This window comes from Rhea pennata, chromosome 13, assembly GCF_028389875.1.
Source record: "Rhea pennata isolate bPtePen1 chromosome 13, bPtePen1.pri, whole genome shotgun sequence".
Classification (NCBI taxonomy): domain Eukaryota; kingdom Metazoa; phylum Chordata; class Aves; order Rheiformes; family Rheidae; genus Rhea; species Rhea pennata.
The window spans coordinates 9,920,795-10,041,558 of record NC_084675.1 but is presented as its reverse complement, the minus strand read 5'-3'; the positions used below and the strand labels follow the sequence as shown (position 1 = coordinate 10,041,558).

The following is a 120,764-nucleotide window of genomic DNA, read 5'->3' as shown; positions in this document are numbered from 1 at the left end:
CTTTTCCTTTGTGAAGGATTATTGCTTATACTGACATTTTGTACTTACATACTGCTACACATGCTGCTTTGCCTCCAAAACTTCTCAAATTACATCTGAAAAAATTGAGGTGTTATATGAGTGATGAATAACAGCAAGTCCTGCAGGACTTCCATGCATTGTGGAGCTCTGTTCAGTCAGCCTGTGCTGTCATTGGCAAATAAGCTGGGCAGCCACCAGACTCCATCACAGCCTGGATGGTACAGACTTTCTGGTGGTAACTGATCTGCCATTGGTATGTACTTGTTTCTTGTGAGTAACAACAAAAAGCATTGTGGTCTGGAGTGTGTAGGCAAATGCTTCCACTTCATTAATAGCTGAACTAAAACAAAAATCCAGGATACCTTTAAGATATTTCCAAGCTATCAAGTATCTCAGGAGTGGCATAGAAGAGGAACATGAATGCTGGAGAACTAGAACTGCAAGCGACCTTGAGCTGGTGATGCCAAAGACACTTCTGTTCTCAAGGGGGGAAAATGAGTGTTTATTCCATCTTGGCTCCAACCCCATGCACACTCTCCCAGTTGTGAGAGAGCTGTCATAAGATAAGAGAAAAATTCACATATGACACAAAGAATAGTTTAAAAATCTATGATGTGACAGCTGAGTTATGATTCCTCCTTATTAGCTCTGACCAAAAGAAGGAAAAAAGATGCATCATAGGAACAAAGATGGAGTGATGGGAAAAATAAAAAAAAAAAATCTACAGCATGTACTAAAGTGACAGCCGAGGCTTTTAGCCCGAACAAGATATGTCACAGAGGTTAAGACCAGCTGCTCACACAGATCATCTCATTAGATTAGTGCATTGCTTCCAACAACACAGTAGAACTGGAGATGGCTTAAAATATGTAGATAAATAAAAATTAACCTTTTAAAAGGTCTAAGCAAAGCCAAATCTTTCCAGAGTCTGAGTGTGGGCAGGGGGGTTGGGAGAAGCACGTCATGACTGCGATGTAACAGAGTTCTATGGAAAGAAAGAACTAAACAGGGCAAATACTAGGAGCTTATCTGCTGGCTTTTGCTTTTTGTAAGCTCAAAACAACTTGGCCACAACTGCTAAATACATCTCGGGAATAAAATATTAATAAATGCCATTTACATATTTCCAAACCAGCTGGAAGATTTTTCAAATTATGTTGACAATTTACTTAACCTACATCTAGTTACTGCAGTTCATTAGCACATATATCAATTTTTCCCAACAAATGAAGTAACAGGTACCTAAACTTTTGAAAAATTGAGCCTTACCGATGAGTAATTTCTCACCACCAGCATATCTCCTAGAAACGAGGAAGATAATAAATCATCTTCACAGAGTAATGGTGCAGCAAGAGACACCAATTCTTATGACAAATGGTAAGTATTCAAACAGGCAACAGCTTTAATTCAGAGCAATAACCTCCAAGGCCAGAATATACCTTAGAGTAAATCTATCCACTCCAATAGCTGGATTTCCTACTTATAGCAGACAAAAGATTTCTATGTGCCATATTTGGTAGTGTACTAGGAACTGGTCTACTTTAGAAGGCCAAGAATCTGACATTTAACTCTTGTCAGCCATTAGTCGAAATCCACCCGCACAATAAAAGAGTCTATAAGCACTATCAAGCAACCCTGGCATAATATATTTAAATATTGCCTAGCACACCACAGTTTGCCTTTACCGTAACATCATATCAACCAAATCTTAACAATCGATATATATAGTTTTTTCTTTTTATGTTTAGTGATGGAAAACTGTTGATATAATAAGTTACAAAACACCTTCTTGCTTAACCCCCCACCCACCCTTTTTATTCCTTTTCAAACAACTGAATCTAAGTACAGTGCTCCTAGGCACTGGCTCAGCTAAGAAAAGGTTAATGAATCAGGGATCATGCGTAATATTTTTAATGCATGCCTGTCAAGCAGCTGACAGCAGATAGCTGAACAGATCAATTATAACATTTCATTTACATCAAAGTGATGAGCTTTCTAGCTAATACTGTTTACCATTTGCCACATGGCTTAACAAGAACTTTTAGATCCTTCCTCCAGGTTACCGTGCCTCTCAGGAGGCCAAAAGAGCACCTGTTGCCTGTTCACATTTACTCGCTTGACCTACAGCTTACACTCACCACAAGTCTTCTATCCACAGAAGCTGCGTTATTAAAGATATGAGCCAGCTTCTTCTTTTCCAACTATTTGTTCACTTCCCTAAACAGCTACTGAAATATTTTACCCAGAGAAATCTTGGAACAGAAGGCAGCTAATCAGTAATGTTTCCCTGGTGCGGTGGTAATACTTCACACCCCTACTCCCCTCCATCACCCCTGCCCACAAAGAGCTCTCCTCTGGAAACTGAATCAAGTCATATTGCTGGCTCTGCTTTCTTTGAAATACAGTGACATTACATCAAATACTGTCATCCCTAGTAAGGCCTGCCTGATTCACATGGGCAGCCACAAAAGCTGTCCTTGGACTTGAGAAGCAAACTTTCTGGCTTCTCATTTGCAAGGTGCTTTTGACACTCACTCCTAGCAGGAGCTCAGCAGAGAATTCTGTGGCAGTTTTTAAACCTGTCAAACACAGCTGTGCTTATGTCAGTTTGCTCAGGTACAAGTAATTGCAAGTCACTAAGCATCTTACTGTAATGCAAGAGTAGCCTGGGCTGTCCAGTAAAGCCAATAAGAATACAATCATTAAAAGCAAGTTCTTGTCAGTGAAGTGATGAGATAGTATGCCTCTGAAAATATATAGGAAGCAGATCTGTTACATAAGAAAGATTATGTCGGTTTTTCACGCATAATCCAGAGTTCACTCCAAAGCACACTGAAACCAGCACAATCATTCTTGCTGACTTCAAAATTCACTGGCTTTGAATCAGAGCCCTCACTGAAGTCTGCTTTGCCAGCAACATGTTATTGTTTCAGAAGATGGAAAGTCACCAAACTGCACTGTGCTTTGTGTTATCATTTGTTCCCTTCCTCCTTTGGAAGACCTTCTTTTAAGATCAAGTTTGAAAAAATACCATAAAAATGCACACAGAGCTGTACCAACTCACTAATTTGTAACAATCATTTCCAACTTTCAGCTTTCTTAATACCAAAACTGATACTTGCTTTCAAATTATATCTGATTTTTTTCTTTGCTCCTCCACTCACTTTTCCAAAGTTGATAGGCAATAACACTTTGCCACTGGCAGGTCTTCTGCCATTCATATTTCCTAACTGAGGATTATAATCACCTGGAACATAGTTCTGCATTGCACCGTTTTAAATGTCCATGTGTATCTCAAATTGAAAAGCAAAACATTGTTGCAGAGACAGACTGCACTGGAACTAAGTGAATGAAGCATTCAGACACTGGAGAGAGAAATAAGCAGTAGAGCATTAACGAGCACCAGCAGGGAGATGGACTTTAACCTAGGACACAGACGAAAGAAACAAAGAAACCACAAGATTGATTCCAGAGGACAAGATACAGAAGTAGAAGAGCCAGACAACGCAGCAAGAAAGAAGTAACCACAAAGAATGGTTCCAAAGAACAAGATAAGGGAGTAAAAGAGCCATCAACAGCTATGCAGAAGTGAGATAAGCAGTAAAGAACACACCTGGAAACTACAGAAGGGACCAGCTGGGAGCTGGAAGACACCGAACTCTAATATTAGATTGATTCAGAACTACAGGGTGGATGCTAGACTGGAAGAGTTTAACTACCCGGGATTTGTTCAAAAGGGGTCCCTCTTCGGAGGCACCCAGCTTGAGCTGTAATTATTGCACCTGTGTCATTATATTTTATTTTGCTCTGATTTGGCTTCAAATTTCTCTCAGTGGGAACCTAGGGTCACATCCTGTCATGGTGGCCAGCAAGCCTCATTTTCCATAATTGGTACAGCCATATAAGGGGTGAGTTTACCCACAACAGCCTCCAGTAACTCAAATATTTCCACTGGACACAGGAGACCTTGGCTGCTGACACACGCTTTCAGAAACTTCTCCCAAGGATTCACAAGAACAACTAATGCAATTGTTTCAGGCCTTGTGCAACCTGAAGATGCAGTTATCGATTTCTTTTCTCCTTCACATTTCCCTTTAACAGTTGCAGTTGTGGTAAGAGCAAACAGCAGGTACCATGCTCAGTGCTTCTTGCAAATCATCTTTAGCACAGGAATCCAACAACGCAAGCGGTGGTGTTGCTGTTTCCCTTCCCCCCATAAAAAAAAAAAAAAAAAAAAAAAAAAAAAAAAACTTTGACATTGCTATTCCCCATTAATTAGAGCAACATGTTAGGGAAATTACAGATCAAGCAGATTATCATCTCTCCCATAATGAAGTTTACTTTATTGCTATATTCATCTGCTGATTTAGATCTCTATGACATTTTGATTTGACGTCATTCAAGAACACAGGAATACCTCTTCATTTGAGGCTTAGTCTCAACAACACAATCCTGCTTTGAAAAGGATTCAGAGAGTCTGGGTACAAAAGCAGGTGATTTTGCAAGCTCTTGCCAGTAATCAAATATTCACACAGAAGTAACTCTCTTTTCCTTTAGGTGAAGGTTCAGTTAAAAAAAACCTGCACCCATTTCAGATGTGCAAAAGATCTTCAGCTAATTTAATGATGATTTTCAACGACTTGGAAAAAGATAAAGGAAAAATGAAAGAATGTCATCTATGGATTTTCTTAAAGAAAAAAAAAGGACATACTGCATGTCACCAAAGTGGCAGAAACTAGCTAACAACAGGCTTCAGTCTTTCCACAGCAAGGAACGAGAGGGCAATCTTTAAAGTTTGTTTATTCTTTAAAGTAATGACTTTAAAACATGTGGGTGTGAACCAAAAGACTTTACTTAGAGGGCCCCAGTAATATGTGTAAGTGCAGTGATCTATTTCTCCACCTGAAGTTGATATCCCAGTATGAATATCTACTAAAATAGAAATCCAATGTACCATTAATATTAGGTGGATCTGTAGCCATTTTCACTCCCAGAATAGCAAATACTCCTTAGAGTTTCTCCAGGAGGCTTCTATCAGAGCTCATGAAATTTTGTTTCCCCAACCTTGCTACCATAAATCAACAGCCAACAGATTCCAGAGTATTAATTTTAAACTGCTACATACAAGGTGCTCTATACTCCTAAGGAATTACTGCTTTAAAACTACTAAACCATCAATTTTGCAATTCTGATATTACATCAGCAACAAATTCATCTTAGCTAGATTGCACAGCCAGTTGCAGTGTAATCCCATATATGCTGAAAAACACCTGCATACTAGAAAAAGAGCACCAAGTCCTGGCACTGTAAATCAAAAATCACTCAGAGGACAGCAAGCAAGTAAAGCTTGCTGGATACAAATTTTAGATTTCGTATTAATTGATATGAAGAGCAAGTAGTCATTAAAGGGCAGTAGGGCAGTGCTAGCCACACATCTAGCAACAATATATCAAGATCTTCTCAGTGTGAGAAATTAGGATATTATTTGTAATGCTAGGCAGGATGCTAGAAAAGACTGCAGTAGCATACTGCAAAGAGGCAAGCACCCTGAGAGCAAGTTACACCTGGCAAGTGTTTACCATACAGCCCATGAGAACAGGGGAATAAAGAGCTCTAGTAACTCCGTTGAGCCAGAAAAGAACAGAAAAACTTTGCAAAGGTTTCTGAAACTGGTGAAGAGTGAATCTTATGAAACACTGTATTGACCAGAATCCAGTAAAGACTGCAACAAAACTAGCTCAGTGTCCATAACAATGATTAGCAACCTTCTACCTGGCTTAGAATAACTCAGCAATGGCCATGGTAAGAACTGCCCTGTGGAGCTGGATGACCCAGTCATTTATTTGATAACTTGTGCCAACATTTTCAGGCCCTAAAACAGATAAATCTCCATAAGACAAAGATAACATAAACAAGAAAGTCAGTCAATCAGTCAAAAACATAGCAATTTATATTTTGCTATAGCAAAAGAGGTCAAGGAAGAGGCAGGCTCATCAAGTGGCCATGTTCTAAAATAAGGATCAGCTCCAGCAAGCGAGCAGAAGGGACACAGTAGCATCAGCAAGGTTAAAAGGAATGACGTAGCTGAATATCAAAGCTGATCAGCTTATGGGAAGGAAAAACTTGAAGGAAGCATAGGCAGTTTGGTCTTCAGAGTTGAACACTTTTCACCACTTCTGCTAACAGAGTCTGATTAGTTTTAGAAACACAGAACCCTTTCTTATTTTCTCAAGCATGAACAGGAAACACCTTCCATCACCCTGAGCAATACCACAGATTTCCAGGCAATTTGTAAACAGGTAGATCACTGCATTGCCTAGCGCTAGAAGTCCTTCCACAACAGAAGGATCAGCTAAGCCAGCCACTTACTTGAGTATAAGCAGGCAGATCATCAGGTACTAAAGCCAGAAAGAGACTATAGCCAACAAGCTGGCAAACAACAGATTCAGTGCTGCAGCTACCAAAATTGGAAGTATAGGGTCATCAGCTCCTGGGACAGGCTCAAATCTAACTGCACGCATGGTCCAAGGTACAATTTAGCCTTATATGTTTCTCTGTTGGTCATATTTTCCAAAAGCATCTTCCCCTTTATGCCGTTTCTTAAATTTGAGTGAACAAAGAATTATTCTAAGAGATAAGTACAATGAATTTGGTAACCTGGCCCAAATGATAAAATCCAATGCAAGACATCCAAAACCAAGTTATTTTTTGATTCTTAGTTCATTGAGCATTCAAGAAAGCCAATAATAATTCAAACTAAGTCTAGGATAGCTTTTCTCTCAAAGCACTTTCAGAAGAGATAGGTATTATTATCACTAATTTTACAGAAAAGGATATTGAAGCACAGAATATGAGAGAACTACTCACAGTCACCTAAAAGAAAAATACACAGAAATCAAATATTCTGAAACTCAGTATGGCATTCATGACATAGGGAAATACTGAGCCGCACATAGCCAAGGCACAGAAGGCCGTGCAGACAGAAAACTGCAGTACTGACAGTTTTTTTCCCTAAACACTAGTCTAAAAGCCCCTGGATGAGTTGCTTCGATAGTTTTAAGCCACATTCTGTCAGGCCTTCCTCAGGTATCTTCCATTTGCATTCCTCTTACAATGAGCAAAAACATTCCTCAAAATTTTGTCTTAATTTTATGAACTGTCAAAAGCAAATGCAATTAAAAGAAATTCACAATCCTGTATTTCAGGCTGTTTAATATTTTTCTTTAATAAAAAGTTGAAAAACATTAACAATTTAAACACGCCACTATTTGTTCAGTGGGAAGAACAGTTGAGTAGTATATTTAATATATTAGCAGACAATTTTTTTCTGCTATGTTGGCATAAATGGACAATAAATTATGTGGCCCCAGGTGTATGATAAATCTAGCCTTCCAGATTTGTCTAGCCTTCAATTTTTACATAATAAATTATATTAAAAAAAAAATCATATTGCAGTGTTGGCTACATTAAATACTATACATTACATTAGATGAATTTAAGGCTTTAGAACAAAATACTAACCACTGAAGTCAGTGGAAATTTTGTCATTTTATTCAACTGGGCTGAGATTTCATCTTTCGTAATAACTGCTATTGATCTAGTGTATTTATTCCATTACCTATTTATGAAACTAACATGACTCGAATATAAATCTTTTAAGGAAGCTCATTATATAATTACTATATATATATTATTATCATATTTTTATATGTATTCCTTGGACATTATCACATATACTTTGCATTCTTTTTAGTTTGCTTGCATTTGTTTTATGTTTCAGTCTGGATGGTAACAGTCATTTCAGCAACTCAAAGCAGAGATAAATGTGCAAAAAAATTTAAGAAAATAGAAATAGTTCTCCCAGACTTCTTTCCACTCTAGTGACTGAAACATAACTCCACAAACGTCATTGAAACACAGTGCAGTTTGATGGGTAGCTTACAACAGTGGAAAACCAGATCTCTATTCTTTGTTCCACCAGTGATGTCTCTGTGACGCTCTCTCCCCTAGCAGTTTGTGGTCTGTTGATAGGTGGTAAGCTTTCAGAGACAGACTTGCTTTCACATCCTTCCCTTGCACAACAGGGTTCTGATCTCAGAGCTTTTAAGTATTACCATATAGCACAAATCTGAGATATTCAGCACAGTGTTCAAGTTGATTGCACTGCTTTTACCAAGGCCAAACGGGCAGATACGGATCTTGGCTGCTCATGAAATTGCCTCTGTGTGAGCCTGATGGCAATCTTCTTGAAGACACTGGAGGAAAATCATTTCAGCCGAGGTAAACAAACTGGCTAATTCTCAAACACGACTGTCAGTCTTTATTAGCAAAGCACTTGGGAGAAAATACACTAGCAACAGTCTAACTGATGAAGCTATCTCTTGCTTTATGCTGTAGCTGTTTGTTTTTGTTTTTCTCTACAGAAATCTTTAGGACTTCAGAGCAGTTTCATTATCTTAAAACTCCTAGACATCTATGACATCTAATCAGTCAGTAATAACTGAATCCACATAATTTGAATGGCAGCCTGACAACCCATTCAACAAATACTAGTTTGAACCTTGAAACATTAAAACCTATATTCCAACAACATTAAACAAATAAATAATAATATAAAATAAACAAAAACAATTAAACAAAGGAGAAGTCTGTGCTCATCACTTCAGAAGCACCTCCTTGACATCAGGAGTTTGGTAAACAGACTGTACAACTTGCCAAAAGCATCAAACATACATAACGCTTTACAACAGGCACAGAAATCAATACTGCTCCATCCTAAAAAATTTTTACTTGCAAAATAAGCTTAAAATAAAAAGAGAAAAACCACTAAAAATGATTCCCTTACCGTAAATCTCTTTATGTAATCAGAAACACAAAATCCTCCCATGCTCAAACGAAGGGATCGGTGCAGGGAAGATTCTTGATATAAAGTTCCCATTCTTTTGTCTTGTATTTTGGTCAGCCAGGTAGCCTGAAGCCTTTTACTGAATAAAGCTGTAAAGCCTCACTGAATCCTGCTAGAATTCTGCCTGTGTGATAAAACTAGGCATTTCATCTTATCTGACACTACACCAGGCATTTCAGTCATTTCACTTCCTTATCAGTAGTACTAAGTTTTATCTGTATCCCAGCGGCTCACTTCCTGAATTACTGGTAACAGCTACTGTAAGACATGGAAACAACCTAATGGAAGATGACAGCCAAATCTCTTAAAGTCACTAAATAGTCTCTTCTTTGCATTACTCTGCTACTTCATTTATTTTTGCCCAATTTAACTTTGCTTTAGTTATACTTAAGGAGTGCATGTTTGTTTCAGTCAAACACTTTAAACAGGACTGTCATTTATCCTAATGCTGTTCTTTTTGTTCAGTGGCACTTACCAATGCAGCAGAGTATTTGCTTTAGCCTAAGAATATGATTATGCATGTGAACATGTCATCAAGTTTTTAAGGCAATAACAGGAACAGAAGGAACAAAAGAACAGACAAAAGAAAGATTAAAGTTCATCCTTCATTGGAATCCACTTATATATACACACCACTACAAACAGAATTTCTACATTTTGATACTGTGACACTGAGCGCACGGTCATTCACTCCAGTCTGTAAAATACCTTACAGTCAAACTAAAGCACTCACACAAATGAGAGAGGCACATTTGTAAGCATTTCTAAATCTAGGGGTTCAGAATCTCCTTTAACATTTTTCCTACATGCAGAAGTTAGATTAATAAGTAGCCATATTGCACCAAATAATGTTCTCCTTCAAATATGAAACCCTCAGCTAATCCTTTTTTTATTTTGCCTTGTATAAAACGTAAGTGTAAATATTGAGTTCTTTGTTATAAGACTGTATAAGAGCATAAGATGTGTAAGTGGAATACAAATAAAAAAGAAAGTAGATGACGATGAATATCTGGATGATCTGAGACAGGAAACAAGTTCTAGAAAAGTAGCAGCAAATAAATTTTTAATTGTGTTCTGTGCTGTACCTTCATTTTTCACTCCTTCAATAAGCTGTAGTAGAATTAGCTTGCTTTGACTACTTCTGTGAGGAGCATGCTACAAGTAAGCTCCACTAACCTGAATCACAACAGGCATAGGTACATAAAATCACAGTCAATCACTACGGACAAATGGCTTTTGTGCAGATAGACAAGCGTCTCGGATAGCAAGGTCAGGGCTTAGTATAGGTCATGGCTTCACAGATTAAACCAAAAATCTGAGCATGTTTTACCATGGTACGAGCATACATCAGCTCTCCCCTAAAACAAACAAGCAAGCAGTGGTCATAAGATACTGTACCTTTATCATCACGATCTAAGAGATGTCAGGCCCAGAAGTGAGGGTATAGATTTGGATATCCCTCTCACTACAAAATAAAGTGCTTTGTTTCCACTTGGGTTTGTGCAGCAAGATAACCAACAGACTGTTTAAAAAAAAAGGAAAAAAAAAAGAAAAAGAAAAAAGGTGAGTACAGACAAAAATCAGTGAATTGGGGTAAGTCAGGAACTCACGTATGGCAAAGACTAGGGATGAGATGGTGATGCTTGTTGTGCTGGAAACATTTCTTACTGCCTGCATGGCATGTTTTTCAGGCCATTCAATGAAAAAATGAAAAGACCAGAGGTTGCCTAGGGGACAGGAGCATTTGAATGCAGTTCTACCAAGAAGTTAGTAGTTTAACATCCTGGTATGAGACATAAGCAGCTTGAGGCTGGCTGAGAACTGGCTGGCTTTGAACTTCAGTAAATTTGAGCTCTATCTCTACTGCCAGTCTCCTGTGCAAATTTTAACTTTATCTCCATGCCTTGGCTTTTCCACCTGCAAAATTGATTCGAATTCTTTCTAATTCACAGGATTTTGCAAAGCTTCAGAATTTATTATTTTTATTCCCCCTTTTAAAGCCAGAACTAAACCACAAGTTCTAGGTCAAAAACACCTCAAAAGTTTTAAGACGCATCATCTAGGCTCCATACAGTGGTGCAGGAAAAACGATGCCTTCTTGGCAGTAAGCAGTGAGACTGCTGACGAGCCATTTTGCCTGAATGTGGCAAGACAGTTGCAGACTTTACAGGAGTACTTTGAGGATTGTTCTTTGCATACACACAAAATACTATCCTATCACATCCAACGGGCATCAAGCACTCAAACGTGGCCTCAAGCTAACTGCCTTGTACTATAATGCAGCAGGTCACATTACCCAGGCCCCCACTCCAGATCCCAAGGAAACAATGAATACTGTAGCTATTCAAAAGAAGAGCTTAATATATGAGTCAAGAGATTCCTACACTTATGTAAACAGCAGTTTTAATACATTTGTGACTTATTTGAATAGGTACAAATAATTGAACTGTTACTTTGGATTCCACTAAGAGATGATATTACTTAATGCAGCAGCAGAGGCATATAAGCAGCGTGCCAAAGGGGAGAGCTTGCATGACAAAGAATCCTTTAGGAAATTTGGCAAGCAGTCTGGAACAAGCGATGCTAAGCCTGCAACCTTCCATTAGCAAATCTAAATACAGAATTGTAGTGTAAAACAATACCTTCCTGCAGTATTTTTGTTAATTACTCCTAAGAATATAATTATTATGGTGATTGGAAGCTTCACTGGCTTTGCTTATGGGGAAAAAAAAAAAAAAAAAAAAAAGCACAATTTTGGAGCTTTTTTTCTCCCTCATCCTCCTTTCAAATCTTATAGTGCTGTTTCTATGTTTCTAGACTGTGCTTTCAGAAGGGTACTAAAAGCAACAAAGCAGCAGCAATAGCAGCTGTAGAAAATTCAAATCACAAAAAATAGCCCACTTATGAAATGAATTGCTGTAGACAGAAAACAGGCAAAGGACTACATTTTCTTCAGCACTACTGAAAAAAACTAGTAGATTTTATATATAATATAGTTTTTAGGGCAAAGGACCAAATTTTAAGGGCTAGAGACAAGGAAAGCTGCCAGTTTCAGTACAGGCATTTTAGTATAGACTTTGTAGATGTCACCAAGCATCACTCACTTATAGAATAAATGCAAAGTTGTTCCCAAAATAATGCAGATAATGCCCAAAAAATTAAATTGAAACGAAATTAAGATCAAGGTTAGTACTTTCAGAATCACTCTTTGAATCTGCTATGCTTGGACTCCAAAACTCTTCAGAAAGGTTAAAAAAAGGAAAAGAAAAAAAGAAAGGAGATGTTCGACAGCTCGCTCAGTGCATGCAGAGTGAATATCAACAAAAGGCAAGAAGAGCTTAAGAGGCTATTAAGTATTACTAATTTCTGCAGTCAACTACTGACAGATATTTTGTAACTTCAATTCCTGCATTAAAGATAATGTTAAACAAAGGGGCTCATTTTGGAAAGGGCTTCTCTCACCTCCCAGGATCAGGCTCTGAACTAGGAAGATGCTCACTGCTCAACATACATTTTAAGGGAATTTATAACCTACACAGCATTCCTTAGCTTTCTGTTAACATGGCAGTAAAGTACAAAGTATCTTCTTTCCTGAAAATAAATAAATAAGTTTTAGTTCCTTGGCACATTTCTCTTTTATACACTTAAGAGATACTGAACTACATGTATTTTAGAGCCTTTTTGTCATCATTATTAAGCTAGGGCAGGCAATTAACTATGCTGATGCTGCCTAGCTTAACATAGTACGCTATGCCCCAAATCTCTAACTGAAGGTTCACAGTTCCCTTCTAAAAGGGATTTCCAAACTCTGTCACCAACTTACCCTTTCATTACGCTTCCATCCATGCAAAAAAGCTAGAACAGAATGGCAGCATGTAAGAGTGTTCCCAGGGAAATGCAAACAGAACAGCAGGCAGAGCACTGATACCAGAAATGTTTTTGTTCAAGTCCCCTTCGGTATCTGGTCAGAACTAGTATTTAGGAATTTGTGAAGACTTTGACTGATGAGGCATCTTCTACGAGTGAGCAATTCCTGTTGTCTGTGTGCCAGCATCAGCACATTTCTAGAGTTGCTCCACTCAAAATGGATTAGTAGTAAAGGCCAGGTCTGAAAGGCTCCTCTATCTCATTAATATTCGTTTTGTATTTTAAATCCCACAGGGACTCACACCATGGCCAGGAGCCTTGTAAATTATATTCCATTTTTAAATTTGCAGTATTTATCCTCATTGTTTCAGAAGGAAAACACCAGCCATGACAGCTTTAGGCAGGCTGCTTTTGTTTAAAAGATAATATCTCTTGGGCTAGATTCAGCTCTGCTTTAACTTCGTTAGTCCACAAAGATTTGCACAACAATGAATCCTGCCTCTAAAGCACTAACACAACTGTCAGCAATTTTTTCATTCTTTCATTATTCTGCTTTTGTTCCAACTGTCAAAGCTGGTGAACATAATGTCCACAGCTGAATAAACTCAGGAAAGCCAACTTACCTAGCAAATGCATCAAAAAAATAGCTACAAGTTTGCATACTATTAAAACAGATTAAAAGAGACAAAGTGACTTAGTACCTACCTTTCTCCTGGCAAACAAGGGCAGATAATTTTGCTTTTAAAGTACACCAGATGATACAGTAAACCCTGCTTTAATTGTCATAAGGTCCAAAGGAAAACAGATTTAAGTATTCTCTGTAAGGACAAGATTTGGAAAGTAAAGCAGGAATCCCGTACTTTTGTATAGAACAGAGCCTTACTCTGTGGGGCAACCCTATAGGCAGGGAACAAAAAACTTCAGGATGCTGGGGCAGACAGTCCTTTCTAGTCTCTGCAAGTACAAGAACATATAGCAAAAAGGAGAATAAACTGTTCTAATTTTACTTTACTTTCCAAAGGACGTGTTCTAACACAGATTTGCTGTTCAGCAGCTCACTAGTTTTTAATGGAAAATACTGCAAAACATCAAGAAGTCACCTTTTGTGAAAACCTGAAACCCAAAGAATTTGATATCCTCCCTCAATTTCCCTTAAAAAAAAACAGATGGTGAGAAGTGTGGATCAAGTGTGCTCTCTAAAAAATTAAGATAGGATGAGTTGGCTGTCACTTGTAGTGGATAATAGATTTTACCAATCTCCCATGTAGGTAAAGTATTCTGTACTTTATCAGGAGCCATTTAATTGAAACAAACTCTGCTACTCTCTTGCTAGCTCTGAGGCAGCCACACAGTTCAGTTGGTAGTTACTTCCTCTAATCTGAACAGTCCATTAATTAGAAAACACATCATTTCTGTGAATAACCCATAAAGTACATGCACAGCATCAAGACTAGTAGGACTTACTTACCAAGCTAGATTTATTGAATCCTTTTCTTCTCAGTTTGAAATTCAGAGGTGTTTATTTCTGAAATAATTTTAACTTTGGTTATCTGGATTGCTGGACAGTCATATGAGAGGGAGGGAAGAAGAAAACATCAAAAAACCCAAAACAAACAAAAAAAAACTCACCAAACTGGCTTCATTCAAGCTTCTTTGCAAGGTATTTCCTTGTTTTAAATCATCTGTGAAAAACAAGGATGATCAGTCCCAATCTCACTCCTGGTGGTGGATGAACTTGTTCATCTTCCACATCATATATGAAACAGTTTCCTAGTAGTCTGTAACCACATAAAAAGCCCAGTGAATTCACCGTCTAGGATGCAGATGGAGAAGCCCCATCAATACAGGAAGAAAAGCCTTGCTCAAACCACTTAATTTTTACATAAAGAGGAGCTGCTCAATTCAGAGTAGCTGAAAAATCCCTGAAATTCACCCTTACCCTCCTTTCCTACAAATATAGCACCTCTCTAGGCACCTCTGCCTCTCCACATCTTCCTTCCAGAGATCCAATACACATGCACAGCTTTCACCCCTATGGCATCCTCATCAAGATCTCCATGCGTCTCTCTTGTTATTCTGCCCTTTTCTATTCTCCAGCTCAGTCTAGCTTAACTTCTCCTCTTCCATAACTTCCAGGCTGATCCTCTCCTTTACTCATACAAACATTTCTCTTCACTGCCCTCCCTGTTCCTAACTTGGTGTTTTTCACCCCCATCCCATTCTCTTCCCTGGTCCTTTCCACACACAGCTTTCCAGCCCAATCACCCTGGTTCGTGCCTCCTCCTTATCCCAGCAGAGTGAGCCCAGCCACCTTCCTTCATTTGTTATATAAGAAAACTCCAATGCAGTTATAATGGTGACTAATAAATGAGAACTATATGCCTTGAAGCCCCCAAAACTGCTTCAATACACTCATTAATATCTCAGCAACCATCATACAGTATATCCCACTAACTTTTTCAGTTATTGTGCTTTTGAAGATTACTGCAGTCATAAAGAGTACAAATTGTCAAAAAACCCTAAAAATATTATAGCTTGATCCTCAAAAAAGAAAATGGAAGTAAACCGACAAGAACTGTCAAATGACAACTTCATCTCAGAAACAATTAGTCTTATACCTCAACCCAACTGTTAGTCTCACACAGTACCTATATCGTATTTGTGACCTTCCTGGACTCCCCACACTTAAATAATTCCAATCTCCTTGTTTCCCAGGAATGTATTTAAAAGCTAGACACTCAAAATAGAACGTGTCCCTTGTTCTTTTCCAATTGCTGTCTTTTATTTTTGATAACTTTATAGTTGGTGGGTGCAAGACTGCTTGTTTTGTTCTCAATTTCTCGTAACACATTTTAACAATCCAGTAGATTAAAAAAAAAAATTCTAGATATGTTTTCTTATGTACAGCTGCCAGTCTTGAAATCAGAACTGCTTAACAAAGAGTTAAAATGTTTCCCGTTCCATGCTCTGAACTCCTTTACCCCCCTTTTTTTTCCCAGATCTACATTTAGCTGCACACGCGTGAGCTGTACGTAAACGTGAGCTTCACTGTTGCTAAGTAACTGTGTACCAGTAGACAGCACTGTGAATGTTGTAAGCAACATCATACAAGTTGCCAAGTTCATAATTTGGTCAGTACTGAGAGACGTAAGCTAAATATTTTCGAAGGGACTTGCTTAGATCTTTGTAAAACAAGCGTGAGCAACAATGAAAGACAAACACACTGAGAAGTGATAACCTTAGCAAACCTGCACCCTGTGGGACACATCTCTTCCACATCAGGAGAGCTGTTGACTGCTCTTCATAATGCAGCTATTCATATTTATCCAAATTAGACTTCTCAATTTTCATTCAGCCCACTCTTCATTACTTTGCAATATTATTTTCAAAACACTCCTCTAAGAGTTGTAAAGACTTCAAAACATTTTAAACATTCACTTAAATAAAGGGATTGTTTTATAAGTATCTTCCTGGAAACTTTCACTGGATGTCAAGACTTGTCACTATAAAAAAAAATTAAAAAAAAAGTCCTAAGAATAAGTTTTAATGTTCAACTTCAAATCTGACAACAGATTTGTCTGTTCACTTTGGTAAGGGTGTCTACTTGTATAATTTAAGATTTTTTTTTCCCTAATTTTCTTCTTCAACATTTAGAGAATAAAACTACAGGATCAGGCTCCAAACAAAGAGCTAGCACTTGAACGCTTCTTCCAAATCAGAAAGAAAATAGAAATACAAAACTAACAAAGTTAATCGAACATTTTGCAAGGTTAGTATCAGTTTGGATGAGATACAGGTAAGCTGTTTGAAACCACAAAACAGTAATTAATTTCAGAGCTGTTTCTCCAAAATAAAATTGAAGGCACCAATCTGTCCTACACTTGACAAACACCAACTAATAACCTAGAATGTCTCTTAATTTAATGCATTAATTTCATTTTTTGGAAATAGATTTGTCTTATAAAACAGCAAAATTTTTTTGCATTATTTCAGATGACAGAAAGTAACTATTGTCCTTCCTTGCTTGTTTCGGGAAGCTATAGAAAAAAAATTATTCCTTAATCCTCAGTCTGGAAGACAGTAATATAGGTCCTAGAGTATTAATAAACATATAAATAAAGCCTTGTATTTCTAACTTCATTCTAGAAGACTACACATCTACATTTAATAGTTTTAAAGAAATCCTCAGCTGACAGTCATGCAAAAATCAATAGCTGTTCATTTCAACAGTTTCTTACATTCATGCCTTATTTCTGTCTTGTCTTGTGTTCAAGACAAAAGCTGCACTGCCTTTATGATACTCAGCGTACTTACACAACAGATTAAATACCTAGTGTACCTCTTGTGCATGTCACAGCAACACTAGACCTAAAGATTCATGAACTATGCTGTGAATAAACTGCACCTCTTTAGGAGACATCATTACTTAATCTTTTGATACATCAGAATGATTTTGACTAGTTTGCCAGAAAAGTAAACTCCACCAATAATATAGTTTTTCATTACAGTAGACTACCATGCAGTGCTATTAAAGGAAAAAAAAAATCAATGTTGAGACCCAATATTATTAATTCCTTTTACTGAAAACTGAAACTCCTAGTTCACCTCTTGCTCTAGCCAATTCAGTGACCTGAGGTGAAACACTCCCATCCTGATATTTAGGTCCAGGAGCTGGGACCCAGACCACCTACATAGGAGACCCAACCATGCAGCTAGTCACTACACATGCTCACAGGTACACGCACACGTGCGCACACACACACACACACACACTCTGCTCGACAGCTTCTCCAAATAAAGCAACCCAGATCTCAGTCTAAAGGTTTTTATTAGCAATATATATTAAAAAAATATTCAAAAGCTGTTCATTCCAACACAGAACAAAAACAACTAGAACTTGGAATGTTGCCACACTATTACTGTTTGAACTCCTCCTAGCTGGAGCACTCCCTGTTCTTAAGGGGTTTTAAGGTATTCAACATTGTTCAAGAGTAAAAATAGTATTTCTTATTCCTAAGGACAGAATCAAAAAGCTATGATAGAGAAAAATAACTGCACAGGAGAAGACTAAAGGCAGTAAAGCAGCTTTTATAAGAAAGATGGAGTTAAGGTTTTAAGTATAAACCTAAGAACTACCAACTAGGAAGAATACCATGGTGGGGGCAGATAGGGGAAACAACCCAACTTTTTCCTGGGGGATACGTTGCATGACAACTCCCATTTAATCCACGAGGACCACGTTTTGAGCTTGAAATCAAACAACTTAGGTGAAAGCAGGTTTAGGTTTCTTCTGGAACAAGAAGAAATATATGGATTTATCAGTGTCTATTATCTTCTGTCTAATTAATTTCTTACTTTTTACTTAGATTACACATCTAGGTCAGTAGCCAGAAGCCATCAAACAAACCTTTTTAAAGTAACAGCATGGAAAAAAAAAAAAAACTTTAGAAATTTTCAGTTCATTATGAACTCAAACTAGAATAGTTACTAAAAATAAGCAGTATTACTGCGGTGTCTGATCAATGAAAAACTAGGTTCTAACTAAACACAGGAAAAAAGCACAAAGAGTGTAAAAGCATAAGGCAGTAAAATTGATCTACATTTCACAGGAAAAAAACACTTGATCAGACAGGAAGCAGAGAGCCCATTAGAATCCTACAGCTATCAGGGAGTGAAAGCGACAGCCCAAAGGGTAGACAAAAACATGATTCCACTTGCTAGTAGAGCTGCCCTACCACTGCTGCTACTAGAGTAGCAACCTCCAGAGCAGATATATGACAGACAGTTCAGGCAGACAGCTCAGTGTGGGGGAAGCAACATCTTAAAATGCTAGAGTTAGATTTGCTATAAGATACCTGCTATTATTATTCATGGTGAAACAAATACTGGGATGCCTACTGAAAGAACACCGATGGCATTGTTAGTACTACTTAAAATGATAAACTGCTTTTTGACTCATCCCAAAGGGTTAGTTACGTTCATTAACATTTGTTTTGCTGTATTTTCAGTAAGAAGAGGTGAGGTGCAGTTAAGAGATCTGTAGAGTAAAACATCCACTACAGGTAAAGGCAGCAGTACACTACACTTACTCAGTCTGGTCCTGTAAATGAGGCAACTACTAGAAGTTGCAGCACATCCAGATCAGTTCCCCAAGGCCATTTCAGGAGGCAAACAAAAGCACGAGATGTAGGGATACTCAGAAAATTTGCTTCAAAAATACATTCCTGATTCAAGCAGGACTCACGTAGATATATCCAGATATAAAAAACAGTACACCAAGAAAACCTTTATGGGTTCACACACATAGAAGAATCCTATTCTGGAAAGCATTAATTCAAAAGACTTAAAAATAAACAGTACTTGGATTTAAAACAGCTTTCTGATTACTTTGTTTATCACAGGTTATAAACACCTTAAGGAAAAAAAAAAAAATCAAGCACTATGTCCTGTTATTCAGTAAGAAACAAAGCATCCTTGATAGAATATTCCAAGATAAGAGGAAAGGACATAGGGCTGCTAGCTGCCTACATTAATCATAATTTCACACTAATTTTTTTTTTAATCCTAAATAAAACCACCTCAAAAGCCTTAGTTGGGACCTGGGCCACATCTGAAGCAAATCTCTCAGAACTCTAGTCTCCCTCATTGCAAATCCTGCTGCTAGCCACAGGGTGATGTTAATCCACAAGGTATTCTCCTTCCCCTGTCCTATTTTCAACTTCTTTAATGAGTCGTAACAGTATTAGAGTGAAAATAACAGGAAAATTAGCAAAATGTTTGTAAAGTTTAATTTTTAAAAAATCTTACACACACACACACACACACACATATATATATATATATATATATGACTTTTGGGGGTGGTGCAGAAAAGTTTTTTTAAACCCTTTTTGATTACACTGCCACCTGAAAATTAGGAGTTCTTTGCTCTCAACAGATTACTTTGGGTTGCCAGTTTCCAGAGTTCAAGCAATAGGGTCCCAGAACAACTGATGAAGACATCTGTTTTCAGTGCAGAAAGCCAGTAACACCCATTAGCACGTTTTTAAGCTCTAAAGTCAAAAACAAGCAAGTGACATTCTAAAGAAAAACTGCAGTAGAAGTACACTGAAAGATAAAACTACTGTGGCTCTTCCCGGTCCCAATAGCAAGAATATCTGAATAGATATTATCTGAATACATATTAACTTTACTCAGAGTAAGGTTGCCATCTAGTAGTAGAAGGGAGTTAATGCAGCAAAACCTCAAGCCAGCATTTGAGCTGTGAACCTACATGGTGTTCTGACCTGCTATTACACAACAACATAAACACAGGAAGCACAATTCTCCAGAAAAAATGGTACAGCAGTAGCCGAAAGAGCTTGCTAAACTGTGGTTTCTAAACGGTTTCTCCAGAACAATCCTGAACTATTCAGTTCACAATACCAATTTTATCTAGACAGATAGGTCAACATGTAGAGTTCTTAGAGCGGTATTTTTGTACTTGTAATGTACTTAATCTTTCAAGTTAATGGAAAAATTCCAGCTTAATTCACTTTTTCTGGAAGAAAATGAATTGTCTGTGTGAAGCCTCATGCTATAATATGCAATGAAACAGATTAAGTTATCAAACTGAACCACACAGGTATTCAAACCAAGAAATCCTAAAATCTTATGCTAGAACTAGAGGTAAGCACAAAAGATTACATGAACAACATGTAACTAAAGTGTAACACATTTATGCTTGCTTCTTAGAAAATATTCAATTTCCAGGTAAATCAGTTATCTTAAAGACAGGCACAGCTATACTCTACAACACATAGAATTTCACTCTCATAATTTAGCTGTCACTGGCTTTGTTTTACAGTTTCGTAGACTGAGATTAATACATTTTACAACTACAATCTGCCATGATATACCAGTTTGTTTCACCTGTTGATCATCTCTAACATACCAAGAAAGAGCTCACGAGACACCATCTTGTTGATGCATAGTTCATACAGCACAAGACACATTCAAGTTCAGCCATTAAACACATCCCCAAAAGTTTATGTCTTAAGACGCTATAAGCGCAGAGCTTTTGGAGAACGCCAGTGTCCTGTATACACAGGAAAGAACAGTTTGTTTCTAATCTGTGGAAGGAAAAGTCAGGACCCTTGCTTTGCAAGATTCAGTCTGGCCCATTGGCAAAGAACCGCTGTATCCCCAGAGTACTTTCAAGACCACTTGCTTCCATCACAATTTTCTTGGAGAAAGTTGAAGCCACCAGGGGAAGAGAAATAGTATGACTAGAACTGGGAAAGGGCTGACTGCAGAGACCTGGGGAAGACAAGGGGAAGTAACACAGAAATAGAACTCAGCCACAATTTCAAGAGTCACTCAGTGTGTGTGTGTGTTGGGGGTGGGGGGTGCGTTGTGTACAAATGTATTTTTCGGTGGTCAATAGTGAAGGAGCCACTTAAACAGCAAGTTAAACATTGTCCCATCTAACACCACCTACCTTCAGTCTTTTCAAAATAATCTATTCCAGAGAATTTTCACTCTTTATATAAGAGCAGAAAGGAATAAGCATCTGCAGGAATTCAGCTCAGAGCACTGAGCAGATGGATTAGTATTTCCCTTTTACCTTTTTTCTTTAAAAAAAAAAAAAAAAAAAAAGTACGATAGATCTCATTCAGGAAATGGGATCAACACAAACCTGATCATTCCTTAAGTTTTCCAAATGAGAACTAGAACCATCCCTTTTGTCATTCTGACTTTAATAACTTACCATGCAAGCAGCTGTTATGATGCACACTCTCTATCATTACAAGTTACTCATCTGTCCTTACTACTGGTATCTGGCTACAGCAGAGGCTACAGTTCCAGAAAGCAGAAGTTTACATGACGTAGGCAAATAGGTCTTGTGTTTGCAATTCCTCATTTACTAGAATAAAGATAAATATAGATTAGCAGTTTAAGTGCATTTCCACATTTATCCCTCTCCTCCAGTGTTACAGATGGCCCCAAATACTCCTCGGGAATTAAAAATTTAAAATCACTTTCCGTGTTCTTTTTTGTTTGCAACATTTGCATCTAATCTGTCCCTAATCTGACTTAACTGAAAACTAACACAGTTCCTTCCTTTAAACTGTAATAATGGTCAGTGTTTAATAATATGGCTTTATTAATAAAAACCTCTGCTCCCATCCAGAGATCTGTACTGCAGCAGAATCCTATTAACTAATTCTTACCACTAATGTAATTTCTTTCTGAAAAGCATTTGAGTAATATTGAAGAAAAAACAAGATACTTAGTTGCATTCCACTTCTTAAAAGTGTCAGCAAAAGGAGATTAAAAAATGACAGGTTTCATTACTGTAATTGTCACCCACACTTCTTTCCTCAGGATTTTAGGCTTAATTTTTTCTTGCTCTTGCTTTTTAAAGCAAATACTAACATGTATAAGTCTTGGCTCAAGTTGCACTGTATCACTTTAACAAAGACTACTTTGTTAAATGCCTTCCCCAGGTCTACTTCTACTGAAGCTGCTTATTTTTCCACTCAGGTACACTTTTGCAAGAACAAGACCAGTGTTTACAACATTCCAAAGGCATTTGTCCTAAAAATTAGACATTTAAAAGACTGACTACAAAAACTGAATGTGAGCAGAGACTACTACTATTGTACCCTGATCATTTGGGAATATCAGGTGAGGATATGCTAGCTGTACATCTATATCACAGATAGCTACTTTTTCTCCTTCTCTAGTAAAGGATCAACTGCTTAAGAATGGAGAAGTGCCTACCAGTTGGACAAGTGACCCAGTAATGAGTAGCTACAAACCAACTATTTGGCTCTCCAACTTCAGTGAGTTTGATCCACCCAAAGTATATGTGATTTTAAAAACAAAACAAAAAAAAAAAAAAAAAAAAAAAACCCACAACCCTCTATGCAAAAGAAACCCCTTCCCAGAGGGAATTCTTAAAAGTCATCAAGCACAATAATCCCCAGAAGTGGAATGGCTTTAATTTTCTTTCAATCACAGTTACATCACATCTATTAAAAACAGCCATCTACACTCATCCCTAGGATGAATACCAGATTTCTAAGAGGATTTAAAAAATACACCTTAAATATGATAAATGTACTTAATTTCCAGTTCAATAAAATATTGGAATATCAATTTATTAAAAAGGTGAACTGTACATATGTAAACTGTAATATAGCTGAAAAATCTGAAATATATATTTTAAAAGGAAAAATCATTTATTTCTGAAAGTATTTAAAATATTGCATTTCTGGCAGCAAATCTAAAAGAAGTGCTCTGGAATGGGTGCAGTCTCTGTGCATTCATCTAGCATTCATCTTCAAGGTGTAAAACATATCTGCTTTCTGATTTTCAGACACAATCTTGAGAACAGTTTGACTTGTAGAGACAGAATCCAAATTCCAGGAAAAGCAGCAGAATTTTAAGAGGAAATACTATAGTAGTTGTGGGTGCAGACAACAAACTTCCTGAGAGTCCACGACACCTTGGAAACATGCTAGCCGTTCTGCATATAAATGCAACAGATTGTGCTTACAAGTTACAGAATAAGTCTTTGATTGATAATTTTTCTGTTTATTTCTGCCAAAGCCACTGAAAACACGAAGGCCTTCTCATCTGAAAGGTTAGCATACATGTCAACTTCCTTTTCTTGTTTCTCTGTAGAAGAAAAAAGAGTCACTATTAAAAGCTGTTTCCATTATCCATTGCAAATGCAAGTTACATAGTAATTAGACAGCCAGAAGTTAGACAGCCAACCGTTATATAGGGGAGAAGGAAAGAGGGAGGCACACAGATGTGCTAGAAGAGTCACTGAATTAGTCATTTGAAAACATGACTGAATTTCTACTTTTTTAATGACAAAGAATTAAATGAGTCACTAATATTATATTGATTCCTGACACAAAACAGTATTCAGTGTTCCTCCAGGTTTTTCACAATACATCCATGAAGTTGGAAGGTTGTACTCCTATATCTAGGTAACCAAAACCCAAGAGGTTAAATATAGTGTTCACAACCAGACAGCAGATACATGGGCAGAAGTCAGGATCCCAATTCATGACCGTCAATACTTTCTGCATTTTCTATACTGCAGATTATCAGTCTTGTCCAGATAAAGAATAATGCCAACACTTCACTGAGCAAGGGAAAGCCCTCAACTTCTCTCTGGTGATGGTGGCTTGTTTCAAGGCTACAGGCATGTAAAGAGCAAGGCATTGAGAAGTTTCCATACTGCAGAGCTCAAGTACCCAAGATACACAGTAGGATATAACAAAACACATAGACTAGTACTTCCAAAAATGTGACTTACTTTAGATCATGTCTTTCTAAATCACAGTTTAGCTGATAATTCATTAGAGGGAAAAAAATAACCCCCCAGTACTCCCCCCCCCACACACACACACTTTCTCCAGCAGCTTAAATGTAGCTGTTAGCTGAAGACTAAACTTGTAGGCACTGAGAAAACAAGAGGAATATATACATAGCCAGCAAGGCATCAGCCTTAAAGCTACAGACCTCCATTCCTAAATCCAAGTAACATACTGCCCTGGACTGACTTACAATTCTCAACATGATGCTTACTTAACAACCCACTCCATCTCATGAATACACACATACACACTTGCTTTCTGATCACAGCACACTACAGCCGATTGCTCCACTAGCACATCTAAATCAATGATGGGGAGGTGAATGACAATCAGCACTGGTAAGTAATTGTGGTTTAATCAGCAAGCTACAGGTCATCCATTTCTGACCTAGTAAAACCTGCAGCATAATAGGTAGGAATTCAGAGGAAAGCAGTGACAAAAGGACAGGAAGTTCCTCTGAGACATCCTGCAAAGATATTTGCAAGGATGGAGCAAACTTTTATAAAAGTAGGAAGGCTGAGAATAATTCATTAAATAAAAACACCACATCAAAGAAAAAAAAAAGAACTCAGACACACACACACATCCCCTTCTCCACCTAATCACATGGCTATTTCCCCAACAGGCCCGCACTCATAACATTCTTACATTAGGCTTACTGCATCTCATTGCTTATCTGCTCTACAGCTAGAAACACCATTCCAACAACTTTTGCTGAAGCCCTGCATAGTCAGGGCTTCTGTTGAACTAAGCAAAAAAAAACCTGAAAAATCCTTTACCACTGTTTTGATCTACAGCTTAATTCTCTTGACCCAGAATGAGAACCCTCTATTTAAGAATTCCTTGACAACTCAAATCACTTATCTTCACTGCAAGGAAAATCACTTAGTAAGCATGGGATACAGAACAGATGTATCAGCTTTTATATACAAAGCCACAATAGTAAACTTGCCTTACCAGAGCAATACAAATCCATTTTTGATATTTGGAATGCAAGCAATTTCTGCTGGTTCTCCGGCTAAGCAAGACAATATTCTCTAGTATACTGAGTTTGAATGAAAGCTAAGAAACAGTTTTACCACAAGTCCTACCTTGTAGTTTAAGGCAAATCAGTTTCTGCACGTTTATGTACAGGTTGCTCTGCCCCTGCCCCACCATAAACACCATTTACAAATTAACAGCCCAGGGAGTGGTTTTGAGTACAGTCACTGCGCACACTGGTTATTCTGCATAAGCCCTTGCATTTTTCAAATCTGAAGCCATCTTCTTTTTTCAAACTTCCTTATTCAAACAAACCCAGCTGCCACCTGAACATGTCAGCACCTTCAGAAAAGCATTGCTAGGCTTCTTTGCAACAACTTTTGGCCCAAGAAGGGTTTTTTTGTGATATTAAAATTTCATTACAGGCATTCTCCCTAGAGGTCAAATTACATATATTTCTTTGCTTCCCTTCCCTCCCAAGTTCTGTTAACAGATCAGATTTGTTAGCCAAAGAAATTTTCCCAGAATTTCCTTTCCTTCCTCCCAAATTAATGGCTAGTTCTGAGACATCAGCTTTGAAGAATCAATTCAAACTATTACATAACCTTTATATCAAACAGTATCAAGGATTAACAGAGGTTTGCAAGCTCTTATAACTTGCAACTCTTAAGACAATTCCAGCTCTCAGCAATAACTAGTGAAGAGCATGCCTACTGTTGACATTTTATCATATGCTATTCATAGGATATCATGGTTTCTATGTAGACTATTAAAACCTTCCACTTCACAGTCCTGTCTGAAAGCAGTTTTGACTCACTTCTCTATTATTAGCATAAGATTTCCCTACAAAGGCACAATACTGTTTTCATAAGACATTAAAAATACAAAGTCTTTTGCTACACAAGTAAGAGGCTATTTAGGTGGAAAATATTCAGTCTTTCTGAAACATGTCCCACAGTTTCCCAGATCTCCTTCCATTTGACCCAGAGCCCTTAGAATTGTCATCTATACATAAACCCAACATGGACTCTCCTCTGCTCATCAATTTTGTATGGATTCAAAGCGTTTGAATCCACTACCCAGCACAGTAAACTACTTGAAATGTGCACAAAGCATTAGCAAATGCATGGATAATACAGTAACAAGTTGTTGGCAAGGAAAGAGTTGGGTCAAGGAATTTAATTACTTCAGCTTAAGTTTGATCAGGATACTAAAACTTGTAAGTCTTTAGAAAGATTTACTTCTTGTGAAGCAGTAGGTATGCTTAAAAACAGTCTAGGCCACTCTGATTATTGGGTCTCGCACAAGGGCAGCCTCTTCTAAGAGTAAAACAACCAATACCACTTCCTGCAGCACACAGAGTTAGTTTAGGTTTGGTTTTTTTTTGGTAATGCAGTCAAGGTTTCCACCTAGATAACAAGGCAGCCTGGGAACCTGTCTAGCTATGTATCATAACTTCATACAGCAAAATGAAAACACATCACAACAACATTACAAAGTGTTTCTACTTTCCTCAAAATATGAGATAGAATTTATGATTAAAAAGGGATTAAGTGACAATTTCTGACCAGTCAAACCTGCAGGAAGAAGTCCCTGTTTTCCAGGGTCATGACATCACCATGAAACATGATACAGGGAGCACTCTCGTGTCCCAGCACTCTACTATATCCTCTTGATCCACATCAGCTTCTTCTTTCCTCCTCCCAGACATCTCTTCACTAAATCTACAGTAAAAGGAGCTTATTTTGAAAATCCCTTTTTCTTCTCCCATTATTCTTCTAGACTGTTGTTGAATCTTGCAGCTTTTCACTCTAATGTGAACCACTCATGAAAGATAAAGAACTACTACTCAAAGGCACAGATTTAACCAGGAACAAGCTATGCTATACATGAAGAGAACTGGCGCAAGCAGTGAAGTGAAGCTACAGATGTCACTGGTGTCTTTGGAACAAAGTTTTCACTGCTGAGTAGTCTACAAATGGATGCATTATCTGTGCTACTGTAATTCAAGTATTCTCTATCCACCTGCCATTCATTCATAAATGAATCATGCATTGCAGAAGCCCAAGAGGCACCAGGAATCAAATATTTAACAGGTTTGCAAGCACTGCACTCTTTTTAAATCCTCTTGGGGAAAGAAGAGGAACACAAACTCTAGCGGCAAGCAAGGGGTGTCCAAAATACTCTAGAAATATAAAATAGGCATGAAAATAATATACTCAATGTCTAACAATTAAACAAATGCTTTGCACTCTAGAGCCATTTCTCAGTATTATGTAGACTGATACAAGCAATATCAGTCACAAAAATTACATTAACTGGAGTAGAAGTCTTAAAGTCACTTAGCATGTTTTTTACATAACAATATCAAGTAACAGGTTTGCCAAAAGAAGACTACTTCTAGAAGTCAACACTACTTCACATATACTAGTTAAGCCAATAAATTAATATTCATTTCTCGTTTTACACTAATTGCTCACAAAATGAGGGCGAATTCATTTTTATAGCCAACACAGCTATACATATACATACACAAATTGTTTTTCTAAATTCACCCAAATCTACATATTCTAAGCCAACTTATTCCTAACCAATAAGGTGGCCTATATTCGTAAGGAGCAAATATATTACAAATGGGCATGAATCTAATTTCTGTACCAGCTCTACAGAGAAAGTTGAGGGAAAAAAGCATATGTCCTAGGATCAGTAGGGCACGACAAGAAGATGAAGGCTTTTTTTTTCCTTTGGGGGGGAGGGGTGGACAACTATCAGAAAACAACACTACTCACACGCAAAAAAACCCACCAAGACTCTCCCCCCAAAACACCAAATGAACCAATCATCACCACACACTTATATGAATATTCATATATCTCCTTCACCCCCATCTGTCTTCCAGCTCTTTTAGGTCTGTGCCAAGTTTTGGATTAATTATTTAGTGTTAAAATTAATACCTCCAAAACCAGAGATGCAAATGCAATGTCAATAGGCTCTTAATAAATAGGGATCACATGCTTGAAGGGCTTTGAGATCAGTCTAGTGTATGTCATAAGTCTTTTTATTTTAAGATTCAAAACAGTAACTGATCCAACACAGGATACATTAAAGTGACTTGAGTATGTAGGTGACAAAGAACCTTAATAAGCAAAGAGGTGTTCTTTCACAAAAGTATTATTTTGTAGACATACAGGATAATAATTCAGGTCATAGTTGTGACCTAAGATGCCCCATCCCTCCCCCCACCCCCCTTTTTTTTAAAAAAAAAAAAAAAAAAAAAAAAAGCTTTGGTTCACTTAGGTTTCAAGGATCTTAGTACAACCAACTGAATAGCCTAAAAAGGACTCTCTGACAACAGATAACTTATCTTTGTCTGTTTGAGATAGAGCAGTGCTAACTCAAACAAAGCAAAAACAAAACAAAAATGCCCAGAATCACAGAATGGTTGAGGTTGGAAGGGACCTCTGGAGATCATCTAGTCCAACCCTTCTAGTCAAGCAGGGTCACCTAGAGCACATTCCACAGGATTGTGTCCAGATGGGCCTTGAATATCTCCAGAGTAGGAGACTCCACAACCTCTTTGGGCAACCTGTTCCAGTGCTCCGTAACCCTCACAGTGAAAAAGTTCTTCCTCATATTCAGGCTGAACTCCCTGTATTTCAGTTTATGCCCATTGCCTCTTGTCCTGTCACTGGGCACCACTGAAAAGAATCAGGACCCATCCTCTTGATACCCCTCCTTAAGGTATTTGTAGACATAGATAAGATAAGATCCCCTCTCAACCTGTTCTTCTCCAGGCTAAACAGACCCAGCTCTTGCAGCCTTTCCTCATAACAGAGATGCTGCAGTCCTCTGATCATCTTTGTAGCCCTATGCTGGACTCTGTCCAGTAGCTCAATGTCTCTCTCATCCAGAATTGGATACAGTACTCCAGATGAGGCCTCCCCAGGGCTGAGTAGAGGGGCAGGATCACCTCCCTCGACCTGCTGACCGCACTCTTCCTAATGCACCCCAGGACACCATTAGCCTTCTTGGCCACAAGGGCACCTTGTTGGCTCATGGCCAACTTGTTCTCCAGCACTCCCAGGTCCTTCTCTGCAGAGCTGCTCTCCAGCAGGTCAGCCCCCAGCCTGTATTCATACATGGGGTTATTTCTCCCTAGGTGCAGAACCCCACACCTACCCTTGTGGAACCTCATGAGGTTCCTCTCCATCCAACTCTCCAGCCTGTCCAGATCTCTCTGAATGGCAGCACAGCCTTCTGATGTAACAGCCACTCCTCCCAGCTTGGTATCATCAGCAAATTTGCTGAGGAGGCACTCCATCCCCTCACCCAGGTCATCGATGAAGAAGTTGAACAAGACTGGACCCAGTACTGACCCCTGGGGGACACCACTAGATGGGGCCACTGATCACCACTCTGAGCTCTGCCTTTCAGCCTGTTCTCAATCCACCTCACTGTCCACTCATCTCTCTGAATGGCAGCACAGCCTTCTGATGCATCAGCCACTCCTCCTAGTTTGATATCATCAGTAAACTTGATAAGGAGGCACTCCGTCCCTTCACCCAGATGACTGATGAATAAGTTGAATGATAATTAAGCACTGCAATCTAATGGCTTTCAAGTTTAAACCTGGAACTTGATTTAGTGCCTAAAAATAATGATTTAGTTCTTTGTAATTAGCTCTCTTCAGATACTACTAACACCATAAAACCATTACACTTGCTATTGTAGCAATCCCTAATGAAACATCATCTTCTGATATGCCAGAATGAACCAAAATTGAAGAGAGAAGAGGTTCAACACATAATCCTATACTACAAAAGAAGTCACAGACCTGATACAGGTTGGTATCGTACCTTCAGGAGAGATCTGTACATGTCACTTCAGAGAAATAACACAGCTTACACAGATAACCAAACAAATGCTCATCAAAAGTTCATCACAAAATGCAGGGGGGGGGCAATTCCCTGCAGACAATCAGTTAATTCACAGAAGCACACAAACAGACATTGGGTTTTAATAGAGATGTCTACTATAGCTTTTTGTTCTAAAGATATGAGTTGACTACCCACATATCTGACCAGATCTGCACAGGAATACCAGATGTCTCTACAGATATGAGATAGTCCCTCCCACACATTAAGATACCAGGTAGAGGTGTAATTAGTCTAGTTACTTAAATTGCTTGACTAGTATAAAGCTTTATTGACAGCATAAAGGGAAAAAAGAAAAAAAAATCTTCATACAAAAAGAAAACCCAATGAACATTTTTCCCTGTTTCTTGTACCTCTTTCTTCCTCATGCTTTTTCGCTGAAGCGCTCTTAGGTCTTCCTCTTCCTCGTCTGCTATGATCTGAATGGCTGTTAGACCTTGATCTTTTTCGGTTTTCTAAGTCTTTATTTACTGCAGAATTTATCTTCTCTCGCTTAACTCTCTCTGTCCGTCTCCTTTTGGCTTCACTCTTGTTTTCTGCACAAACGAACAGAGATTGCATGATCTAGAGTTGTTATCTATGTTGTTAACTTAGTGCTTGCCCCACCCAACAACTTTTTCTTTAAATCTCTTATCAAAAGTGGTTAGACACCTATACCTTTAAAAAAATGATTGCATCTGCACAACATCCACACAGAAATTAAGGTGACAGATGCAGAATGACACTTCATTTCTTGATTACAGAGATTAAATCTTTAATTATTTCAAACACACAAAGCTTTTTGCAACAGGAAACATTTGCTAGTATATAAGAAATGCTTAATTTCCCATTACAAGATGTAAAAAGCTATAGATCCCAGCTGTCAGGACCGCCCATTGCACCCATTCCTGCTAGCTCAAAAAAAAAATCCGTTCACCGTATAGGTGAACAATAAAACACTTCTTCTGCATGCCTGTCTTCTGACACTAACATTGAAACCACTCCCATGGTCACAGAAACCAAGGCACTTATTCACTGATGCTGCCAAGAGATGTTACATTACATAGCAGACATCTTCCACAAACACTTGCCTCAGACAAGGCCTTATTCTGCCTGATACTGAAGAGGTGTATTGTCTTCCTACACACCACAGTTGAAGAAAGAGTATTTACATTAGTTGCACTTGCAAGTTAATTATGGATTTATTAACTCTGGTATTGAAAATAATATAGCCACCACAGCACGCTATTTAATATAGGCTAACACTGTTCTGCAACAGTTATATTGTCATAAACACCAGAACAACCTTACTGAGAATAAGCTGCAGTTACACTTGTGAACACAGGATAAACATACACAGTCTTCCTAGATATCTCCCCCTGGAAGAGTTTTCCTTCTGTTTCTGTTGCACAATTTATCCTGCATAGGACACAGGCTACAACCTAGACAGCACTGTAATGTGCGTCAATACAGAAGTGGTATTCCCCAGGTGTAAAGTTGAATTATACAACAGCTTTGCTGCTAGTGTGTGGCCTTTAACTAATCCGGTAACTACTTTATCAGCTTTTAAATAAAGAAATTAGGGAGGAGGGAAGAAAATCAGCCAGTCCTTCAAGACATTTCCACAGACACTGCTTAGCTTCCTCCAGCTCAAAAATTCAGATATCTAACATAACTTCCTATAATTCCTACCAGTGCATAAGCTACAAGCACTCTCAAAAACCCTCCATTTTGTAGACTTCACAGATTTTAAAAAGACATTTAAAAAAAATTAAACAGCTTCCCTGGCAGGCACTTGTTCTAACTAATTCCTGCTAGCACTGGAAAAGCTGATAAAAAAAGAACATAAGGGAGACTGTTAATCACGCCAGAATGCATGTTCTAACAATTCCTTAGCAAACAAATCAACGACAACAAAAATGCAAGTTATACACTCAAAATGCACTATTTTTATTTAATTAGGCAGACAGAAGCAAAACCTACCCAGTTTCAAACTAAACATATTATCAGTTTTATACACAAAGTGTTATTCTTGTGTTCATGAATAAGTACCATTCAGTATAACCTCTTAACTTTTTTTTTTGTTTGTTTTTAATTCTCAGAAAACCCAGTTTCAATCAGCATGTACTCTCAAATCTGACCCCTTTGGCATCTCTAGAAATTTATCTTCAAAATAGGATTTACATAGAGCTTTCAGTAAAGGGTTATTTTGCACAGTGACCAATATGACCAGATAGAGCATACACAGAATAAATGCCAAAAAGTATGAGGGAAGTACAACGGAAGATGACCAGCTTTTTCCTCAGAATTCAAGAAAAAAGTTTGCTCTGCATAAATTCAAAAGAAAGTGAACTGACAAAAGTCAAAATTTACAACAAAGTAAAGAAGCAAGCATATTCTGTCTTTCACTTCTAAGAAATAAAGAGAAAGAACAGTCTTCTTCCTCATCTTCACGAGTATTACCTGTGATGGGTGGCAACCTCTCAGCACGTTTAGCATGTAAGAGTTTCCGACTAATAAATATGTAGCCACAGGGACACGATTTACACGCAACAGGAACCTGGGAAAACAAAAAATACAAAAATATTTCAAATCACTTCAAGATATCAGCGCTCCTGCCCATTTAAGGGAAAAAACACACACTCACCCACCCCATACCCTAGTAACTTGCCTTTTTATTCTCAGAGATACCTCTTCAAATTCTGTTTGTACTGCAAAACTACAGCCTGTACTATCATACAGTTGCATTCAAAGGTGGCAGAAACAGGTTCTGCTACAAATCACCCACCCAGGCCTTCCTTAATACAACTGTCTGCAATTAAGCTTGATGTATATAGCTGTTCTGACCACTCCGTATTCGTTATCACAGTACAAGCCTCTTTCTCCAGGTTATCAGGAAGGGGGTGGATAGAAGTGGAAAGTAAGAATGCAAGGGTGAGTTAAAATAGTTATAGAATTTCTCTTCAAAAAAACGTATCCCTGGTCAAAGCAGTGAGATATTCTCAGTTTTGCCTCTCCTACAAACTACAGTTGGAAAAAAAAAAGAAAGAAAAGAAAAGGAAAAAAAAGCTAAAACTGTCGGTACATATTGAATAAATTCACCTTTAGAAATATTTGAAGCAGACTCCTTTAGAGAGCATCTTTAAATAGCAGGCAAAATATGGCCTGATGCAAGACAGATGTTTTTGTACTAGAGTATACAACCCTGTTGCAGACAGGGCTATAAAGGTAGAAAAGGACGTAGCTAATCCAAAACGTAAATAATCCATCCACAACTAGTCAAAAACTGACTGCAGATTGAAGAGTCTGAGAGACAGCACTGCTACTCTTAATCTGCTGAGCAGCAAGGAACAGTAAAGTCCCCTAGCATAACAAAATTTAAAACAGTGTGAAAAAAATCTGGAAATGTCACACTTACATGAAAAATTACAAAAACCTTACTCAGAACAAATGAAAAAAATAATGCTGATAAATTTCAAGCCTCATTACCTTCACTTACAGCCAAGATCTTTCAGAATCTTTTAAAGTAGTAAGGAACACGCCATATTGTTTTCATTAAATTTAAAGACTGAAAATACAAATCGAAATAAGTATAAACAGAGATCTGGAAGAGATTAACATAACACACATTAAAGCGAAGTCATGTTGAAGCAGGATATCAGGAGGGGAGAAGCAGGGGAAAGAAGGAAGTACTTTCTCAAATATAATTCTTCAAGACAGGTTTCTACAGGTTTGCCAATGCTCACTGAAACAAACAGGAGTAAAGAATGATGACTGTCTGCTGAGTAACAGCATTTTACCAGACATACAGAAGAACAAAGTCCCCATATTCTACTAGTTAGAAAAACAAATGCCAAATTAGTACATGAATTTGTAAAGAGGAACTCAGAATAAACAAACTTTTGTTTTCTGTAGCACATCCGTAACTCCTGTAATTCACTTTATGAATAGCCTACAGACAGGCTTCTGATGCAATTTTTATGTAATTAGAGAATTTTTTTAAGTTTCCTTTATAGAAAGGCTGACTTAATAAAAACACTCCTAATCAAGGTCTACTTAACCTTAGAACTCAGAATTTAGCAGGACTTGTATGCATATTTCCTTATTCATTTATCAGCATAAGAAACCGAAGAGCATTGTCTAGCAGAAATATCACATGAACACTGCAGGTGAACTAGAACCTCCATTCTAATCCTGTTTTCAACACTAGAGTCTCTTCATTAATTATCTTTCCAGTTCAGCCTAGAAAAAAAAATAGGAAAAAATAACCAAATGAGGTAGGAAGAGATCTATTCTTTCAGTGCATTTACAGTATTTAATAGAATGAGTTCTGTTCTAGTATTACACAGTCTGGCATGCGGACATGTGTCATTTTGGGGGATTAGGTAGGAAGGGACTCATTGAAGGATGTCCTTTATCCTTTGAAGAGACATATGCTATCAGGCAAACCACAATTACATCATGTACCAAAATTATTAAGTAAGAGCACATAGTCTTGCAAACACTATTTTACTCTATTAAACATTTTCATTGCCAAAAAAAAAGTTTCTCATAGAAGAGAGATCACATGAAGCTAAGCTAAGAAGTGGTAATTATTTCTTCCACTTGAATGCCAGTACTTCAGGCTCCCTAGTTTCCTGGTGCTCTTCTTTGTTTTTGAAAATATCATCTAAATTACACTTTTAGTAAGTCTAAAGGATGTTTATGTATCATCTAAAAGACAGCAGAAAGTTTAAAAGCATACAAAGCATTACTCAACGTTACATAGCCACAAACATTGGAGTATAACTACTTCCATGTATACCACTGACAGCCCAGAAATCAGAAACAAATGCAAAGCCCTTGTTCATGGAAGAATTTAAGAAATACCAGTACAGGACACAACCACTTAAGAATCACACACACACTTTGGCATATTCTACAGAGGACTGACTACAAGGTAGATGTTCTGCAGCAAGTGACCTCCTCACTTTCATAATAGGCTTCAAGTTTTTGCGCTCTCTGAAAACACTTGGCACTTGAAAACACGGCCAAATGAACCTTTGTGCCAGGGTAGGGTGGGCGGGCAGACACACACACACACACTTACAAGGGAAGAGTTGCTAACACAGAAATTCTGTGCTGACATAGGCATATTATCTATTTTAGCTTTAAAGTGCAGAACAAAGAGAGAATTTTCAGCGTCAGCTTAAAAAGTCTATATATTTACTTGTCCTTCCTATGTTGGTAGTTCAACATTCACTTTAGATTAAAGAAAAAAAACTTCCACATTCAGCTTCTCTTCACTCATTTTAATTTCATCTTTTATAACCAAAGTATTATTACTTGGCACACAACTTTCTTTTCCCAGAAATAGAACTTTAGCAATGAATTTAATATGTGAGCATTTGCAGTGTGGTTCATCTATTATTTAAAACATGAAAGGATACCCCATACACAGCTTAATATTCTAAACTACTCCAGGATGAGTAGAAATGCTGGAAAAAAAAAATAAATGCAAGTCAGAACTAATAAGCTGACTTTTTAAAACCTTAGTAAGAAAAGTAAAAAAGTAAGTAAAGTAAAACAGTTATGAAGGGTTTTTTAAGTAGAGTTTTAAAAAGTGTACATCAGTAAAATTTCAGGAATCAGTAACAGAAGTTTATTCCACGTGATTAAATTTAAAAGCCTCCCCACACTGAGCCCCACAAGAGCCTTTGGCAGTGCTGCACCATTGTCCCAGTAGAGCTGCACTGCTATAGCCGACTGGCTTATTCTTATTAGCAACCTCGTTAGAAGTAAAAGGCCTAAATGAAGACAAGCACTTAACAAGGTAACAATCCAAAGCAACTGCCGTTAATGTTTTAAGTGTAAATAACCCCACACATTGTACACATAAAAAACTGCAGCAAGACATAAACAACCACCAGAACAACAGCTCACAAAACTCTCCACAGATGTTGATCATATGGTAGAAATTGCAGTGAAGGTCTCAATTTTCCTGTTTTTAAACTACTCCCTGAAAAAAAAAAAAAACGTGGCTGAACAGTCTTCTGACTAGCCTTCAGCACATTAGTCATCCAAACGACAAACTGCATTGTGTAAGTTACTAAGTTCATATTTTTAGTAGATCATACGGTTACTAAACAACATCAGGGTATAGAACGATTCTGGAAGTCACACACAAATCCGCTGCCATAACGTATTTATTACACTACCCAGCAAAAGCAACGCAATTCCAATGACAGACTGCAAAGGCAGTAATTACGTTACTGCATATAAACACCGGTACACAGCAGAGCAGAGACGATTTCATATTATTTTTCTTCAAAAACAAGCAACTCGGCTAACAGCTTCTCGCATTAACATCACAAGACCCTAACCCGGCGCGCTGAGAGTCTAGCAGCGGCCGCGACTACGAGAAACCGAAAAACAGAAGAGAGAAAAGCCACCAGGAAGAGCGGCCGCGAAGAAGCGGGCAGCCGCCCCGCTGAGCGGGCGCCGCACACGGCGGCGGGCGCCGGCCTCGTTCCGCGGGGCGGAAAGGTCGCTGCGAGCACAACGAGCGGCGGTCGCGCCGCACGACGAGAAGGGAAAGCGGCCTGCGGCGCGGAGCAGCCAGCCGCGGGGCACGGGGCAGCGAGCGGCGGGGCTCTCCTCACGCTCACGCCCCGCTAGCGCGCTGACGGCCTCGCCCCGGGGGCTCGGCGCCGCCCCGCTCCTGGGAGCCGGAGCCCCGGCAGCGCCTCACCTGCTGGTCGCACTCCGGGCAGGACTTGGTGGCCATCTTCACTTTCTTGGCCCTGCTCGAGGACATGCTCGCTGCCGCCGGAGCGCCAGCCGCCCCGCCCCGCCGCGCCGCGGCCGCGCCGGGAGCAGAGGGCGCGGGAGCAGCCCGGGGCGCGCGCGCCCGGCGGCCTCACGTGGCCGCCAGCCGCAAGCGCAGCCGCGCAACCTGGCGCTGCGGCTCGCGCACAGCCGCCGCGCGGAGCCCAGCCGAGACAAACCGCGCGGAGCTGAGGGCGCGCGACGCCTACAAAGGAGCCGTTGACTCCGCGTCAAGCGCCACCGGGGAAGCCCCGCCCAGCCCGGCAACGGCACCGGGCGGGCGCGCGCGCGCGCGAGCAGCCGGCCCCGCCGCGGGATTGGCTGCGCGCCGCCGGGGCTGCGCGGCCGTTAGAGCCGTTTATTACATAGTCCCGCCCCCCGGCGGATTGCGGGCGCTGGTGAGCGGGTTCATTGCCTCTCCGCTCCTCAACCGTCGCGGGCTAGTAGACGTTCGGCCCTCCGGGATCCTCCCTCCGAGCCGCAGCCTCTTTCACAGTGAAGGGGCGACGGCGGCCGGGGTCCCGGTGGCCCTTCGTCCCGCTCCCTGACCCGCGGGCACCTTTCCCCATCCGCCCTGGGGAGGGGGAAGCTCACCCGGGCTCCTCACAGGTGATCCCAGCATCAGTGACCTGCTGAGTGCTGCTCTGAGCTGCCTGGGCGGAGAGCTGTGAGGAAATCGGGGAGGGACGGTGAAGATCTTCGGAGTGGTTCAAAACGGGAAAACGTTCCAGAAAAGCTATTTGCTTCTTAACCTTCAGAATATTTTCAGGGTCTGAAGTCCCTCTAATTCGGGGTAATGAGTGACAGGGCAGCTACTTTAGCTCTAGTCCCTTCCCAGCTAAATATGCCCTAAAAGCAGTGCTTGTAGGATGAAGTTACACTGAAATATGTGCAGTCCTATTTCTAACAGTCAAAGTGTGTTAAATAATATTTTCTGAAGGTAACGCAGAAAAAGAAAAGGCTTTGTGTAAGGTTGGGGATAAGGTTTCTGCACTCAGACTTGTGTTTCAATTTCTGGAGTATTAAATCGTATTTAAAAGTTGTTATGCTAAAATGAATATTTTAAAATGAATTAAAATTAAAATTAACTTCATTAAAATGAAGTTAAAAATGAATATTTTTATATTAGTATATTAATTTTCCTGTCACTTCCACCTAAAATATTATAAACTAACTGCAGTCCATGCTTCTTGTGAAATACATCTTTTAAGAAATACGGCAGTTAGAAATAGTCATTTCAACTCCAAATTTACTTCAAGAGATACTTCTTAGATTGCGACTTTGCATCAACATATGAAAGCTTTGTATTCCTAGAAAATGTTTATATGTGTGTCATTCATCTCTGGAGTAAGAAACAGAAAAAAGTGATAATGACAGTACTGACATCAACAAAGTTTGGATGACTTTTGCCTGTAATACAAAATGTCTACTGGAGAAAAGTGCAGCAAAGTCTCAAAGGTAAACTATTTTTTAAGATTACTGTTCAAAACAGCCTAAAGTACAGCTGCCATCATATATTAAAGTCCCATATCTATTGGGACTGTAATGCTTTCATATGGGTAGCAATGAGTACATCTGCAAGGCTGGCTCTGGGCCCAATATAACAGAAATTTTATTTTATGTTTGTAGTTCAGACTTGAAGTCAATTTGCTCTGCCTAAGTATTGAGAAAAATCATTGGAGGAGAGGCAATTTTAATAAGACTTTTGTCTATACTTCAGGTAAATTAATTAAAAAACAGCTTGGAGGAAACTTTTCTAAAAGTTACTTTTACAGCTATTTAAATTTTAACATTATCTACTAGGTCATTACTGAGTTACTTTGATGCATTTGGTCAGTTCTTGATGGAATCTAGAGACAGTATTTATTCATCTACCAGGACAACCCAAATCATTTTTCCCCACTAGGCAAATTAGAAAGATGTTTTGTCCTTCAAGCAGAAAAAAAAAACACTAGCACTTCTAATAGTTTCTCGTAGAATAAAAATCTCCCTATTGTTTGCAGGCCTAGGCCTTGTACCTTCTCACAGCTTGTTTACCTTTCCTACAGACATAGCAGTTGCCAGGTAAACTTGTCTACAATCTTGCTCCTCCTTGATTTATTCAGCTTACTTGTTGAAGATAATTTATTACAGGTTCTGTGAAACTTGAAAATAGAGTTCCAGGCCCGTAAAAGACCACACATGTTCTACATAAGCAATGTTTTTGTAAAGGATTTCTAAGTGACATGATTGCTGTGCATACCTTAAATATACCTTAAATGTAGACTGTAAAAACTGAAACACTTTCTGAAAGGCCACAGAGAATAACAAATTATATCTATTTGTCCTGAGGAACACCTACATATTTAGGAAACAGTAGAGAGAAGCCATATGATATTATAAACTTTGCAACAATAAATAGAGGTCAGTCCTCACCTTAATCATTTGAACTGTGGATCCTCTTAGTGATCTTGATAGTTAATCTTTGCATTTGACAAAGTCCACAGGCAACAATTTTAAGGGAAAAATACTCCTTTTTAAATTTGAAAAACAAGCCTTTCACTGCATACTAATCGTGATCTAGAGAGTGGAAATTTCTCATTTTTAGCATTTGAAGTGCAAGGCTGCAGTTCTGCCTCCAAGTACAATCACTCTACATCATTCATCATTTGCAGCCTTCTCTTCTTGACAGCTCACCTCTGTGACTCTCAGGAGTAGCTCTCCAATGAGAGCTCTTGGGTAAAACACAATAACGTAACTCTAGTTTATACTTGCTTTTCCCATGCCAACTGAGGAAACAGAAAGGTTTCAACCACCTCTTACTCTGTTTAGGTTTGACTTTTCCCAGCTGGCCCAGGTAAACATCTTCCCACTCTTCCTTTAAGTAGTCAGTTATCCTTAAAAGCATCTGGGTGGAGAGGGGCATACCTTGTAATGGACAGGGACTCCATGTACGTACTCTCCTAAATGCAGGAAATTATGAGCTGTACACATTTGTACTGTAAAACTGTCTTGTCATTGTATTTGGTGATTTCACAAGAATCTTTCCTATTAATATTTCTGTATTCATTAACATATGAAAAGGTATTAGTTTATGACACTGAAATATCTATTCAGACAATAGCTCAGCTGCACTGTTTCTTGTTATTGTTTTTGCATTCTTCTTAAATGTATAGATTGAATGTGATACTTCAGTGAGATTTAAGCAATCAGAAGGATCTTGTTTGATAAATAGTTCCCCTACCTCTCTTTTTCGCTGGTAAATGTCGCAGCTGGTCACTTTGGAAAATCTGGTGTTGTTGTAACACAAAGGATTTTGACTTCAGATGATAAAGCAAGTGCTGATAGAGGTTACTGCTCCAGTCATATTCGTGTTTTTGCTGAAGTAAAAAGAAAAGACAGTAAAATAAAATTATCCAGTAAAATAACCCCAACATTTTAATTTCAAATAACTCATATGAAGCAAATGTGGACATACGCTTCTTAAACTATTTTACAACTATGATTTCCACTGCTGAGACAAAGAGCTGTTAGACTTTAAATACAATGCATAAAAGAAGTAAAAGTTCCTAAGAAATTAAAGCAGTGCTGAAATGGATGTGTATAACATACAAACAAAAATCAATTCATAAGGTATGCTATACATGGTCAAAATATAACTGAGTGTTTTTAAAAATCCTAAATATTGATAGTGGAGAAACATCATTCTCTGAACTCTGATTATAATCGCCCCATAAAAATAAAGCAGTATTTTATGTGCTGCAGGTACTGCAAGTCAAAATGATCATATGTAGGTATTGACTTTGCCCCTTACAGATAAACATAAGATACATACAAACACAGTTTAGTTTGATCCAGTTTTCCTGAATCTGTCCAATACCTCAACCATAAAACCATGCTTCCTACATTCTCATTCATAAATTTATCTCCCACTGTAAATGTTCTCAGACAGCAGCATACTATTACCATAGCACTAGCACCACCAGGATCAAAACAACAGGAATAGTACTAGACTATGCCAGCAAGGCCTGAATTTCTTAAGTAAATTATATTCACATTATAGAAAGTGTTTTCAGATTCTCAGTTTGTCATGCCAACCCTGTCCATCCTTCCATCCTTACAACCAATCTTTTATGATGAATAAAGCAGCAGATATTTTTATCATTGTCAATACCCTTTCTTACCAGGGTACAAACTGTTGATTCTATTTTTTTCTATCCTTCCTCCTCCTTGAGACTCCACCTGGAAGTGCTTTGTGCCCTCTCCACTCTTGCCCTCATTCCCAGACAGAAATACCATTCCTTTGAATTAAGCAGTCCTGTTTGCTGCCCTAGCCCCAGGTCCCTAGCAAACCAGAACACATTCCTCTGTACCTGTGAGCATCTAGGGCTCCCCGTGTGCATGTTGTGGTTTCTGTGTGAGTACGCAATTAGTAAATCAGCTAATTTGTCTTTTTCCTTTTCTTCTTTGTATTTATATCTTGGAAGGTGGAGCTTGTTTCTTTCCTCTGTATATTGCTTTCAGCCTGTAGCATGCCATTACCTGTAGAGGTCTTTCTCCAGACATGCTTAAACAGAAGACGTTTATTTTTGATATAAACTAGGACTGTTGCCAAAAGCACAAATGTAGATTTCATTTTCGAATCAAGACTAAATCCATGCAAACAGGACTTTGAAGATACTTTCTGATTTTTTTGCTCAGTTGAGAAGGCCCGTGATGATGGCAGAAAGACCATTTCATTTTAGTATTTTAAAGGGACTTTGTAACAGCAGGGGGCTCTGCTGCATATGTAACAGTATCGAGTAAAGAAGTAAATGAATATGCAAGAGAACAGATCTATTACAATATCATGCCTTTCTTTTTAGAGCACATAAAATAGTGACAGCTGTTCAGCTGTCCAACTATTTTAATACAAACAAAAAGTTTACTTACTGAATGCAAACAAGATAGCATCCATTACTTAGACAACTGATTATTAAGAGTTACCAAAAGGCATATATTTTTCTTGTTTTTCTAATTTATTTCATTAACACATTAACTCTGGATTCTTAAAGCCCAATACTGTTTTCCGGGGTCATTTCAGAAGTTGAATCTAGCACTGACAAAAAGCAAGAAATACTTTTTTAAGGATACGGGTACCTTCTCTCTTAGTTAACAGTAAGTGATATTTTGTAAAACTGAGCCTCATTTAAGATGTGCTTTACACTGACTTAAAACAGAAAACTAGAAATGTAGGTCATTTCTGTATCTATACAGAAAGCTACATATGAGGTTTTTCAGTGCCTGTTCTCGGCTTCTTTCCTCTGCTATTGTCACAATACAGATTTGAATGGTCTGAGATCTTAGGGTTTCTTCCCTCCTTCACTGGAATGGAGCATAGATGTTTACCACACTGGTTTCTTGCATACTACTGTATTTTGATGGGCAGCTATAATCTTACAATTTTTTTTTAAAGAAGTTATTACAATTCACATATCTAATCCACATTAGATTTGGAGAGAAGTACTTCAAAAGTTTCACTGGCCACGACAGTGAATTCAGAAGCATTCTGCTCTCCTGCAGTAAGGAGTTCCCTGTGAGCTCTCCTGTGAAGGGCTGACAAACCTCATACTTGGTTAGAAATTGAGGACATGCAGAATACTGAGAAATTAAACCCCTATATATGGTGTGACTTTGTGTCAGGAGAAGATTATAAAATATATATTGATTAAATAAGTCTCTTAATCTATATCTTATATATAATCTTACCATGAATGAATTCAAGCTGTAATGTTACAATTTACAATAGGTAAGAAAAAAGAACTAAATTCAAGAATCATCACAAATTCATTACATAGATAAGCTTTAAAGCTATTTCTCTACGATTCTTGTCTTACAGTTTTGGTAGTCACAGCTTGCAATACTTAATTCTTTTATTTTGCTTCTCATCAGGAGATTTAGAGTATAATGTAGCTATAATTTCTTTGAGTATTCTCTGACTCCCCTCATAAGAAATCAAAGTTGTGCCTAGCAAGTCCTTTGAGATCCTGTTACTCTAAACTTAGGAGAATTGGCAAGATTAACATATAAGTGATAAAAATGCTGGCTTGTTTCTCAGAGCACAGCTAAATATTGAGCACTTACCAACTACAAAGCATTTTTGTTCTTCAAAAAGCTGTTGCAGATTGATGTAATTCAGTTTCAGGAAATCCACATTCAGTTCGATTTCCTGTCTCTGATTTAAGCTTTGTGCATTGGAGCTTGCATGAAAGAGAGGCCATGCCACCAACATAAGTATGCCATCTGCTAGCCACTTCACATGAGTTAGGACACCACAGTGACGAGCCAGTTCAGAGGGTTACCACTGTCCCAAGCTTCCCAGGTAATCAAGACCCACTCTTGCTTTATTGTCTCACCTCTGCTGCTGAAAATGCCAGAACCACTCTTACACCCTCGATCAGCAGTTACAGATGGTGTAATCAAGGTGTAATAGGCTCTATAAATGAAAGGGCTTCACTTCAGTAAATAGTATTTTATATATTAAGAAGACATATATTTTCTATAACATTGCTGTGCTTCCCTTTGTAACGAGAAAGGAAACCATTTTAATGGTAAGTTAAAATATTTTGATTTCTAGCTCCTGATAATTTAATATTTTGCTGGATTAGTAGTATATATTAGAAAAAGATTATTGGACTTTTCCATTTCACTGCTTGATTCTACTTAATTCCTAAAGCAAATGTGTCCGTAGCCCTTGTTCATGTATAACACTTGAGTTTTATGTCTCTGAAATGCCCTAGGGCTGACGGGAAGATCCCTCCCTAATCAAACTGAACCACAATATACAAAATGAGTCCTACGGCCCATGTCAACATGGTAACAATATTTCTTAATAAAGATTTATTTGCTTTGTGAAGCAAGCCAGCTCCAAATGATGTTTTTAAAGAAACTTTCATTAAAATATTAATATTATCATTGATTTAATGATGGTAGCAGCTACCATTCCATACAAAAGGCTTCCAGATATTCTTGTCACCTATCAGGCCTTCTCCAGGCCATAGAAACTTACAGACTTTTCAGAACAGTTCAGTTTCAACAAAATCTTTATTTTTCACTGAAAATCTTCTAAGCGGATTTATTTTAAATGCAGGGTGTATAAAATATACCTTGCAAACTTTGCAAAATGAAGTTTTATTATTTTCATAGAGCACCTTTTTAATTCATTCCTATGAAGAAATTTTGATAAAATATTATCTATGATTCATTTTGGCTTTGTTTTTTTTTTCCCCTTCTTTTTTTTTTCTTTTTTACTTATCATGAAAGAATGAGAGTTGGTAAACATTAAGATACGAAGTCACTGAACTGGCACTTTTTCCGCTGACTGCATTGAGCTTTGAACCACATCTTAAAGGTTTATGTTTTTTTCATTTTGAAGAATAGTAGGGATGGTAATTTCTCCAGAAATGCTCATTATATTCTGAACTACTATCATCAGCAGTACTCCACAGGAAACAATAATCCTCCATGACTGTTAACATAAAATACAGAAACATTTTGCTCTTTTTGCCTAAAACCCTCCTATTTTCTGTAATGTGGGTTCCATGAGTTCCATGGATTTCACATACTTAAATGCTTCAGCAAACTCAGGTTTCATTTAGATAGGATTTTATTACTTAAATATATTTAACTGTGCTTTATTATTTGTAAGATATTAAGACTGATTTTCTATCCAGTGCATTTATTTAAATGAAACAGCATAAAAAAACGAATGTTTAGTTATCATTTGCCATGCAGCATCCATGATAACCAGTTACCAACCATGCAGCTATTCATAATAAACAGTTTGCTGAAGGAAAATGTCATAATGGAAACATGTGACAACAACTGCTAGTCTGTTTTTCTACAACTCTGTGTCTAGCTTTCTATGCGTTTATGCTTTTGCTGTTGTTCTGTATCTCCAAATCCTCACTGCCAATGTGAAAATCATTATTCTATGTACTTATAACTGCAAGAAAAACAACCTCTCTTTACAAATAAAAATGGAATGGAGCATGGAGATCAAAGGAAAACAACGCTTGGGAAGCAGTACTTGCCACCTTCTTTGGCAACTGAAATTTGTGCTTCTACAAATGCAAGTAGACAGTACATAAACTGTCTGTTGATCGTGTCAATTGACCACCACAGGCAACTTGCAAAAACCAAAGTCATTTGTAAAGGGCATGTCATGAGCTTGCAGTTACGCATGCTATCTGGAGTTCAGCTCTGGGGGCAGGGGAGAGAGAGAAAGGAAGATTTCTACAAGTAAATACAAAAAGATACTTTATCCTTAATGTCATTGCACAACATTTTACAAATGTGCATTCATGAGGTAGGTTTTCTTTTCCTCGTGTTGTAGGTAGATACGCTAAGCCACTATAAGTCTGAGTGACACACACAAAACCACAGTCCCACTGGCTCTGGAGTGGAATCCTGACCCTATAGAAGTCAGTGGGAGTTTTCTTGTGAACTTCAAAAGGCAAGAGAGGCACAATTTCGCTTCAACTTTACAAGTTCATTATACACTATTGCCTTTCCTGTATCTGTATTAAAATAACCTTTCAAGATAAATTTATCATAATTAAATCAACCCGCACATTTTCTGTAACACAAACAACACTTCATATTACACTGAACATGAAAAGGCCTTTTTTCCCTATTTATTTACTATGTGCACTATTTTTAAACTTGGGAAATTAAGTAGACTATTGAATTTCAAGTCTGCATACATTCATGCAAATGCTTTATGATAAACATATGCTTTGGCTTGTGCAACATGTATTTCCAGACTTACTCCGGTGCTGCAGTGCTATGTGATGTGCTAACAAGCAGCGCTGGGGAAGCTGCAGACGAGGGCTGAGGTTCCGCGTGGATGGTCAGCCAGAGGCTGAAGCGGAGCTGTGAGGAGCCTGTACCTTCCCTTCCGCAGGGGTCACTCTGAGAGATATGGTGACAGCGCTAACTGGAAACTTTCTGCTACGCCAGCTCTTTTCTGGGGGGCGGATTGGAGGTGGAAACAGTAATGTGTGCACCAAGAGCAAAGGTTAAATTTTGTTCTTCCCCTAGCAAAATTAGTGGCTTCAAATCCCTTGGACTTCGATTTTTAATAGACTAAATAGCAATTCAACCCTGCTCTCTAATGAACCCTGAAACATACACAGTAAAATCTAGATGTCTGACAAGTCTAGTTATGTACACGAAATGCATCATTTTTTTCAAGGATTTCTATTGGAAATAAAAGTAAGATCAACATTTCAGGTGACCTGATTAAAGATTATTGCAAAATCAGTTTTGCTTTTTTGAGTTAAATTTGACCTTGACAAGCCTTGGGACAGTTCTGAATCTTCTCTTCTGATGTACATTTTACCAAATCTCATGGAAAAAAAGGAAAAAAAAAAAAAAAAAAAAAAAAAAAAGCACCATGACACATGAATTGAATCAGTCAAAAAGAAAGACTCAAGACACTATTCAGCTTTCCAGATACACAGCTGATAATTTTAAAATAATGATGTCAAAATGTACAGGCTCCAAAACTGAGTATTTCAGAAGGTAAAAAACGTTTTAAATACTTAAACAACAAAAAAGATGTCTTCTGAAGGAGATGCACACCGCACTATCCTGAAACAGGAGCTACCGAAGCCGCAAATAAAAATGTCTTTCCTGGAACTTGCATTTGCAGGATACAGTGCTCCACTGTGTCATTCTGTGGGAAGAATTTCTGAGGGGGGTAAGCAGGGTCAGACACACTCTGCTCATTAGCCTTGACAAGCTGAGAAGCAAGAAAAAGCTTTCTATCAGTAAAATTACTGAAATCTTACAAACTGAAATTCATGACTGAGTTTCTCCACCATCTTAAGACCCCTTCAGCATAAAAGCATTATATTTCTCTTACTTCATTAACTACATCTAGAAATGACTCCAATTCTAGAATAGCAATTATTTTTCAATTAGCACAGAACTAGAGCTAAAATATTGCACTTGAAATAGAATGAGGCCTGCAACTAATTAATTATGGTACCAAAATAGCACTATAGCAAGCAGAAGCTGAGTAGAAGGAAGAAATAATAAAGACAGAAAAAGAGTCAAGATAGAATCATATGGGAGAAAACAGAAACTCAGCAAAAGGCAGCCTGCTTTCTCTTCAGCAACCAACGAAAGATACCAAAACTCACAAAACAGATCGCAAGTCTTGAACCATGTAATTTAGGCACCTAAAATAGGAAGCTGATTTCCTGCATTTCCTCTATAGTTAGTGGAGAAAGTAAAGAGGGTTCGACAATAATAACTCAGGAGCAAGCCTGGTTACAGGCCAGGCTCCTACCCAGGGAGGTAACATTAGGTCACAGGAATATTCCTGAGTGAACGACTCCTTATTCCACACCCCAGCAGGAACAAGGCGCCTCTTCTCTTCTCCTGCGCACCCAGGGCTGAGGCAACAGGCCTTCTCGGCCTGCAGAAGGGCTGCAGAAGGGCGGGAGCCCGCACCTCCGCGTCCCCTGAAGCCCGCTGCTATTGTATTTGATGGCAGATCTCCAGTCATTCGCTAGGGAAGCAGAACTGAAACACGAGAGATGGAAAAGACATTTTAATTATCTAGAAACAATGAGGAAACCTATTTGTGTCTGGGAGGAAAGGCTCGGCAGGCCGTGCCCACCCGGCGGGGGGCAGCGCCGGAGAGGAGGCTGCTGGCCTTCAGCCCGGCTGCACACCCACATCTGTGCCGCAGACCCCACGTCCAGCATTGCTGCAGAGCCTCATCTGTGCTGCAGACCCCACATCTGCCGCAGACCCCGCGTCTGCTGCAAACCCCCGTCTCTGCCCCACCGCAGGCAGCAACAGGTGCCCCGCGGCGCGGGGGGCTCGGCGGACGGCCCGAGGCTTTGTCGCCAGTCGGGCGGGCGGAGGTAGCCGAGGCAACACGGCGGCTCTCCAGCCGCAGAGCAGGAAAACGGCTCCGGACAAAGGCAGCTTTCTCTGCGGCGGGCGGGCGGCTGCACGGCTAAGCGCGCCGGGCCCCTGCCGCCCCCGCGGCCGCAGGCGGCGGCGCCGCGTCGCGCCGCCCCGCGCTGCCCCGCGCGGAGCCGGCTTGGCCTTGCCCCGAGGAAACTCCACCTGGTTCTGCCCCCTCCCGCGCCGCGTCCGCGGGGCAGCGCGGCGCCCCCGCCCGCGGCGGCGCGCGGGGAGGGCTGTGGGCGCCGTAGTTCCCTGCCCATCACCTGATGCTGTGGGCAGGCGCGGCCCGGGGCTGCAGGAACTACAAAACCCGCCAGGCAGCGCGACGCCCGGTCTCGCTGGTGCAATCCACACCTTCGGCTGCCTCGGGGCTGGGGTAGCGCCTGGCGGGGGCCGGCTGCCGGCTCCGGCTGGAGGAGGATGGTTTCACCCGGGACTCTTCCGGAGCACTAGCACGGGCGCTTCTGCCGGGGACAGGGGTCTGCAGCGCTCATCTGATGCAATGGTGGGATTTGTTGCTCATCTGGTGGCACCGCAGCACTGCAACATCAGTTGTATCCGCTGCAATTAAGTTTGCAGGGTCTGGACATGGGAGGATTGAGCATGTCCGTGTAACTGTGCGTGCTCTTCAGCATTTCTTCTGACCACATCTTCCTCGCTCGTGTACATTTTGTTAGTTCTCGCTTTCGAATAGCAAGTACACAAGCCCTCAGCATTCATACCATTCATCTTTGAGAACTAGCTGGAAAGACCATGCATCGGTTTGTCTTGGTTGCCAAGCAAACTGCGGCAAGCCTGGGCTGCAAAGGGCCGGGGGGCTGCCGGAGCGGAAGGAGGGAGGTCACAGCGCGCTGGAGCAGCGCTGCCAAGGCCTCTGCGGTGAAGATCAGCGAGAAGGCGAGCAGGGAGAAGATCCTGACACTGGAGTCCATGAACCCGCAAGTGAAGGCGGTGGAATATGCAGTGCGGGGCCCCATCGTTCTCAAGGCCGGGGAGATCGAGAAGGAGCTGAGGAAGGTGAGGCAGGGGCGGGGGGTCGCGCAGGGCTGCGAACAGCGCGCATGGGCTGCGGGCTGCGCGCAGAGCTCCGGGTTGCGGGCTGCGCGCAGGGCTGCGGGCTGCGCGCAGAGCTCCGGGTTGCGGGCTGCGGGCTGCGCGCAGGGCTCCGGGCAAAGCTGCGGGCTGCGCGCAGGGCTGCGCGGCCGGCGCGCACTGGCCCTGCCCCCGGGCACTCCTCCGCCGCCGCCGCTCCTGATTGGGGCGCCGGGGGGGCTCGGCGGGGCTCCGGCCGCCGCTGGCCGCGGGGCAGGCGGCGGGGGGGGGGGACGGCGGAGGAGGGGGGCGCCCGCCCCGTCCTCCCGCTGCCCCGCTCGGGGCCGAGGCGCAGGACGAGGTCAGCCGGCCCGGGCGGCGCCACGCTGAAACACTTCGGCGCTGCGAGGAGCCGCCGGCGCCACTGGCGCCCCTTCAAACGGGAGGCGGCAGAGGCGCAAAGCAAAGAAACCCGCCCGCGGCTACTGTTTGCCGCCCGTGTCACTGCTGCGAAGGCGCAGGGAGCGCGGCCCTGCCCGGCGGCGCTCGCCCTTCCCCTGCCACCTTGCCCCTTCCCTGCAAGCGATGCGCGCTGCGGTGTACAACAGGGCGGGTGACCGGCTTCCACCCTCCGACCGAGCGTTTGAGGCAATCGCTGCGATTTTAGGGTCGCCGCCTTGCAGGCACCCCGAAACCTGCTGCCCCGACCCGCCAAGGCCTCGGCTTTCCCCGCTGGCCGCCGCCTGCAGGCTCCCTCCGCCGCCTCACTTTTCCAAACGCTGGATGTGCAAACACTTTCCAGCGAGACCGCTGATACTGAGCTGCTCTTTTTGCTTTTAATTGCTCGAGTTCAGGTGCTCGAGGCCATGGAGCCTTGGGAACATGAGCACAAACCGTCAGTAACGCGGATCCAAGTTTTCGGTGGTTAGCACCTGGGGATCAGGCAGTGAGGCCAGGTACAACAGACTCCTGAAGGGTCTGGGCCAAAATTTAACAGATACAGCACAGAAATCAGTCAGTGATTACATTTTTGTTGTTCATATTTTTTCCATATTCCTTATATGTAAGACTAAAAAAAAAAAAAAAAAATCTGGCATGTTTCTTTGCTGATACTGTTTTTACATCCCAGCTTCCCTGGTAAGCATGAGGACTGGCTTATTTTATAGAGCATCTGGTATAATTATTTATGATTTCAAATATTGTTCCCTACCTGCTCTCCTTTAGAAAGTCTTGCTAATACATAATCATAGATATCACAAGACAAATTTGACTAGGCAATATGTGCAAAGTGCTTTGAATAAAAGAAAAAAGTGGTACAGTAATGCTAAAGCAAAGAAAGAGTTTTGTTTTGTTTTGTTTTTCCTCTTTGTGCTACACGGTTCCCTCATTTTAGAAGGTAAAGTATATTTTAAGTTCACTGTGTATTATGCATCAGTTACCTATGTCTGACTCCATAATTACTAAAAAATGCTTCTTTACAGAACTACTCAAAAAACTTTCAGAGTGGTGATGGAGGTCTCATTGCAAACTATTTGTTCTGAATTTTGCCTTGGAACTTGTTTATAAAGGTGTCATCACATTAACAGGCAACTAGATCCTCTAATAGGTAAATTTACCAGGAACAGAATATAAAATCTTCCAGTGTCCTCACTGAGTATGTTTGTTTTCACGTTAACATCAGTGGTAGGAGATACTGCTTAACAGAACAAACAGAATACGATCTTTCCTGACTCCTCCCAGCTCCCATGCTTCCTTCATTTACAAGCTGAGTCACTGGCAGAGACAATGATCTTCTGTGCGCTTCTTAAAAACACAGGAGAAAGTCACTGCCAGTTGCTTTGTTAAAATATTGTTAGGGCAATTTTGTGTCTGCTCATGTGGCACTTCCCATGTAAAAAGCTCCTGTCTTACAGAGTATTATCAATGGCTACCAGCACTCACAGACACATGACTATGCTCAGGCTAGGATGACTGAAGGAAACAAAAATAAGGTTCTGTTGGCAGGGGAGGAGGAGGCTGTTAGTGAGAAAGTTGAATAAGTGCATCTGCAGAGAACATACAATCGACTTAAGGAAGCAGCTGAAACATTATTTTCTTGCTGCACCACTCAGGTTGTTAATTTCTCTATGCTGCTCTGTGAAAAAATAAAACGATTTCTTCTATTTTTTTTTAACCAGATTGTCTGGTAAAGGATACAGCCCTGAGTAGTATTGAGGATCTGACACCCATACCTTGGAACATAAATGTTATGTTACCTAAATGTCTACTTTTTGGTCTAAATTTGACTTCTGTGTAGTAGATCAATGACACTTTTTTGCTTACTTTTAACTAAAACTGAAAACAACTTTTTTCATCCCTCTAAACCTTAGCTCAGAGAGCTGAATTAACACTGCTGGAAGAATTAACACTGACAGATAAGGAGAAAAGGCTGAAGCGGCTGTCAAAGAGGGGTGGTGACCCATGAAATGCCTAGGCCCGTGATTACTCCTCACTGCCAGTAAAGGGGATGCCCAGGAACAGCTCAGCTCTGGCTGATGGGGAAGGACTCTTGCACAAGCCCGTAACCTTGGCCTCCCTGGTACTGGGAAGAACGCTGGCTGGTGGTAGCAGGAGGCAGCAGAGGCGAGGCAATTGTCCTCCCCTACAAAGATGACTCTGGGTCATCTGTTCCTATGCAAACTAAAAGCAAATAAGCGCAGACATTGTCTAATCAGGTTCAGTAGAGGCCCTCCCTGTTTAAACTTGGTTCAATTTAGTTACACTTCATTCTTGTGTAACTGCATATAGATTGGTATGCACACTTTAAAATAGCTACCTGAAGCAGTCTGCACAGCTTAAGCTTTTGTCATGTGTCTGAGTTTTGTTCTGCTGTCTTACTTTCTGAATAGCAGTTCCTCTGTCATTTTTTTCCTGGCATTTGCCTCTTTTGTATGTTAACTGTAAATGATTCCAATAGGAGCTGTAACTCCACAATGCACATAGAAATAAGGACTAAAATGTTACTTCAGAAGTCTCTGACTTAGTAATTTAGGGGATAGTTCTTAAAAAAGTAAATAAAAATGAGGCATTAATTTCAATTTCTTATGTAATATGCTCAGGATTAGGTCAATGTAAGTGACAATGTAGAATATTCAATTAAAGCAGAAAAAGATGGATTGCTTATGGGTGCAGATGGGGCATACTGTACTTGGACTTCCTAAGTTTTGTTGGCCCATGACTTGTGTTCGAGTTGAAAAATCAAGGTTTTGATCTACATTAAGTGTTTCAATTTGAAAATCTTTATGCAAAATTACTTATTTGAGTAAAAGCTAACAGAGTTTCTGCATGGGGACAGAGAAGAACTGACAGCTCCAGGCTTTTAACTGGACACCAAGAATCTGAGTTGGAAGTAGCAGTAGGACACCTCACAGACAGTACAGTTACAGCACCATTGACTCACCTCCCTTATGTGGGCCGTACTTCCAGCTATGCGTTGCAGGAGATACAGTCCAGTTGGGCACTGTGGCCTGCAGAAGAAAGATAGGTATCAGAACTGTCTTCTCTGAGGATCCATACCATTATTTCTCACTATGAGAGTCAAACAATATTGCATGTGGGTTCTTGTGCTAATTTTGAATTTTAAGAGGGCTGGAAGCACTGTACTTTGAAAAAGGGACAAGCCTACATCTCACTTCTCTACATGGTTTCTTGATAATTATGAAATTACATCATGCTTCAAAAGTGATAAACTGATTTCTCTTGCACTTTCCCAATGGTAATAATCAGCAGATTCTTGCTTACTAATATGACACAGGGAGAAAGAATCAATTCTTTCTTTCAGCTATTCTCCTTGATGTTTCTGGAAACCTTTTAAAGCAAACTAGAACACAAGCATATTTTAATAAAAATTACATTAAAATTATTGAACAAATATCTGTATAATTTATCACACATGCTCAGTCCTTCATAGTCTTCCTAAAATTATCTTTTTTTAAAAAAAAAAAACAGTATTTTAATACTTTTACTCTTTACTGTAGTAAATACAAGAAATGTATAAGGAAAATTTAAGTTCTCCTTAGAACTCAAGCAAATAAGATCTTTTCTCTATTGCTTATTTTTGAGACTTGCTAACAGATTAAGTATCTGTTACTAGGTATAGTAGCAGTAACTTAGGTAGGTATAGCAGTAGGTATAGTAACTTAATAGGTATAGTAACCTATTAAGTATCGACTTTAATTAAATTTCAGACTAGAAATTTTAGCCTGAAAATGAGTTCAATGGAAGAGTAATGTCATCTCTGGACAGAGCCTTTCTCTTTATTTACTCAGTAATAACAATCCATGTTTATCTTTACCTAGGTAGCACATATACCAAATTTGTTACTTTGCTGTCATGCTAATTCTAACCTGACCTTGTTGTGGAAAGTCCCTTCCTACCTCTACTCTGAAATCTTTCTCCACTCCTGTTCTCCCTATTTTTTACTTAGGTTTCACATAAGTCATTCTATGTTAAGTCAGGTTTGCTTCTAAATGCTTGCAAGGTGCCTTCATATTAAACAGCATTTAGTATCCCAAAGTCAACTGATGTAATATTGGATGTAATTAGCTTAGTGTAAGTCACCACAGCATTAATTTTCTGTTCAAAACATTCAAGTTATTGAAGTAAAACTGTAGGGCAGAAGGAGGCAAATGGATGGTATGCAGAGACGCATTGGTAATATGCAGGCAGCTCCTTCAGATCAGGATGGGTGGATATTGTATTCTACCAGTGGGCCTGGAACTACTTGCTTTTAAGGACTATACCAGTCTCTGGATATTGCAGTCCTTTTTATCTGAGCAGCCACTGCAGTCTGACTCCCTTTTACAATAAAATGGTTGTCTACTCATTTCCTGTGCCTCTGTTTTTCATTTGCATAACTGATGTGGTCCCTATTCCATGTAATCTGGGGTTAACTCAACTGACTTCTGGAAAATCAAAAAAGCTTTTACTTCTCTACCTTTTTTTAATTATTATTATTTCATCAGAATAACCACAAAATAGTCTATCTGTACCTTATTGTCTTAATCAAATTTCTGAAATGCTGAGGTTTCTTCTTTAGAACAAAGGATTGACATTTTTACATTAGACATGCTGCTATTCAGTTGTGTGACACTAACGATATTTTGATTGTTTTCAATGCAAACTTTTTAGCCATAATTTTTAAAAATTTAGTGTGTATTTCTTGTTTTTTTTTTCAATTTTTCCTCCTTCCTCTCCCCAAGTTATTTTTTTTGCTCAGTATCTATGAAGCAAGCTCCAAGTCTACCTATTGTTAAAATACCAAGAAAGATGAAAAAGAATCATTGATTTATTTAAATAAGGGAATATATTCAACTTGTAACTACTCCTTGTCCCTTTCTTCAGTCATAGAACTGCCACTTGGCAAATTCAGCAATAAAACTTCAGGAATGGGCCTGAATGATGCAGAGATAAGTGATGCATTACAATAATTTACCACTGAGGTGGTGAACTGTATTTTGTAGTGACTAGAAGCTGTTAACCTTCAATGTCTGTAATGACATTGATAATGATAACTCCAAAATCACATAATGTACATAAATTAATTTCTTAATTCATTACGCTGATGCAACCGACTCTAAATCCAGTTTATTCTTCATGTCATTGGTTCACCCCCTACATTTCTCTGCTGATAATAAAACTAACAAAATCCCTTTTTACTTAAATAGCAATAATTTCAGGCTTCCTCTACCAGAATATTTGAGTTAAAAGACAGTAAAGATTGTTCACTAATTTTTCAGGCCTTTAAATCGAATAGCAAGATTTCTGACTTAGAATCCAAACTTAATTGTAAATGTGAGTTGACTGTGTCCCTCAGAGTTGTGGAAAGATATAACACAGTTTAGACAATGACATGTATAAATATAACTTGATATGTCAGAAAAATGACACATGATTGACTGGCACACTCAGTAATGAAAGATGTTAAGCTTAAGCTGCCATCCTATAATTTTCTGGTTTGAATACCTGATGAAGTGCAAGTTAGAAAGTATCTTCCAGGCAATAGCTTTTGACCTCATTAAGACAGAATGGTTGTTCCTCAGATGCCTGCACATGTTGCATAACCTCTAGTAAAAACCATGTTTTCTAACTGGGTGAAAACCACTGCAGAGGAAGATGAAAAAACAAATCAGTCTTAAGAAAATTACCAAAATCATATGTTCAGAAACACACAATCCACAAGATCCAATTATTTGATCTTTTCGTGTTGAATATAGCAGCAAAATCTATTCCAAAATAGCCATTTTCCAATAGGTCTTCAAACTGAGAGGATCCTAACATATAATCTCCTCCTTATTTTAAATGTCATTTACAGTCATATTAAAACGTAGGGTTTTCTTCATATGGGCATATTTCTGAAAGGAAATGTACCTTTATCAGTGTATAAGAAGGCAGAAGTAACTTGAGGACAGCTCCTGTTTTGTAATCCCTGAATGAGATCTACCAATCCCCACGGATTTTCTCAGCTAATACTGAGGAGCACAAGAGGCATCACTGCCATTTCCAGTCAAAATCCAGAATTTGCCTTCTCCTTCCTCTCAGCAACAGTTCTTGTCAGCTTGAATTACGCATGCATAACACACACTGAAAACCTTACTCTGTGGTAAGCAGGTCAGGTTGATTTTTCTGCTCTGAGTTGGTTTAATAAAAAGATTGGAATGCTAATTCAGGCCTTCATGTCCCTGTTAGTTAAGGGCCTCCAGGAAGTGTTTCCCTGGGCTTGTAAGGGGCTGGGGGAAGCAGGCAAGCAACCTGGCTTCTACAGCACGTATCTCAACTATGCTGAAATGTTTGTTTTGCCAGCTGTCTTATTATATAGCTTGTTAGTGAAGTTGTGGAAAACCAGGCCTGGCTTATGCTAAGGAAATTGTTCCAGAGTGTGATGTTATAGCCTGATAAACCTCAAGAGGAGGCACAAAGAAATGGCAATGGAAATGAAAAAATAGGAGACAGCCATGAGTGGACAAATGCTGAAATTCAGAAACAGCTGAAATACTGTGTTGCTCTTCTGGTTTTAAAAGCACCTTGCATTTCCATGGCATCCTCAAGGGAACCCCTCTCTACCTATCACCATTCCCAAATCCAGATAACACAAACCTGTCTACATACTGAGGATTTTCCTTTGAAATTTGCTAAACACTTCAGCAAATACAGCTCTACATCATCTTATGCACTTCCTTGCTCTTTCTGGCCACAGTGTTACTTTGCAACTTCTCATCATTCTTAGATGCCACCATTATCAAGGGAAACCTGCAGGCTCACTAAAATTCCTACAAGCCAAACCAGCTGCTCGCAGTACATTGCCTTCATGCTGCTTCTTTGTTTGGGATATTGTACATTCGGGCTTCATATCACTTCTCTGATCAAACAAGTCTCCCAACACTTCTTGCATGGTGGTGTGCTCCCTGAGAGATGGCTCATCATTTCACACTGCTCTCAGCTCCTTACCTGCTGGATTTCTTGAGGCAATGGGGAATGTCTAGGGGATGAGGAAGTTTCTCCAAACCTGATTAACTACACAGAGATTTGTATTAACAGCACACCACAGAATTCTGGCCCACATATGAAAATCCTGTAACTTCCTCCTCGCTTTGTACGATGCCTAGAACACTAATACAATTGTTAGAATAACATTGCCTGACTTGCTTCCGGTTTCTGAGGCCTTTCATTTGGTCTCTTGAAAGACTGCAGTTCCTCTGAGAAAAAGAGAATGGCAGAAGTTGCTGCAGAACAAATTTCTAAAGAGATGATTCCAAAACTAGAAAGATTTCTTTATGCTTTAAAATCCTTTTGTTCTCAAGAAGATAGCAACTGAAAAATATTTAACGAATTTTTGTATTTTCTGCTTTACACCCCAATTGGAAAGTGCAAAATGGCTATGACATCTTTTAACTTAAAAAAAAAAAAAAGAAAAAAAAAAGATTACCACAGTTAGTTCCTTTGGTAATAATTTCAAAAGAATGGCAGAAGTTTGGTTTTGTTCCCAAGACAAAGATTAATTTTGTTGTTAAAGACAGTGTATAGTGCCATCAAAGGCAGAGGGCTATAATAGTGAGTGGCTGTTATGTAGGGCTGGGGGTTGTTTTTTCTCCTTGATATGGTTCATACCCTCTTCAGTAGACATGACTATTGATCTGGCACTTACTCCTCCAGAGCTTGTTGTTAGGGTTTCTGACCTGCAAGCTTTACCTTTCCAGATCTCTGCCAGCTTAAGAACGCCACAGGCATAGGCCAGTAACAATCCAGTCAGTCTGCCTCCAGAACACACCTCGAAAGGCTAGCCCCACACAAATTACAAACAAACTCTTTATATATACATATAGACAGACCCACACACACGCACACACGTGTGTGTGTGTGTATACAGAATGGGAACATCTCTGCCATTACGAAAAAGCAAAAATCCGAGTGGCCTATCTCCCCCTGTATGTTTCCTTGCTTGCCAGAGACTTAAATGGTCTCAAAGCATAGGCATGTTGCTGAATTGGTCAAAGACCCCTTAGTCTTTTGTAGCGAAATAAAACTCACCTTAATGAACTTTATGGAACACTTTTCCTGCTGTCCTAGAACCTGATATTGAGGTTATCGATGTGACTCTCACACTTCCTCATTTCATACAGATCTTTTCATAGAACTTCCATAATGTGTTGACATTAATCTCCCCCTGGATAGCCATGCACACCACTGCCATCACCATGGGAGAAACCCACTATTGCCACTCCTTGTCTCAGAGACTTGGCCAGAATTCTACCTGGAACTCCTTTGCAAACTCATAGGCACTGTCTAGACTTCTCTTGATGTCACCTTTTGATATCCTTGCTTTGAAACTTTGACTCATTATATTTGCTCTTGCCTGTTATTATTTCCTGTTCCTTCAAAATGGTAAGATGGACCTTTCTTTCTGGAGGAATCAAAATTAAAAATGAACAACTTCTGATATTTCTTCTTTCCATAGAAAGACTGGAAACCAAGAAATGGCAAAAGATAAGGAGAAAACTCAGTAGCCTTATCTTTTTTTTTTTTTTTTTCCTCTAGATTTCACTAGGAGGGGATAGAGTGAATGTTGTGAGAATTCCAAAGAATTGCTGATATTAACTCATTGGCAGGGAAACCAAAAGCCTAAGTTACTTGAAGCATCTCCCATTTGAAAGACAAATTAGGGTAACAGCTGTTGCAGCTAAGACCAAGAAATACAAATTAGTCAAGAAGAGCATGAACCTTTGATCAGGTGTGTGGAAACAGTGTGCACAGTATAGAAAACTCACTTACCCAACTCTACTAGAATTTTACAATAAGATAACTGTTTGGTATGTTTTAGTGTTCTCTCTAGGGCAATTATTTTTGTAGGAAAGATACTAAAGGGTTTATGGACCAGATGATGATTACACACTTGCACTTGAAGACCAAAGACAGTGATGGCATAAGCACTGAGTTTGGCACTAGCAGAGATCTGGATGGTACTAATGATATAAGCTACAACATTACTTACAATAAACCGGACACAGATACCAAAAAGGTCTGTTACCATTGTTCAAGGCTGTGCCACTATAAAAATTCAAAAACTACATTAGGAAATGCAGGATACCTTTCCACATTTCACTAGTCAAAGAGGCAACCACTTTCAAGGTGTCCAATTTGTTTAACATAGTATATTTATAAGTTTGTTTGTTTTGTTTTTAATCTGGTAAAAACATGGTATTTCTGTTCCAGCTTATTGCTGAGAACTACTATGTCTTTTTAGACTGTATCTTAACCTAGGACAAACAAAGTACCATTCCTTATTCTTTAACAAATTTGTATTCTTATTGTGTAAAGCTAGTGAGTCAGATTCAGACTGCTGTAAGGACAAAGTAAAATCAAAATCTGTGTGAACTTTTCCTTCTTTCACCCAAATGGAATTTCTTCTCATTCCATATGTATTTTTTTTCCGGTATATTTGTAAATCAGGGTGAAAAAAATTTGTGCGATCTGTGGACCTGAGATAGTTTGAAGTGAATCTATTTCTAGTTATTTGCTTTAGTCATAAATTGCTATACTTCTGTCTCAGGTATGTGTATTCTATCTGAAATTCGTATTCCTAATTCTTTATTTAAGGTTGAAATAAAACTCTTCTTTAGGCACTCATTTATATCATCAAACATGAAAGCATATCACTTGATGGAGTCAATGTGTCACTTTCAATGAACCTACTTTTTTCAGCTTCTGCTAAATTTAAGTAAAATATAAATGTAAAATGCTTTGAGCCTACAGAGTCAGGATCAGATAGTCCAATTGTCTTAATACTTACTTAATTTCAAAGAAAAAAAACCAAATGCTATCAGTTATCTGATACTCTGGACTGGATCTGTAGCGAGAATTGTAATCACATTATCTAGAATAATCTGTCAGCCACATTACACAGCTGTAAACCTCATCCCAATCCCACCATACCTTGGAGTTTGTATCCCTGGTGACTACTACTATTTTGATCATTGTAATCTTGGCTCATCTGGATTCTGACTTGTCATTTAAGTCCAACACATAACCCATGATGGAAGACCAAAAATAAGTTAAGACTTGCCATATCAGACTTTGAATCGCATATTCAAATCAAATAACTTGCTCTAAAAACATGGGCCAGGAAGGAGATTTGTGACTTCAGTCCAGAGCCAGAACAGGTTGTTACATGTACTTCTGTACAGAAAACTAATTAGTATCATTTTCAGGTGATAGTAAACATGAAAATCATACCACTGTTAGAAAGCTCTCTTGCAATCTCTCATACTTAAATATAACTTAGAAAAGCTATGAATTTGCTCTTGCTTCGCTCATTTATTCTTCTTGTAATGCTGGCCTTTACTTTCAGGTAATCTTTCTTAATTAAATCAATTATTCTTTTTCTGCCTGCCACTTCCTTAACTTTTCCTCCTATTTTGTTTTCCTTTTTAAAGAACTGTGGTTGCTAATCAACATTCTTCAACTGTTTCCCCACAGTTCTCATGATGTATTCGGCTCCTCACAGGAAAAACAGCTGTCTCTTTAGACTTCAGAGATTAAGAAACTTTAAAGTATTCATTGGTGGTTATTTATCACTTCTGCTGTTTACCATACAGAACCTCAGTATGACAAGCTCTGTAAAAGATCTGTGTATGTCATAACATAATGAACATTTAATCAAAATACTCAGAAAATAAGCAAGTTGTGAATAAACAAGCTCTAAAAAAGGATTAAAAATCTTGAGGTTTCTTTTGTTGTTGATTTCTCAAATGTCTTCAAATCTTTTTCCCTGCTTGGCCCATCCCTTCCACTCTCCAGTGTATCAAACAAACTGCTCTAATACTGACAATTCAAAATTACTTTCTTTCATCTTGACTACCTCACGTGTAGTTTCCATGCAAGTCAGTCTCACTTGTAGCTATCAGAAAAAAAAAAAAAGTCCACTGTGATTAAAAAATGTGTCATAGTCTGCAGGATTTTTGGAAAGCATTTAAGATCTACTGGCAGTATTGTATAAGAAATGCATTAAGCTTTACGAGAACATTCTAGCTGTACTGAGGTTATGCAGTGTTTGGTAATACCTATTTAATAGATACCAAAAAAGAGGAATACTTTTTCATCTAGTTCAGCACGAACAGTACATTGTGAATGATCTCTTTTTAGGGAATCAAAAAACCTTTTACTGAAGTAATTAAAGCCAACATTGGAGATGCACATGCAATGGGACAGAGGCCCATCACCTTCCTTCGTCAGGTAAGAATATTATAAAATACTATTTCAAGTTCTATGGCATCTGTAAGAAACTGTGTTCAGAGACACTGGTTTGCTACAGTAGTTTATGACTAATGTGTATTCCGCCTGCTTAGCTTTAATTAAAAGCCCTTGCTTCTTTTGATTAGATTACCAAGAAAACCTTATAATCTGAGTTTGTGTATTAATATGAATCATTCCTTAGGTGAACTTAGACTTAAAATAATTCTTTCATAAAGAATGGCAAGTTTTGATTTCTGAGTTGAACTTCTGTAACTTGCTTGCAGCATCTCCTCTCTAAATGTAGTAATTCACCTTCCTTGCTCTTCAGATCATTCCCCATCCATCCTTCCTCCTGCCACCTCTCCTGTATTATCAGCCAGCACATTCATTGTCAATAACGCAGACTTTAAAAAAGAAAGTGGTTGTGTTTAAGGGAAAAAAAGCAAATCTCTTTCTTAGTTTGACAGCATCCTTTAGGTCTGCATGCAGGTGGGTGTAGCTAGTTGCACTGCTACTAGCTTTGTGTATTTCACATCTGGAAAAGCTGATTTGTAGATTAACTTTTAGGGAGGAAGACAGCAACAGAATCCACCTTTTGATGTGTTATTCCTAAACAACAAGCAAGTTTTAAAACTAATATTGGATTAGTTACCGAGCATTCCCTACATGCACATGTAGATGCTGAGTATAATATAAACTCAGAGAGTTTCAAGCCAACCTGGAGCCATGTCAAACTGGGGGTTATACAAATCCAGATGATGAGACTGGAAAATTAAGCCATACGGCAAACTTTGTTAGCAAACTAGAAAGACCAGAGCTTCCTACAAATTAATTTAGACCCAGTCTTCATATCCAATGTACAGACAGATTAATTCTTTAGTCACCTTCCCACAACTGCCTGTCCACATTGCACTATGCAAACATATAAATGAGACAGGTTAGAGCAAATTAAAGCTGATTTCAAGCAAGATCTCCAGATTCTTTTCTTTGTGTCTGATATTACTTCATAAACTTATTTTCCTAGCTCATGTTTCTCCTTTTACTATGTTGTATATCACCACTTTTTTAAAAAATTAAATATTTCCTACAGCATAAAATTGGTAAGAACAAGCAGTTATTTTCGGGAAGGATTAGAAAAAGCAACTAGGGCTTCAAAATTTGATTCTATTTCTCAGTTCTGCTCCGTACTTTAATTCTCGATCTCTTGTCAAGAAAGTGGGAAATAACTAACAATAGGCAAAGAATGGAGGATAGAGATGTTAAGACGGTTCCTCTGCAGAATAATTAACTGTGTTTTATTTTGTTAGCACTATGTGTAGCTCACTTGGACTCCAGTCTTTACCATCAGTAATACAAATAGTTAATAGTTCTATAACTGCTTTTATCAGCAGAACATGGAACCTAGTAAGATTTCTTCACTTCTGAAGCACTAAGCACTACCCTTAAGAAAAAACAAAAACAAATAAAAAACTCCAAAACCCCCAAACCTGCAAACTATTCATCAATAATCTTTGTTTTGAATCAGCTAGTAATCATGATCTTCATTTCCAAGAAAAGTTAACATTAACATTACCAGCTTAAAACAACCATTGAGCAGTAGCCAATTTACATAGTTTTCTTGGCAATCTAGGTAGTGGCACTGTGTACATACCCAAACCTGTTGGACAGCCCAAGTTTTCCAGAAGATGCCAAAAAGCGAGCAAGACGGATCTTGCAGGGCTGTGGAGGAAACAGCTTAGGTAAGCATCTGTTTCAGTTAATTCAATTTGTAATAGAACCAACTAAAATGGTTTTAGTATGTGCAGTGGTGAAATTTCCTAATCATGTTTTATTTGGTTATAAGTCAAATGGGAGCTAGCCTATGGCAAAATGATAGGCAGAGATACACAGTATGGCCTACTGATAAGAGGTAGTTATTAATAGCACAGATTTTTGATCAACCTTGGCATATAAGAGGACAAGATGAAGATTATACAGTTATGGAGCCCTCACCACAAAAATATCAAGGCATAACCATAACAGAATGCTGAGCTTTTTTGTATTCGATAAGTAAGTGGCAGAATACTACATTTCTATAAATATATCTATTCATTGTTATTGTTCCCATGGCATCTGTTAATCCTGTACTCTGACAGATAAGTCTCCTGCTAAATCAGGTAGGACTGTTCATTATTTTATCATCTCTAGATGTTCCCTCCCTCTTTGCCAAAGAATCTACTGTCCTTTTAACCATGCCAGCAATCAACAATGTATGTCCATCTCAGCTGATCCAGTTCATAGTCCTCCTTCTTAATTTTAAACCATCAGTCAAAATATGTTTGCCCGGCTATGAACTGGGGTATCTGAAACTCAGTTAGACATGCTGTTTCATTGCCTCAGGTATGAAGGTGATAATGCCCTCCAAAGAGAAAAGCAAACAGCTGAACGGTGATAGCTTTTTACTTTAGCCAAGATAGTTTTAACTGAAGATATCAACCTCTATTTCTCCAAGGCAAAATAACCCTTGCAAGAACTCAGTTCTTCAACCACTGTTCCTCCAGCAGTGTATGCACACACATACACATAAATAAATACAAGCTTTGCATACTCATACTCAACAGAGAGGCAATATAAAAGCTGTCTCCTCTCTTCTTTATTCGTGATCATCCAACAACTGGACTGTTCGCTTGTATCTGAAAAATGCCATTTCTACTTTAAAGAGAGGGTTGCAGCTACAGGGTATGGCAAAGAATCTGGCACACTTAATTACCCTCTTTCAGGTACAAAAAGAGGTTAATATTTCAGGTGACATTTCAGAGGACATATTAGAATAACTGACATATCAGTCTTTGTGATTTCAGTGCCTATTTGCATTGGCATATTTTGAGATTAGGTGCTGTGGAACTTTATTAAAAAGCAAAGCCTAAATAGTAGCTACATTAGCAGTCTATTACCCTTGGAATATTCCTAGTAACATAGGCTTATACAGAATATATATTGTCTTTGCTTTTTTGCACTGATTTTGTTTCTATAGGTAGAACATAAAAAATACAGGGAAAATGTGTAGCTTTGTTTTGCAATCCACAGGACATTTCAGTCACTGTTACATACTTATGGAATAATTAATCAACAGAGTACTTGTTGGCATGTAAGAGTTACTGGGGATATTTTGCCTCAATCTTTCTTTGTAGTGCTTTTCTGATTCATATTACTTGCAGGGACATGATGAAAGTTCTTAAAATGCTGGTCTTGGTCCCATGCTTCTGGAATAGAATGAAAGGAATTCAGCCTTGGATGATATTTCAGAAATATGTTGATTCTGTAAAAATCATTTTTTCAGTAGAAGACCACACATTTCAAGTAATTTGCATTAGTTCAATAGGCATGGAGAAAGCAGGCCTGAAGCAGTCTTAATATTCGAACAAGATTATCATTCTGAATACACCCTTTTAATTTCAGTGGATAAACAGAGGTTCTGTAAGTCAGTGTTTGGAGTCTAACTGATTTTTTTCCTGATATAATATGTACCAAAGAGCAAATGCCCCTCTAAATTACTGAGAACTGTGAACACTGTAGATGTTTTTCATCTGTTCCACTGGTTTATACCTTCTTTCCACCTCTCATGTCTTCAGTACCACAAATCAACCACTGTTCTTGGCCTTAGTTGCAGATCAGTCTCTGTATAGCATTCCACATTTGAGGTGGGTGGATGTACAGCTGTATGGAAGTTATTTCTATCACCTTGTTGATATTTTGACACCTGGTCAAGAAATGGAAACTAGCTTTCTTGAAAAATCAAAGGTCAAAAAATGATCCCTCCATGTAGCCTTAAGTGCTGTGTTTCCCCAAGATTTGGCAATCCAACATAGAAGTGGCTTAATTACATATGTTCAAGTTATTTGAATGTTGCATATACATCTTTACCTATGTAAAGTATATGGCCTATGTAAGTATATTCATTGTGTTGTGTTGTAAATATGAATGACTGAACCACTGGGTATAAACTAGGATAACCTTGCTTCCCAACAAACATTCATTTGGCTAAGCCCTACTTGTAGTATGTTGTTATTCACTTGCCACATATGAATGCTCAGACATATCCTCAGGTTCTGCTCTGTTCAGATATTCTGGGGTTCTTTTGCCATCGCTTGTTTTGCATATGGGATATCTATCATATCTTTCCAGGCAGCTGAGAAATTTGTAGCTCTCCTATATGTAAAAATAATATGTGCGCATGCAGCCTTTTTGGATTAGGTTTAAATTTTTATTCATTTGCATTCTACACTACAAACTGATGGGTTCTACTAAAGTTATCAAATGAGTACAAATAAGTGTAAAAGACCTGAAAATTGAATTCAGATCTTCCCTATATCCCCACTGAGTTATAAATCCTTTTAAATGTGGGTCAGAGTTTTTCTTTGGATGGTGGAAGAGATTAGTGATAAACCTAAGTAAGAGCCCAGGTAAACTGTGTGATCAGAACATTTCTTTTTCCCTTTCCTGCCCTCACCAGTGCAACTGGAAGAAAATGTTTAGGGCTGCCAGTAACTAAACCTGTGACTTCACTCTCTTCATTCTGTGCTTCACAGCAGACACAGATAATGCAGTTTCTGAATGGCCTGCTGACAGGCTGTCTACACTAACAGTTTTACCTTTCATATCATCTTTGTATATTGTATTTCTGGGGAAGATGCTTGCTGCTTGGTTGGGGAGTCAAGAAAGAGTAAAAACTCAGCAAGGAGGAAGATATTTTCATACTGAAGTCATTACAGGACCTGTGGATTGAGACCGTATTTAGACTAGGTCTATCAGAATTTTTCTAGCTCTCAAAAGGAGCCCAATACAAAATGACAGCTTAGTTTTGTTCTACTCTAACAACAGCTTCTTAGCACTGGTCCAAGATCCATGCATAAACCCAACGTACCTTTTAGTCCTGTGGAGGTAAATTTCTAGGACTTCAATGTGTGCAACTGTGCACTACTTACGAAGGTTCTTTGTCTTCATAAATTATGCTGCTGCAGAAATAGAGCAGATCTATTATCTGGTTATCAGGCTGACCACTAACGTATAACTGGGCCCTGAAAGTTCAGTCAGGTACAATTATTCCACTCCATCCAGCAGGAAAAGAAGATCCTGCAGCTTCGCGACAGTGTTCTAAATTCAGTGTACACTTGTCACTTCACTGTCCATCAGTCTTAGGCTTTGTAGCTTGAATCCATTCCTCACCTTGTCTGAGGCTTATTTTACTCTTTATTTTTTTGCACATGTTCAGCAATGGTGCACATAGGATCTAACATCTTACTTTATACTAGTCATGCTCTGTAAACTTCACATGAGGGTTGTATATTGGGGTTACACTAGGTATTTCTGCTGTTTTCAGTTACTACAAGTAACAGAAAAGCATTTGTGGCAAATGCTGTGGGGGGAGAAGGAAGCAGTTTAAAGTTTTTTGTTTCTCAGACTGTGGGAGGAAATGGTGTTATATGCTTTTTATATTGCAAACAGAAATCTTGTATTTTAAAAATAAGATTTTTTAAAAGTTATTTTCCTTCCTTCTACACATGCTACCTCTGTTCTTTGTTTCCATTACTGAACAGTTTACTTTTAAAATAGGTTGCCCTTCTCAGGTAGATTCCAATGTAAACAAAGTGACTGGAAGATAGTCAAAATGTGATTGCAGTCCCATTTTGCAAAACAGCCTATAAATCCTTTTTACCAATTCATTATCTTATTTTTGTATTTCAGTGATACTTATTATACTTGCCTAATCACAAATGAATTATTTTTGCAGTTCTGTTTTCCTCCACCTTGAAAAACCTTGGGGATCCAAAGCTCTCATATTTACAAACTTCTTCGTACACTATCACCTCAGGAATTTTGCTAGCTACAGAAAATCTGATAGGCATTGTACTCAATTATCTCACATTCTGTATTTCACAGGATCTTACAGTGCCAGTCAAGGCATAAATTGCATCCGTGAAGATGTTGCTTCATATATTGAAAGAAGAGATGGAGGAGTTCCTGCAGATCCAGATAATATATATCTTACCACTGGAGCAAGTGATGGCATTGCTGTAAGTGTTAAAATTAAATCTACCTCTTCTTAGTATAAACTATAATAAATTAGTTACCTAGAAAATACAGATCTCTTGTATCTCTGGCCTCATGAACTCCTGTGAGCTTGATCTAATAGATACTGAAGTCACATTAAGTGGATATCCAATTATGTAGATGTAAGACACTAGCTCAGAAATAAGCTGGTAGACACAAAGTATCTTTACATACACTAACTAGTATCTTTTATTTGGGTAGTGCAAGCCACATAGGCAGCTAAATATGAATTAGGACACTCAGATCATTCAGACTGTGTCCTCAGCAGTTAAGATGCATAAGCACTGAAGCATTGAGTATACAAATCACTGGGAGAGAGGAGAAGAGGGAATGACCTCGGAGATGAGAAGTTACAGGAATTCTTCTAGTAAACTGCCTGCTAATGCAGACTAATGCTGGTGAAAATCCCCAAGATTTCAGAGCCAGTTCATTTGGGAAAAACTTAAACCTTAGGTTCAAAGATGGACCTCAGTTACGAGAGGAGTAACTCTCTCTTAGATTTCTCCTTTGCACAGATATATTTCCTGACATTGCAACAACAAGTATATTCTTTGCTTCTATTAAGGCAGCCTTTTTTAGCTTGTTTGTAAAACATTTTTAAAATGACATCTAGTGGCAGAGTTCAGAATGACAATGTTCTGACATGAACTGCTCTGATCTCTTTAGTGAATTGGATTTCCAGAGTTTGTGATGCCAAGGGTTACACTGGCAGCTTGTCAGGAATGGCAGCATATCATATCAAATCTGTACCATGCTTATTTGATTTTGCCAGCAATGAAAAGCCAGCAGTATATTTAGTCTCATTATTTGGCGTTTCCAAGGACAGAACAGCTATTTATTCAAAACTTGGCAAGGGATGGTGTTAAAGACTTTTTAAATTTGCATTTAACCCTGATTACACTTTTTGAATGCTAGATATTTAAAAACTCATAGTGGATATAAAATGATGATGCTTACAGATCATTAGCTTAGCAGCTGAGATAGCATGTGATGAGAGGCCCAGAAAGGCAGATTCTGTTCTAGAACCTGTGAGAAATTTAAAGCATATGCAATATTGCTGTTACATCTGAAGTGCTATTTTTCTTTTTACACTATCAGTTAGATGTTGATAAGGATTCCTGCTTTAATTGCACCTGCCCTTCAGAATTCTCCCTTGATCATAACAGCAAGAAATCTCCCCACTTACTGCATCAAATCCACTCTTTCATCTAATTCACATTAAAACATATGGATGCAAACACACCCTTTGGGCAGAGGTAAATGCTCTGGGCTGACCTCACCATAAGCATTACATTTCTGTCTGTATCTTCTGGGTGTAAGCTACATATGATACAAATAGTATCCATCCTAAGATATACAGATTGTGGGCTCTTGTATTACTCAAAGATGAAACCATAACACCAGTCTCCAGCTTTGTTCCCACCTGGCCACTCTTGCTCTTAATCTGAAACAGTCTCTGTTCAGTGGAGAACCTCCATGTGGCCCAGCTCTTATTTCTGATTTCATTATTGGCCTCTTGTGCTTAGAGATAAAAGGAGTGGAAGGTAATGAGCAACAGCTTGCTGAGGGTTTTTTTGCTTACAAACTTCAGTTGGGCACAGTAGAAAATCATGATCTTGATACTCCTGTTCCCAACCTTCCTTCTAGTCTTGTGCTCAAAATTTTTTCCTAAATGTAGCAGTTGATCAGATGTGATCTTTACAAGTTGTGACATATAGAGAAATTCCATTAAACTTAGTTAGATAATTCATTCTCAATCAGCTAGTAGCTTCCCTTGAAATAAGTAGATATCCTTTGATATGGGAAAATGACTCTATGCTTTTAGAAATCTACTTTAACTTGATTTTTTAGGAATCAAAACCAATAACTTTTTTCTAGCGTATATTATTAATTCTGGTGTGTGATTTATTTATTTATTTTTTTAATTTTAATTCCTACTTTTTCCCCAGACAATTTTAAAGATCCTGGTCTCAGGAGGTGGGAAATCCCGAACAGGAGTGATGATACCTATACCACAATACCCCTTATATTCAGCAGCCATATCTGAACTAGATGCTATCCAGGTGAACTACTACTTGGATGAAGAAAATTGCTGGGCACTAGATGTGAATGAACTTCGCCGTTCCTTGAATGAAGCTAAGGCATACTGCAATCCAAAAGTCCTCTGCATAATCAATCCAGGAAATCCCACAGGTCTGCAGCAGTTCAGTTAAATGGATATTTTTAAGTTCTAACCCCCAACTCCTCTTTTTCATTCATCTGACATTGCTAGCAAATCCTAAATACATGTCAAATATGTAAAGCTGAAGAGATCAGTGCTTTAAGTGAGACACTATGCCATACTATAAGAAACTTATCTTCAGCATTGTGAAACTACAGGCATCTGGGGAGAGGAGGGAACAGGTTTACTGTTTGTTGGACCACAGTTGGAGCCATTGCTTCCAGTGAGCTTTTCAGACTCGTGGAGTGTGGTGACCTTCAGTCTTTATCAAAGATCCTGTCTCTGAGGTGACCTGCAGCCACTTGACTCTGAGAAGCAATGTCTACAGATACACTCTCAACTAGGTGACAACTACTCTCTCTCTTAGATGATTCTTTTTGAGCAGTGGAGCTTCTTAGTTAGCAACTAGCTCTTGCCATCCCAAATTATTTCAAACAGTAGGGTCACTGCTACTCTTGCACAGGTTAGACTCTGTGAGGCAGTATTTTGCCTTCCCACACTCAGTTGGAAGCTTCCTCCCTAGCAGAGAGGCAATATTCCTGCAGAAGCCCTAGGGCTCTCACAGGATTAAGCAGAACCTTAAATTTTAAGTGATGTGACAAATATGGAAGGATTAGGACTCCTTTCAGTCCCCTTTACCATGCTAACAGAAATAACACTTGCCGATGAGATCTATTGCTTCAATCTACTTAAGACTATGAGAACAATTCAATTGTCAGTATATCATTGCACTCATCACTACAGTATTTATTAGCATTATTTTACATTGATATTAATGGCTTGGAGACAGAAGACAAGTTAACAAAAAACTTAAAGTGAGAGTAAATAGCTGTAAATGATCTTCCTGCTGCTTGTCAGATGAACTGCAGTGAACACCTATATATTCATAGCTCATTGCACTTGTGAAGAAAGGTGCTTGAGCCAATGTCTTACTTAGCAACTGCAATGAGTTAGAAAGGCATAATGTCAGTTAGTGCAGCTTAGCTCACAAACAGGAACATAGTAAGGCGACTTCTTGCAATTATCCATCCATCTTCTGACTAAACTACATTGTGAAATAACTTGCTTTTGTTCGTTTAATCATCATGCATGTAAAGATTTCAAATGATACACAGACTACTCTTAATAAGCTAATGAAAAATTAAGGTACTTCACACTCACTTTGCTTGAGTTACCAAGTCACCTTGATTCATAATTCCTGCAAGGATGCTCCTTACTTTCACACTGTAATGAATTGAATTCTAAAATTCAGTAGCTCTTTTCTGAGAAAGAGGGGTATCTTACTGAACAGCTAATAGTCTAACTCAGTCAAGACTAAGATGATTTGCATATATTCTCTACTAACTTTGTTCCTCTTGCTTTAAAAAACAAACTATAGGACAGGTGCAAAACAGAAAGTGCATTGAAGATGTGATACACTTTGCTTGGGAAGAAAAACTTTTTCTTCTGGCTGATGAGGTAATGGAATAGTCTCTTCTCTCAAAAGCACAGCTAAGAGTAAGTGTATGAGATGTAACCTTTTGCCATGTGTGGTAGTGGTATTTTTTAAGTACAAGGAACAGATTCTCTGTTATCATATTAAGACATGAAAAAAAAAGCAAGATGGATTAGTATGAGAGGCGGCTTGATCTGGATTTGAACTAGAGAGAAAGTATTGTTTCTACAGCAGGGACACAAAAAGGGAACTTGGCTGGAACTGACCTAAAAATCTACATGATATTCAGACTACTTAAAATGAAAGAACCAAAAGGAAAATCAATTAAAAAATATAAGAAAAGGTTAAATTTTATACGGAAGTTCACTGTTCTTCTAAAGGCTACACTATTAAGTGAACCACATGAGATAAAATGTATCATTATAGTAACTATTATTTAACAAAAACCTTGTGTCTTCTAAATGCTTTTAAGTGTTAATACTGTTTCTTCAGTGATCTGACTCTCTAAAAGGCCATCTTTTATCCCCAGTTGGGGGAACAGAGTGCATTAATGCCTTCTGACTGTTCAGGTTTACCAGGACAATGTATACTCTGAAGGATGCCAGTTTCATTCTTTCAAAAAGATTCTGTATGAGATGGGGCCTGAATACTACAACAATGTTGAGCTAGCTTCTTTTCACTCCACCTCCAAGGGATACATGGGCGAGTAAGTCTGGTTATTATTTTTTTATTTCATCTTCCTCATTAATCTAGTTGGATAGCCTTCCCATATTAATGACCTGTGTCCTCTATTAATTTGAACTAAAAACTATTTAAAAAAATTAAAGCACAGAGTAGTTTTCAGTTGTTTTCAAATCACTGAATAATGCAACATTACAAGTCTATTTATTTCAAACACCTAATGCCTTAGTCCTATGAAGCTGCAGTCTTACAGGTCTAAACTAGCCCTGTGATATGGCCTCCTATAGACAAGTGAACAGCCCAAGAATCACTGAAAATTTAATGTTACAAATGTTTGGGCTTGGTTGTTTTTTAGTGGGGAGGAGATGGAAGGAAAAGAGTTTTCAGACTAAATGAAGTTGCTACAGCCATATGCTCTTGTTCTGAAGAACAAACAATTCAAGTTAATGATTAACTTGTCTAACAGGGAGGCTGCATGTGCACTGTTTTCTTCCTATCGGATATCAGGATTTAATGGCACAGTATTTAGTTCTATCTTAAAAGAACTGTTTCAACAACCTATATATTACATATTGCAAGATCTCATTAATTGTCTTTCCACTTTTGCAGTTATTTTCATTGCTTTTCCAATATTTATATACTCTAGGTTCACTGATCTTTTATGCTCACTCTAATCATAGATGCGGCTACAGAGGAGGTTATATGGAGGTCATTAATTTGCATCCAGAAATTAAAGGACAGCTTGTTAAGCTTCTTTCTGTTCGTCTTTGTCCTCCAGTCTCAGGACAAGCAGCAATGGATATTGTAGTGAATCCTCCAGTACCTGGAGAAGAATCTTACTCACAGTTCATAAAGGTCAGCTCTAATACGTTTGTTCTTTCGTGCATTTCCTAAACCTATGCTAAATATTGTGAACTCAATATATGCACAGACCTGACTTTTTTCCTTTCTTCACGGAGAATCCTGCAATAACCCCAGTTTACAGAACTATGAAGTGTATTTTAAATTAACTCAATATGACTACCTTTAGAAATATTTCTTATTCTTTTTATGATCTGTTTAGGAGCAAAAAAGCTAAGAAGGCTTTATCAAATCAGCTTTCTTGATGCTAAGTTTAGCCTCTCTCCTGTGTTTAGCATGAAAATAGGTAAGATTTGACTAAAATCTAAGTAGGAAAGTAAGTTCAAATGCAGTTAAAAAGTCTGCTTTGTTCCAAGGTATCTAATGCCTTTGTATACTGAACAACATGGTATTTTAGATTAACATATACAGTTTTTCACTTGTAAAAATGGAACTGAATCTGGCTTAGGAAATTACAGTACTGAGCTGGACAAAGGTTCAATTAACCTGGTCTCTAAAAACATCCAAAAGTGAATGCTCTGAAGAATAAATAATGTAAGAACAGAGCATGAAGAGAGAGAGACCTCTCCAGGTTACTATCTATCTACAGCACTTTGTAGTTTCAGATTTCCCCAATACCCTGCTAATGTAGCAAAACTGGCTGCTAATGTAGGCAAAAATACAGGAAATAGAGCATAATTCTTCCCAGTCTCTGACTACTTGGATTTCTGAGGCAAGGGTTGTGTTAGTAACCTTAAAAATGCCTCATCTACTGCCTTTTTATAGCTAGCTTTCACAGGAGAGGGAAAAAAAAAAAAAAAAAAAAAAAAAAAAGACTGAATGTATATAGAACCCATGAAATGTTGTTTGTTATCTCCCTCCCTCCTTCCAACTGCAAATTGAACAGGCAGAGCAACTCATTTGCTAGTAAACCATGCTTACCTTACCTCTCAAAAGTTAGTATTTAAGATGTAGGACACCTCACTTGGATAGTGTGTATCTGCTGCAGTATGAAATCTGCTAATTGTACTGTAAGAGGCCCCTTTCTGCACTGTTGTCTGTAAGAACAAGACTGGACTTAGATAAAACATCATTTCATTTGTTCTAAAAGCTCAGCAAAGCCCTAAAAGTGCCTAATTCCAAGTAGGCATCAGTTTTCTGTGGCAACTTTATAGTCCTTTCAAATATGTCAAGCTCAGCACTTTCCTTTTTAACAGGAAAAGGAGTCTGTTTTGAACAATCTTGCCAAAAAGGCCAAACTAACAGAAGACATGTTTAACAAGGTACCAGGCATTCACTGCAATCCACTTCAAGGAGCTATGTATGCTTTCCCACGGATCTTCATTCCTTCCAAAGCCATTGAGGAAGCAAAGGTCAGTCAGTTATTTTTTTTCCCCATTCTATTTTAATCTTCACACACTTGTGCCTGCTACTTTTAATGATAATTTTTATTCCAGAGAGTAAGCTCCTGTTGTTACAAAAGCAGTACTTCATTCACTATGTATGATCTTAAATATAACATGACCTATACTTAAAGAGAGGGAAGCAAAAAAGAAAATTTGAACACAATAGTGAGGCTTCTAGGTTGAGAAGATGAATCAAGGAGATTAGTGTTAATAAGCTTGAGTCACAGGATGGACAAGTAGCTGGACCTATGCAAATTCCAATTTCCTGCTCCTACCCAGGTTCAATAAGGCAGAATGTATGACAGGGATTCGAAATAGCTGCATGCTACTGCCCCTGCAAGAGAAGCACATTCAGCAAGTGAAGGAGAGATGGAGGGAGAATTTTTTACAGATTTTAGTTCTGTACAATAACTTTTTCATATTTGGGTCAATAAAGTATATCACTAAATGACAAGTCTTTCAGTTCCTAACTGTAGCTCTTTTACCTAATGCATAACAATCTTTTTTTTTTTTTAAGGGAACAATATCTGCACAGCCGAGGACTAAAATACGGCTATTATTTTTCCAGCTGATTATGTGATTAGGCATATAACCTGCATGTTTTTAAGAACTTCCACTGTTACTAATCAGAAGACTTTCTAGTCAGCAAGATGCTTCAGGGGAAAAAAAAAAAGTAACAGCCAACAGATCTGGAACACCTCTCTCAACATAATTTCAAATTGTCAAATGTCAGTGGCTTAGATTTTTGAGTGTATAATTTTGAGGCTTTGGCTACAAGCCAGTCAAGGAGAAGAATATAAATATCTAAAAGCTTTGTTTTGAAGTGAATGTTTTGTGTAGTCTCTTCATCCCCATGCTGTTTAATTTGTAGCATGAATGCTACCATTAAGAATTGTTCTTCATCTATTTACCAGTAATGCAAGAGAAGGGTTCAAGAAAAGCTACCATGAAATTATATATATTTGGAGTATTTCGACTTCATTAATTCCAAAGCTGACATCTCCATTCCTTAGGCTCATAAAATGGCACCTGACATGTTCTACTGCATGAAACTTCTAGAAGAGACTGGAATCTGTGTTGTACCTGGAAGTGGATTTGGCCAAAGGGAAGGAAGCTACCATTTCAGGTACAGTTTCTATTGCTAACATGAATTGAGCTGTAAAAACCTAAGTACCATCCCAGTACTTTCTCTCTGATTAAATATATTTTTTTTTTAATTTACATTGTCTCACTTTCTTCTGGACATTTTCTGTGCGTCTAAAAACTAGGTAGATGATTTGTTCTGCTTCATGAGCTATTCAGGTTTATATGGTGTTTTCCTGGCTTGCTAATATAGGTTTCTTCTATTTTTATTCCTTGACGTTTGAAACGCCTTCTCCACAAATACAAACATTAATAACTTATATTCTAATCTTTAAAGTTGACTAGGCCTCAGAAATGTTTCCCCACTTTCTCCAGAGGGGTGAGAGGCTGGGTTAATCAGTATTTCCATATGGAAAATTGTAACAGCTGCAATATTTTCCGCTTTGAATCTGCTCCTTGCATATGCTGCATAACTTTTCTTCATTTTACTGAACAAAGAAGTTGGACAAAACCTTCTGATACCCAGACTGTGAACAAAAACTCAATTGCTCTGGCTTCCAATAAGTAGCACTATTTTCCAGCTGAGCCACTGATAGCTGTAATTTATCATGGAATTCAGTCTTATTTGGTCTGAAGCAACAGAATAGAAGTTAGCTTTAGTTATGCTAGTTCTGCAACATAGATAGTTGGATTAGGTATCTCCAGGAAGGTATCTCCATTTTTTTCTACTCCAGGAAAAAAATGTGCGTTCATCTTCTACTAAATAGATGCAATTCCAGAAATAAGATAATACCGTACCAGTGTGAGAAAGTGTTTTGTTTGCATCCTCACTAACTTTAGCTCTTGCAAACAGTCTTATCAGACTCAATTTGATTTTCAGATCATACTGAAGAAGGAAAAAAAAAGAGACTAAAAATTGCAGTTTTGGATGCTGTATTGTTTTAATGCTTCTGAATTTAGTTTTAAATTCAATAAGACATTTACATTTACTCATAACTGAAAGCCCTTGAAGATCACAAAACTGAGTATCAACTGGCATAACTGCACCAAAAATGGAAAAGGACTTGCTGAGATGTCTTACTGATATCCTTTTTATCACTTAACAAAAATGAGTTTATTAATTCCTGTATATTAACCAATTGAAACCAAATGCTACAGTTCATTAATATAGTTCATTTAGATCATAAATGCAGAAAAATGAGAAATAGCATCAAAGCAGATATTAAACTTAACATATTACTAGCTGACCCCTAACATAAATCAACATCTGTGGAAAGATCTCACTTTAATTTGTTCTGAAGATAATGTGTTTTTTTTCTTCTTCTTCTAAAAAAATTATTTTTCAGAATGACCATTCTTCCTCCAGTAGAGAAGCTGAAGATCTTACTGGAGAAAGTGAAAGACTTCCACATACAGTTTCTTGAAAAATATGCATGAAATAGCTGTGGCTTTTTCCTCCCATCCCCTTCCCTTGAAGGCGAATGCAGAAAATGAAAAAAGAAGTGCTGAGAATGTGCTGTTCATCTAATTTTACTAAATCCAAAATAGATAGAACCTATCTCAGATACTGCTACGACTTACTGGACAATTAAGTTTAATGTCTGATATAGAAGACATTGTTACACCTTTTTTTTTTTTTTTTTTTTTAAGAGGGAGGGGAAAACGTGAAGAAAGTGGTAAAAGAGTCAGTAAATGATTTTGTGCCTTGATTGGAAGTTTCACTCTTGAACTTCTGGCTCAATACATTGGGGAAGGAAGCTGCTTACGAAAATTACTACTGTTGCTGTCTTTTAGGAAACAGAAATGCTGAGAGCAATTGTTTAGCTAGGAACATGTTTGCCAGCTTAAAATTCTACTATACAAAAATTCAAAGGCCTAGGTATTGTTTGGTTTCCTTTTTGTTTTTTCTTTTCATTAAGTATGTAGTGTTTTCCAAATCTGGTAACACATGTAGGTACAGTACGCATGCTTATTAAAAAAAGAAATCTTTGCAAGATGTGTTTCAGTACCTTTGAACTTCTATTAAAAAAAAAAGTCCTGCCGTCACAGCATAATCTGAGCACAATACAGAGTTTTGATTGGAGAAGGAGCGAACACTATGTCTTCTTGAACTCTATTTTTATGGAATTGAAAAATAAAGAGAAACTCTAGTTCTTCTTATTCCTATGCTATTCAATGCAGATTCTGCCAGCATAAGACGAGAGCAGTGAATACTTTTTAATAACTCTATTTGGCAAATAAAAAAGCCAGTGAGTCTCCTGTTTATTCACATATTTTGCATATATAGAACCTAATAAGCTACTAATCTCAAAGCAGATATGAGTATTGTCGATCCTTTCAAATAGAGTCAAATAAAATACTACTTCAAATTCACTTTATCAATGGAGAGCATTTGTTCAGAACCACATGATTAGAAGACATGGCTGGCTTGAATCCAACTTGAATTGGCAACAGCTAACAAATGTTATCAGAAGAAATGCAGGGAGAGGTTTTGTATGAAGAAAAAGATGTATTTAAAATGCAAGTGTCTTGCACTTAGCATAAAGTTGACAATAATGCATCTTACTCTTAAATTTTCCACAGTCATATTGCTGGCTGAATAGTCTGAGAACCAGCTTCCTATTTAAGAATACAGCTATGTTACTCTACTATCTGTGTTAGTTTCCCTGCACTGAGGAAGAAAGTTTCAGTCTTGCTACAGCTGGAAGTTTGATACCTTCTGCTAGGACAGATAAAGAACTGAAGAAACATAGTTTCCAGTATTCAGCCATTAAAGCATTAATATTTGTCAGACTTAGGCTTAGCATTTTGCCAAATTTCTTTATTAAGAGTAGGTCATTTAATCTATTCACTAATTTTAAATTATTATTTAGAAGTAAACTCATTAATGTCTACTAGCACTTTGTTAGGCTTCCTCTGTAGCTGCTTCAGCATGTTATGCTGATCCCTGTTACTAAAGCCAAGGGCTAGAGAGTCATGAATGAAAGATATGCCAATTTATTAAGATAAGAGATGTTGCCGATAACTACCCTTTCAACAGCAGCTACTAGTCTATGAAATAGCGTTGGCAGTAGGTGTGCTTCTCATAGTTCCTTACTGAAGGCTATAAGGAAGAATTTAGCAGAATGTGCCAGTGGACAGAGGTTCATAAATGAAAATAGTTTGCTAGTAGACAAAGTTACTAGAGAGGTTGGAGGAAAAAAAATCTACCTTTATCTTTGGAGGACAACAGACTGGGAACCCTTATGTTGCTACTACCCATTGGTAAATACAATCTTTTATCTGCTAGGACTATCCACTTAGCATCCTTAATATGCACTAATAAAACAAATCTGAAAAGCAAAAATGTAGTAAGAGGTCAGAATATTGATGTAAAAATAAGACAAATAGCACTTTCCTATTCTAGGAATGTGTCCAAATCAGATCTGGCTTTGGACTTGTAATGCAATGTAGATTGAAGCTGAGATTTAACAATGGAAATTAGAATATTTTTTTATATTTTTGTAACTACAGCTTTTTCATGGGGTAGTATTTGTAATCTAGTATGTCAATAAATTTTATATTTGCCTTGCATTTGCACCTGATACTCCTGGCAAAAATGTAAAGGTTTACAGATTTCTAATGATACTTCACAAGTGTCAGTGGCTTTTTGTTTTAAGTCAGGACAGCAATTCTTACGCTTTTAAATCAAAATATAACAGTAAACTAAGTTTTTTTCTAAACATTCTATTATGGTGCCTTTTATGTTTCATCCATTGTAAGGGATAACACTTTGTTTTTGATGCATCACACATGGAAGGGTGGTGATTTCTATTGTCCATCCACAATATTTGTATGTACTGTGATAAGGTAAATGTGCATTTTTGTGGAACAATCCTATAAAGCTAAGAGGCTTATTTTCAATGCCTGAAATATTTCACTAATAACAGACAATCCTTACTTTTTCTAATGCATGCTTCTAGGTTTGGTTTTCCTACAGGTGCTCCTTACTATGGTACTTTAGATGTATGAGACTTCAAAATAATAAAGCACATATTAAAAAAAAAAGTAGTATTTCTCAATTTCCTATGTCACTAAAACAACATTTTCTGGATTGCACTATGAGGCATATAACTTCATGTTCAAACAAGTATTTACATTCAGATACTAGTATTTACAGTCAGATATATTTATCCATGTATCTAACTGAACTCATACTTTCCAGATCATCTAATTTATGTATCGCTCCAGTTTACGGACTCAAAATCTGTCACACCTGCTATTTCTTACCAATGCAGTACCTACAGAGATTGTAGTAGGCATGTTTTATGTTCATAATTAATAATATCCATTTCTGTAAGGAGCTGTAAGCAGGAGTTAACCAAGACATACATATTTTTTCATAGAAAGGATCAACCAGTTGGTTAAGGAAGATCAACTGAAGTGTTTGGTGAGAGGTTTGTTTAGTATTGTTTTTTTTTTTTTTTTCTATAAAGACTTCTTACAAGGGTTTTATGAGATTAAACTTATTGAGCAACACTATCTTCTTGCAGTGGCACCCTCAGAAATCTGTCAGCGGTGTTTATTTGGTAACTCAAAAGAAAATGAAGCTTAGGGAAAAGGAAGGTACTCCTGCTTCCTTAAACATATATGCATACGCCTGCAGCACCAAAAAAAGAACAAAAAAAAAAAGAACAAATAAAAATCTTGTATCAAATATTTGAATATTTTCTGGACCAGAAACTTATGTTATACTGCTGGGTTTTTTTTTTTTTGTTTGTTTGTTTTTAAACCAATACAAACATGGTCTGATATAAAAAGGCTATGTTATGGACTGTCAGTAGCGTTTTCTACAGCTTTGTTTTTGTTTGAGTGAGGTAGCGGGTCCCATCTGTTCAGTAGATGCTGACACTGTATTAAACACACAAGGAGATACAGAAGAAAGCTTTCCACTTTGGAGGGCTTGCTACGCGAACTCCCTAATGTCCTAAAACATTCTCCCACTTCCTCTCTTTGCAGATCCTTGCTCAGCAAATACAGGTTAGACCACATGTACCATACTTAACATACTGAAGCCTCTGGTATAGATTTTTTAATTTGGATGCATATAAAATAAGTTTCTACAAGGAAATCTATTTTTAAGATGGCTGTGAATGTTTGTGCGTGTTAAATAGTAAGTATATGTAGACTTAATAATCTAACGCTCCACATTATCATGCTTTTATTAAATACAGCCTTTACCTGACTATAATTTAGACCAGTTGTACCAATTTGCATCCGGCTGAGCAGGTTATTTCCGGAATTTCGCTAGCTTCAGAGCACCGAGCGTTGTGTTCGCCGAGGAGCTGCGGATACCGGAGCGGGGCCCCACGGCTGCCAAACGGGCTCTGCCCCACCGAGCCCAGGGCTCCCGCCCGCGGCCCTGCTCCGCGCGCCCTCCCGTTACTACTCACCGCGCGGCACCACAGCGGCGCCACCGGCCGCATCGCAGGGCCTCCGGGGCAGCCGCCGCCGTTTCGAAGTCACTAACACAAAATCAGGAGATTTTTTTCCTCCTCTTTTCTGTCAGGGAAAAGCGTGTGCTGTGAGCAAAACGCAGCTGCGCCACCTCCCGCCCCAGCCCGCCGCCCTCCTGGCCGCCGAGGCCCGGACCCCCCCGGGCAGCTCCCTCCCCTCGGCCGCCCGCGGGTGACCCCGCCCCGGGCGCGCAGGGGGAGGGCGAAGCCCCCGCTCCTTACAAAGGCGCCGCGGGAGGGGAGCGGCGCGCTGCGGCGCGGCGGGCTCGCAGCCATGTCCCTGAGGAGGCCTCTGGGCGCCGGCAAGCGGCGCAGCACCGACTCGGGCGTGGAGCCCGACCGCGGGGCGCTCTCCCGGGAGAAGAAGGAGCAGCGCATCGCGCTCTTCCTCAGCGACTTCGACCAGCGGGGTAGGGCCGCGCCGGGCGTGCGCGAGGCCCGCGGCCGCCGCGTCAGCCGGCGCCGCCGCCGCCACCACCACCCCCCCCCGGGCTCCTCACATGCCGGCCACCGCCCGCCGCGCCGCGCCGGGATCCGCCCTCGCGGGCGCCGCTACCTGCGGGGGCGCGGAGCTGCCGCCGGGCGCCGCCTCGGGCTCGGGCTGCGCGGAGGGGGCGGCCTCGCCGCGCCCCCGCCCCCCCCCCGGTAACAAAATAACGGTTCTTCCTCTCCCCCCCCCCCCCCCCGGGGGCCAAATGACGGTTGTTTTGCCCGCCCCGTTGGTAGCACAGTAACGGTTTGCGGTGCCCCCCCCCCATTTGAGAGCTGTGATTGCCTGTGTGCCTCCAGCGCGCCTGCGCCGGGGGGGGGGGGGGGGGGGGGTGATGCTGCGCGGCCCGGCGGTGTCCTCTGAGCAGCCGGGCTCCTTCATCAGTCCGCCCTGAGGCAGGTGGAGTTGGGGGAACTGGAAGCACACTGTGAGTCGCTCCGACTTTATCTGCCCAGTGCGAGACAGTGTTTTAACTCTCTCTGTGATCCAGAAGTGTTTATGCTTGGAAATATGTAGCACATGTGGCAATAAAGGCTTATCTTGTTTTTTAAAGCGAAGGAAAACATCCAGGAAATGAAGAAAGAACTCGATTCGCTTTTGCAAACAGCCGAGAAAGCATTTACAGTGGAGTTACTGAAGATGCCAATTGCCATCAGAAAAATGAAAAGAAAAGACTTGCTTAGTAGGTACTTGTGATCAAATGATGTCTATCAGCGACACAGACAGCATTGCATCTTGGTGTACTCTTGACCCAAGGAAACCTGTGAATTCAGGGACTTTTTAGAAAACTATTGCTGTGTCAGCTAAATGTTTTAGGCTAATCAGTAGTGACATTAAGTTGCAGATGAGCAGTAGGCACTCTTGATTAGCTATACTTGACCTGCAGGGTACAGCATTAGTAGGTAATGTTGTATAAAGTCTGTACTTTCTTTTATTATGTATACTCATAAGTCATCTTACTTAAAGCCTAATGAGACAAAGACTAACTAATTTTCTGTAGTAAGTGATTCCTGTGCTTAAACTTATGCACTTCTTTCCATCAGAATCCGTTCATTCTTGACACTGAGATGATTTTGTTGCTTTTTTTTTATTTGAAGTCTTTTATTACTGAGCCCTAATCATGTAGTTGTTTACATATGATGATGAACAAACAGCTTTAATATTAAACTTTGTATTTATGCAGCAGTTTAAGCTGTTGTAAACAGTCAGGATCAGATGTATATTCTGGTGAGATCTGATGCTTCTGGAATCTGCTTTGCAGCTGAAACTTGCAGGGGCTAGACAAAGATCAGACTCAAGACTCTTGAAGAACTTGAGTTTACCTACCATAAGCTTTTGCTGAGTAGGTATTTTGATGCCTGTCTTAAACTTCTGTCTGAAAGTGTTAGCTCTGATCGGTACAATGTATGGCTTTTCTTCCTCCTCCTCCTTTAGATTCAGGTTACATACTGTATGACTAAGCTTTATATCATGTATTTAAAGATTAAACACATGGAAATGAGCTTTTTTAAAATTTATTCTTGATTTATTATTATTAAATGGAATTCCAAAACTGACTGTCCTATACCATTTGAATCTTGTTCAAATGCTAAATATACCCCAGCTAAAGTTAGCTACTTAAACAACTGTGTTCCTGAATTACTTGTTCAGTTTCCTATTCCATAACGTAGGACCTATAGTTCATAATTAGTTCATAAATAAGCTATATATTCTTGTGTTACAGATTTGCAAGGACGTGAGGAAGTGGCTCTTGCTGCAGCAGTGGTAAGTGTATGTTTTCAAATTTTATCACAGCTTACAGCATTAGAAATCTGTCTCTGCTGTAAGGACTTAAGAGAAATGTTCATGCTTGGCTGTCTGTCTAACTACAAAATGATCTGAATAGGCTAGACAGACAGTCATGGTGCAACTATGAAGATTATCTAAAACTTTACAGTTATCTGCAGGCACAAATTCAGAGTTTTATTCTCTTCCTTTCTTGCTCCGTGTATGTTTACAAAAAATAAACTGGTGTTTAGGCAGTCCCACTTCTGTCATTTTGTTTTACGTCCTTTTTTTGGTTCACTGGCTTTCTTAGGATAACATGCATTTACTGTGCAGAATCTATTGACTTTTTCTCTTGTGCGATAAATAATCTATAGACTGACTGCTCTCTAGAAGACATACCAAATCCAAAACTGGTGAGGACCAACAGCAAAAAAGGCAAGTCAATCTATTAATGTGTAGCTTGGCTCTTAAATATTTTTCTCATCTAGTGGTGTGGGCTGAGCATTGGCTAAGTGAATGTTAAGCCCCAGAGGAATATGAGAAGGAAAAGCTTGTAACTAGTAGTATAGCATACAGGGCTCCCCAGCTTTGTGTGGAAGATCAAAATCTGTGCATTTAGGTACTTTAAAACAAGTGATAAGAGTACCTGCCCTTTGGATTTATCACTGAAAAAGTGGTGAGAAGAGACAGATTTAAGCAACTTGTTGGTGCCTCACAGAATAGCAGAAGAGCAAGGAATGTCATCCCTATTTTTCTGGTAAGTTCTGCTTTGACTTTCTGCCCATTGACATTTGTAAGGAGAATACTATTTCTCTTCATTTTCCAAAATATGCAGAGGGAGGACACTGACTGAGATGTAGTTCAATTTTGACTGGGGGTTAAAGGGTTATCCAGTGTCTTTTAACTGTCTAGTGCGTCACAGGGGCTATGACAAACACTAACAGATTGCTTTGAACTCTGTGCCAGGCAGCTGACCATCAAATATTAAAACTGATATGTTGCTGTCAGTGGACAAATAGCCTTCACACAAATGAGTTTGAGGGGGTGTTCGTACTCTTCATAAAATGCTCTTCCTAAAACTTATTTTCTTTGTCTGCCTTTTAGTTAAGGTAACTACAATTGTTGAGTATGAAGATGCCAAGCATGTTTCTGCAAAGAAAATATCTAAAAAAGTAAGTTTATTGCAGACAAACAACACAAGGGTTTAATCAGTTTTGACCTACTACAAATCCTACTAGAACCATGATCAGGCAGGCCACTGGCCTGTTAGTTTGAAAAACCAATTGTTTTAAATTCTGCTTACTTTTAAGTAAGGCTAAACTGCATTGCAAACTAATTTCATAATAAGCTGTGGTATTTGGATTTCTGTAACAGATTCACGTATACATGTAAATATCAATATAGTCAATATCAGTATAGTCATTTTCTCTAGAGTTGCCAATGGATGTCTTTTCTGGATGGCTGGAGGAAACATTCTTTGACTTTTTTTTTTTTAACACAACTTTTTCTTTCTTTTGTTTATTTTTTTTTTTTTAATACATGCTTCTCTATTTGGATGACTTGTACATTCCTGTCCACATTGATTTCTAAGCTGTATAATCACAGCTGTATTTATTTTACCACCTCACTTCTTCTTTGGAATGTAGTGGCACAGATGGACACTGAAGTATGTACCAAGATGACAAACTAGCTGAGACACAAAGATTATATGCATGGTTATGGGCCTTACTTACAAGGGGGCTTACAGGGTTGTATATTAGAAAGACTGTTGCATTCATACTGAGCTTCAGTGTTAACAAACAAATCATGATTCTATATTATAAAACCTTTGTCTTGGAATACATATTTGTCATTTTAATTACATGTAAAACTACATAAAAGGCAGCACTATGGGACCTAACTGTCCTTTTTCAGCAGGAATTCTTAAAATATTTTTCCCTAGAAACATCTATGTTGTTTTCTTACCGTATCATTTCTCTTAACGGCAAACTTATGTATACGTTTTCAGGTATCCAAAACAAAGTCGTTGGTTTCATTGGCCTCTGGCTTAAATAGCAAACTGAACCCTCTTCCTAGGTAAGGCTGACCCTTGATAGCTTATGTAGCTTACTGAACTTGCAAACACTAAGTAAAATTCTTGCTCAAATAAAGCAGCTGAGATTTGAGCCTGAAAAGAATAAATCTGATAAGATGCATTCCATAACAAGAATCGGATACCTATAAGTGCTGTGAATCTTGCATAAAAATGCCATCAAGGAGCAAACATCAGTTGATAGAGATGTAGTTGTATCTCTCACTGAGCTGAGTTCTGAATCTAATTAGTATAGTAATTAGTATAATTTTACAAACAAAGCTTAATGGAAGAGAATGCATAAGGACAATGTCTTTTGTTACTTATTGTGGGGACTTATGAACTGTTCTGTAATTCTTCTGCCCCCTTGTATAGCTGAGAGGGACTTGTCATTGTCAGGGGAATATATGCTCACAGAAATACTGTAGAGCTACTTACAGTCATGGTAGACCAAACTGAAGTCTTGCTACAAGGGGTAATGAATTCAAGATTGGTGGGCATCTACATGAAAAAAATGAGAAGGTCTCTATCCACTTCCTGTGCCTGTGTACCTGCTTGCACCCACTGGCACTTACTTTGTTACGTGCGAGTTGTATTCAGAGAAATGCAAAATGCAACTGAGATATGTATCAATGTTTAATGTGCCTTCCCCCTCCCCCCCCCCAAAGAAAAACACTAGGAAATCTTAACCAGGTTTAATTATTTTCTTGAATTGGCTCAACAAAATCAAATGAAAAAGGCAGCCTTGCCTGGGGAAGTCTAACTTGTCAGCCTTTAAAGGCTATACTCCTTCAATTATACAAACACTGGGCCAAGAGCATGCCCTTACAATATCCCCAAAAATGTGTGGGAAAAGCAGAGACAAGAGGAAAGGTGGGGGAAGGTTACACTTCTGTCATCAAAAAGTTCTGGGAATTTAGCTGAATTCTAAACCTGGAAAAGACTTCTTTGGATTCAGATTAATCTTGCAGAACAAATGTCCTTAAGAACAGATCTGATAAAATTAATTCCTTTTGAAAAAGTAACTTCCCAAGAGACTGTTTGCTCACCCTAAGAGAAATTTGTGGATTTTTCCCTTAGCTATTCCCAACTTGGGTATTGCAGCCTTCTCTCTCTCTCAACACAAATCATCTTTTCATCCCCTTCTTTGTGATATTAGGTTCCAGCATATTGTAGTCTACCTCAGACAACTTCATCACCATATATACACTGGAAATTTGTTGCACAGCACTTAACGTTTTTTAATTTGCCAGCTGTCTTCATCCTAGATAAAACTCTTAAAGCAGAAGTAGATGAGGAAGAAACTGGTTTTAATTAAAAAAAAAAAATCTTTTGTTAGGTCTGCTCACTCCTCTCCAAGTGTGAGTGAGGCTGTTAAGGCTCTTGCCTCTGACTGCAGTGCCATAAATTACAAAGCCATGTCAAAGGTATCTAAAAGGTAAGTTTTTTTGGTTTGTTCTTAATAAGTTATTTAGTTAAATACTAAGACTATATATGTGGTAGCAGGGATGCCAGTTACACTTCCTTCTTTGACTATAGGTGTTATGCGTGAACCCAACCCTTGCATTCTGAAGGGGACTAAGAACAACAGTTGTATCATAAAAGAAACTAAGGAATTTCTATGGCATAAGGCATATTCCATACCTCTGAGAGCACCTTCAGTATTTCTTAATATCTCCTGCTGTAATAGACATATGCTGCAAGCCTTATCTTAAGCCCTGAGGCATAAAGTTTCTTCTTTACAAAACTATTAAGCATTTACTGCTGATATTGGAGAGTGGATATTCTTGCTGCTGGGTGGTCCAAGTATCAGCTTGTTCACTGGCCTCTAACATAGGCTTAGAAGGTTACTGCAGTGTTTAAGGGTCATAAAGTATTCCTAGTGGGGCTAGTAAATGCCACTGCTGCTTCCAATGATGCTAAGATGTTTGATTTCCTGTGGTCTTCTGGAAAAATTCAAACCTGATCGCTTCTATCAGGTACATTTCCTATTACTTGCACTTGCTTCATGCTTGAGAATCTCCTGCAGGGCATAGGAAGTTAACCTCAGAGAAACACTATTTTTGTATTCTAGTGCTAGACCACAACCTGGTGCCCCAAGAACTATACCTGCCAGTGGAAGAGTTCAAGGCATGTTACTAAGAAGTAAATCGGTACCCCAAGATAAAACTGTTCCATTTGTAAACATTCCTCTGGCTGATGGACAGGTATCAAACCTTCCTTACTTGCATTTTCAGTAGTTTTTAAACAAAAGGTGAATAATCTAGTCATAGTTCTCACTATTCCTAAATGAGCTGCTGCTACACAAAAGGCAGAGTTTAAGTTTTGCAGTATAGCAAAGAGGTATATGACCTTCAGGAAAAGTGACCATCCATATAAAAACATTCAGAATAGTTTTTATCTTAAAACTAGGTTTCTCTTCATGTTTTAGACCCTCTGTACAGCTGCTGGAGATCTCCATAACATTGATGTGCAACTACTAAATCAAGATACAGTACAGCATATTCATAACTTAGTGGTAAGCTTAAAACTAGTAATTTATAATACACATTTACAAAAGGCTTTACAGAGATTGACATGTAGTCCTAGGTTTTTAAGTGAGGCATTAACATGAGTTCTAAATGTGTAGTTCTGATAGTCAGCCTAAATTGGTTGGTGTAAGTTGTAAGGGTGAATAAGGAGGGGGGAGGAATAGGGAGGGGAGAACTGCTGCACATTGATAATGCAAGAGTAAATGTGCTTACATAAGCATATGGAGTCTAGTAGCTGCCTGGGGGAGGACAGAAGCATAAACTCATCTTAATCTCTCTGTCCTACCATGTGAGCTAAGTGCTATTCTGTATCTCCTGTTCACAGAGCCTTACAATGATAGAGCTAAGTTTCAGCTCTCGTTGCATTCCCTCTATTGTTCTCTCTCCCTTGCTGACTAAGAATTCCTGTTAATTCTCTGCTGCATTTGAATAGTAACTGTCTTATCTTTGGTTCAGGGAAGTAAATTGTTCTGAAGCAGAATGCAGTTGAACACAATCCTGTAGCACGTAGTACTTTCCTAGAGACAAGCATAGCTGTTGGACACATTCCTATGCAGCACTAGAAATCCAGTATATACCTAGACACTAGGTATAAATCAATTTACAATCTTCTAAGTATTTAGTTGTGTATGCAGCTGTGTGAGTTAAATGTGGAAGCTAGCTTGTATTTTGTAACATGCACCTGCCTCTGTAGGTAGAAATTGAGGGTGTTTGCTCATTATTTGTTTTAGCAACAGCTAATTTTTCTATTTCCTCTTATCTGCATGTATCTGGTAGCTTGAACTAAAATTCATTTTCTTTCCCCTTAGAGTGAGCTGACTGTACTATGTGGAAAAGCAACAGTTAAACCAAGTTAATGGCACTTCCATAAAGGTCTGTCTCCTGACTACAGAATATTCGTATGACAGCTGCCTCTTCTATTTAGAGAATTTCTATAATGTCTTAATAAAGCTGTGTACTGCCCAATAAATGTTTTTATATAAAACTATGATATGTATACTATCAAAAATACTTCTCCCTTTGAAAGATACAAAAGCAGAAGTACTTCCATTTCTTAGACTTCATAAATGGTAAGTTAACGTCGTAAGCAGGGCTGCCTTACATAATTATTTGTAACTGTGGAATTACCTAATGTCATTCTTCCATACATATTGTCTGTGTGACCAAAACAGAGAGCACTGGTCTTGTGCATGCTTGGTCTTCCCTAGGGCCAGCTCCTGCTGAAGTCCACATATACAAATTCTTGAATAGCATTTTAACCCATAGAGCTTTAGTCCTGTAGTGGCAAGTATGAATCAGACACGAGACTGAACAAGCAGTATTATCTCCACAGTTGTCTTGTAGTGTAACATTAGAATATGCAATATGGATAAGCATTAACTCTATTTCCTCTGTTAAGTGGAGTCATTTGGGATAGTTTTGTCCTAGCACTGGAGTTTGTTATATATTTCTTGAGTAATTGGTAGGAAAGACTTTTGCCATCTTTCCAGGTACAGATGACAGTCCAGTAGAGATGCTATTGCTGGTGTATCAGTAGTTCCAAAACTTGAGGATCTGTACTCTCTGGATTCTGCTCTATGAGTAGTAGTGATTTTGACTGAAATTCTTCACTGTACTAAATAACAGGAAAAGCTGTTTCATGGCATTTAGAAACTTAAGAATGAAATATAGATTAGCTTGCCCAGCAGGTTAACCTCAATTGGTTAGAGTGTGGTGCTGCTAGTGCCAAGGTCACAGCTTCAATCCCCATATGGGCTATGCTGAGGGCTGGACTAAATGTTCTCCAGGGGTCCCTTCCACCTTAGCATTCTATGATTCTAAGCATATATTTTTTTTTGTCATGCCTCCCCATAAACTTCAATTATGATGAGACAGCTTGCAAATGTTACAGGAGAAAAAGGTTTTCAGAGGATGGAAGATGAGGTTAAATGGGTAAAGTACATGGAGTCAATACAAACTACCAAACCTATGTTATTAAAGGCTTTGTCACTCAGTAACCAGAAAATGCAGGAATAAGCATCTAATGGAGAAGTTCATAGTACACTTCAGGCCGTAATTATGTTCACTATGTATAAACACTTAGCGCCGAGTAATAGTGTAGCTCAAATAAATACATATCTCCTTAAACTGACGTGAGAGCACAATAAACATGTTCTTAGCTCTTACGTGATTAGTAGAGTGCTTTGAAAGACTGAGGAACACCTTTATAGGTCTTGCTACAGCTTAGGGAGGGCAACTACAGTAGCCTCAACTAAACAATAGGAGATTTTTTTTGTATTTTGAGTTTTAACTGTCTTTTTGTCACAAGAGTAATCTCACAGCTGGGAAAGTGTTTCTAGTATCAGACACAAAAGGCAAGCTCACAAGATACACTATCTAATTGTAATAAAACCCAAGGACTCTTCAAACAACTGAAGTTATTCTTATGAATTACTATTAAGCTAGAAGCCTAAGTATTTCTTTTAAATTTGATGAAAGAGGTATACAATTAAGATGTCCCCCCTTACCTTCATTGTTTTAACTCTGTACTTGCATCAGCCTAAGGTTAGACTAAAGTTTGTAGGCTTGTGAAAGCAGTTAACAATAGGAATCACTGTATATCAAATTGATATTTAATATCCTTGCATGATTATTTATTTCTAACACCAATAATCTCTTCTTCTTCCATTAATACAACTTTTCTACAGACCTATTTCCAAAAGAACAATGCTTTATTTTTTATGCTTAAAAACCAAAAGAAACAAAAAACCAACATTATCAGTACCATATGGGGGGGGGGAAATTATTGTAAACATCTTGATTGGAGCACATTTTCTTACAGGCTTTCTGTAAGTCAACTTCAAGTCAATTCTAGCACTGTATGTCTTAAAACAAGACGTGTTTTGTCTTCCCTTTCAGCTTCAAGGGCAATATAACTTCTTTTTTAAAAGGCATTTAAACGTAAATGGCTCTAATTTAGTTCTGGTGAAAGCTTTTTTTTTTTTTTTTTTTGTCTCCAAATGTAAATAAAGAACATGCCTACCCTAAATACCTCCTCTGACTTAAAGTGCTTAAGTTGTAGCAATTTATTGCTAAGAATACTTGGAAGTTTGATTATTCCTAGAAGAGTTGTATTGGCCTAGTCAAAAATAGATACAATAAGAACTTTAGTAGTATACTGATAAAGCATTAATAGCTTTAGTAGTATATTGCTTGCTAGTTAAATATTTAAAGCAAAACAATGCAGTTCATGGATTTGCATGAATTCTTTTTTTCTACACTGCAACTTTTTCAAGGGGTACCTCTTAGTAAATCAGGATATAAAAAAAGCAACTCTGAACAACTCACTCTGACAGATGCTGCCTTAGGGAGCCTAAACTAAGAATCTCAGGACCAAAACAGAACTCGGGTAATTCACACTACGTAGAGTGATCAACTTCCCCATTCACATGAGCATGTTATCCAAAGAATTACTGTGAGCCCCCATCTCAACCCCAAGAAAAATGCAATTTCAAAGTCACAAGATAGAAGTCTGGACTGTATACTCTTTTTTTTTTCTCCAGAGTAGCAAGTCCTTCAACTACTACCTAAAATTCTCCTACAGCAGAAGACAAGGGTGTTAATGTTTATGCATTGTAAGTTAAGACAACTGACTTCTTGGCAAAAATGAACCAGAAGGATCAGTATACAACTGTAGCTTCATGAAAAGCAACGATTTACTAAACAAAAACAAGAGTCACTAGATGAAAACGCCAAGTAAAAAAAATTCACAATTGAAATAAGTGAAACAATATTTATTCTTGCTTCAGCTTTGGATTCCAACAGGAGAATGCTCAGTGATAATCTGAAATGCCAGTGTCACCTAAGTATGCAGAGACCCTTGAAACTTGTCCCTCTAACCTGTAAACAGTGTCAGCATCTAAGCTACTGTTAAAATTACATACTTCAGGTTTGTAAGGAAAAGTAGAGGCTTCTTCTAATTTCCTCTCCTCTATGGTAGGAGGTGCAACACTATGAAGCAGCAGCTGATTGACTATATAGTTCATGCAGTTTCTCATCACTCTAATGAGAAATAACAAAACTCTTAGACAAGTAACTGTACTCCATCATGTAAGGTTTAGATTTTGCTTAGTTGTGATACTTTTTTTTAGGCTTTTAATTTGTAAGGTAACAGGACTACAGTGGAAAGCCTAAGATCTTATTAGGCAAAGATAAAAACATGCAAATTACTGAAAATAAATACTAATAAAAACTACTCTGTTTCCAAGCAAAAAAACCAAACAAACAACAACAAAAGAAACCCACACACTTTGTAAAGTGATTAGCATTTTCCTTGATAAAGTAATGCAACCACAAATTGCCAAGCATCACGTTCACTTTTGCAAAGATGTAATTTAAAAATGAAAGTGGTTTCTAGGAAGTCAGGCTAAACCAGGCTGTGATTTTCATCAAAGATTAAAAGACAACATTGTTTTCTGAGTGGAAGATTTTGATTACCTTCTGACAACACTCATATATCCTAGTATTTTCTTTGTATAAAAGGAACATGGCTGCAGTCTTCCCCATGCCTATTATATCTCATTTCAAGAAAAGACTACTTTGCATGCAGCACACCAAATTCTTTATCTATCCACGACCTGCTCTTAAAAAGCAGCTTCAGCTTCCCTATGTTTATATAATGTCTACCCCTACATACAATCACTTGGTGCACAGTAGTAATTAAAACACCTAGAAAAGTAAAAGTTACAAGGCAAAAGAAATATATTATACACCAACTGCTTTTATTTAATTTCAGAAACCGTTCACAAGATGGTAGAAAAAAAAAAGAAAAAAAAACCAAAACTTACAACCACTTCTAATTTAGTCTTCCATTGTTCCCAGTCAGCTCTAAACCCATTATGTGCAAAAGCCCATTTACCATGCATCCAGATGATAGATACAGGCTATGAAATTCTTTATTCTACTTGTAGCAGCTTATGCAGGTGCAGCCAAATACCAAGCCTCAGGACAAATTGTACACAAACTTTACAATGTAGAATTTGAATTTAAAATATGAAACTTAAAATCTACACAAAACTGGTAAAAATCAAGCACAGATACGAGGACAAACTTAAAACCCATGTGAAAAGGAGTCTTGTCTTCCTTTCAAGTGCTTTATTCTGCTACACAGTCAAAATGAAGATGTAAGCTTTGTGGTTAGTTTAAATTACACTCTGTAGATACTATAGACCAATTTAAAAGTTACACATACAGCAATAGATGTCCATTGGTTCATCTGGATTACTTATACAATCCAGTTGGATTGTTGAAAACAAGTCAGGCAAAAATTGAAAGAAAATCCTTGTGCAACTTTTTAGACAAATATTTACTGATGGGCACACTGTACCCCAGGTCCATGATGGCTGCTTTCTTCATCAGAACTATCATTATAAGCTTCACGTCTCTGGCCACCACCTGAACCACGAGTGGTATCAAATTCCTGAAGATCTACCTCTTCTGTATCACCAATTACATTGGGAAATTCTGGTCTAGCTGGCAGAAGATCTTCAAGTTCCTGCCCCAGAACAGAAGTACATTCAGTACAGCATCTACAACTACTAAATACAGTGACCTGCAACAATAGTTTCCTGCAACTTCAAGCCTTCTCACAGCAGATTGAGTTTATAACTCTTTAAGCTGATGTAAACCATGAAGTGCACACTCATTCAGAAGTATCCCAAGTATCTGTATTGACTGGAAGATGTCATTAAAAAAAAACTAACAGCTCCACATACCATTGCCTGAAGTACAATCGGTAAATACAGTCATGCTCTGAAAACTTACTACATGGTAGCAGTTATTGCAAGCAGATTATTCCTCCTGCTCTTAAACATCTGCACTGCTTTTAAAGGGATGTTCCAGATATGTACATTCCAGCAAGTATTTTCAAGTTACACGTTCCCTTGTTACAATGTTAAAAGAACAACGTAATTGTACTTGCATCTAAATTTAAATATTGGAAAGCAAGCATGTGAGTACAACACAAGCATTTTCTACACTAGCAAATAAGAATACTGCACTTGAAAGAGTACTTACTGAAAGCTTTTCTGGGCTAATCCAGTTATTTTCAGGAAACTGAACATCAAATTTAATGTAGAGATCCCCCTTCTCAAAAGGATTGCGATACTGTGGCATTCCTTCACCTCTGACTACACGAACACAGCCTGTAATTCAAAAAGAAGCAAGCTGGAAAGACCTGCTTCAGAACAAATCTTACCCTACGCCAGTCTCAATTTCTCCAGCCTGGGTTCAGGTAACAGAGTGAGAATCGGATTAAGTGTTCAATAACCACAAAAGCATAGTCAGAGGAGTCATTATCAGATCAAACTTACCTGGTTCAATTACTTTTCCAGGAGGATATTTAACCACAATCTGACGTCCATCAAGGTGCTTAAATGTGAACTGAAATCCACACAGTGCTTCAACAAGCCCTATCTTGTGCGTCATATGCAAGTCATTCCCATCCCGCTGGAACACCTACAAATAAGAAATAAGTATCTTTTCTAGTACTACAGCCATGTTTTTGCAAGACTCATTATTTAGTGAATTCTGGCAATTCATTATTATTTATTCTTAAGCTTCTCCATGTTAGAGCTAGCCAACAGCCTTTGTACAAAGTAAATCTGCTTCCTCTAACCCACAAAACATGCTTGGAAAGTTTGCCCTGTATTGAAATTCCACCTGAGATAAGGCAAACCACAGCATATACTATGATGCAAGGTTCAAATTAGGAAAAAAGCCCTGTACAGCAGCAGTGCTCTCCGAACCTCAAGACCTTCCACACAAGAAACCTATAAACAAAACTCAAGTCAGTTTGACACTACTTCCCCCTGCCCCCGAGTACAGAAACACCTCTTGCTTCTCAGTGCTTTAAATAGTAGAGCAAGCTTCAGCTTGTTCTATCTATAGAGCAAGGTTTTAATCAACTAGTCCACAGCTGTCTTAAGCGATCCTTAAGCCATCCCACTTAAGATTTACTCTACTTGTGAATCTTAAGTTTTGTCCAGAGGCATAACTCCAAAACATTACCCCTCCCCTGCTTTTTTTTTTTTTTCCCACCTTGAGGAATATCTTAAGCATATTAAAAGCTACGCTGAAAGTCAGTCTAGTTTTACTCACTAGGACACAGCTACAGTATTTTTCAGAATGGCTAATACTGTAAAAAACAGATGTAGTTCATTAGAAGACAGAGATGGTATCTGCCATCTGGAATTTCAGCTGTCATACACATCTCAGACTGGGTCATATATTTGTAGATTGTCTCTCCCTTGTCATAGTCAAGATCGACTATGACTCTGTGTCAACCGTATTATATATGAAAGAACAGAGGAATGTGTAAGGAGGTATAAAAACATTGATTTTGACAAAACAGCAATCCTCAACACCAAGTCAAAAAGCTTGTGAAAGTTCCTAACTTTCAGACAAACAACACTACAGCCTTACTAGGCAACAAGAATTTAAATTCAAACTTAATGCTATTCTTTGAGTCACAATTTTTTTTTACACCACTGTTCCATTCAACATTTTTTCAATGCCTAATTAATCAAACTATTTCTTATTTTATCACAGTGATATCCAGGCTTTGTAAACAGAAGCAATCAGCTCAATTCTGCCCTAAGTGAGGCTTCAGCACACCCGGTAGTTTAACGTAAAATCTTGTAATATTTAGTTCAAAAGTGCAGTTTATACACTCCAGAACACAGTAAGCATAAGATTTAGCAAGTGAGTATAAAATAATCCAGTTTTAAACATTTTATTAAATAAATTTGTAACACTAGCATTCTGGCAGGCCATGATACCCGTGTTGTAATTCCAAAACCACAGTAGCAGAGATAAAAAGCACCATTTGGGAATTCTAATGCCATGTTTCCTGCTATCTCACAAGACATTAAAAAGTACATGCAGTGTTTTATGTTAATGTCACAAGTGAAGCAGATGCAAGTTAACACTATGAATAGCTCTTAACTGTCTACATCTAGGCAAGTCACCCTGAGCTTATCTGAGAAGTCAGAATCTATATCCGCCCAGGCAGCAGACTTGCAAAGTCTTTTTTTTTTTTTTTTTTTTGGCTTACAATTAAAAGCAATTACTTGCTATATATCTATTAAAAGCTATTTCATTGCCTTTCCTAGAGCTGCAACTATATCAATTACTTTAAAATGAACAGCTATCTGTATCACTTTAAAAACTAGCATAAAAGATATTTAAAATATAAACTCAAAAGTATTACCTCATTCTCCTTTTCTTGGAGTAAGAGAACGATATCTCCTGGTTCCACACCTGGAGCCTGATCTGCTTCTCCACTGAATGTAATTCTCTGCCCATGTTTCATGCCTTTGTCTACATGAACTTCAAGTATTTTAACTTCTTTGATCACCTTCTTCCCTTCACACTTTTTACAGCGGTCTTTTTCATTAATTACTTCACCTAAAGACAAGACAATTTTCAGTTCAGAGATTTTCAGATAATTGTCCTCAATTCTGAAGAAATGATTTTGAAGTATACTGAAGAATACATGCAAGCAAAACAGTCATTTAGACATTGCTTTATTTGTTCCTTGGAAGAGGAAAGTCAGACTCAGTCTGGTGTAGTTGGGAGAAGGGAAAGAAAAAACAGAACCCAGAAGATGCACACAAGCTCCTAAGCTGTCCTAACAAGGATTTTGAGAAGCCAGAGTGCATTAGAGCAAAACAAAACTTCATATCTTGCTTCTATTGTTCTTTAGGATTGAATTTGACTCCGATACACTTATCACCCAACCCAAAGAGAATACTACTCAGAAAATCCTGCTTTTCTGTCCTTTGTTATGCTGAAGGGTGACAGTAAGTTAAAAGGGTAAAGCTAAAAATTGAACTAAAGCATCTCCCTTCTCTTAGAAATTTGAATACAAATTTCAAACTACTGCATTCAGGAGCTTTAGTTCCACTTCTGCTAACAACAGTGAAAAAAGGACTGTTTGAGAATTACATTCTGCAGTACACCGGCACAATACCAAAAGAATAAAGTACTACATATGCATGCTGCCAGTAAAACAAATGTCTTGCACTACAGGGATAACATAGCAGTTGAAATCATAGCTTCATGCAATAGCAATATGAATATTCCCTACAGAAATAGGAAACAACATTTCCTAGCATATAAAGGATTTAACTTACACTCAAACTGAGTATTTTTTTCACATTGCCTATAGCAAGGCACCCTTCTTTAGCAAGGTGTCCTTAGAAAGACAATTACCCTTTCCAGCAAATTGCAAGATGATAATCCAAAAATGACTTCAATTCTCTGTTCTATTTGGTCTTTACTTTTCAAGTAAGCTATTGCCTTCGTGCAGAACCACCAAAATATACTAGGTTAAATGCACTGTTCAATTCCAGCACTTAATTTCCAATACTGCTATAAGTGCTGCCAGTAGAAGCATTTGGTTTAAGACATTACATTTGTTAGCTTACACAACTTTTCTGTGAAACAAAGTGTAACATTATGATGTAGCTGAAAATACCTATTTAAACTGTGAAAGTAAGATATTCAAAGACAACAGTCAATTCAGCAAAATGCATCTTCTTGGTGTTTAGAAGTTAAAATTCAATTTTAGTCTAGGTTATAGCCAGAAATCTATAAACCTGCTCTTAGGTATTAGAAGGCTGCAAAAATACAAAGTTCTCAAAAACCCAAATCCTGGCTTTTACTTTAATGGACAAGAAATAGCAACGAGTAGTACTTATGTCTAAATGTTTCCAAAGAGCAATCCCTCCTGTTCAAGCTTCCAGGCTTTCTTTCAATACATTCAACACAGTAAATTTTGCTGCTGTTCTAGGAAATGTGACTTCTCAACGTTGAAACCAGATTGAGACCCAACTGACTAGCTGGAATCCAAACTCTCACTGGATAAGATGCAATTCAGTATATGACAGAACCTACATAGCAATCCTCAAGATTAAAGATAAGTATTTAGGTCCAACCAAGTGCATGTAGGAGTACAGCATAGCTAGCCTACCTTCTCCATTGCAGTCAGAGCATACAGATTGCATCTGCTGAACCATTCCAGGAGCCAGCTGTCTGATCATGATACGTACACCTCTGCCTCGGCAAGCACTACATTTCTGAACAGCTCCAGACTTTCCACCCTGCCTAGAATAGAAAGCACCGGTTGCACAAAAAGCAAAGTTTTTCAGAAACATGTGACAAAAAGATATCAACAGTAGTAGGACATGCCTAACTGCACCACTATTTCATTTAGGCTTCTCCTTTCCTTCCCCCATTCCTCACTCTACTAAAAAAGCACTTAAGTAGTTCCAGTTTCAGCAACGGTATCATTGAAGTTGAAAAAATTTCTAGTTCGAGAACAATACTAACAAAAATCTGACATACGAGATGCTTCACTTCACTATATACCAACAATGCATCTAGAGAACTCAAAAATATGAACAAACTTACCCATTACATGCACTACAAAGGACATTCTTGCTAAGTTGTAGTTTAGTTGTCTTTCCATTATATAAATCTTCTAGAGAGACTCTACAAAATAAAGTATTATCTCTTGGGTTATCGCTTAACAACTTACTTCCCCCATGTATTAAGATACTTCCCAACAACAAACTTAAAAAAAAAAAAAAAAAAAAAAGTGATCTTCACAGAAAAACTAAAATAATTTGCTATTCAAAGACAACTTTAAAGCAGCCTTTTAGGTTTCACAAAGTCACTAAAAATATACTATACCTACATGTTCCTATAGAGGGAATCTTCAACATAATTTCATATCAAATCTTTAGATTCAATCAGCAAAAAACAGATAGGACTGGTTGTGTTTCTTAATAGGAAACAGGCTGATCCAGTGTTTTAGGTTTTATTACACAGTGCCTCTGATTTTTCAGTTCTGCCAAACAGGTGAGAAACGAACATCTTTCTGGACTATCCTGACAATATTGATAGCATACATACACAGGAATACATACTGAACATTTAAATTTAACAGTATCTTGGACTTCCCACTGGAGAAAAAAAATAGTACTTTTTTGCCATGTCCAAGGCCACTCACTTAATTCTTTATCCCTCTTTATACTCAATTTTTTAGAAGCCTTTGAATGCACCAACAAACTCCAATAACTTTTAAATAGTAATAAAAGTTTCTAAACCTATTTTGTATACAAAAGGCTTTATATTTTAAAGCAGCGTGTTTTGAACTAGAAAAGGTTGCCTAGCATCAGTGTTTACAAATAATTACAAAGATAAAAAGCTAATTAATAATGCAATATACAATACTAGCTACTAAACTAAGCAAGCATGAAAAAAATAAACAGATTTTGCTAAGCAAAGTTAGGCTACACCTTTCCTGTGGTTGGCAAACTTGTAAAGAATTTAGAAAGGAGATGCTCAGCAGGCAAAAAGTCAACCATAATTCCAAGTAGAGACTTATAAAACATTAAATCTAATGTTCAAGTAATTTGTTTGGAGAGAAAAAAAAAACACCACTTTTCTGTTAATTATGCAGTTTGCACTTACTTCCAGCTGATACTAAGCTACAAATGAAAATCAGCTAAGGAAGTTTTTCCCAGAGCTTCAGTATCTCTGCTTTCTTAATCCAGCTAATGTGTAAACAGTTAGCTGTTGGATGCATTTCAGATTAAAACTTCCAAGCATAATTAAGAAGTAAAACTAAGGAAAACAATGCTGACAAACCAAATTTTTTAAGGCTATTAACCACGTAAACAAAGTATTAGATAAATCTGTAATTGTGGTAATTGTGAAAGTTAACTCTAGCTAAGTGCTGTCTGGGTTATTTGCGAAACACAGGTCTGTAAAACAGGTGCAAACGGCAGAATTTCTCAACTGAGTGTACCAAGAATATATAGCAAGTAAGTCAGATACTAGTGATCAGCAAAGCTAGAAAGTGAACATAAATTGCAGTATTAAGATACTCACTTGAGTGGATGCATCATATCTTCTCCTCTTCTTCTACCGTTACGACTTCTACTCTGACCACCCATGAAATTGAACAATCCACCACCAAAGATGTGGGAGAAAATATCGTCCATTCCACTGCTTCCACCACTACCTTCTCGAAGGCCCTGTTCTCCATATCTATCATACAACTCACGTTTCTCTGGATTTGACAATACTTCATAGGCAAAGCTTATTTCTTTGAACTAGAAGAGGGATAGAGTCAAAAAAGCCCATGATAATTTAGAACTTCACGGGAACATTATGTTACTGTTTCTTGCCCAACATCAACACTTGATTAAGAATGTATACAAGAGAACAGTTTTCCACCCCCATTCATAAATATGCAAGACTTAAAAACAGACTTGGCCTTAGTTGAGTTACCTCGTTAAAAACACACACACAAAATCCTACATATTATTCCACATATCCCATGGAATTGCTCTTCACTGTGCCTAGCACAAGACTATTTTCTGTCCCTCCGTGGCCCCATTTGAAGAAAGTTAAGTACACAGTATTGCAGTAGTCAACAGGTAAAAATAAATGTTGTACACTAATGGCAAAGACTGCAAGGCTTGTTAGCGCTTAAAGTAGCTAAACAACCGGGCATCTTACAAAAAAGCACATTAACATGTCTGTCTACAAAACAAATTAACATGACTATGAAATTATACTAATCTAATCAGCCATCAGAACTTCAGATCTGTTAAGGAGACACAGGTGAATTGCAATGCTCAAATTAACAAGCATTTCTTGTTGCTCTTAACACAATGTATCTAATTCTGCCTTCCTACATGTGCAATTTGGTTTATGTTGTAGCAGTTATGCTGTCTGCTTCACCCTCAAGAACCTTTGTACCAACATACTTTACATGCCAGCAGACTTCTTGGAAAGATCTGGAAAACTAATTCTTTATGTTTTTCAAATACTTACGTAAATGCCAATTGACATCATCTTGGCATATTCCCCCCCCCCCCCAGTATTACTTTCTCAACCTGTCTGTCTCAGGAAACAGCTTTATTTTGTCATGAGGTAAATTGGGAGGTTTTGAGATTGGGAAGAAGAAAACAAGGCAGAGTTCCATCTCACACTACTTACTATTTCTGAACAACCTGAAACAGCAGGGCCCCAACACCTATACTTGGTCCTTCAGATGTTGCTACAATAGCAAATTTTGGAAGTTTTAAAAAAAGATGGCTTACTTTGTCCCCTGCATTTGGATTCTTATCAGGATGGTATTCCTTGGCCAGCTTTCTGTATGCCTAGTTGAAAGAAGTACAGAATTAGTTTTAATTTTGATTAATCTGTCCTTTTTTGAGAAACTCAGTGTAGTGTCTTCTTTCTAGTAAGAAAATCCTAATAAAGCAAAGTGAGAAAATGAGTGTTTAGAAAACACTCACACATCCAAGTTACACATAAAAATATCTGATTCTACCGTATGCACAATTTACACACTCTTAAACACAACCATACCACACAACAACTAGAATTAAATCTGTCCGCTTATTTCCATTAACTTAGGTGAAAAATTACATTGTAATATACACTGTTCCATTAAAATTACTTACTCTACATAAACCACTAAAAACCTATAATATAACAATCTAAGTTTCAACCCATTTGTGCCTCACCTCAATTTCAGCAGAATACTAACAACAAAATGGCTGCCATAGCTTCTCATCCAACCATGTCAGTCAATCCCCATAAACAATCAATTTATTCTTCCTTACCTATCAATGAAGGAAATTTTATCCTACTCTAAACTAAATGCATGTATTACACAAGTGGAAATACACATACTGGTGCATTTGATGAAATTCTATTGTTCTAAAGTAGCAGGAGAAATAAATACAGCCAAATCTCCAAAAGGGAATTTTCAGAATGTTTTTTGAACTGATACTTTGTGACTTGCAGTACGATCTCCCCCCTACCAATTACTTCACTCATTCTTCTAATTTGGAAGATTGAAGCAAATGCAATCAAACAAATTCTTATGTTAGTTATGATGAACAGTCAAAAGCTTTTCCTGCAGAAAGCTTTTGAGAGTAAACTACTAAACTCTCCCCTCACACTCCACTCTACCCCAGCATCCCACAATAACAATCAGAGGACAGATATTAATAACTTAATTACATAACAAAAAACCTAGATTTTTGTACTGTCCATACCAAAAGCCTGTTAGCTACAACAAACTACAAATGTGACTGCAAACAACTAAAACGTTCCAATTCTTACAGTGAATTTTTAAATAGCTTTTTTCCTGCACAACCGAACATTTAAACTAGCTCTTAAAACCACAGCTTTAAGAGAGCTTTACAAAAGGGCTATATAGAGATCTCAGCTTTCCATTGTGTGCTAAAACAGGTAAAATTACTCTTTTGTATTTTGGACATTTACTCCTCTTTACTGATGAAATAACCAGCACTTGTGTATTGACTCAAGGGTGGAAAAAAAAAGTCATTGAAAAAGCACAACCAATGAAACAAAAATAGAACATTGATATTGTAAGCATAATATTCTAAAATACTCAAAGAAGAGTAAAGAACAGAATCAAGTCTTACTATCAGTAAGAACACATAACCTTACAAAAGCATACATATTCTGTAATAAAAATGGATTTTCCTTGCATATTTTAAGGCATCTAACCAAGTTGGGGAGAAAAAAAAAAAAAAGAAAACCTATTCTTATAACATTACCTAATCAGGTACAAGGAAGTGATCACTTGCATAGTGATCTTTAAAAAGAGAGAGTGCTCATGTCTTCATTTAGCAGCACAAGTTTACAGCAATCCTTAAGACTGCCTGTGGCCTAATACCAAGTTACCATTATTAGTTAGATCCAGAATCAAAATCTAAATTGGTACTGTACTGTAACTAATATTATCTTCCACCTATTTTTTCTCTCTTCTATGCTTTTCTATAGATTAAAAGATTAGATTGAGATATTAAGACATCATCCAAGTGATACCTCAGTGGCAACAAGATACAGATGAATTCCAGTGCTGCAGATAGTTAGAAGCTTTGCTATTGCTACTGCAATACCTCAATCTTGGTATGTAAGTAATACTGAGCATCACAGGTTATTTCAGTGGAAAAAAAGCAGCTGCTGCCCTTTCTTCATTCTTGCAGGAGATACTTTTAACAGACTTAAGTCAAAAAAAAAAACCTACTTGATTGGGTTCAATATTCAGGACTATCTTTTCACTGCATGCTTACCACCTCTAACACTATTTCAACACTGCAATTTCCTATGCCTGCACAAATTAGGCTACCACATGCATGATGGGTAAAACGTAGTTAATAGCAGCACCACCCATCAGTGGAAGCAGGTCACTGCTAGTAAACTACCTAGTTAACCACCATTTACAAGTGAAAAAGGATAACGAGGTCCTTTTAGAAAACATGTTTTACACTTTACAGAATTAAATGAAATAGAGATAATAAGTTGTTACACTGATGACCGGGCTCCAAGTTTTTATCTCGCTTCTTTGTCTTACCCTCGTGCTTTCAGCCTAGAAGGAAATCAAATAAATGAGCAAACCAAAATCTTAACGAGCCTTACAAGTGGCTCAGACAATAGCCCCAGACAGAAGCGACTGGTTCCTCACCAGCATTTTCCACCCGAAGAGCCTTCTGTCGCCTGCGCACACGGTGCGGGAGCGGCAGAAGGGCACGGGGCTGCGGGGGCGAGAGGCACGGGCCGCCACAGGCCACGCGGGCCCAGCGGCGCCGCGCGGGGAGCACGGCCGGGCCCCAGCGCCGCTCCCCTCGCGCCGGGCCCGGCCCGCGGCCTACACCACTCCGCCGGCGCCTGCCCGCGAGCCAGGCCCCAGCGGCCCCGCGGCGCGGCCTAGCCCGGCCCGGCCGGCCCAGGCGCCAGCGCTCGCCGCGCCCGGCGCCTCCACGCCCGCCCGCGGGCGCCCGCGGGCCCGGGCCGCCGCCACCTCCCCCCACCCCCACGCCCGCTCCTCCCCCCCGCCGCCGGCCCCCGCGGGCGCGGGCGCTGCCGCCCCTCCCCCGCACCTTCTTGAGCTCGTTGTCGGAGGCCCCGGGCGGCACCCCCAGGATGTCGTACAGCTTGGTGTCGGCCACGTTCGCCATGGCGGCAGCGGGCGGGCGGCGCGGGCCGGAGCAGGCCGAGGGGCGGCGAGGGCGAGACCGGGAGCAGGACGAAAGCCGCCGCGACGTCACGCGCAGACGCCCGCGTCACCACGCCGCGACGCGCGCAGAGCGCGCGCCCGCCCCTCCCTCCGGCGGTGGCGCCCCGCCCCCTCGGCCCACTTCGGCGGCCTGACCCAGTTCCGGCGCGGCGCGGCAGGGGGCGCCCGCGAGGCGGGGGCGGGAGGCTCGCGGGGGGTGGGGGGAAGCTCGCGCGCCGCCGCCCGTAACCGCCACCAGTAACCGCCACAGAGACGCGCAACAAAGGAGGCGCGGCGCCTGCGGCCCGCAGAGCGGGAACTGCCTGCGTCTTTGTGCTTGACCTGGCGTCGCCGAGCGAGAAGCCAGTATTGAGCTGAGAGCAGTGTTCCCAGCTTTCCCCCCTGCCATCTTGAAGGCTGAAATGGCGGTGCTGGTGCGCTCCCTTCCCTGAAGCCTGGTGTGGTTTTCTGCTCTTGGAATATGGCCCTGAAACTTTAGGAGCAAGGGGTGCTGGCAGGCCAACCTGGCCTCTGACACCTCAAGGACTGATACAGGTTTTCTTCAGGAACACACTGATAAGGCTTTGACAGTTATAAATAGCATTGCTACCTGTCTAGTTCTTTTTTAATTGTTTTGTTCCGCTTCTGCAATCTTAGAAAAGGCACCAGGCCTATCCTGATTCATTGGAGCAAAGCATATGTGAATTGTGCAGAGGACCTGCAGCCCTAGCTAGACAACAGCTGATAGAAAGCCTGGTTGCATTTAATGAGAGGTTTGCCTCTCGCAGCCTGGCCAAGAGAGCAGATCCTCAGGTGTGGCCTCCCTGCTGCCTGCCCTGGCTAGCCTGTGGAAAGCTCTAGACCCTGCAGCAGGTGGTGTTTGGGCAGCAAAACTGCCTTGCTGGCTCCAGAGTGCTGCTGAGGAGGAGGAGGAGGAGGAGGAGGTGAGTGAGGCATGGGGAGAGTTGAAGACATGGTATGGGTGTGGGTTAGCGAGCTGGCCTGGGGGAGGGGGCAGGAAAGGTGCTTGGAAGTGATTCATGGACTTGAGCAGTAGAAATTCAAATAGGCCCTTGCTCTAGGGGAGCTTATCTGAATGGGCTCCTCTTCCTCTTAGAGAAGGCTAGTAGGAGAGGCTTTAATCTCTTAACACATTTCCCATTTTTATTGGGAAATGCAGTCTATTAGTAGCTTCTTATTTCCTTCCCCAGCTGGTGTTTAGTGAGCCCCAGATTCCATCATTTTTATTCAGTCTGGCATAATCAGGCTTGGCGGATCATGGTAACACCTGCCTCTGGTATTGCAGGTGTGTCAGCAGTCAGGAACTTCAAAGGGAAACAAAGACCATCTTTGTAAGCAGAAAAAAAGTGGCAGCAAGAGAAAAGCTATTGAGAAAAGCTATTGAGAAGACAATCTCACAGGCTGTATTTATTAATCCAGGTCATAGACATGCAGAAAGAAAGAAAAAAAAATATGGAAGGTGTGTGTCTAATGTTTTTGGAGGCTGTCTCTACTGCCTTCAGTAATTACATGGTTTAACATTTGTGGTACTATTTCATTTACCTTTGTCTTGTGCTATTTGGATTTATCTTATATTTTGTCAAGGCTGAATTCAGACTTGCTGGCTATTCTAAGAACTTCCTGGCATGCCTACCTGGCTTGTTTGCATTGTGTTGCTTTATAGGTTGATGTGCTACTAGAGAAGACTTTCTGTCATACAATATATTAGTGAGGCAGTCAAGTGGGTTGTCTGGTATGAAGAAAAATTATGAGGGTGTGGGGAAGAACTTCTTTATCCTATAAATCAGACATATAATCTTAGGTGCTAAACATAATCAGAAGGAGTGGTATCAGCAGCATTTAAAATACCAGAGGATACTCTTCATCTGTGTTTTACGTTTTAAAAACATCTGGAGATCAGAGAAGGTGAGCAAGCTCAAAGCAGTGGGGTGCCACTCATATCTATGCCTGCAGGGGTAAAGTTAACCAAGTATATGATTTGGTCCAGACTTACTTGCCCTGTGAGCTGAGTGGCTCGCTTGCAACTCAGGCCGGAACATGAGCCAAAAGATAGATGGATAGTGGGAAAGGTAGACAAATTTGAGCCCAAGCTGATGTGGCAGTTTAGGAACAGTCTTTGTATTTCTTTTCTCCTTTATTCAAATGTCCTTGTCTTTTTTATTTTTGTAAATAAATATTTAAGTGCTATAAAGTTTTTAATTACAAAGTGAAAGTGCACACCAGCAAATAGAGGAACATCAGCAGTTAATATTGTAGCAAGCTCAAAAGGCTGTATACTGTATTAATCTGTTGCTGGAGAGGGATTGTTAGAGGGATTTTCCTTCCAAGTTAGTAGGAAGAAGGGCTTATAGTGTTCTACATCTTTGAAAGCAAAGTTACTCTGACAGTTGGATTCCACTGTGTTTTTCTATCCGAAGGGTACATGACAAATCTTTCTTGAAAATAGTCGTGGGTACTATTTGGATTTTCAGGAGACTTTGTTTATTTTGTAACTCAAAGAGTTTTTCTTTCTGTAAATCTTTTTACCTGCTTGCAAACTCTGCTGTCAAAGATCTCAGAGCTCCCAGCAGAAGTTGTGTTAGCAACGTGGGAAAAGGGTTTCTTTGAATTTTCTGCTAATTGTTCATCACACAGAAATCTCTTTCAGTAGTTTCCAGTGTTATATATAGGTTGCTTTTTTGAGGATGGGGGGAGAGGGGAAGTCAGAAAATCTTCAAAAAAAAATTTAGCAACTTTAACTTTTTTTTCTTCCAAATAAACTCTCAGTCAGCCAGCTGCCTCTGTGCTCCACAGAAAGATTACTTGAAAGTTTCAGAGCTACAGTTTGTCATACAGTTTCTGAGCTAAGATTATGAAGTGCTGAGTTGGATTACCAAACTCCATTTGTTATGGTCCTTTAGGCAGATGAAAAGCCTTTATTCTAAGCTCTGGAGAAAGCTCAGAGGGATTGTTAGTATATTCTGTAATAAGAGCTAGTTGAATACAGCAGAATATACATGTGCACACAAGTTTCCTTTTCTCCATTTGAGTAGCTGTTATTTGCAACTTAGATCGTTAATATATTTGTAACCATTGTACTATGTATGTTCTTTATACAAATGCAAATGTGCTATTTATTTTTACCTATGTCTTAATATTAGGTAAGCATTTAATGTGCTAAAATTCCAGCTTATCATTCTAAGCATAATTTTTATTATTTGATAGATTCATTATCTTTGATTTTTTTTGTCTGATGTTTTTCATCATGTGCTAACCCTGTATGCCTTAGAGTTTTTTTTTTTGTTTTGTTTTGTTTTTTTTAATAGTATGCAGAGCTTATTGCAATAGGGACCTGATACAAATATAGTATATAAGTGTCAGGAAGGTAAGCAAAGCTGTTGTGAAAATTAGTTTGAATAAGGAGTCAAAGCATTAACTCTGAAATAAAGAAGTACTTGTTTTGAAACCTTTTTTTACTACCTTGTAAATAGATTCATTAAATGAAGCTACTGAATGTTTGTGAGTAGTTTTCAATTGGAAAATAAACTATTTTTAAGGCCTGGGTTATCCAGTGAGAGAAATACCACATAGTTAACTGGTAAAGGGAGCAAAGTGTGAATATTTACAGAACTTGATTCATAACAGAAGCAGGCACTTACCAAATTTTTGGTTTAAAAAAAAAGTTTGATTTGTCCTTTGTAAAGCTTGTGAATTGCTCAAAGGCAGTCATGCAGGAAAAGTGAAAGCCACCCCTCTATTATCCTTTGAATTCCTGAACAAGACACTGCTACCTTCTTGTTCTAATGTATAGATCTCTCATTGTTACTGGGAGTTGGACTAGACAATTTTTTTTAATAATATTGTCTTTGGCAAATAATGTTTCAGTTTATTAAGATGTGTAGTGTGTGTAACAACTGAGGTGCTAGAAAGATGCTTGACATGGTAAAAGTGGCCTTGATAAATATTACTGTTTTTAATTACCATATTTTTTGATACAGGTCAGTTACACTTGCATTCAGTTCTTTATGTAATGATTTTGTCTACTTTTCATTCCAGCCTGCAGCAAATTGTGAAGTATTCCATACAAAATGAGCATTTGAACTGTAAGTATTTGATCTTCTAATTTTACTGTTTAAATATACTTGCAGTCTGGGAACTCTTTATATATGTTACTTAAGAAGCCTGCTGATCATGTAGATCTTTGCCTTTTAATTCTATGTAGAGTGGGAACTAAAGACATTCTTAAGAAAGAGGGTTACATTTTGTAAAGTGTATGCAAAAGCTCAGTTGCAGTTTATCAAGGCAAATTTGCACAGGTGTCATTTTAATACTCAAAATTTGAATGCAACTAAGAATCTCAGTTATTTTTGAGCTATATACTTCTAACAATCTGTCGTCTTAGATTCTGTTTTCTGTAGTAGGTGCAAGCATTCTCCATAAAGAAAAATATACTCTTATTTATTACTTTAGTGGTTTGTTGTATCTATTCTTTAATCTAATTGAAGGCAGACTGTGAACAAGCAGCTTCAGCTTCATTTCAAATCAGCTTAAAAAGGGTATTCTCCTGTTAGATAAATACGAAGCTATTATGATATCCCTGTATCTACTTATATTTTTCCTAAAGGATGTTGCAACTATTTTAAAGATACTGGACTGAAGGTAAGGACTGCACAGTCCTTACCTTCTCATAAATTCTGTATTTAGAGGGCCCAGTGTATGGTAACTAGGTAGTGCTGAACAGTCTGTAGAAAGGTTAAGACAAGGATGAGAGAAATTGGTGGAGAATGTAACAGGGGGACAAACAACAGTTGTTTAATGTTTATTCAGCAAAGAAGACAGACTTCTGAGAGTCATACTTCTGAAAGACCCTAAATATGGGAATTAGTTCTGTTCAGGTGTAGCTGAACTACAGATGAGTAAGACCCAACTTTTCAGCCACAGAACTGGCTAGTGTGCAGTAACTTTCTTTATAGTGTCAGATCTATGTTACACTAGTATGAGATGTTTCAGGGAGAGTGAGTGAGTGTGTGTGTGTATGTAGGTACACTGAAGAAGAAACAATGTAGGTGGATGGAAGAGGTCAAGGGGAAAGGGAATTGGAGAAAGAAGAAATATTGTAAGTCATGAGAATTCTTCAGTAAAAATATAATAAGGCTTCTTCGGTAATAAACTGTCTCTGAACGTGCACGTGTACAAGAGTATATACTCTTTCAGAAGTAATGATGCAGTAAAAAATTAGATAACTACCTCTTTATAATATTTTGCATTAGAATGTATATAGAATGCAATGAAAGAAAATGCTTTCTTGATTCTTTTTCCATAAAAGAAGACACAGCTGTTCATTAGTCTGCAAATAATCTATTAGTTGTGGCTGTCTTGAGAAACCAGTCTGGCTTTTCACAGAATCTTGTCCTTCGACAAGGTACACATATTTCCAAAAACTGTTACAGAATTCCGGCTTGATGATGGCTTGTGATTGACCAATTCCTCTATGCTTTGAGCTTATATTTGTAATTAATCTTATTATGTAATTAATCTTACTACAATCAAGAGTCAAAGTATTGCTAGAACTGTACTCAGAGCTTAGGAAGTGCATAGAGAATTTATTTAGAAGCTGTTGGACATCAGCTTTATATAAATATTTTCCATTGCACATGCACTCTACTGTTACATCTTGAATAAAATAGTTAACAAGAAATAATTCCTTTCAGTTATTTTCATTTGTGCAAGACTGCAAAATAACCAATAGGGATGAATGCTTCAGCTTAAATTAGGGGAACATCTGCTCCCCTTCTTCCTTTGTATAACAAACATGATATGTAGAGTTACATGTTATTTTGGAGTGATGTAATTTTGTAAGTCTTGTTTATGCTCTAGGTTTTTTGTTTAGATAAATGCAGAGACTAGTCATATTTGAAATTTTCTAGAATGAAACAGTTGTATAGATGGGGTTATATTTCTTGGCTGAAGAGTGTGGTTTCAAATTAGTATGCTGAAGAGCAAGTCTAAACTCATATATTTTTGCATTTGCTTAAGCATTCACTTCCGTTTGTGATATTATTTGTTTTATTCCTAAAGGTTACTTTATAGCTTCAGCTTCAGTCTTGTTCCAGTTGAAGTTAATCTCAGTTTTACTGTAGATTTCAACAGGAGTAGGAGGCTGGAACTTTAACAAATGTCTGTCTAAACTTTGCCAAATTGAAATACATTTGAATAACAAACTAAAGTGAGAACAGATTATTTAGGTACCACTGTCATAATGTGAGCAGAGTAATCTGTCTCAGAATAATCTGGAAAGATCAGATGTCTACCTTTCAGCTACTGACAAACTCTACAGCTTTTCAGATAATATATATCTTCATGAAGAGAAATACTACATTTTTTTTTCAGATCCCCTCTAGTGTTAAAAATAAAAGTTGCTTGTTCATGCATTTGTTATCTTTGCTTTCTGGAAAACTGTTAACTTTGCATAGCCTTTCACTTGAATAATGACTCATTTTTGACCTCTTAGGAGAGGTTTTGTGAGGAGAAATATGAGCAAATAATCTCTTCCTGTGTTATTTAATGATCTTTTTAATAGTTCTGAAGGGGAAGAATAGAAAATGAATGAATAGAAAATGAATAGAAAATAAGTGATTTGTGTTTGCAGGAAACAGTAAGAATATATAGGTTTCCAGACTTAGAATCTTCAAAGACGGCTCTCTTTGGTCAGACGGTTCTTGCAGAAGACAGAGGTTTAAGATCATCAAATAGAACTTTCCACGAAGTAAAGGCTTGTTTTTCTCATTCTGAAGCCTGTACTGCTGCAGGAGGTTATACATCCCTATGTACAGGATTCTGCACTTGCCTTTGTGGAACCTCATGAGTTCATTTCCACCCAACTCTCCAGCCTGTCCAGGTGTCTCTGAATGGCAGCACAGCCCTCAGGTGTATCAGCCACTCTTCCCAGCTTGGTATCATCAGCAAACTTGCTGAGGAGGTGTTCTGTCCCTTCATCCAGGTCATTGATGAAGACGTTGAACAGAATGGTACCCAGTACTAACCCGTGGGGGACACCACTAGCTACAGGTCCCCACCTAGACTGCAGCACTGATCATCGCTCTCTGAGCTCTGCCTTTCAGCCAGTTCTCAATCCACCTCACTATCCGCTCATCTAACCTGCACTTCCTGAGCTTACCTATGAGGATGTTACAGGAGACAGTATTGAAAGCCTTGCCGAAGTCAAGGAACACAGCATCCACTGTTCTTCCCCTCCATCTACCCAGCCAGTCATTCCGTCATAAAATGCTATCAGATTGGTGAAGCATGATTTTCCCCTTGGTGAATCCATGCTGATTACTCCTGATCACCTTCTTTTCTTCCACATGCTGAGAGATGACATCCAGGATGAGCTGTTCCATCACCTTTCCAAGGATGGAGGTGAGGCTGACTGGCCTGTAGTTGCCTGGGTCCTCCTTCTTGCCCTTCTGGAACACTGGAGTAATGTTTGCTTTCTTGCAATCCTCAGGTACCTCTCTAGTTCTCCACAACCTTTCAAAGATGATGGAGAGTGGCCTAGCAACAACCAGCTCCCTCAGCACTCGTCGGTGCATCCCATTAGGACCTTTTGATTTGTGGGTGTCAGGTTTGCCTAAATGATCTCTCTAACCCAGTCCTCTTGACCAAGGGAAAGTCTTCCTTTCTTTAGGCTTTCTCTCTTGTCTCCAGGCTCTGGGATTCCTGAGGGCTGCCCTTAGCAGTAAAGACTGAAGCAAAGGTGGCATTCAGTAACTCTGCCTTCTCAGTACCCTTTGTCACCAGGACCCCCACCCCATTCAGCAGCAGGCCCACATTCTTCCTAGTCTTCCTTTTGCTACTGATGTATTTGAAGAAGCCGTTCTTGTTGTCCTTGACATCCCTTGTTGGATTTAATTCTGAATGGACCTTAGCCTTCCTTATCACATCCTTGCATACTCTGACAACATTTTTATGTTCCTTCTGAGTGGCCTGTCCTCATCTAAGACTGCTGTTTTAAGCTGCAGCTCTTGAAAACTTGTCCTGATGGTGCATTTTAGTTAGTGCAGTAACAGTTAAACATAATACTGTGATGGATCTCCAGCTGCAATGTAAATGGCAAATACCACAGGAAAAGTGTATGAAAAGGAGACAAAAGGGGAAGGCCAAGGTTTGGCTTTTTTGTGTATGCAAAAACTTTTTCCTATCTTTTAAATCATATTATAATGGACTTGCAGCCTGACACATAACAAGGTATTGGAGGTTATTTACACCTCACCTCCAGAAGCAAGAATGTTCTGCATCTGATCCTTGAAAAGAGAGCGATAGGAGAAAATACAAAAATGCTTAGGGCCACTTTGCTTATCTCTTCAAGCTGATAGCCATCACAAACTCCTGCAAATTTCCACCGACATCCTGGCTCAATTTGCTTTAAAATAGCTCTCCCTATTTAGACTAGCACCTGTAGTGGTTCTTTTTATTTTTGAGCCCTGTTAAACTGGAGATATTGCAAAGTATCCCTTGTCTTCTTAAAGTCCAAAGTTTGAGAAGGCTAGACTTTTCTCAAAGCTAGAGCTTTTCTCAGGTTGCTTTCTAACCATCTGTGATTAAACCTAAGGACAGTCTTTAATGTACCATAAAAGACTTTGTCATCATCAGATGATATATTTTGTGTTCCATCACATGTTTATGGCACGCTATTATGGTAAGTCTGTGACGAAGAACTTTAGCTCCTGTCTCTTTCTTCTTACTCTAGCAGGAACAGGACCCTGGCAATTTGGCATGTGGAAGCTGAGCAAAGGCAGACTAGCTCTGTGTTAGGGAAGGCACATACTCTTAGTTATGTGTAGAGGCAGATTGGTTTTGTGTTAGGGAAGGTACATGCTCTTAGTTATGTGTTAGGAGATCAGGTAACGTGCTGCTGCAAATAATATAGGGTAACTTTCTGTCTTCAGTTCTTAACACTTTTAAATAGCGGGCGGTATTACTTCCTTTCTGAATCTCAAAGCATGTAGCTCAAGGAACATTCTCATGGCCTCTTATTCTCCTTAGCAGTTATTTCCAAAATGGAGAGAAAAGCCTGGTCTCTAAAGTATATTGCTTTTCTAAAACTAGTCTAATTTTGCTGCTGGTAGTGTTTTAAATGCTGTATGTGTTGTGGCAGTTTGGGATGCTGCTGACCCTCTCAGAGTTACTGAATCGATTGCCTCAAGGTCATGGATTTCCTTATCTTCTGGATATTACTTTCTTCTTTTCATATCTCCTTTGAATAAAGGAGTAATTTTTTTCTCCAATGTCTGGATTCTTGTAACTGGCTGTAGAGAGAATGGCAGTAGGTTGAAGAGGCAGAATATGACTGTATGTGCTGAGACATCTGATTTCCGTTTAAGTGATTGTTATTGATCCTCCTTTGATTTTGCCGCCAGAGGGAGCTTTTACTTGTTAAATTGTCTTATTCCAACCTGTATGAGCCTGTGTCATGCCCCTATTTAAATATTTTTTAAAAAAGAAAAAATTCACTTTGTAAAATTAAAGCTTTGTCAAAATTACTCATCTGAAGTTGTCTGTCAGTTACAACAGAAATACTAATATGTTAAATTGTTTTCATAGTAACTTGAAAAATAGGTGCTTAGGAACACAGTGTACATTTCAAAGCTAAATTAAATCGGGAATAATTGCATTAATTTTACTGAGATAAGTGGAACTTCTCTGGATTTAATAAAATGTAAATTTGAGCAGAATATGTTGCATACTACCTGGTCACACAGCTCTGGCAGTTGTTTATGTTACACTATGCAGGATACATGTTTGAATATAATTCACTGCTTCTAATTTGGAGCTGATAACAAAAATAACAGCAACAAAAATAAGGTCACGCTCTCAAAGAAAGGAAAGAATTTAACTAGAAGCCAACTGGTAATACCTGAAAAAGAGCTTTGTGAATGGCAGACTTAACTTGAGATCAGAGGCTGACTGTTTTTCTTTTTTTTTTTTCTTTTTCTTTTGGTATACATTTTTGCTCTAAAAGTTTAGGTAACTGCTGTGTCACGAGTATTGAGTGCCTGAGCTACCTTCTGTTTTATTTAATGCAAAATATAACCATCTGTCATGATTATATCCTAAGTATAGCTAGGTCTGTGCCCTTTCTTGCTAGTGACAGCTTTGTGTGTGAAAGGCTTGTCTTCACTTCCTGATCCATCACCAGGAAAACTGGAGGAAATTCTCACTCCTTTAAAAGGTGCAGAGGTTATATTCTAGGGCACAAGAAATAACTTTGTGAAGAATTCTTGAGGCCGATGTATCCTAGTCCTCTTCTGCAGTTATTTTTGTGTGTTTTTTTTCTTTTTTTTTTCTGATGTGGAATAGTTAATCAGAAAACAATTATGAATTTGAAAACCTGAAATAAATTTTACCATCTTCCTACAGATTCACTGATCAACTGGTGAGAGAAATTTCTGTTGAGAAATATTTTGAGGAACATTCAATTTAACTCAGAAAATGAGGGAAATTAAGGAACTAAATGGCAGACAGAAGAAGATTTCACATGATATCAAGCCTGGTATCTAAGAGACACAAATTTGAGAATAATCCTAGGATTTTTGATTACTAGCCCAGAGGAAAAACTAATTATTTAAGATATGGAATAGACTGTGACAAGCTCTTCCTATAGCATTGTTGATTGTAGAAATGTAGCTTGTCATTATATATCGATATAGCACTCTACTACATTGGAGTGTGTGAGGGGGAAATAGAGAATTCTAGAGTAAAAATCTGAGGACAAAAGAGTATGATACAGTTTTAAAAATTCTTTTGTGTATTTGCTTAAAAAACAGACAAATTAACATTTTAAAATACTTTATTGGAGCCACATTTGTTATTTCTGGCCACTAAATTTACCAGATGCTTAGAGTGGTATCCTGATTGAGTTTGCCTCACTTAGTTCAGCAAGAAACAGCATCTTTTGATTCTGGTGTTATGCTATGTGATTTGCTGTGAAAATTTTGATTTCACAGAATAGTTGAGGTTGGAATGGACCACTGGAGATCATCTGATCTAACCTCCCTGCTTGAGCAGGTTCAGCTAGACCAGGTTGCCTAGGACCGTGTCTAGTCAAGTTTTGAATATCTCATGGATGTATTGATGGACACTCCACAGCCTTTCTGGGCAATTTGTTCTAATGTTCAACCTCCTTTATAGTAAAGAACTATTTTGTTACATTCAGACAGAATTTCTCATGTTTCAGTTTGTGCAAGTTTGCTTCTTGTCCTGTCACTGGACACTGCCAGTGCCACTGTCAGTGCCATTGTCTTCTTTAAACCCTCCTGTCAGGTATTTGTAAACATGGATAAGATCTCCCTTAGCCTCCTCTTCTCGAGGCTGAACAGTCCCAACTCTTTCAGCTTTTCCTTGTATGAGAATTGTTCCAGTCCCTTAATCATCTTTGTAGTTTTGCAGTTCAGTACGTATAATTTCAAGGGAGCTAAGGTATTCTGGACAGACCTTTTAAAATGGAAAGTGCCTTTTCTTAGTCCTCCTTTTAAGAGAATCCTCAGACTTTACTCTTTCATCTTTCATAACCTATATGAAAAGTATAGAACCAGTGTAGTATATGAGTTGCAGATCAGCTCCTTTACTACATTCACAGAACAGCAAAAAAGTTTGTTCAGTCTGCATGTGGGGACGGAGTAGGTGCATTGCTACATTTGTTACCTTGTTAAGCTTTAAATCGATTTTTTATACAGGGGATAAAAAATCGACTGAAAGCTATGGATCTTTAATTCATTCAGTTCTATTAGTTAAAACCAGAAATGATCGCAATTAATCAAAGAAGCTGATTTTGCTCAGTCAGTGGAATTACAGTATGTGGATTTGGAACACTGTCAGTTAACTGAGCAGCTGGCTTACATTGAGTGTATTGATGATCACAGAAATAAGATTCCTTGGCAGAGGTAAGGTCTCATAACAATAAATACACTGCTTCCAGATAGTGAAATGAGTAATGAGCCCAGATGCACTCCAGCATTGCTCCAGCTCACAAACATTCTACCTTCAGCATTGCCTTTTCCTGTCAAGTATAGGAACCTCTGGGCAGAAATAGCTGAGTGCTCCTGACAGGAAGTATCTCAGCTGATGATGTATGACAAAGGAGTATAGACTAACACTGCCATCACCCGTAGGAGAAGGAGAGTTCATTGCCAGCTCTGAGCTGACAGAGAAGGGCAAAGAGTCTGGCTATGGCACAGCATCAAAATGAGCTAAATCAAATAATAGTTTCCTCCTCCTACTGGCAAAAGCTATGTCAGAAGAAGGATGATGGAACTAGAAGAGATCAATGGAGGATGGAGTTATCCCTTACAAAATGATTTAGTAATTCTTTGGAAAGAAAATGTGCTGTGTTAGGCCTGAGAGACAAGACATAAAATAAAAATGGTCACATTAACTGTCAAAGAGAATTTTTTTTTTGCAAGACTTCATGCAAATACTTACAAAGTTGGAGAAATGCTGTTCTGAGCCTGCCTGTATGTACGTTACACTTTTTTCGTAATCTTTTTTTTTCTTGCTAGTTGGTCAACAATGCCCTTTTTTTTGGTTCTAAGTCTCTGCTGAGCAGAGATGAACTATTCAGCTGAACTGAATATTGAGCATGAAGGCTGACTTTCACTTACGAGTTAGACTATACCAGAACCTCTGTCTCTGGAGCTAATGTGCTGATGTGTTAGCCAACTGTTCAAAGCAGGAGATGGTAATGTGAATTGCAGACTACTTTTCAAGTAAGAAAATTTAGGGTTTTCTAAATTCTGAGTAAGCACCTACTGCATGGGATCGATTAAAAGAGATTAAAAAATCATACTGTTTGTTTTTTTTTTTTTTCTGAATTAGGATCTTAAACCTAATTTCTGTGGCTCTCCTGAATGGGTACAATGAGCTCCTCAGACATATGTAGTAACTTCCTCATTTCTACTCAAGTAGCAAATAACTTGTTATTTTTAAAAGCAGTAGTTAAAATGATTCAAGATAGTTAGTGACGTAGCTTAGTGTCTGTTGTGCGTCCAGCTCTACGCCAGCCCAATATGGCCATGGACTGTAATAGCAGGAATAGTAGCACATATATTTTTGTATTCTCTTGCTGTATTCCAGTTTTGCTTTCAGTAAAGGTAAATTTAATGCTTTGAATGTTCCAACCTATACACTGCTGATAAGTTTATACTAACACTATTCAAATTAAAAATGTGCTGGAAGTAACAATGAGGAAGGGTGGACTGGGCTATTTTACATTGCCTCTGTAGGCATGAGAAGGATTTGAAGGCAAGTATTGGTACTTACACATTTTACTGATATTCATCAGTGAAGACTTAAATATTGTGATGAACTAGGCAACAAGTTATTTTTCCTGTTTTATGCATGCATAGAGGGAGACAAGGAAGCAGTCACAAGACACTATGAAGATCATACAGGAAGTCTTTATAAGAAATGCAAACCTAGTTAATACTTCCTGTTTCCAGACCTGCTGCTTTGAACGCTTGCCCATGTCATCCCTTGGACCGAGGCAGTGGAAATAAATATATACATAAAAGTCTACTCTCTTAGGTACTTAAGGGAAAATGAATAAGTTTTGATATATGTCATCTTTAGACACCTATCCCTCCACCTCCAAAAGAAGCCAAGAATAGACCTGTTGCTTCCAACAGTTTCTGCATGAATCAAGCTTAAAATAACAACTAGAACTCTTTTTGCCAGTTATTTCACAGTTTTAGGGTCATGATGGACATGCATGGGATTGTGAACCCCCAAAGAACTGTCTTTTTTATACTATAATTTTGACACAAGTAGGTTATACATAACTGCAAACTTAAGTGTTCATAATGGAGATCAAAAGCCAAAAAAGGCAGCTGCCTTTCTTGATAGGGGGAAGGTGGCTGCAGGAGGATGGGTGAAATAATGGTTCTGTAACCTCAGGAAATGGTGGCAAGCAAGAGGGCCAGGTGAATGTCAGTGCGAGAGACAGCCCAGGCTACTAACCCTTCTTCCTTCTCCTCTTCATCTCTTATTGCTATTCTTGCAGTATTGATTCTGGTTCTGCCACAAACTGAATTTTGCCTGCAGTGGTGAAGAACCTTGAGTCAATTTGGCATATACTTAGATTAATAGTCACAAGTCAATGCATGTATTTCTCAGATGCCACATAGAAATTGTTGGTCAAACAAGGCATCTATCAAAATAAATAAAATTATGATAGCAGTTTTTAAAATGTGGCAGATATTTTGCGGTATCTGTTAGCATACTAACTACATATTAGTACACAACGTGTTGCTTAAAAAGCATTTAAATAGTTCAAAAATCCCCAAGCTCTCTGAATTGCAGGAAATAACAGGAATAGCACATGCATGAATTCCAGTGTGCTGAAAACTTCTAAAAGCTGTAGAACTACTAGAGTTGCATGTTCAAACTCCATGTTAAGCAAATCATTTATGATGTGCTTATGTCCCAGAAATTAGTATTAGATAATAATAAGTTGTTAACTATTATCTGTAGATGTTAGTAATGGCAAAAAGGACATGTTTTAGAAAAAAAATAGTGATAGACTGTGAAATAATATCTCTTCCAGAAAATACTTTCAAATGTGTTGTTTTTCTAATTTATTGACAGACCCTCTAAATTCTGTGTAATTAGTGTTTTATTTCAATGCAAAAATATAAATTGATCTAGGTGGCTTTTTAAATACCAAATTACAAAAAAAAATCCCTCAGTATGTGTAATGAGAAGGAGTGACATTATACATACCATAAGCCACATAAGTTGTGGTGCAGGAAAGTGTCTTGGTAATTATCAGAGCAACATTACAAAAGTGTACAAAGAAAATAGAATCTAAATAATTTCTACTTCTCCATATAAATCTAACCATAATTTTATATCATCTTTTACATATGTAATACAAAAACTAGCTAATACTGGAACAATAAATATTAAGAAATCAACTAGGTAAGATTTCATGTAATTTGAAGTAGATTATTAGCATGTTGATTCTTCTTCGCCTTCATTTCATGTTAGAGTGAACAATGGATAAATGTCAGAGACGTCTTAGGGGTGTTTCAGGCATACAAATCCCTACTGTTTGTTTGTTTTTTGTTTGTTTTTCTTTTGTTTTTTGCAGTTAATAGCTTTTTAGAGGCACAAATCAAATGCTACATCTCTCTCTCTCTCTCTCTCCTTTTTTTTTTTTTTTTTTTTTTTTTTTTTTTTAATCCCAGGGAAGTTGGAACAAAGTAAGATGGTTCTAGAAGTTTTTTTTTTTGGGGGGGGGGGGTCGGGGGGAGAGAGAAATAAAAGATCTCAGGTGGTGGTCTTGATGGAAATCAATTTTCCTAGGTTAGAATGATTCTACTGATAGCTTGTTGGGATATTTACTTATTGTGAAGCATGTATTATTTTTTGCATCTGAGTGTCAAAAATACTTGAAAAGTAAGCATTTTGAACCCTGTCTTACCTTTTTTAGATATCTTGGATTTCATATAAATATTTATATGCGGTTGTGTACCTGCTTTGTATGTATCGTGCAGACTCCTCTTGAGTGAATTCATAGCCATCATTATTAGTTTACAAGTATGTAAAGAAATGAAAACTACAGAGACTATGATGATATTTACTTTTATTTGAATGTCATATTTTCTTTCAAATGCTATGCAATAACCTTTCTTTCACCATAGTTTACTTTGTATGTTAAGGCAAAATTGATCCCTGAGTAGAAAGTTGACACAAGTGTTACATGCTTCTTAAATTCTGTGGAAACTACACCTGGTTCACAGGATTTATACTGATATTTTGCAAAAAATTGAACTTCACCTTCGAGACCTGATTGTGGCATTCTTATTTTGAAATCAGTAAGTTACTTGTGAAGCGAGACACTTTAGAGTTGAATCAATCTTCAAATTATTTTATAGTAAGTCTGTTGACATTTTTGAATAATTGTAAATGGTAATACCAGTTTTCTTGTTCTCGTAAGACATTGCTCTCAATATCCATTATCTCGTATCTTCTATATCTCATGTTTTCCCTTTAACTAGGTAGGTATCATCTTTATGTCCAAATCTGTTATCATACTGGATCAGACTGGCATTTTATCTAGCCCAGTGTTCTTTTTTAACAGGGGATCAGCACTGGATGTCTATAAATGAAGTACAAGAAACTCCTCAACAAAAATATATGTCCTTAAAGGCTGAATTTAAATATATAAAAGCTTGGGGATTTAATTAAATTTTGAAATGCAAGGTTTTATGTCCTGTCATAGGCGAGAGAAGATGTCGATGGGCATCCCTACAGTCCTTTTCTACAGTTCTAATACAAATTGTGCTAGGATTGATCTAGTGATCTAGTAGTTTCCAATAGCAACCTTTTTTTTTTTTTTTTTTTTTTTTTTTTTGGGGGGGGTGTCAATGGTTTTATCTCTGCCTCTATTTCAATAATACATATCACTTTTATAGGTAGCCTGAAACTGTTTGTCCTTTTATCTGATTTGTAGATCCTTTATATGATCAATGATCAGTGTTTTTATGTTGTCAGCATTATTTCATGGGTCTGGCTGAGAAACTAACAATTTATTGGAACAAAATTTCTCTTTTCCTGGAAAAAGGGGGGAGGGGGAAATCAGTAATGCTTCTTGAGATGTATTTAAACAAAGGATTGTCTGTCATTTGTTGATATTCTCTGTCATGATGAGAAGATCATATTCAAATGCAGTCTGCTTCAGAGCGTGACTTGCTGCAAGCACTCTGTTCTGTTAATTCCTGTCAACAGAGTTCAGCTTTGATCTTGTTAAGTTATTGCTGCCAGTGCATTCTTATGGATGAAGTCAGAGAAAATGATCTCTCTTGTATTCGAAGTCACAATGTCCCAAATCCTGTGTAATTACTTTGCCCATCCTGTTTAGGCTCCTAAAAATCATCAGGCATCTTTAGGAGACCCATAAAGGATAGCTAGGTATTCAGCTGATGTACTGGAATGGCAGTAGGCTAGTTTACCTAGGAGTGGAGCTGCAGCACTTTGTCCAGTGGAATTTCAGCGAGTTGAAGAGGCTTGGAATAGCCATAGTAGAGTGGGCAACAGATCAGAAAAAGAGAAAGTGACAGAGTATGTTGCAACCTTGTGCACATACAAAAATAAATTATCTGACTTTATGCAATCTTGACTCTGCTTTTAAGTAGCTATTTTAGGCAGAAAACTTTTAAATTTAACTTCCTGTGTGAGGGTTTCTAGTCTTTATGTATTAAGACACAGATGTGCTACAGGTCAGAGTCAAATGATTTGGCAGTCTGTTCTTATGAATATAGACCAATTCTTTAACTGTTTAAGGAACTCCTCAATTCCCATCTGTGCTTGTACAGTAATAAAACAGAACTTTTTTTCCCTGCTGTTGTACTTGCTTCTTTTTTAAAAAAATTGGAGTTCTTTGTTTTCATTTTTGTTTCAGTTCTTGGACCCAGTGCCAGAATTTAGCCAAAGTGCATCTTCATTAATTCTAGATAGATAGAATCTATAACAATGTTTTAGTTCATTTATGAAGACTCCAAATAGAAGAATAATAACTGTCATTTTACTGGATCTGTATTATTTAGTGCAGAGAATAAATTCTGTCTTCTCCCTTAAAAAGCTGGGACAATGAATCGTGTTACTGAGGAGAAAGCATAGTTAGCGTGCTCCTTCTTGTTTTCTCAAGGAATGTACAGGAATTTCTCAACAATTTCTCTTTTTACAATCAAGAACCAATATAAACATTGGAAGAAAGGAGCATGTTTCTCTTACGCTCCAATTATCCTCCCTGTAAGCCTCCGGAAACACTGAAGAAAAGAAACATGTAGCTCTACTGAAATGTAGAGCACTGAAAACTGAGGGAGAGTATAAAAATAGAGTACCTATAGGAGTTTTGCAGGCAAGAAATTTAATTAGGAACAGACTT

At 38.6% G+C, this 120,764-nt stretch overlaps 4 protein-coding genes across 7 annotated transcripts; 2 read left to right on the top strand and 2 right to left on the bottom strand.

The window, feature by feature from the left end:
• Positions 1-22,757: 22,757 nt before the first annotated feature.
• On the bottom strand, positions 22,758-62,321 carry C13H16orf87 (chromosome 13 C16orf87 homolog). 2 transcript variants are annotated; one of them, XM_062586586.1, is made up of 6 exons: positions 62,269-62,321; positions 54,855-54,992; positions 52,291-52,357; positions 32,529-32,625; positions 30,440-30,622; positions 22,758-23,458 (listed from the first exon to the last, which is right to left on the bottom strand). In XM_062586586.1, exons 2-6 carry the CDS (start codon positions 54,941-54,943, stop codon positions 23,340-23,342), a joined length of 555 nt encoding a protein of 184 aa, XP_062442570.1. In that variant the 5' UTR covers positions 54,944-54,992; positions 62,269-62,321; the 3' UTR covers positions 22,758-23,339. The 2 variants fall into 2 exon arrangements, with proteins under 2 accessions (XP_062442570.1, XP_062442571.1); XM_062586587.1 differs by lacking the exons at positions 52,291-52,357; positions 54,855-54,992; positions 62,269-62,321 and adding an exon at positions 36,796-36,907.
• On the top strand, positions 48,203-78,400 carry GPT2 (glutamic--pyruvic transaminase 2). Its single transcript, XM_062586585.1, has 11 exons — positions 48,203-48,836; positions 60,528-60,617; positions 62,248-62,356; positions 66,537-66,670; positions 68,657-68,900; positions 70,307-70,386; positions 70,933-71,069; positions 71,725-71,899; positions 73,102-73,257; positions 74,304-74,416; positions 75,720-78,400. Exons 1-11 carry the CDS (start codon positions 48,573-48,575, stop codon positions 75,808-75,810), a joined length of 1,593 nt encoding a protein of 530 aa, XP_062442569.1. The 5' UTR covers positions 48,203-48,572; the 3' UTR covers positions 75,811-78,400.
• A 1,676-nt stretch (positions 78,401-80,076) lies between these two features.
• Positions 80,077-88,221, top strand: LOC134146209 (borealin-2-like). Of its 3 annotated transcripts, none has more exons than XR_009959802.1 (10): positions 80,077-80,278; positions 80,912-81,040; positions 82,082-82,122; positions 82,500-82,560; positions 83,230-83,297; positions 84,134-84,201; positions 85,536-85,634; positions 86,271-86,403; positions 86,609-86,714; positions 87,537-88,221. XR_009959802.1 is itself a non-coding variant. In XM_062586487.1 (10 exons), exons 1-10 carry the CDS (start codon positions 80,143-80,145, stop codon positions 87,582-87,584), a joined length of 870 nt encoding a protein of 289 aa, XP_062442471.1. In that variant the 5' UTR covers positions 80,079-80,142; the 3' UTR covers positions 87,585-88,221. The 3 variants fall into 3 exon arrangements, 2 of the variants coding, with proteins under 2 accessions (XP_062442471.1, XP_062442472.1); XM_062586487.1 differs by having other exon boundaries at positions 80,079-80,278; positions 86,628-86,714; XM_062586488.1 differs by lacking the exon at positions 80,077-80,278 and adding an exon at positions 80,748-80,785 and having other exon boundaries at positions 86,628-86,714.
• A 3,245-nt stretch (positions 88,222-91,466) lies between these two features.
• DNAJA2 (DnaJ heat shock protein family (Hsp40) member A2) lies at positions 91,467-102,879 on the bottom strand. Its single transcript, XM_062586671.1, has 9 exons — positions 102,705-102,879; positions 99,885-99,944; positions 98,665-98,888; positions 97,180-97,260; positions 96,740-96,873; positions 94,976-95,172; positions 93,078-93,222; positions 92,782-92,909; positions 91,467-92,260 (listed from the first exon to the last, which is right to left on the bottom strand). Exons 1-9 carry the CDS (start codon positions 102,780-102,782, stop codon positions 92,072-92,074), a joined length of 1,236 nt encoding a protein of 411 aa, XP_062442655.1. The 5' UTR covers positions 102,783-102,879; the 3' UTR covers positions 91,467-92,071.
• Between the last annotated feature and the right edge of the window lie 17,885 nt (positions 102,880-120,764).

What these genes read in the sequence shown, in the direction of transcription:
- GPT2 (XM_062586585.1), top strand. Translation starts at nt 48,573, where the DNA reads ATGCATCGGTTTGTCTTGGTTGCCAAGCAAACTGCGGCAAGCCTGGGC. An exon ending in TCGAGAAGGAGCTGAGGAAG is followed by an intron (nt 48,837 to 60,527) that starts GTGAGGCAGGGG and finishes ATCTCTTTTTAG; the next exon opens with GGAATCAAAAAACCTTTTAC. An exon ending in TCCAAGGGATACATGGGCGA is followed by an intron (nt 71,070 to 71,724) that starts GTAAGTCTGGTT and finishes CTCTAATCATAG; the next exon opens with ATGCGGCTACAGAGGAGGTT.
- C13H16orf87 (XM_062586586.1), bottom strand. Translation starts at nt 54,943, where the DNA reads ATGTGCAGGCATCTGAGGAACAACCATTCTGTCTTAATGAGGTCAAAA. An exon ending in GTACGGCCCACATAAGGGAG is followed by an intron (nt 32,626 to 52,290) that starts GTGAGTCAATGG and finishes TTGTTTTCCCAG; the next exon opens with GTTCCTGTTGCGTGTAAATC. An exon ending in AAAGCATGAGGAAGAAAGAG is followed by an intron (nt 23,459 to 30,439) that starts GTACAAGAAACA and finishes TTTCTTCTACAG; the next exon opens with AGAAACAAGAAAAGGAAGTT.
- LOC134146209 (XM_062586487.1), top strand. Translation starts at nt 80,143, where the DNA reads ATGTCCCTGAGGAGGCCTCTGGGCGCCGGCAAGCGGCGCAGCACCGAC. An exon ending in CAGCGACTTCGACCAGCGGG is followed by an intron (nt 80,279 to 80,911) that starts GTAGGGCCGCGC and finishes TGTTTTTTAAAG; the next exon opens with CGAAGGAAAACATCCAGGAA. An exon ending in TGGCTCTTGCTGCAGCAGTG is followed by an intron (nt 82,123 to 82,499) that starts GTAAGTGTATGT and finishes AATAATCTATAG; the next exon opens with ACTGACTGCTCTCTAGAAGA.
- DNAJA2 (XM_062586671.1), bottom strand. Translation starts at nt 102,782, where the DNA reads ATGGCGAACGTGGCCGACACCAAGCTGTACGACATCCTGGGGGTGCCG. An exon ending in GATATGATGCATCCACTCAA is followed by an intron (nt 97,261 to 98,664) that starts GTGAGTATCTTA and finishes TTTATTTTGTAG; the next exon opens with AGTCTCTCTAGAAGATTTAT. An exon ending in CTTTGTAGTGCATGTAATGG is followed by an intron (nt 96,874 to 97,179) that starts GTAAGTTTGTTC and finishes TTTCTATTCTAG; the next exon opens with GCAGGGTGGAAAGTCTGGAG.